The 104627-nt window shown below is 44.4% G+C and overlaps 3 protein-coding genes and 5 long non-coding RNA genes across 13 annotated transcripts; 4 read left to right on the forward strand and 4 right to left on the reverse strand.

Moving 5' to 3' along the window:
• Nucleotides 1-14239: 14239 nt before the first annotated feature.
• Nucleotides 14240-18221, reverse strand: LOC110481299 (uncharacterized). The gene is made up of 2 exons (XR_002467236.3): nucleotides 17517-18221; nucleotides 14240-16939 (listed from the first exon to the last, which is right to left on the reverse strand). It is a non-coding gene; the product is annotated as an uncharacterized LOC110481299 (long non-coding RNA).
• Nucleotides 18215-35713, forward strand: UBE2L3 (ubiquitin conjugating enzyme E2 L3). 2 transcript variants are annotated; one of them, XM_021549909.3, is made up of 4 exons: nucleotides 18215-18268; nucleotides 26607-26702; nucleotides 29885-30071; nucleotides 33025-35713. In XM_021549909.3, exons 1-4 carry the CDS (start codon nucleotides 18242-18244, stop codon nucleotides 33177-33179), a joined length of 465 nt encoding a protein of 154 aa, XP_021405584.1. In that variant the 5' UTR covers nucleotides 18215-18241; the 3' UTR covers nucleotides 33180-35713. The 2 variants fall into 2 exon arrangements, with proteins under 2 accessions (XP_021405584.1, XP_085449243.1); XM_085593117.1 differs by lacking the exon at nucleotides 18215-18268 and adding an exon at nucleotides 18698-18917.
• On the forward strand, nucleotides 18924-23377 carry LOC146766004 (uncharacterized). The gene is made up of 2 exons (XR_014958662.1): nucleotides 18924-20964; nucleotides 22054-23377. It is a non-coding gene; the product is annotated as an uncharacterized LOC146766004 (long non-coding RNA).
• An 851-nt stretch (nucleotides 35714-36564) lies between the features above and the next one.
• YDJC (YdjC chitooligosaccharide deacetylase homolog) lies at nucleotides 36565-71646 on the reverse strand. 5 transcript variants are annotated; one of them, XM_085593114.1, is made up of 8 exons: nucleotides 67722-71646; nucleotides 54804-55006; nucleotides 53994-54148; nucleotides 49149-49321; nucleotides 41286-41445; nucleotides 40484-40583; nucleotides 39408-39585; nucleotides 36565-37988 (listed from the first exon to the last, which is right to left on the reverse strand). In XM_085593114.1, exons 4-8 carry the CDS (start codon nucleotides 49304-49306, stop codon nucleotides 37679-37681), a joined length of 906 nt encoding a protein of 301 aa, XP_085449240.1. In that variant the 5' UTR covers nucleotides 49307-49321; nucleotides 53994-54148; nucleotides 54804-55006; nucleotides 67722-71646; the 3' UTR covers nucleotides 36565-37678. The 5 variants fall into 5 exon arrangements, with proteins under 5 accessions (XP_085449240.1, XP_085449241.1, XP_021405581.1 ...); XM_085593115.1 differs by lacking the exon at nucleotides 67722-71646 and adding an exon at nucleotides 58253-58398; XM_021549906.4 differs by lacking the exons at nucleotides 53994-54148; nucleotides 54804-55006; nucleotides 67722-71646 and adding an exon at nucleotides 49930-50091.
• Nucleotides 50171-53096, forward strand: LOC146766005 (uncharacterized). Its single transcript, XR_014958661.1, has 2 exons — nucleotides 50171-50262; nucleotides 50637-53096. It is a non-coding gene; the product is annotated as an uncharacterized LOC146766005 (long non-coding RNA).
• SDF2L1 (stromal cell derived factor 2 like 1) lies at nucleotides 58990-62652 on the forward strand. Its single transcript, XM_021549845.4, has 3 exons — nucleotides 58990-59230; nucleotides 59949-60145; nucleotides 61344-62652. The coding sequence occupies exons 1-3, from the start codon at nucleotides 59047-59049 to the stop codon at nucleotides 61620-61622; spliced, it is 660 nt and encodes a 219-aa protein (XP_021405520.1). The 5' UTR covers nucleotides 58990-59046; the 3' UTR covers nucleotides 61623-62652.
• Nucleotides 71647-76156: 4510 nt separating the features above from the next.
• LOC146766006 (uncharacterized) lies at nucleotides 76157-77280 on the reverse strand. Its single transcript, XR_014958664.1, has 2 exons — nucleotides 77070-77280; nucleotides 76157-76611 (listed from the first exon to the last, which is right to left on the reverse strand). It is a non-coding gene; the product is annotated as an uncharacterized LOC146766006 (long non-coding RNA).
• Nucleotides 77281-80616: 3336 nt separating this feature from the next.
• LOC146766007 (uncharacterized) lies at nucleotides 80617-88312 on the reverse strand. The gene is made up of 2 exons (XR_014958663.1): nucleotides 88228-88312; nucleotides 80617-81121 (listed from the first exon to the last, which is right to left on the reverse strand). It is a non-coding gene; the product is annotated as an uncharacterized LOC146766007 (long non-coding RNA).
• Between the last annotated feature and the right edge of the window lie 16315 nt (nucleotides 88313-104627).

Raw genomic sequence — 104627 nt, forward strand, 5'->3', positions numbered from 1 at the left:
ATGTACTTTAACCACTCAAAAACAGTATATTCACAAGTGCACGTGGTACTGTGGTTTCACTCTGCCGGAGAGAGCTGAGCAAGGTAAAGGAGTAAATAGACACTATCATTGTAAATAAGCAGTTTCTGCAATGCTAGATGCTGGTAAAAGTAATGTCTTTAAAGCAAGAAATTACCAGAGCTTTCTTTTGAATAGGGTAAGACTGTATCTTCCTTTGGGAAAATAAAAAGTTCTGTGAGCTAGTCAAGTAAGCAAGTAGTTCACCAAGTTACCAAGTAGTTGGTAATGTTCAAGGTTCTAATCTGTATTTTAATCCTACTCAAACTTTAACTTGGTAGTCTGGGATTGACCAAGAAAAGACTGAAAATAGTGTCACTTTCTGAGTTAGAGAGCATAAAACAAAACCTGCGCTGTTAGTTCAGTCATCCTGAGCTTCTTCCTGATGTGCCTCTGTCTTTCACAGCTGGAAGGACCATACTTCTTTTGAAACATGACTCGTAAGGATGTTCAATTTGTGACACAAAGGGAGAGTATTGCAATTTAGATCACAAATGTTACAAGATACTCCTCCTTTGGAAATACAGGAAAAGAGTCCTTGTGCTTTCAGCTTTACAGGATTAGGTCTTATTGACCAGTAGGATAAAGCAGTGATTTAAGCTTGCTGTAGCAAAAGGGAACAGCAAGTCTTAAATGACAGAAAACTCCTGTAATTCAGAAAATGTCATTTTATCACAGAGTAATAGAAATTGAGAGAAATTACCAAAACTGTGGGACACATATATATGTATATTGTCTATCTGAACATTTCCCCCATGAGCACAACAGAGTACCTATCCTCTATGGAAACCACACATTCCTTCACCTGACCTTATCCCTGTGTAAACTGTAAGATTTCCTTGAATAAGGAAATGAGTTGTGAATTGTCTCGCATTTCTATGGTGTACATGAAAATTGGGGGTGATTTTTCCTCTTCACAAGCCAGGTGCCAGGAGGGAGGGTTGGCTGGACAGAGAAATCTTGAGTTAGTGGGAAGCTGAGTGATCCTTATGTCCTACATGCCAGAATTCTAACCTCATTCAGTTACACAGAAAAATCACCTTCTGACTATACTTTTATGATTAGTTTGCTTTTTTCCTTGAAATGTACACTTGATCCCCCACACCACCTTCTAATTGTATATCACAGAGAGGAAAGCAATCATGTTTTGTCCATACAAACCAGCAACCAATTCCTTCTTGAAAGCTTAAATTAAGGATCAAGTGTCCAAGTGTTTCTTAAATCCACTGCCCTAACTCAAAAAAAAAAAAATATTTACACCAAGATTAATGGATATAATTTATCTCAAACAAAAAAAAAAGTATTAAAAACCTAAACATGTCAACTGTGCATGTAAGCCAAGCCTCCCTTTGTGTGCTCCCAGAGGGTTTCCCCCCCACTCATGCACACTCACCCCCCTGCTGTAGGAGATCCATTTTATAGATTCAAGGACAGCTCTCTCCACAAGAAGAAGGGACGTTGCCAAGATACCAGATGCGGTCCCATTCAAGACCACTCATAGGAGCAATTCAAGATGAAATCAAATTAGATGTGTTGGTTATACATAGCACAGCCTGCTTGGGATACTAAATGACAGAGTTTGCCAATAATTAAGTGAAATCTCAGAGATGATGAGTCCCCAGAGCTCTCTAGGTTATGTCGGTCTAATTCTAAGTGTCATCATTATAGCAGCAGAGCAAAATACTCTGCATAGGCTACAGAGATGGAATTTTACTGTAGATATTAGCTTTTCATAGTCAGTGCTATGGGGCAGTACTGAGCTTCATTACATGTGTTCTGCTATTGCACTTCCTTAACCTTTCCCTGATATAAAGCTCCTGAAACCTGACTCCCACTTAATAATTGATAGTTAGCACTTACTATCCATAGCAATATTCATATTCAAAGCACTTTACAAACAGCTCATTACTCTTTCTGAACCCCCTCCCTCTTGAGGTGTCCACTACAATTACCCTAATTTTGCAAAAAGGGAAACTGAGTCAAGAAAGGTTGTGCCTTGTCCTGGAGGACAGTGTGACAGCCAGCTCTAGTGCTCAGGATCCTCCCTGTGAGAGAGCTGGCTGAACTTCTGATGGTAGGAATCAGGTTGGTCTCAAATTTTATGTGGGAACAGAGATGCAAGGAGGGTTTCTCCAGCCCTGGAGAACCTCCACAGGGAACTGCTGAGCATTCCCATTGCCTGCAGGCAGTGAGGAGCCAGAGTACCCTGCTGCTGGGTGCTGTATCCTTCAAGAAATTCTCTCCAGATCTGCCTGGGTGCATCCTGCCCTGGGAGGAGGCTGGAAGACTATGGACAGGTGGAAGAAGTGCCACCTCTGAGTATATTGTGGCAAGGAAGCTTGAGCTCCCTTGGCAGGTCTCACTGGAGACCATGGGGATGGACCCACTGGGCTCTGCTCGTTTCCTTCCCAGCCCCATCCTCACAGGCTGCCCAGGAACCACAGTGGGCACTTTAGAGCATGAGACAGGCCAGGATCAGACCCAAGTGTTTCCAAAACATGCTCCCAAGAAAACCATCCTCCCCAGCCCTCTCACAGCAGTATTGACCCCTTTTAGAATCATTTTACCAGGAGTTTTAGTGTTTTGATGGTGCCCATTTCATTATTAGCCCCTGTTCTGCTGCCAGAAAACTGAACATCGTGCCTGTGCTCAGAAGAGGAATGGCTATTTCCAGCTTTGCAGGCATTTACTTCTGATCACTTGGAGTTGAAATCATGTGGCACTGAATTTGTGATTCAGAAAGGTCACTGGCTGAACAGAAACCCTCCTGAAGAACAGACCTTGATTTAAAAAGAAATAACCTAAATATTAAAAATAAAAAGTTAATGGAGGACAGATATGAAAAAGTCAATCTGAAGTTAAGACTCTCAGGAAGGGCTTGCTTCAAATTTAACACTTGCTATGTACAAAGGAAGGGAAAAGTTTTGGGGACTGTGGCATCAATGGTGCTATAGCCACTAGCAGCACACGGGAAGGCAAAACCTGTTAGCCCCTGGCTATAATAACAAAGGTGGCAGGGGTGGCACAGGGATTTCCAGTGCTGTGGTACCTCCCCTGGCCCCCATTCAGCCCCAGCTGCAGACACTTCCCTGCTGTCCCTGCTGTCCCTGCTGTCCCTGCTGCTCCTGCTGTCCCTGCTGTCCCTGCTGCTCTGGCCACCCACCCACTGGCACCTCACTGTTCCTCCAGGTGCTGTGCAGAGCTCAGCCTGCCCTCAGCTCTGCACCCTGCTCCAGACAGAGGGACACTAAAAGGGGACCTGGGTTCATCCACAATGGAAAACAGCATCCCCAAGATGATTAGGAGGAAGTTATAAAATTTACAGAAGGTTCTGATAACGATCTTTGATAAATATGTTCATATTGCTAAAAGAGTCAAACCTAAGAGGTTTTTAATTAAAGACTGGGGCACTCAGAGCTAACTTACCAAGGAGGCCATAAAATTATTGACTAAGTTTCTAGCAAAGGCAACTGAAGCAAGGAATTTAAATGATTTCCAGAGACTGTTGTCCAAGTGAAGGTTACAGTGAGGGAGCCAGCAGTGCAATTAAACCAAATGAGGTCAAGCATGTTGGGCCTTAAGGCCTCTGCCCGCTCCTCAGATTTCTTTTGTTCTTATAATTCAATTATAAAGACCCCCCCACAAGAACCATTTAACTGTCTCATAAACCAGTTTGTAAACTTTTTTATTTTTCTGTAAATTGTCTCCTAAAAGTGGCTTTCAGTACTTCAGGCAGCATGGAGTGTACCAAGGTTCACAGTGCCTTTTGTTCTCATTTGAGCATCACATGCCCATGCTTGTTCATCCAGGGCTCTCCCAAAGCATCCCATGCAAAGCATCCATCACTGGAGATGGTCACAGATAAAAATGAATGTGATGAGGAGCTGGAACAACTGCAATTGTTCAGTGTCTCATTCCCTCTTGCTCTTCTTTATCCTGTTTCTCTGTGAGTCAGAAAGAGGGCAACTTGTGTGTGTGCCTAATTTCCTGCCCACAAGGTCATGTATCCCAGCCCTTAACATCATAAATAAGGAAAGTCTTCTGGCCAGCAGATGCCTATGTAGATCCACTAAATACTTTAAGGTATAGGGACTTCTTTCTTTTTACACTTTTTTTCCATTATTTTTTGATAGACATATAATTGTAGAATAGGGTTGGGTGGAAGTTAGGGAGCATCCAAATGAAAGACTTTTGCAGACTGCAATTCTGCTGTTGACAGTGTCCATTGACCAGAAGGGAAGCTCACATATCTTGGAGATCTCATGGAGTGTCTCATGATGCAACTTTTCCTGCTTAAAGAGGAAAAACCTTAGTTACTTACTTCTTTCAAGGATTTGAAGTATGAAACCATTCCTAATTCACCTGTAGGAAGACGATAGAAGTCCTGAAGTGATTAGAAATTCTTCTGAGCCATTTAAGCAAAAAACTTTTCTTCAGATCATGGCTTTAGACAGACAAGGGTCTTGGCTTTCTGTCTGCGTCATGAGGAGTTTTCATGCCTTTGTAAATCAAGCCCAGGGTAGCTGTCTTTAAATGAGCCACAAGTGAGAGCCTAAGCTTCATACCTACAAGTGTTCCCTTGTAAAAATTCATATCCACAAGTGGCAGCATTCTTTCTGTCCTATGAATTTCCAAGTGCAGATCTCTGCTTGGGAATGAATTTAATGCTAGAAGTGACTGTTGTAGTAGGGAGAAAAATATTTATTCCTCATTTCTATTTAATTACAGCTAAGATAGCTTGGTTGGGACATTGGAAGTAGGACTGACAGCTCTGCTTTCTCAGGAAGGTCCTGCAGAGATGGTGTGATCTGTTCCTGTGGCAGAAGCTCTCGGGCCACAGAGAGCAGGCACAGACTTTCCAAGGCATTTTCCTGGGAAAGGCTGTGAGAAAATCAGAGAAAAGAATGAGAAACAATTCTTATCTCCACTTGTCACACCTGCTGTTGTGCACATGTGGAATGTGTCATGGAGATTTGTTTACCCAAGGGTGATTTCTTAATTGGACACACTGAATGGTGTTTGGATTGATTGACCAATTAGGTCAAAGCTGTATTGGACTGGCTGGAAGGTTTACTGAGTTTCTTAAGTATAGAATAATATAGTATAGGATGATATAATAATAAAGCAATTGATCAGCCTTCTGCAATCATGGAGTCAATGCTAATTATTACCCAGCTGGGGGCCTGCAGCAGCATGTTCCCTCACTGCATATCAGTAGGAGCTGGGAAGATCAATGGTCTGAAATCTGTCAGCCTTCACTCTGTGGGTCCTCACAGATTGGCCAGCCTATGTTCCCAAAACTGTAAAAAAGTGGAGTTTACTGGGGTGACTGCTCATCTCCTGGAGAGGGGAACACTGCCCCTGTTAGCAGCAATACTCAAATGACCACTGGTGATAGAAATGAATTTGGAACCTACTCTGTGACTGATCCCTCTTACAAGGTTAACATCTTCTTTCTGAGTTCATTAAAATCTTATGCCTCCTTCCCCAAAGGAAAGAAATATCAATACATGAGAGAGGAAGATAAGTTAATGCTACATTCAGGTTGCAGAGCTAGAGATTTTGGAACTGCTGAGGTAAGATGCCTGTGTTGGTGCTAGCTCAGCCACATTGCACACAGACTGCACAGCAGCTTTATTTCACTGGTCATGTGCATATATTAGTGCAATTACCTTTATCCACATATATCCCAAAGTAATGCTTCTTGCTAACCTGTCACATGTAGGTGAGGTCAATGTTTGTACCATGGTGGCATCTGGATGTGCTCAGGGAGCTCAATGCCCAGGACTGCAGCTCCCTTCAGTCATGGGACATAGATTTACTGAGTAGGAGTCTGGAATAGCTGCAAGCTCAGTGGCACTTCCTGGATGGCAAAGGAGATTTTAGCTGAGAAAGTGCTTTTATTATTGTAAAAAAATTAATGCAAAATGTCAAATATTTCACACCCAAGCCGATACTGGCAAAATGCCAGAAATATTTGGGTTTCGCTTGGGGTGGGAATATAGTTGATCATCTGTAATTCAAAAGCTTTTATTTCAAAGGAAAGACACTGTGTTGCAATAGACTTTGTAGTGATAAATATCAACTGTGCCACTTCTCTCCCAAAAGGGATTTCCCACAGTTCTATAGTAATATACAGTTCAAAAGGCCACACTGAGATTTATAGAGCTATACATTCAAAAACTGGCATCCGAGATGCTTTGCTCAGCTAAAATAGATTTGACTTGCAGCCTTCACAGTTCTGCACAACTCAGAAAGCAGCCACAGGTGGAGGGTGCCAGCAGGCCTGAGTGATTGGTGAATGTGTGGTGGCTGGGTCACTCAAATCTGTACAGGCAGTTAATCTAGAGAGTCCTCAGTTGTGTGATCAGATACTCTGGAAGCTTTCAAATGTACTTGGCCAGCATATCTGGTCATATTGGAGTTAATGGACAGAAATTAATTAAATCAAGAGAGTTAAAGCAACTGATGGCAGTAGTGAATTCTGCCCTCTCCATGTATGTATTATAATTATAAAATGACCTATTTTTCTTCTTTTCTATTATTTTCCTGTTTATTCAATCATCTATTCTGTTCTCTTTAAAGCTCCACCCACATTCTAATCCACTTGCATATCAGTAGTTTTTGCTTGTGAATGTCCACTGAATGGCCCAAAACACTTTCTATGAAGACATAGGAAAATTAGAGAAAATTACAAAGAAAAAACACTTCATAAACTTGCCTGAATTCTCAACTTCATATAACAAATATACATTGACCCATTAGTGTTCCACATGATTTCCATTGTTTAAAGATTTACAGATAAATAGAGCATCTGTCTACGCCATTTACAGATTTCCCATCTAATTTTAACTGTGTACTCTGAAGGACCTTGAGGTGTGGGAATTTGGGAGCCATGTGAAAATGTTAGATTCACGAAATGGATGGGCAATAACTATTAATAGCAAATATGTGAATTCAAGCATCTGTAAACAAAAGCACCTAGATTTTCAGTCTGTAGATTTTCAGACATTGGAACAACATGCAGAAGAGCAACAGGAGTTTTGTTATTTAAGAACTTCACAAGAATTTCATACATAAAAAACAAGATATAAACCAGGACTGCAGAACATCTGACCGAGAGCATGTGTTGCCTGCCAAGAACTTTCTTTGACCCATCATGATGCTCTAGCAAACAGCCCTCTCTGGACTGCTTTTTACCAACATCCACAGCTGGGATGGCACCGAGCCTGCTCAGCACTGGCACACGTAGAAATCTGGGAACTCTCAGCCATCTCATTAGCTGAAAATCAAGAGTGATTTTTCCTCTTGGTTAGTAGCTGCATGGCATGAAGAGTTGTCATCCATCCCGAATGTGTCTGCAAAAGGCACATATGGAAATAGGGGGTGGCTGCTCTGCTCAATTTAGCACTTGTGAGACTCGAGCCAGATTGCTGGATCTCGTCTGGACTCTGCAGTCTGAAAAGAGCAAAAGTGGGGAGGCAGAGAAAGAGAGAGAGAGCTAAAGCTCTAAGAGATTGAGAAAACATGACCTGCAAGGAAAGGCTGAGAGAGCTGTCTTCATTAAATTTAGGAAACTAATGGAGGAAGCTGCAAGATTCCAAACATGTAAATGGTGCTTCTATTTTATATTTGTATTTTAAAATCATCACTCCTTAGGTACACTAACACAGGATAAGAGATAGTGGGCTAGTTTATAGCAAAGGGTACAATGTTAAATAGTGAGACTTCACTTCTGAGTGTGTGGATATTTGGTGAGGATAAACACAGTCTCCTGTTTCCATATATATCTTTATCTCCTGAAACTGGTAAGATCTTGGTTTCTAACATTATTAATTAAACCTTTCATGAAAACTCCAAAGCAATGAGACAATTTGTGTTCAAAATTGTACTTAGAAAAAGGCATTTTAGAGGCATGTCACCCTCAAACCCACAGTAAGTAATTCTTTATCTGCATTTGGCAGAAAAATCAGATTATCCGATTATTTTATGAGAGTGTCAGTGTTGTGCCATTCCACCTCTTACATATCTATTAGCTGATCTATTCTGATTATGCCCTATCAGAATCACAATAATACCTTGTTTACAACACACATGGTACCACTTGAAAGATACACACTGATATTTGGAATAATGTGTGAAATGCTTATTGTCACAAAATTGAGCTTATTCCCACTCCTCAGGAGCAAACATTGTAAAAAGTACTTTCAAAAAGTCTATCAAACAGCTCTACTTTCACGGTGACTCTGAATATTTAAAGTTGGGAATTTAAATTAAAATTAAAATTCTTACAAAATTTGCTTTACAAAAGAAGTCTGGCATTTTTATTCAGTCTTTTTTAAAAGCCATCCAGATAAATACCAAGAATCTAACATTGCAGGATAAATCATATTGGGCACAGATGAGAAATGTGCAGAGATTAAAACCAATTTGCCACTGTTCCAGGCACAGAGGATGAGTCCTGGTCTGACTGAACTTGCAAATAACAGGCCCCTGGATTTCAATGAGATAATAATTTGATCCATGCGATTGGTTCTGTCTCTTCCTTTGATATTTCTGTAATTGCCTCTTCTTCTTTTAATCCAAAACAACTGAGATAGAAAGGAAAAGCCACATATGTTTTTGTAAGAAAAGGGCAATACATAACATTAAAAAAATATTTCATCAAAGGTGCAACCATTTAAAATGCAAAACAGAGACTAGAGAGGTGACAAATTCAAGTTCTTAGTGTTTTTATTTAAGATCTTTCAAGTATTCATTTGCCATGGATACTTGCTTTTTAATGTATTCAGTTAGTCATATTTGGTTCTCTTTTATGTCCACTTCTCATGAATCACTTGACAGATGGACTTCTACAAGCACATCCCTTTGGGGAAAATATATTTTAAGTGATAATAGGAACATAAGACTTGCCATCCTGGATCAGAGCAAAGGTCTATCTAGTCCATACTCCAGATCCATCAGTAGCCAAGAGCAGTATATTAGATTTTAACGGTAATAACTTTGATCTTTCAGTGAGCATTAAGTTGGTGACTAAGCAGAAAATCAAAAGAGATCCCAAGAGCAGACCACTCCCAAACTCAGGAGAAAGAGCAGGTGTGGCCATTTCTGGCTGTGTCTCACAGGGAGCAGGCCCCAGGCTGGCACAGCGCAGGGCAAACGTGTGTGGTGCCCCAGTGGCACCCACTTTTGCTCTCCTGCCCAGCCAGGTACAGGCTTGGGGAGCTGGGCAGTTGTTCTGCAAAATGGAAGTGTATCATTAAACTCCAGCAACAGGAATGAAACATGGAAGGAAAAGAAAAGGCTGGAGGGGTAACAATGCAGGGTAGACACCAGGAGGCCAGGGCAGGGACACACGGATGCTGGCATGGGGAGTAGTTCTACAAGAAGGGATGGTTTGGGTTTAGGAGCTTGGATTTGCCCACAGTAGCAATATTGGCAATGCCTAAAACCTGTTCTCTCATTTCCAGAGTCAGAGCTCCACTTGTTCCAGTGAGATTGTAGTTAAAAGTTGTCAAGATTTAGCTCATCTTTAATTGCTGCTGTCTCAATTAAACTGCATCTGTGATAATAACAGCCCCCCAGAGCCCCAACAGGAACTTAAACACACTGTGAGTAAATTAAATAATTGTGTAAATTAAAAAGTTTATATCTACTGATTATTGCATTAAGAACTATATATAGAGCACATACTTTTTATAAACTTTCTACTTTAGGAAATCTTATAAAAAAGGTGTTTAGTCTGCCAAAAATCTTCAAGGATCACAATAATTTGTTGATCAGCATAAGGTTCATTACATCTATGCACTTCATTATCTGATTAATTCAGAGGCAGGTTTGTAATCAGTGATGAAATGTTTAAGATTCTACAGCTCTGGCTTCCACAACCTCCTGCAGCTCATTAGAAAGGCTAATCAGATAGAATTTTCCACGATGCTGTTTGTTGTAGCCCTAATGGAAGACAATCACTTTAAAATTACACACTTAGAAGGTAATTTCTAAAAGCCATAAGCCATGGAAACTCTGTTCTCCCTAGGCTCTTTGTCCTTCTTTAATAGGGTAATGTAAGCAATGGAGAATTCTGTTAGAATTTGGAAACCTATTTTACAGTATAGAATACAATGTAAATGCTGCTGAAAAATTATTTTTGTCTTTATCATGTTTTTTTTCGCCTAGGAGCCCTTTCAGAGGTCATGTTTGATGAGTTTGATTTAAAACTTACATGGCTTCCTACTTTTTGATTTGATTATTTGAAGCATTAAGAACTTTCTTCATGTCTTCTTATTTTGAGATTAATAGCGCTGATAAAAAACCAACAACTTCTTGATCCTGGGGTTTCACAGATCAGTTAAAGACACTGTTGTGCTGGAGCTTTCTGAAGTCACTGGCATGATCTGAAGGAAGATGATGATAATATTTAGTGATGAAGAATTAAGGTGACTTAAAATGTAAAGTATTCTTACATTTTTAATAATTAAATCTCTGGGAACTATGAGAAAAAACAGCAGAAGTTGACAGTCATCACTTGCTCTGGCAATACTTCTGCCTCTCCTGTTTTTCTGTGGGGGAATTGGGGAATGCAGAAGAACAGTCAACACCTGAGAAACACTGCTGTTCCACCTGTTATGGAAAAGGTCCTTCAGGTAAAATAAATGTGAAGAATCATGGGCTGGGAGCCAGATGCAAGGTAGCAGAACAATTCCTCTGACTCATTCCATGCTTTCTCAATCATGTGGACAAAAGTCCACTTGTGGTTTGTCTGTCTCGTGTTACTCCCTGATTTTAACACGTGAAAGGATGGGCTCCCTGGGACTGGACAGGCACCCACGGAGACAGGGGCTGGAGGCATTTGCCTCCTTGCACGTGGCCAGCATTGAACCCATTACAGAATGGAGGATGTCATTTTGACTGGCGACATGCCTTTGGTCATGTGGGGGAAATAAGTCACATAAGGATTTCTTTTCCTTAGTGATTTATTGTCAGATCCAATCTAAACTTTCCCTGCCAAACCATGTTCATCACATCTCTACCTATTAGGCAATAAGGAGTAAAGGCATATCCACTGAACACCACAAAGAAGACAAGTAGCTAATTCAAATTCACTCTTGCCAACCAGCATGCTCCAAATTTGCCAGCTTGAAGGGCTGGATCCTACTTTGTGGATCTTTCTTCTTGTCAGAGTCTATGAATAAGCAGCAAGTTGCTAATGCCAGCTCTAAGTCCTCCTTCTGCATGGATGTGACAGTTCAACAGTTGTGCTTGGGTCACAGGAACAAAATGTGCCGTGCAGGAAAGGTCAGGGGTAAATCATAGCAAAGTGTATCCCCTTCAGTGCATGACACTCCTGCTTCTTGGTTAGAACAACATTAGGGGGTTTGAAATACTGGAGCTATAAAACTAGACTTGGGTTAATGTTATGGTTTTCCAAAGGGTCTGCACCGTCAAACTGAGCTAAGAGTAGAGGAGAGAAGGGCACCCATCAGTGCATGCAGGCCGCGTCAGCTTTGCTGTACAAGAGCATTTCTTGCAGTGGGCCAAGCAGGAGTGTGTGGGCTCCAGCCCCGGGATCACTCGGGATCTCCCCGTGGGCTCTGTGTGTCTGGCAGAGCCGCGCAGCCCCGGTCACTCTGCAGACCCGCGGCCTCAACGGGCTGCACGCCCTGCTAGCAGGGGAAAGTATTGTAAGGCCTGGAAACGCTCTAGAGTTTAAATGCTGCAAGAAGAGCTGCAGCGTATCACACTGACGAACAGCAAGGGGTTTGCTTTAGAAGCTCCTTTATAAAATCCGCTGAAGGTGCCGCGGGGGCCATGGAGGAGAGGAGGGACCCTGGGGCACGGCCGGACTCGAGGGGCGCGGGGGGCTCGTTCCCCGGGCTCTGCTGCCACCTAATGGTGTCCCCCAGCCCCGAGCCGTGCCGCACCGCGCCAGCAGCGCTTCCCTTTTCCCCTTTCCAGCTGACAAACGGGCTGACGGCTATCTCCGAGACAGCCGGCAGTAAGGAACAAATGGCAGGTTTATCCCAGCAGCAAGGTGAATTTTCCTGCATTCTGTACCTCGCTGTAAAACCACCTAAGGTTCACAAATGGAAAATATTTTTAAAGCACCTTCTAAATTACTGATAGAGCTTTAGGCAGGTCAGAAGGCAGACCAGCTCCTGGGCAGTGTGAATGAGCAGGATATCACTGGCACTCAAGTGTCCCCACCTCTGGGAGGGACAGATTGATTTCTCCACAGGAATCAGTAAAACCCACACTGGACCTTGTCACTTTTCATCTGCAATATCCCCTTCTCATCAAAGAGATCATTGATGAGTTAACTGTGAAATTAAACACAGTGCAAGGGCAAGATAACTCACATAAGGTTTACAAGCTTATCCTTCACTAAATAGGGGGTTTAAAAGCAAATGCTGAAAAACTACAAGAAATATGTTGCTTTAAGTAAGCATGTATCACAAGAAAGCCATCTCCAACATCCGTGTTTGCAAAAACCAAACGTGGAACACTTTTGTATCTCAAACCAAATATTGAGATAGCTACAAAAACCAACAATGCTTCAACAACAATGCTTTTCGGAGCTGTGGGGACAGGAAATCTTCCACTGGTCTAAACAAATAAGCATATTAAATAATGCTATTTAAATACTTGAATGTTCACTTATTTTAAAATACTCCACATATCATTTAGCTGTGAGCCACCCTTTATACCATTCCTTTGGAAGATCCTTTGGCATTGTTACCATCTGATATGCTAAATGTTTACTGATGATGCGTGGATGGAGTAACAAATCCCATTGCTGCTGAGTTTTGCCCCTGCTGCTCTTGGTTAATGCGTCATTTCACATCTTGAGGTCACACTTCCACTTTTACTCTTTTCTGAGGGTTGGGTTGCAAGCTTTGGAACACAGACCAGTGGACCACTGCCTCATGGTATGTACCTTTCATTAGGGTACACAGCATGTAAATAATTGCTACTTGGCATCCAAGTGACCTCTGTTGAAACAGGATGATGCTTCTAAATGTTACATTTTGGACCTCTTTGGAAGTCTCTTCCTAGTAGGCTGGTGTGTTGCCTCTAAAAATAATTTCCTTTTTATATTACACTTTGAAGTAGAATTTGGTAGGTATGACTTTTCAAAATCCAAGTCTTCAATGGCTGCTTGAGTCTCTGAGCTATCTGGCTACAGAAACCACATTTAATATCTACACAGGCAGCACAAGTGGAGGCTCCCAGCCAACAGCAAAATACTTCTTCCAAATTGTTTGACTAAAGTGAAATTTCTTGGATAAAGTACTGACACATGATTAAGGGGAATTTATTTATCTCCAGGTCTATCAGCCAATACAATGACACAGGTTTATTTGTCAAGACCATCCCTTTTTTCCTCCATTGCTCATGATTTTGCTGCAAAATCTCACTTCCTGATCTGCATTCTGCAAAAACTTCCTTGGCTCAATGCTCACCATGTCATCATTTGAAACTTCTACCACACCAGGGGGGACCTGCTCTTTTCTGCATCTGTCACCTCTCCCTCAAATCAACCATCCTCATCCAAGCCTCAAAAGCTGTAAGTCACTTGTCCAGTAGGAGGAGGAAGCTCTGCTTCAGGGTGCTCCTTAGGTCCATCAAAAGGGTCAGAGCCATGCTGAGCTAAGAACACTCCAAACGTTACAGCCTGTTGCCTTGGAGACTCTAGGGTTAAGGAGCACTTGTCTGCTACTGATTCCTGTGTCTCAGTGGCCTCGTGTGAAAGAAGCCAAGACCTAATTGCCTTGAAAGTGATCTCGTGTCACTACCTGGCTCTTTCTTGCAGTTGCTGGGCAGTAGAAGCAGTTCAGTGTCCTTGTGCTGCTTTGCCTCCTGCCACATTTCCAGAGAGCTTCCCTAACTCCAGGGCAGTTCTTATTTTGAAGAATACTCCAAAGTCTAGGGACTTTAGATCTCTCTAGGGGCGATTGTCCCAAACCATCACAACTGCTCAGGATTTTTTCCAGAGAAAAATGGTCTTTTTCACTGTGATATTCAGAGTTTCTAGCATCATGGGACCCTGTCTCTGATTCAGGCTGATAGAAGCTAATGAAGCATGAATAGAAAGGAGCATAAAGTTCATGGTATTACTGTTGTAATACTTTGTGCATTCCCCTCTCCATCTCTAGACCAGTTTCCAGCATCAAAGGGGACTTAATGCATTTAGTTTTTTATTAAGAAATATTACATCCAAGGGGAAAGGCATCTGTAAAGGACAGAATCACTTTAATAACATTCATGACACACAAAATACAGGAGGAAGACAATGTGTTTATAATTCTACAATAGAAACTTACTAGACAGAACAAATACCAGATGACAATCATCATACACAATTAATTGCTTTAAAATGCTTGCCATTAGAGATCTAAGAGACTGAAAAGACAAGAAAATCTACATAAAAACTTTAAATTGTTGGCCAGGAACAAAGGATGGAATATCGTCAGCAGAATAATAAATTATGTCTTTTTTTTTTTTTTTTACCATTTTAGATTTAACAATTCCAATGGAGAAGCATATAAATATTTAAGGCATTAATTATTTTTTAATCTTATCTTTTTACTTTTTCCTTGCTTCTAGAGATTAATTTTGCCCTTGTGGATTACAGGTCCCTTTGATGTATTTTCAAGGTATTAGAACCCATTTGAAATCTGAATTCTGTCTATATTCTGGAAATCATCATATCCAAGGAATCCTGAATGTCTGAAGTGTCCAGCTGGACCAGAACTAAGGCCCACCTATGCCACCCCTCTCTCACTGTCCATGGCAGGGGAGGATGGTTTATTTAGGGACCACCATGCAAACCAACAAGGATGGTTTATTTAGGGACCACCATGCAAGCCTCGTGAGGTACAAGTGTCACCTCACGTTTCCAGGTACCCATAATTATAACCAGGCATCGATTGGAGATGTTAGATGATTATTCCATGCCTATTCTCTTTTTTAATTCATGTATAGACCTGTTACCCAGTTTGACTAGTTTCTTTTTGAACCTGCTGACTGTTGCCTTTACTACAGCCTGTGTAGGGAGTTCCAAACATCAATTACCTGCTGTGGGAAAAGGCCCTGTCTTTGGGCAGTTTGTAATGCCTGATCAGTCTCTGTGTGTGTACCTTCATTCCAGTCTGACAAATAACAGCCTCATATTCATCTCAGCCCCTGCCTTTATGATTTCATAAGCCTTTAACATATTTTCTCAGCCTCCTCCCCTGCAGGTGGAAGAGCCTCAGCCACTTTAATCTCTCTTAGTACATCACTGTTGCACTCTCCTGATCACCAGCTCTGCCCTTCTCTTTACCTTCCCTGGCTCTGTTGTGCTGTTTTTGGTGTAGTGATGTCTCCCACTCGTAAGGCACAATGTGGGGGTACCAAGGTTTCTTACAGCAATCAAATTATTCTTATTCTTTCCTCTTCCCTTCAGTTTTCATGAGGGTTTTTTTTTTCTTTCAGATGGCCATTTCATAACAGTAAAGTAGCTAGGAGAATTTTTTCTAAAGTTTTCAACATTCAGGTTCTTGTGGCTCACTTGTTCACAAAGTCTGTTTGCACATTTTATTTTTTAGAAGTGGAACAGTTATGCTGCTTTAAAAAGTGGAAATGTGATAGAAAGTTATATTTGGCAGAGGGCAGGAATAAGTATAGTGTCCAATCTTTTGAAGATGTTACAGAATAAACAGTAAAACCTGCATTCTGGACACTCTTAAGTGTCAAGTAAAATAATGGATGCAACCTAGAAACCACACCAAAAGGCAAGTTTAAAAATGCAGAACCATCTTCCAAACTATGTAACAAATGGCCTGGATTTTGCTGCTGACAGAAGAGTATGAGGTATAATTGATTATATTCTGTCTGAAAATAAATTCCTGCTGCTTCTCCAGGACTGTACAACAGCGTGTCCTGACTTAGGAAGTGGCACCCAGGTGAGATCCAGGACTGCAGTCCTTGGTCATGCACAAGATGCACAGGAGTGTTGGCACCATCAGATCTGCTCTGGATCCAGCCTAGCCCAGGCACTGGAAGAATCCAGGGCACTGGCAGCAGGTGTGTGAGATGTGCCCAGCTCTGTGTAAACTTCTCAAACACTGCTGTAATAAATTATTTCAACATTAAGTGTCAATTTGTGAGGACAGCTACACTCAACACCAACTAAGAGCTGGCTGGGCTGTTGTGAGTTATATTGGGGGTGGTATTTTTGTCTTGTTAAAGGAAATGTGGATTATCTTATAATTATCCCAGGTACTTCTGACACTCTCTTACAAGCTGTAAATTCATGGATTAAAATTACAGATAGTAATTTCAGAATTCCCTGTGGTGCTTCTAATACTCTCTGGTGTTTAATGGCTCTGTGTCTCAATGCAGGTATAGAAGAGGGACAGAATAATTCCATTTTGGGGAAAAATCTTTAGAGAACATGCAAAGACATATGGTAGTCTTGAAAAACTGTGCAGTCAAATAAAGATGAGCTGAAAATATAAATAGAGTTTTAGCAAATAAAGAAATCAAGACACTATCTGGAGCAGCTTGTTTTTCATATTTGTAGACATCTGGATAATCAGTTGTAAGAACTCTTCTTCCAAGTTATCATGGTATAAGATTTAGATACCTCTACATTTCACAATCATAGAATCTGATCTAGTACTTTTATCAGATGTCAGCATTTTTAAATCTTCATCACCAGCATCCCACTTCAGCAGCACATCAAGAATCCTCAGAGAGCCTCTGCAGCTTCTGGTTTCTCACAGCCTGTCCCTGCCTGGCACATGTGTAACTTCACCCCGTCAGCACAGGCTCTCTTTGCATCTCTCCACTACTTCCCCACGAGAGTCTGCCTCTTTTAGCTTCCTCTGAGTCCATTTTCCTGGAGTAAAATGAATGCAAAAATCTTTACGTAACCAACAGAATAAAGTTATCATGATCATCAAATATGTTTAATAACAATTTACAAACTATTTAATAATATGCATATGAAGTAGGTGAGGATTAAAGTGCTTCCTATGTGTGCAGTATAGCTTATTTCATTAACAAATTTTGATTGACTTTTGTAGCAATAATTGATATTGATTGATTAGCAAATAGCTCATTCAAGAACTAATTTTAAGATTATAATCCTGTGCTTCATAATTAAAAACTTCTGTTGCATTTTTACAAGTTTTTGAACGCCCGTTGTAATAGCCACAACATTTCCTTTTTCAGGTTGTATGAGCATGTAAAGTTTATTTTTGAGCTTAGAACATTGTTGGTGACTTGTTCTGCAGAAAAGTGTTAGATGAAGTGAGGACATGAACCTACACAAGGGTGGGGGAAAGGGGAAGTGAGGCCACACATCCAGCAGTCCTGGAGTAATTCCTGAGTACAACGGAGAAGGTTTCAGGAAGCAAGTCAGGTACCTGAACACGGATGGCTGGTGGCATTTTAGATGTGATGTAGTAACTTACGTCCCACGTCCACGTAGTAACTTAAATCTGCCAGCGCTGTGTCTCGGATACGTGAGCACACCAGGATCAGAGCTGGGGAGCAGCTACAGCAGAAGCTCCACTCAGGGGCTAAAACGCACAGGGCAGACGGCAGGCCGGGCTGCAGGTGACCGCGGGTGTTCTGCTCTCCGCGCTCCCGCAGAGCCCGCGGCAGGGCGCCGGCAGCGGGCTGACAGGAGAGCGGAGCGCAGGGCGCTCCGTGCCCTGCCGCCTCCTCGAAAAGCGCCCTTCCCCCTCCCTTCAGAGTGCTTGAAGAAACTAAGAACTAAAGCTTATGAAGGGCTCTGAAGAGGAGGTGGGCTTGTTTGAGAAAGCCTGTCACTACAGGTGGCTGTCTCTTCCCCTCCGAGGAAGGCGGTACTGAATTTGGGGGATGCACAGTCAACACTTTTAAATCAGTGACTGGCGACTGACAAGGCACCACCGAGACCTCGGGGTGGCGGGGTCCGGGCCGGGCCGGGCCGGGCCGGGCCGGGCCGGGCCGAGCCGAGCCGAGCCGAGCCGGGCCGGGCCGAGCCGGGCCGAGCCGGGCCGAGCCGAGCCGAGCCGAGCCGAGCCGAGCCGAGCCGAGCCGAGCCGAGCCGAGCCGAGCCGAGCCCGCCCCGGCCCGGCCCGCCCCAGGAAGCGCAGGGTTTAGCGGGCGGCCCGCGCCGCGATGCATTGTGGGGCGCAGCAGCAGAGCCAAGATGGCGGCCAGCAGGAGGCTGATGAAGGTAACAGCGCCGGGCAGGGCCGCCGGGCGGGCGGCCCCGGCTCCCGCGGCCGCCCCTCCGCCCCGGCCCCCTCCGGCGGCGCGGGGCCGCCTCCCCCGCCGCGCCCCGGCGGGGCGGCCTCCTCCGCGGCCCTCGGCGGCGCCCCGCGCCCGAGCGGCCGGAGCGGGAGCAGCCGGCAGTCGGGCCGCGGCCGTGAGGGGCCGCGCCGCCCCCCCGGCGCCGCCGCCCCGCGCCCCGGCTGCGCCCCGCGGTCCCGGCCGCCGCCCGGGGCTGGGCGGCGGCGCCGGGCGAGCGCCACGGGCCGCCCCGAGCCCCTCGCTCGGGGGGCTCCAGGGTGACTAAGCAAAGAGGAAGGGACGGGGGGAAGGAAACGCCGCCGCCCGGGGCCGGGGCATCCCCGGGGCGGCGGGAGGGCTCGGCGGCCCTGCCGGGGGAGGGCTCGCGGGGAAGCGCCCTCTCCTCCCTCCCTCCCTGCGGGGGAAGGTTCGCCGCTCCCCCGCGCTCGCCCCGGTGAGGAACCGTCCCCAGGCGCCCGGGATGAAATAATTTCGTTGTTTCGGAGAGTAACCTCTTCCTTGTATGAGTAAGAGGTTTATCGCACAGAAACATGGACCTGGGTTCAGAAGTTTCTTCATTCGCTGCGGACGTGGTAATGTTTTTGTCTTCACTCTTATTTGTTCTGAACCGTGGATGATACTTGGAAATGGAAACTGGGCCCCAGCTGGGCTTTAACCAAGAGCACCTATAGTTTATGGTTAAATACCGCTCGGGATTATGTTTCTCGTTATTTTCTTTGAGGAGGAAGCTACTTCTTAGGAGGAAAATAGTAACCATTGTCCCCAAAACACAAATTTATTTTATGTGCTGTATATAATTGCCAATTAACATTATAAACTGTAAGCAGCAAGGTTTGCCTAGGACACACTACATAGTGGCATAAAATTTGTTCATCTGTAAAATGCTGTGGCAGAACCCAAATATGCATGCAAAGTGCCTGTGAGGAAATCAATGGACTTTGCAGGCCAGTCCTGGGAAATGGAGGGGAAAGACCCCATGACTATTGAGCACTGTTTCAGCCTTATTTTAAAAACTTCCCCTGTGTGGTACAGAATAACCCTGCACTGGGAATTAACAGATACTTGGGTGATTCTGTTAAACTTAATCCTTTAATACCAGTTTTACAGCTGGCTTCAAGGACGTGGACCCCCAGTAGGGCTGGGATTTCACCAGGACATGTTCATGGCCTGTCCTGAAGTTGCATTTCCTTGATGGTGCAGATATATGAATGACCATTATAACCTGGGTATTTTGTAGGAAACCAATAGCTCAGCAGTGCTTCTATAAGACTCATTTTGTTGGTTTAAATATTCTATGGAGCAATTAAATAGTAGATGGATTGTATGCAGTGTCATTCATATATATTAAAAATCAGTAGGCATAAACCTTTAATTGTCCTTAAGGATCCTGGTGACATGGAATTCATTTTCTATTTCATTTTTGATAGCTCTATATTTTCTCAAGGTTTTAGTATCATAATGACCATGTTTGTTGCTTTATACTCAAATAAGGTTTGCCTTAGTTTCAGATGTAAAATTAAATGGTTGTTTACTGGTTTTGTAAGGCAATTTTTTTGTTGCCTGTTTTGAAATAATACATTAATTGTTCAAAAACACATCACTACTACTCTGGTAGGAATAGTCTTTTTTTTTCATTAATTTAAAATAGAAAATAAAAATCTGAAAGGCAAGAAAAATTTTTCTTAATATCTTCGGTGCCTCTTGCTTTTTAGCCCCCGCTCCTCATTTTTACTATACTTCTGAAACATTAGTTAGCACCTCAGTCTTTCACTGAAATACACTAAAAAGGAGTTTTGCTAATGACTTTATTTTCTAGAAAATTGGCATGGCAGTTGTTTCTCGGAGGGAGTGGTGTGGGAATGAAGGAGGCATTGATAACTTCCCTCTTATATTTTCACTTTTGTTTCTGTTGCCTGATGTCTGTGGTTGTTCACGTTTGTGTGTGTTTTCTGCAGTCCAGGAGCCGTGGGCTGCTGTGTCCCCCAGCTTGCAGAGCTGTTAAATCAGCAGCTCCCTGCCTGCTCTGGGGAGGGGAGGCAGCCCAAAGGGCTCTGCTTGCCATTCATCTCGGCAGGAACAAAGTAGAGCTCTCGTAGGGGTGATGTCATCGGCATTGCTGCAGCATGATGTGAAGGTCCAGGCTCACGTGTGTATCAACCTCATAGCACTGTTAAAGTCCCAGATTCACGGGTCCATTTTGATTTAAAGTCTTTCATTGTTGAAGTTTTGCAATTGGGAAGAGTCTTTGGGGTGTCTTTGGCAGGGTCTTGGAAGGATGAGTGATTGTAACTAAAGGAAGTAGGGTTTTCACTGTGTCAGTCAATTATCTTTAAAATAATTGGGGACAAGCATTAACTGTCTTTTCTTTGAGCTAAATAATCAAGCTTGTCTTTGATAAATGAGACTAAACCATAAACCTTTAAAAGTTATATAAAATTAAGCAGTTCCTGTTTCCTTAAGGTCTTGCCAACATTTTGAAGTACTGCGTTTTTTCTGGACTCAAGTCATGCATCATAGTTATTTGTATTAATCACCATGGCTCAAAGAGACTGGATGCAGTAGATCCAGGATAACTCACTGTCTGCCTGTAGAAAACTTGGAGTCGTGTCCACTGTGCAGGTGGGAATGGATGCCCTTTTCCAGTGAGGGAAGCCATTTGCCTCTTCACTCCACAAACCTCTGTGTGAAACAAGCGTTACAAATTTTGCCAATGTGTTTGTGCCATTCAATTTTAAACATGAATTCAAGTCTTAAAGACAGCAAGACTGGCTTGTCATCTGAGAGTGTGTTTGAGCAAATCACCTTCCCTAGGCCAAAGCACTTGTTTATGGCCCCTTTTTGCTGGGCTTTATCCCATCAAGTAGTGCCACCTAACCAAAGTCTTCTCCCCTGATTCACAGCAGCTCGGTGGAGGTGTGCCCTTCCAGGAGTGCACTTAGCGTAGCAAAAGCGTGAAATAAACGTAGCTAGTGACTCAGATTCCAGTGACATCTGAGGTGCAGGTTTGATCCCTGAGCCACCATTACACCCCTTCAAAGAGCCCCAGTCGTTGAATCCTGACTCCTTGTGAAATGTGAACGGTGGGAATGAAGCAGTCTTTGTCAAGGATGTGATGTTGTGGACAGTCTCTCAAGGTTAGAACATACAAATATGGAGTGATTCTATTTAGGAGAGGATCTAAGGCTTCTCTTTGAAGGGGGTGCTGGGCTTTATGGCCCTTTCTCATAGAAGGTAGATTGTCTCCAGGCTGTATGATGGGGAACACGGATCTCTTGGAGACTTCAAGGAAAGGCTCTGCACAGCTGCCCCCTGCTAAGGTTAAAGCAGCTGCTCCTCGTGCTGGATCTGTGGCCGAGTGCTGCGGGGGGATGCAGAGGGAAGGCTGCTCTGGTGCTGGACACTCGCAGTACCTGCAGGAGTAGCAGTGCCTGGTGCTGAGCTGCACCTCCCTCAGGGTGTCTGGGTGCTCCTGGGGAAGGCTGTGCTGCCCCAGGTGTGCAGCTGGGTGGGCCCTTCCATGGTGACTGCCTGGGATGGAGCTCAGGTGCCTGTAAGATCCATGCTTTGGTTTCCTGGTTTTTAGATGTTCAAAAGTATCTTTAGCAATAGGAAATGAAAATGGATTTAAAGAGTAAATAACACTTCGCATAGGAAGTGAGATGTGTTGACAATTATTTTAATTTTATTGTTTTTACTCTGCTTCCATAGTTGCATAGTCAAACATTTATGCAACTGTTGAGCTCCTCCATGATAAAACACAAACATGGGATCACACCCAGGTAGGTGGCCTGCAATTTCCAGGATGCTGTGGTCCTGTAAACACTGTAGTGCTTTCAAACAAAGGGGTTTTAAACAACTCTGATACTTGAAAAATAATTCTGAATTGATCCAAACTTCAGATCTTAGTAACAATGCAAACATGGTTTTGAGCAACATATGATTGTCCTCAGGCAGAAGTGAAAATATGATGCATTTTCCCTTTTTGAAACTGAGAATTGACAAAAGGATATTTAATTAAATTAAAATACTTTGCCAAAAAGTAAATTGCTCAGTCAATAAGATGTGAGTATACAGGGTTGTAATGTTGCAAAGGAAACTTACTGCTGATTCTTAAAAGAACTAAATTCTATTTCTGTTTTTCGTTGGATTTGAGATGGAGTTTTCTTTTGTGTGGTAGAATCAGATTTTAAGGTGTTTTATTGAGACTTCTCTGTACTGTAAATCCAGAAAGTGAAACTGGCCAGTTCCTGTTCAGTGTTTTGGAGCCTGACTTACGGGCATTTTTTAGAGAATGTATTCATAAACAGATAAATATAAGTTGTAATAATGATTTAGGGTTATTTCAGGAGGCTTTTTGTTTTATTTGTGAATTTAATAGTGTTCTGGGCTTGATGCGGAACCCTGAAGTAGGTATGAGCTCCTATACTTATTTCCGTATTCTGGAATTGCACTCTTACACAGATTTGCTTTCATTGCATTTTCCGATCTGGCTTGGGTTTTCAGAGAAGTCCCAGAACTTGAAAGATGTGTGGACAAAACAGTTACAGGTTTTTTAAAAGATTTAGCTACATTTTAAGCTGGTGCTTGCTGCTTTTCTTTCTACTTTAAAACACTTAATTTTTGATTTGAACAGCCCAAATGATTATACAGTATTGAAAATGACAATTTTAAACCTTTAGTGATTATATATGAGAAGTAGTGTGTACTTTTATGACTACCTTCAGCATTATGTGCTTGAAGATGAGGTACCACCTCTGAAACTGTGTTTTCTCCACTTCATGTGCTCTGTATAACACTTTGTCTGAATGTTTCCAAATTACAAACATCGTCTCTCAAGAGAGCCCCATGAACTAAGACATTTCAGTTTTCCAAGTGGATAAACCAATGCACCAAGGTCACATGCAAGGTTGATAAAGGAGTGGGGAATGAAGATTGATCTAAATTCTTACTGCAGTCATCTAACCTTTAGTTATGCTTCTGTGCTCCTTTAATTATGTTACTTGACAAAATTAAGGGGTGGAGGACAAGAAAAGGAATTAATCTATTTACTGTCTGCCTAGACTCGTAAATATTACTTTGAAATAAATATCTGGACTGTATCTTTTTACCTCATAGAGTAATTTTTGTCCCTTTGGAGTTGCTCAAGTCCATGTTAAAGGTATTGTTAGCTTTTAATCTGTGCTGCTGGGAAGTATTTAGTAGCTCATTCACTTTGTTAACAGTACTTTCACACTGCAGCGTCTGCCTCCTTAGCCCTGAGGCAGTTAGATCCTTATTATGGGTTTTGGCAGTTGCCAGAAGGAAAAAACCAAAACAACCTCCCCTCACACCCTTAAATTGGAATGGTGAAGCTCTTACCACTCCGGAAAGCACGGCTTGTGCAGCGTCCCACTGCCGTGGTGGGGACAGTAATGGGGGAAAAGCTGGTTGTAAAGGACTCCACCGCGGGGCCGATTCATTTGGAGTGACACACATCCATCTCTGAAACACTCCTAGTATAGGAAAAGTAATTCCTAGTAGAAGTTTCAATCAGAGCCCGGAGTTGGGGTGCGTGCCCTGCAGGGGCTGGGCTGTCCCTGCCCTCTGCACTCCGGGCTCCTCCCGCAGGAGCCGGGCACGCTACGGGCCTCACACGCTCCGGTCATTTCCACGGCTTTGATTTTGGAAAAGTGCTTTCCTGCAAAGGCCTCACATGGCATTTCAAGGAGGAAAATGGCCTGAATCATTTTTGTCTAGTTCTTCAGTGGCTCTGTAGTGTTTCATTCCCTCTCTCATATAGTGGGCTTGAGAAAAAGTGGAAAACAATTTGCCTGTTTATTTTAACTTTTCACTGCTGGTATACAAAGTTTTACAATTTTATAATTATCTATGTATGGGATCTTTAAATTTCTATTTTTAACATCCAGTTTTTTAAGCTGAATCTAACTATAAAATGTAGGTATTTTATTTTCCAGCAATGTGAAGCTATGTTTTTCTAATTTGGTATATTAGTTTAATAACATACCTGAATCACAGAGTCATATTCCTTCCTTTTTCTTGTATCTGGACAATTGTTCTCTGGGCCAGCAGCAGTACAGTGCTGTTGTCTGAACCTGGGACAAAAGTTCCTGCATGGAAGCTGCAGTCCCATGGGGCATAATGGGGGAGATTTCTGTCATATGCATAATGTTTTTACTATAGTAACTAGCAAATAGTCAAAACCCATTTTTCTTGCCTTCTTTTAGAGTGAAGGCACTTGTGATGATGCACGTTTATTCATGCTTAAATACCTACTGCTTAATTAGCTTATTTTGTCCCCAGTGTTTGATGTGTTACATCTAGTGTGGAATGGAATTTATTCCTTTTACATGCTGTGGAGCACTGGTTTGCCAGGGCTCCACCGTTCTGTATGTGATGGGAGTGAGCAGCAAAACTCAGTTCAGAGCAAGCTCCTGGCCCTGTCAGGGCAGTCAGTGCAGGATCTGCCCAGCTCTGCCTGAGCTGCTGCTTTGTGCAGGAGCACTCAAAGTAAGGCACTGTGGGGATTTGCACTCTGAATGATGGTAAAGTGCCTCTTCGAGCTGCAATCATAGATGTTATTTTCTCTTGAATATTTTGGTTTACTCTCTATCCCTATAAATATGCTTCATGGGATTATTTGGGGGGGGCGGTGGGTGTTTTCCTGCTCTAAGGAAATGGGATAATCCTCTTAGCTCTTTAAAAAAAACACCCAAACTGTCTGTGACATTGCATGAATTGAGCAGCAGTGGAATTTGGGGATTAATCAGTGGGTCTAGACTAAAAAGCCAGTGTTAGTGTCATGAAGATAGTGTTAGGCATCAATTCAGTATCCAAGCCTCCAAGGTTAAACTTCTGTGTTCAGAGTATGCTCTTGCTTTAGTAGGTGCAGTGGGTAGGAATATAAATGTTCATTTGCTGATATGTGGCTGTCGTGATTTTTGTTTCTTGTGCATTTGGAATTCTCGTTTTCCCTTTGGGCTTGAATTTTATCATGATGCTGAATTTATGCAAGAGGTTACTGCAGGTATTAAATCTGCCAGTCAAGTGCAGAAAGGTTTGATGCAGGAGGAGCGTGGAGCTATTTTAGAAAACAAACCATGGACAGTACAGCACTTGTAGCAGGAAAACTGATCTTTTTTGTTTTCCATTGTGTAGTGCCTTTGCTTGTAGTTGGTGGGTTTATCATAATTATATCCAGTCTAATTTTGCAAGACACCTGCACCCAGTGCAGAACTGAGCACTGTCAGAGCAACCCCAGTGCTGCTGTATAAACAACATTTCTCCTAACCTATGCAGCCACCAGGCATGTGCTGCAATTTTGAAAGCACTGAGAAACTTTTATGTTTTACTGTGGATGATTTTTGAATTCATATTTCATTAAATTCTCTTTAAAGATAAAATGGCAGAGTTCAACCATAAAAGACTGTAATTGTTGTGGAGGAAATAAAAGTGGAATTTTTGAGGTGCTTCTTTTTAGGTCTTATGAAATACTCCAGGAAACAGTTCCTACAGTAGGGCTTATATGTAATTTTAAATATAAAAATGCTGAAATTCTTATTTTAGTGATATCTGGTTCATGAACTGATTGAAAATAGTTTTACTGGTGCAGAAAGATAACCTTGCTCAAGACTGATACTGCTTTAAAGAGAGGGATCCTAGTGTGTACTGTGAGCTTTGAGATACTAAATAGAAAGCTGAATCTTTTCAAGTTACTGCTTTAAACAAGGTTTGATTGATATTTTTCTGGGTTTGGATCAATTTAAGCTGTTCATGCTTATTCATTTTTGCTCATTTTCAGTTGAAATAATTGGCCTGTTCATTGGTTTTATCCCTGTTTAAAACTATTATGAAATAGTTCTTCCAAATCACTGTTCTCCTTCACACAAGTCCTAAGTTGCATTTTATTTCTGCACCTCACAGTATTGTCAATAGTCTGTTACCAAAGGCACTGATTTACATTTCAGATAGAAAAACATTTTAAAATGTAGTTTTTTAATACTTCTGCTTCATTATGTCTATAATGATGTTAATAACAAGACATTTTTGCATTTTCTTCATATATCAGAAAATAAGGGTTTTAGTATCTTGTCTCAGAATTTTACTTTCTACAGGTGCAAAATTTTATTTCTTATTTGTGTGGGTTGCCACACCACTAATTAAAGAAAACCACATTGACCTTTAAACATTTTGAAAAAATAAATGTGAGCATCTTGCTTAATACAGTTATTAACTTATGCTTAACACTTTGCTTTGCTTTTCAGGAGCTTGAAGAAATCCGCAAATGTGGAATGAAAAACTTCCGTAATATCCAGGTTGATGAAGCTAATTTATTGACCTGGCAAGGGCTTATTGTTCCTGTGAGTATAGACTACTCCTTATGAGCTTTAAAATAAAATTAGGATCATTTGTATCTCATAAATCCAGAGCTCAGTAGTGCTGCTGGTGACCATGAAAGAATTCCTTATTGTAGGCCTGGGCTGGCACTGCCCTGCTGGGAGAGGTGTTGGAAGGGGAAGCAGTGAAGTTTGGTTTTACATTAAGCCTAAAGTACAATATCTACGTGATCATAGGATAAAGAAAGGCAATAGGGAATACTTTTACTCCTTGATATGTACTTTTTTTCATTTACTGGGTTTATTACTAGGATAAAACTGAGTATTGGGAAAAATTCAATGCAAGGAAAAAGTTTGGATTTTCTGAAGTGGGCTCTTTAAAAGAAAGTAGTATCTCTATTTAGGCATTAGTTAGTGCCAAAATAAACTTATTTCACTTAATTTTTTTAAAAGCACTACAGTCTTTTTAGGGAATGCTTGACTGAAGTAGATAACCATTTTATTAGTCAAATAGAGAGGGATTTGTTACTAAGGGGAAAGCAGGAAATGTGATGTGTTGGTTTCTTGGTTGAAAGTCACTCGGATTTTCACCTCTTGTATTTCCCACAGCTGTGGCCCATAGCAGTGGGGAATGGCTGGCTTGGTTCTAAGAGCTATTTTTAGTCTGCAGCAGTTGGGGATGGGCCATGGGGGCAGCAGTTGTGGTTTTCTGGGTGGTGCCAAAAAGCCTCCCCAGCCAGTGTAAGTCTGACTTTTTATTATATGAGTAAGACTTTGAGGCATCTCTGTGGCAGTGCCTCTGCCTCGTTAGTCAGAGGCTGCTCTGGAGCTCACATGGCACAGGCTGAGGTAATGGCTGGGTGTTTGCTCTTTAAATGCTGTGGAATACATCAAGTTTGCTGTTTAATACCTGCCTGCAAGTGACTCCTTGGAGTGGCTGACGCTACTGCAAGCACAGCAAGTGGCATCTGACACTGAAATGTGACAGAGCTGAGGAACAACTCGCTTTAATCAGTCACTTTGTGGTTCATGTGTAACAGTTTAGTGCTTTGAAAATACTTTGAAGCAGCGTACGGTTGGTAAATATGAGTAATAAAACAAAACAAACAAAATACTTGTTTACTCCAGTTAAGATGAGGAGTGTGTGCTGTACAGCAGCTGTTTTTAACAGTTTCTGCTCGACAGAGGATGCGAGTGGTGTTTGTTTTGCAAAGCTTTGCAGCATCACACATGTTTAAATGTTGGTGCAGTGAACTGTGCTCCAGACCTGCCTTTTGCTTTGTAATATGTCCTGTTACAGGAGAAACAGCCTCAAATTCACTGCTGGTATAGTTAAAGGAGAATTTTGTTAAGAAATTATACTTCCTATAGTAATTTCAAATTGGTTGTTTGTGTTCAAAGAGTAGTGTAAGTTTTTATTCTGAGGTGATGCTATAGATGTTTTAGTGTTACTGTCTCATTAGATATTTTTGGTACCAGAGTTGATGGTTCATAAATGCAGTACATGAGCCCATTGAAAGTTGAACTTTTCTCTGTGTTTTTGCTTCACATGCTGTTTCCATTTTAGCAAATGTTCTTGTTTAGGGTTTATATACATACTTCAGTAGAACTAACCAATTACTGATTATTAAATGCTATAACTGGGCATTTCTTGGTCAGCTGCTTAATGAAGATGTGAAAGATAATAGTTATTTTTAATAGTGTTCATACAGAATTACTGTGAAAGATAATGTAAAGGTGAGCAGTAAAGCTCACCTTTAAAAAAAAGCTCTTCTTTGTAACATATTTTGTTCTTCAGAATAAATGTTAGTTTTTAAGGGTGCTCACTCAATTGAGAAGCAAATTGAAGATACCTGGTCAACTTCTTTTCCTGTTCTAAATTGTAGAATGAAGTAGTTTGTGTCCTGTGGGTGGCCAAGGTACACTATTTGTTTGATTTCAACATCAAAACAAGACTATGTACCCAGGTTCCTTGTTCATATAAGAGGCACAGTGAAGAAAATTGATGTTTTTAAGGCAGGTCACTTCTCGTGTCAGTTCACTGAACATCCTCACAAATAACAGCACATGATAGAGGCAAGAGCAATTGAGCTCTGGGGGTAGAGGGCAGTGACTGCCTAAGTTGTCACCACCACCACCACTGCTGTAATTGCCTCTCCCTCTGGCAGAAACTGTGCTGTATTTCTTACACAACCAAATTATTCACATGGATAAGCCTAAAATTAAGTGTTTTCTGTTGACAAATATTTTAATAGAACACTCCCCACCCCCAAGTGATAAATTATGGACTGGAATTGATTGCAGGGAAGGGTCTCGTTGCTAATAAAGAATGTGTGTGATTATACTTTACACCAATTGGAGGCTCTCATCCTTTGATTCTTGTTCTCAGAGTGTTTGGGAAAGCTTCATTCTATAGTTACTGTTTTCAGTGCAGAATAGTATTTTCATAGGCTTTAAATGTAGGAGTGGTTTACTTTGTTCTGCCTCTCCTATGTATCAGTGTCAATAGTCTAACAGGTTTTTCTAAGTGAAATTCTGGGCATTGTTTTTTCTGTTTCAGCATGAAGGACTGCTTTGCTCACTTCACAGTTCTCTCATCCTGCTCCTTCAAAACTGATCTGATAAGAGTGGGTGCTAAAACTGCATACAAATTCAGAATGTTCTCATCAGCAAACACAGTGAATATCTATCTTTAGTGCCAATGAATGCTCAGCAGATTTTTGTGTAGTCAGCACAAAATCATTCTCGAAACATTTAGGGAGATCTGACAAACCAAATTGCTTTGCTGTTCATGCCACCATGTTGTGAGACACACAGAATAACTGTTCAGAAAGCCACTTCCTTTATCAGGCTTGCTGTTTGTGTCTTGGAAAGGTTTTACTATGTTTTTGAAACACAAAGCTGGGAATAAAATAACTTACTAGAGAAGGCCTTGGGTTGGATGTAAATGGAGCTGAATGCTTTCTTGTAGAAATGTCAGAAATGTAGGGCAATGGCAACCTGCTTTATCCAGGGTGGATGCAAACGTGCAGGCTGTATTGCCTCTCACATGGGTTTTGATGTCTCCTGACACATAAATCTGGCAGTAGTTGGTAGAAAATGCCTTTCAAAGAGGTCATTCAAGAGATCACTGAAATCCAAGTCTGTCCTATGCTGCTTTCACTTGTGTCCGTTAGCATTGTTGACACTCTGCCTTCTTGTTGCAGGACAATCCTCCATATGATAAAGGAGCCTTCAGAATTGAAATCAACTTCCCAGCAGAATATCCATTCAAACCTCCTAAGATCACATTTAAAACAAAGATCTATCATCCTAACATTGATGAAAAGGGGCAGGTTTGTCTGCCAGTAATTAGTGCTGAAAACTGGAAGCCAGCAACCAAAACTGACCAAGGTAGGACTCTGTGTGGAGAAGGATCTGGGTATTGAGAAACTTTGCAGAGTGTTTGACTTGTCAGTTTCCCAGTGCTCCGAGGGTATATTCATTGTAAGGTTTGGGTCGTGAATTGCGGGTGTTGAGCACAGAGTACAATTTGTGGAATCTCATTTTGTTATTGGAATGGGAGGTACTGGCACTGAAGTGGCATTTCCACCTCCAGGAAACCACAAAACTCTTGATGACTAAGGAGTTTATTAAGGAAGTGTCCTCAGCATACTTTAAAATTTTGCTGGTAGTTTATGTGGGGTTTATTCTGTGTTTCTTTTTAAACAGTAACTTTTGAATCCAAAGGTGTTCAGTAAATTCCTGGATGTTTGAAAGAAAGGGTCTAAAACCTCAAAGCTTTGTATATTTTATAATCTGCCATGTGGTTCATTGATTTGAACATATGGCTGGAAATATCATGCGAGTTGTAAACAAAATCCGAGATAATATTACAGATTAACTTGTAGGTCTTAACAGATCATTGCTGTCAGGCTTGCTGTGTAGAGTGTCTTTGATAAGAATGTATAATATTATAAAGAAAAAAGTTTTGTCAGGTTCTGTGGCAGACCTAAGTGTAACATAAGTAAGGCTTTTTCCTGTTGTTGCTTGCATGAATTGTTGGGGTTAGAACTTTGTGTTATCTGGCAGGTAATGATTAGTTGAGTATTAAGCTTTTGTTATTGTACATATAGAAAGCAAACATCCTTGCAAAAAATGCTTATTTTTTAAGAGTATTAATTCAAATGAGTAGCAGTTTAGGGTAGTGCTAGAGCTTCAGTGACAGTGAAGTATCTTGTTCCACAAAAAAAATACTTCTCCCCTCCAGGCTCTTCTTAAAGGTTATTTTCACGTGATCTGTTTTCCCTGATAGGAAACAATTCTGTACTTAAGATATCTTTTTTCTGTTTATCCCTGCATACTAAAGAAAGTCCTTCTCAAGGACAAAACAGGAAAAGTGTAGTTGTTTTAGAAGAGATGAAACAGTTGAATGTTGGTGAAAATGGAGGTGGCAGCAGAAAGAACCGGTGAAATAGGACAGCAAAGATCTTAGGTTTGCTGTAGATTTGTCCCTGATTGTACAGGACAAAGACCCTCAGGAGAGAGGAGATGGAAAGAACATGTGGAAGGTTTCTGTTCTGTTCCACACCTGAGCAGCTGTCTTGGTGCTGTCAACCTTTCCTAGTTTACTGAAGGGCTTACCTGTCTCTACCCAGCCTGAAAAACAAGCTGTCATTAGCTGGAACTACTGAAACACTTGTTTGCATGCAGAAAATAGTCAGTGTCTCCCTGAGAAGTAGGGAAACTTTTATCTGAGAGAGTGAATAAAAGCTGTGCTAAAATCAGAATTCTGAACCAATCCTGGCTATCAAAATATTGCAAATCTCTCATGGTCTGCTGTGTTGCGGTTTTTGTTTGTCTTAACTCTTTCTTCAAGTTGTTTTAGTGTCAACAGCTGTTGCTACTACATGATTGTATGAACCTGTGACAATGCTACTAAAACTCTGCTTAAATGTCTACTCCTTTTCCTTCAGATTTCTTCTTCACTGAAAAATCAATCCCAGCTTTTCTCAGTGAAATAATGTGACATCATCAGTACAGCATCAAAGTGATTGGTTTTGTTCACGCAGGTGTCAGAGAAGTGAAGTGATTAAGTTCATCACAAATCACTAACTTACCTTTTGCATACTAAATGTGCATCTTACTGCTGCACTTTTTGTTAATTTATACTTAATATTAAAAACAACTGTTAATGGCAGGATAGTTTTCAAAACTCTGTAGTTAATGAGGCAGCTCCTGTTCTGCCAGGCCTATTTTTTCCTGGCTTTTTACTGTTACTAAGGTTATTGAAGACACATTTTCTCTGTAGTGTTTTTGCAAGCTTTGCTCGGTGAGAAGGGATTGCCAACTCAGTGTTTCTGCTGGTTTCTGCTGTTTTCATCAATGTGATGGCACTTGTAAGGCCAGGACTGGTGAGTTACTGTGCAGGAAGATGGTATCAATTCTGCATTCCTTAGATAGTTTGTTGCAGTTTAAACTTGGATTTGTGGTAAGAAATGCTCCTGTTTAGCCGTTTAGAGATAAATGTCAGATTTGAGCATTGCTTTGAGTATTTGTTTTGAGGTTTGTTCATGGGTGGAAAAGACTGAGATCAATGCCCCAGACAAAGTCATTCTGGTGTTCCAACATCTGCTGTAGTGACCATCATTGTATGAGCTTGCATTCCTGCCCAGAGAAAAATGTAGCAGTAAATGGCACTGTGGGCTGTGAGGTTTGCTGTGTAAATGTCAGGTGCACTTCCATTTCCTGAAGAATGTCTTTTCTTTGGAAAGTGACGAGGACATTGGTGGCATTGCTGTGAGCACCTTGCCACTCTCGCCCCATTGTTTGCCCAGTACATCTCCACTTCCTTGGGAAGTTGAGAGTAAAGGAAAGACATTCCTGCTGTTCATAGGAAAAGTAAGACTTACAGGGAAATAAAGCTGGAAAAAAGGGTTTCCAGAAGAGGGCCAGTCACAGCTGCATCCCTGTGACAGGTGTTGGGAAATGCTTCATGGTGCAAATTCCATCTTTACCAAATTCCTTCAGTGAACCTGCCTGAGAGCTTTGATTCATTCTCAGCCATAGGAGAGGATTTTAGATGGGCTGCCAATTGCATGGGAGATAATTTGTAGTGCACTTTAGTCTCTATTCATGTTGATTTTGTTTACAAATACGATTTTCTGGTGTTCATTCAAGGTCATTGAGCTAAATCTTGGCATATCACTGCAGCTTACTCACGCCCTGCGCTTGAAAAGGCCTGAGATTTATGGGATGTATTTAAATGCAGTTAAAGCTCTTTCCTTACAGGGGAATTTTGCTTACATTTTGATTTTGAAAAATTAACCATCTAAGTGTCTGACGGTATTTATACTTCTTTTGACAGTAATCCAGTCCCTCATAGCACTGGTGAATGATCCACAGCCCGAGCACCCCCTCCGGGCTGACCTAGCTGAAGAATACTCTAAGGACCGTAAAAAATTCTGTAAGAACGCTGAAGAGTTTACAAAGAAATATGGTGAAAAGCGACCAGTGGACTAAAATCTGGCACAAGTGCTGTCAGCAACCTATGATAGAAGATCGGAGCAGTGCATTTGAGACACCCCGTAAAGCAGGACTCTATGGAAAATTGACAAGTGCCACCTTTCGGTGTGAACTTGTGGCTGTTACTAACTTTCTACAGTTTTCTTAATCAAAAGTGGGCTAGGTAACCTGTAAAGAAAGGATTAAAATTTAAGATGTTCTAGTTCTGCTTTCTTTGTTTAAAAATCACTGCTTCAATATACTTTAAAGTATGCTGTTTTCTTTTTCTTGTCAGAATTTATCAAAAATATCTTAGACTTATATTCTGCCCTTAAATTGAAAAGGTTGTGGCTGTCATTTCTTATTTTTCCTTGCAGTTCCCACTATCTTGAGTTCATTCATTGAATTTTAACCCCCTCCTCAAAGTGATGTCTTAGGAAAAATATCCCAGTTCCGGCAGAAAATGATTGAGTGTTTGGCAGTTTCATTTACTTTTCTTTCTAAATGTTGCACTGTGCTTTGTGGGACTTGTTGCAAGTTCCCCTGAACTTCAGTTTGTAACATAATAAACAAAATCCAACCCACAAAACCAATCAGAAATAATGTCTGGGTCTGATGTAAATCTGGCCAATGTCTATTAAATGGGGAAACCAAAGTTTTTGTGTGCATCATTGAATTAGAATATGGCTTATGTTCTTCTCTTGGAAAATTTTGGAAAAAATCTGTAGCAAACAAGTAGTAGAATGTGATTGCAAACTTCCTTCACTTCTATCTTTAATACCTATGCAGAGTAGTGGGAAACATGCACAGAACAACATTGCAACCAATCCAGGAGAGTTCCAGAAATCGGGGACCAAGAGGTACCAAAGTGACAAACTGTCTTTTGAGTTTAAAATCATTATTTTGGAAACGTTAATTTTGAATTCAATAACTAAATCTGACAGCACTGCTGTCCTCTCTGAACGCTTTCCCTCAGAATGCGTCAGGAGCATCTGTGTTTGTGGGAGCTGTTCTCAGCCCCAGCACCGCTGCGAGGCCAGGCCTGAGCAATAAGGTGTGACAGAGTGCTGGGCTGCTGCTGCTGCTGTGTTCAGCACACAGGGCAGGGCCTTTAGTGAGTGTTCAGTGTCAGGGCAGCTTCACCAGCCCCATGGGGCTGAGCCACCCCGGGGCACTCCTGCGCCTGCTGAAGGAAAGGAAAGGGAACCCTTTCTGTTCAGAGCTGAGCAGCCTTTGCTGTGTCTCTGCTGCTTCTGCTGCCTTTCCTCCTCAGCCTGGAGCATGATCCTAGCTCCACTCTTTATCAAACTGCCACACAGTCAACCTGCTGTCTCCCCTTCTGCAGCTGGGGTCTGCTACTGAGTGAATGGATTATTTCCAGAAATCCATCAGTATCTGTGAGCACATATCATTTCAATGTGCGGGAAGCTGAGCTGAAAAAACCCTGACACCTAGGTGGTTGCCTGTACTCCTAAATTCAGTTTTAATACAGCCTCTGCCTTTGCAACCTTTCAGAACTAGTGTGTCAAGCAGTAGATCTCTCTTGGTTTTAATGTCTTGTGTATTTGCTATTTCCTTATTCATCCCTCTCCTGTGGCTTTCATTTCCAATTTAGTGTAAACAATGACAGCCCAGTACCTCACCTCTGTTGAAAGTAAATTTTTTTATGAGTTAGGGAGCTAAGAAATTTTATGTTTAAGTGTTCTTAGACAGATTCTTTGGCAGGTAAATAAAGTTAAACCACATTCACCTTATTTACGGAAACTTGCATTTCCTAAGTGTTTTCAGGCTTGTGAGAGCACTATTACCAAATTTTCACATCTTTGTGTCTTCATTTGCAGAAAGTTGGTACTGATTTTGTTTCATTTACACTCACTCAGATTCATAATAAAATAATGCCAAATTATCTGTCAAACTGAAGTGTGTAACTTCTGCATCACCTGAGTCACTGTATCTTTGATCATGTCTGTCGGCATGGAAACTTACCATTCTCTGAATTTTATTTGAAACGAAACTGTAGCACTAGTTTGCTGCCCTCGTCGCTACTCAGTAGTTACTCTGTGGTTGTACAGCCTCTCAGGTCAAAGACTGCGCCTGCCTGCCTGGCTGTGATGGGACGCGGCGGGACGGGACGGACGGGCTGCGCCGCCGCAGGAGCTCCGGCTGGGCCGCACAGCCGCTCCCATCCAGCTGCCGAGGTCACACGAAGACAGATCTCGCTATCAGTTCTCTTGGTGTGTTCTTCATTGTCCAATTGCTAAACTGTGAGACGTGTAAACAAAGTGCTGGCGCGTGTCTGGGGCAGCCTCTGAACAAAGGGATCCGGCACCTGTGTGGCTGAAGGCTGAGGAGGAGAAATCCAAGTACGAAGTCCTATGATAACTCAGGAAATCAAGCTCTTGTTCTCTCTGGTTCCCTAAGCCATGCTGAATTTTAAACGTGCAGTTGAACATCCACAATGAAAGCAGCGCACTGGTGAAACTACACCCAGGAGTACTGGTATAGGCTTTCTGCAAGTCCATTCTGCTACCCTAATAAAAATTGCTCTCAAAGGCTTTGTGGCATGGTTTTATTTTCACAGAGGTCTGGGAATTAACTGGGATTGTAGTAGTGTTGTAATTTCAACTTGGACTCAGAAATTTTCTTATCTCCCTATATTTTATGCAATTGAAAATTCCCTATTGAGTAGTCTTTTAGTAGTTCATTATTAATTTTTTTTAATTAAACGTAAATTTGGGATTTAATGCTCTTCATTTAAAAATAATGAATTTACAAAATCCATTTTTCACAGTACAGTGCTTGGGTAAAAGCTGCCCTCAGGTCTTCAGTGCTCAGCTGCGAGGAAATGCATGCAAAATTCCACAGGTGTGTAACGTCCTGATGATCTCGGGTGCGATCAGAGCCAATCCAGCGCTTGGAACACGGAGCAGTTTAAACGTTCACAGTAAGGTTTAAAGGTGTCCGTGAGGCTCGGTGACGGTTCCGTACCGGCGGACCGCGCTCCGGCAGCGGCTGCAGTGCGGCCCGGCGGGCACGGGGCGGCGCTGCCCGGTGCGAGCGCTCGGGGCGCGGCTCCGTCCCGGCGCCCCCCGGCAGCAGCGCCGGGAGCGGCTTCGGGGCCGGGGCACCGCAGGGAAACGCCTGCCCTGCTCTCACCCGGCCCCGGCAGACAGCTAAGGCGTTTTCTATAATATAGGAAAGAATCGGGGGAAATACCTTCTACAGCATCCTCGATGGCTTTCCTACTTGTACAGGACAAAAACTTCCTTATGTGTTATAGGAAAGGTCGGACAGTTCCCATTAATGATAGAGAGGGAGGCCCCTCCAGCGGTGTGAGAGCAGACAGGTGAGTGGGCTTAGTTCACTCACGAGGTGTAATTAAACCTGAAAGCCTCCTGGAGCCTTGCAATAGAAAAGGTCTGAGTTTATTTTTTATTTAAAAGAATAATGATGATTTTATATTAAAAAATATTGTTAACAAAACCAATTATGTTAAATAGATCACTCTTGTGCAGAGAATTGAGTATAAACAATCTACAATATTTTTTCCCCATGTGAAAGTCCTTACAGGAATGACAGGGCTGCAGTTAAGAACCTATCGGCACTACTGGGGCTTGTTGGAGTTCCAATACTCTGGTGACAGGAATAAAAGGGACAAATACAGGGACATTCTCCACTCGCAGCCATGCTCATGGTTGTCCTGAGGGGCAGTGGGCAGTGCAGGACCAGCTGCTGCTGCTCTCATACACAGCAGTTACTGAAATAGCAGATGGATCAACAGTCGCTGCTCCTGCAAAGTCATCCAAAAAATAAGAGGCCTCTCCTAAAGGGCTACAGCTGATGTTACTTTCCTAGGCGGGGCTTAACACCAAGAGGCAACGTAAACAGGCAGAGACAATTCCTGCCGGCTGAGGTGGCTGCAGACCCCACGGGGCCATGTGTGACCCGACTGCTCCGACCAGAGGAAGGCTCTGAGGTTGACGCGTCCCTGCAGCCCTCACTGCCGGTGAGCAGGTACGAGTGGAGGGGCAGGGACTGGCTGCTTTCAGAGAACCAAATGCTGAAGGTCCGGGTCTCCTGTGGGTGGCCTACACTGAGTGGGTGCTTCAAAGCAGCATCCGCTCCCCAGCAGGGTTCTTGTTTTGCTATCAAGTCTGAAAGGAGAAATGATCAGGCCCCTCCGGGTGCTGTGCTGCAGTGTCTCACAGCCAAGTCTGTGCCTGTGCTGCTCCTTTGCTGGCAGGAACTGAGCTCTGGGAGTGTGTGCTGCACTGGAGCACTGTGCAGGAGGTGTCACAGGAGTTTGGCACATTTTGAGCAGATGTTGTGGCCTTAAAACTGGCAGCTGGGGCTCTGGGGTACTGCCTGGAGCTGCTCACAGGGTGGTGGTGTCCATTCCCAGGCTGTTCACAGCTCCTGTGAGCTGTACCAGAGCCTGTGACACTGGTAACAGTGATCTGGCTTCTCTGGACATCAGTGTCTTCAGAGAATGGATGCATGGATGCCTGCTCATTTATTTAAAGATCTTTGAATGAGCACAGCTGAATATTCCTGCTTTTGTAATGGCTCTGCAGCTCTGGCTTCATTAATGTCTGGAGTTCATGGAGGCGTTCCCAGGACTGTGAGAAATCATCTGGTCCTTCCCCACAGCCACCGACGGGTGGGACGCTGGGGTAGCCCGGGTGCACCATCAGCTCGATGGTCACCGTGCCGCTCTGCGCTGCCTTGGCCCTGAGCTGCAGCACGGCGCTGTCGATGGCGCTGCGGATGCTGCTGACAGACATGTTCCTGCCCATGGTGCTCAGGCCTATGTAAATGTCTGGCCACCTGCAGCCAGAGGAGGGAACACTGCTGTTAATGCTAAAGAGGCAGGTAGAGAATTGTGTTACATCCAGTGGATTAGGAATCAAAATTTACCTAAAATTTAAGATAGAAAATTAGGAGGAGTTTTAAAAAACTTTTAACTGTAAACAAAAGTAAAACCAGAACTTTTCCTGATTAAAAGCAGGATTCTACTTCAAGCAGCAGTTCTGCAGGGACAGGAAGGCCCACCACAGCCCCAGCACTGTGTGACAGCACAACGGGTGTTGGGCATTTGTGAGCTTACAGGTGCATTTTATTGTCCCAAAAGGAAAAAGCAGTGCTAAACTGAGAAATGCCACACTATCAAAATAAATTAAGCCTGAATAACAGAAACAAAAGTGACTGAAATAAAATGGCAACCACCCAGCTAAAGAAGCCTTCTGCCAGAATATATTAAAGAGTCCCATAATAATAACTGGACAAAATGCTACTCCTAAAGAACACCACAAACAAGCAGTTTCTTAGCTTCACACAATTCTTTGTTCAAGTCTGGCTGCAAGTGTCAGTTTTAAGTGTGACCTGGACGAGTCCAGGAGAGCTGAGCCACTGCATGTGAGGGCAGAATGAAAATGTTTTCAGAAGAAATCAAGGCTGGACTCTTTAACTGAATAATCACAGAAGAGCCCAGCTCAGCTCTTATTGGGAAGGGAGAAATACCAGCCTGCTGCTGGTGTTCAGAACCACTGATACAAACAAAACAAAAAAAAAATCCCAGAAGATAATGTTTCCAGTGGACTGAGGAAGTAATGGCATCAGCCCCAAAGAACAGGTGACTGCAAGGGTCTCTAGTGAAAGGCCTTTAACCCATAAAACATTGTCTAAGCTTTTAAGAGAAGGATTTTACTGGGGGAAGGGATGAGCTTTCAGGGTTTGGCCCCTGAGATGCAGGACACTGACAAGGCTGTTTGCTTACAGCTATGGTACTACCAGCTCTCAGAGCTTATTGCTTCCCCTTAACAAATACCTGCTTCTAATTAGTCTCATTCCTGTTAGTCTCATTCCTGCTGCTTAAAACCCTTTACTAGGACAGGAAGATGAAAAATTATTTCTTGAAAGCTTTCCTTAGATAATACTTTTAAAATTCCAGCATTGATGCAGCATTTCTCCTGGCATTCCAGATGCCAGGCTGATGCAGCTTTACTAGAAAGGCTGAAAAGCATACCCTGAAAAGAACATTCCTTTTCAAATGGAAAGTGACTCATCTCTATTCAAACAAAACTTCCTAAGCCACTGTGCTCCTGGCACTTTCGTGCTCCTCCTGAACCTTTCTCTAGATCGAAAGAGAAAAGAGAAAGATGGTGTTCCATTTTTGAAAGATACTATCAGACACTGATACAATCTTAATGTTTTACTACAAAAAAGGATGAGTAATACCTGTCTTACCTTATTCCATGCTTTGTAAACACATCCACTGTGTTAAAAGAATCTTCTTCTACTCCCAGGTAAAAGTCCATCAGGGATGGTGGAATCCAGTCACAGTTATGGAGGCCTGGCTCTATGGGGACACGTGTGTACTTAATCCCATATTCCTCTAACACCTCTGCAAATACATGTCTGACCTCTGCAAGTAAAACCAGAGACTGCAGTCAGGAGTTGGATAACCAGCTTCTCGTGTCCCCTGCAAGCTGTTAGCACAGAGGCTTCTTTCCTTTCTGTGTTGAAGAAAATAAAATTTCATTTGATTTATCTTCTGCTGAAATCCATCTGCATGGGAGTTACCTTTTATACTGGAACATTTCTCCCTAAACTTCTGCTGTAGGTGCCTTGTCATCCTTCCTTCCAGCAGCCTTTAGTCTAAGTGAATGACTCTGGTGTTAAGAGTGCACCACAGGTGGCTGCACTGTCAGGAAAAAATTCTTCCTCAAGTCCTTGTACAGCCAGAGCAATGTTATCTGGAGGCAGTTAGTACTGGAGTGGGAAAACTTGGATTCTTTTCTCACTCTATTTTCCATCTGTGTGCCACAATGACTTTATTTGCAAAACAAGGACAAAAGATCCTTGCTCATCTCTAAAGCTGAGACCTGCAGGAGAGGACTGGGGTGAGAACACAGTGGACAGGATGGAGTTCTTGTAGTATCTGAAAGAGTCACCAGCTATTGTCAAGCTCCATCATTCCAGTTTAAACTGGCCAGCCTGCTGCTGGCTTTGGTCTGCCTCCTTCAGTGTGGGTGAGAACATGGAATTAGGATGCTGAGGAGCATTATTGGTCCTTGGAGGAAGAGGTGTAACCTTGGCCATTTGTGTCCTTAATGCCCTGGTGCTGCTATGGGAAGGCCCAGGGCTCCAAGCAGAGTTTGGGTCTGGGCAGGACTGTGGGGTCAGGTGGGAACATTCAAACTGCAACTGCCTGCGGTGTCTTGTGGTGGGGCTTATTGCCCATACAGGGAGCTGTGGCAGGGAGAGTCCCCTCTGAGCTGTCTCTTACCTGCTTGGTGCTGGGAAGGAGATTTCCTTCTTACCTGGGAGAACATGGACATGCTGGTGCCCATCCATGTGAGGAGGTAGGTGACCTGTCAGCTCATGGAACAGCTCCACCTGGGCCTTTAGCTCCTGCTTCACCTGTGAAGCAGAAAAGGGTCAGAGCAAGACCTGGCAGAGGCTGAGAGCAGGGGAGTGATGGGGCTGCTGGGACCTCACTGGGCAGGAGTCAGGACCTAGCTCAGGGGAGCAGCAGGTGCTGTGGTTGTACAGAGATGTGCAGCACTGCTGGGCTACCCAGAGCCTCCCTTGGGCACGGGGCTCTTTGTGGTTCTGCTTATGGGGACGGTGCTGATGGGGATGCTCTACCTACACAGGATATTTGAACACCCATTTCTGTTTAAAATGGATGCAGTTTTGATCACCTGAACATGTTCAACCTTGGTCATGGGGCGTAACCAGTCATCTCCTTAGAGAACCAAAACTTCTCATAAGCTGATCAAAAGCCTGGTACCTACTTAGGACTTTTCTGTCATTTGCTCTTTACTGATCTCTAGGTTCTTTGTAAATACCTGTTCCAATGCCCCCTCTACCTCCTCAGATTGTTAACAGTGTATACAGGCACTGAATCAGGGAGGAATGGATTCCCAGAGGCTGCAGAGCCTTTGGCAGAATGAGGCCCAGGACCTAAAAGCCAGCTCAGGCTGCACAGGCAGAGTTCATCCCTAAGCCTACTCACAGCTGAGATCTGGGAAAGGTCCTCAGCTGTTATGTGCTGGGATAAATGCAGGCTGATTTGCATCAGAAAGGCAAGTTGTACAGCTGCATGTGGCCTTCTCCTACCTCTGACATATTCAGGAGACCTTTTGATAGAGCTGTTCTGAATCCCATTTTTCCATGGAAGAATCCATCTTGGTTGAGCAGAGAAGAGTTTGTCTTGAGCACCTCACATACAGGAGAGCCCTCAGAGAGGTTGGCATGCAGGCCTATTGGGATATTATATCTGTAAGAGAGTGAAATGTCAGCCAAGCTTTGCACCTCCCTCACTGTGGTCAAAGAGGGGGAGATTAAACAGTAAGAACCGCACTGATCTTGGAGGTGTTGCAGTGCTCACCGGAGTACATCTTTGTATCTCTGCCAGAAAGGATGACAGAGTGACCCCAACCAGAGCAGGACATCTGCAGGTAACAACCCTGAGCACTCTACCCAGGGCCAGCCTGTGAGTGCCCCCAAACCCTGCCCCCATCCTGGCTCACTGCACAAGGTATCTTGGGCTAAATGCTGTGACTGCACTCCAGGAACTGCAGTCACTGATAACCAACTGAAAAATCCAGATCTTGCAGCTTTTTCTAAAGTGCTCCCTTAGCCCTTGCTAGGTATCCCCTTGAGCTGTTCACCCTGTTAAAGATGGTACATTTATGAGACATTCGAGTTTTACTTGAAGTCTCCTAAAGCTGCCCTTAAGTAGAATCCAGTAATTTATATATAAACAGTGCTAAGGAAGCTGTTATGGCAACAGCACAGGCTACAGGTGGAAATACAAGGAGCTGCAGCTGGAATTGCCTGCAGTGGCCAGGTTTCTGTCTACTGCAACAATCACTCAGTGAGTGGCAAGGATGAGCTGTACAGAGCAGCATCTCCCTAGCACAGCCAAAGAAGGATTAGTGCAAGGAGGCCCTCAGTGAAGTGTAGAGCCTTGCTAAGGAGTCCCAGGGGTATAATTGATTACCCAGTTGCACATTTTAAGTTGCTGTAACATTCTTAAAAAAAAAAAACAAAAAAACAAAAAAACAAAAAAAAAAACCAAAACTACGGAGCTGGTGTGGCTGCAGAGCTCCCCTCAGGGCTTAGCAGAGTGCTGGCGTTTCCTTCTTGGTCTGTGCTGTGGATTCCCCTATGATGAGAACAGGACTTGTGCATGCTTGGATTTGTGCTGGTCTCATTAGCATTTCTGGAAATCCTCAGAATCAGTAGCCAAAATGATGCTTTGAAACTTTTTCCAAGACAACCCGTGGCCTCTGGCTGACCCAGTGAGTGGATGACAGAACTGCAATGTTCCATCTGTGCTGCCCAGTCTGAGTCATGGTGCAGAGTGAATTTCAAGGCAAGTCTGTGATGTTTTAAATCCTTGGAACTTCTGCATGGAGCTATTAAAAGTGGGTGTGGTGTGTCCCTGGTACAGCCCGTGTACCACAAGGAAAACAAAAACAATCTCCATTGAGGCAAAGGGTGCAAAACCGAGATCTTCCCCTTGTCTAATATCTGAAGCTGACTGGTGAAGCACCAGCTCACTGGAGACAGGACTGTGGATGGGACTGGACCATGACTGGACAGAGTCATTTAGCTCATTTTGTCCCTTGAAGGACTGAAAATCATTTTTCCTGGCTCTTCCCATGTCTTGTGATCCAGGTAGATGGTGCAGTCAGTTGCTAGATACTACTTCTCAAAGACATAAATGTTAGGAGTCAGATTGTATGCAACAAAATTAGTCCTTTGTGTGATTAAGGAGCTTGAATGTTTGTTTAATGGAGCAGAACAGCTTGTGGAGAAAAAGGTCCTCTTTGGCTTCTCTGATCTAGTGCTTTCTGTGCAGCAGGGCCCCATTGTTTCACTGCTGATAAATGTTCATCATAGCAGGGGTCTGAGCACATGTGCACAGCAACTCCTGGCTAATACAAGAAGTGAAATTGTGTCACTGGGGGTGACGGGCAGCTACAGTGCAGAAGGGCTGCTGTGGCAGGAGGGCTTCCCCTCCATCCTGTGGCCAGCTGGGCACCCTGCACAACCCCAAAGGCAGAGGGGAAGCCTGCGGTTTTATTTTGGTTTTCTTTTAGAAGTCCACCCCAGATTCTTGTCTCTGGGAAGTTCTTACTGCCTCAGCTGGAGTATTATTTGTACCACAGCCCACTGCTGTTTGCAAGAAAAAAAGGATTCCTGTGTTACCATGAATCAGCAGATGGACTTTTTCTGTTGAGTACTCTCTTTCTCATGTGTTGTGGGAGGGCAAGAAATGAACAGCTGAGCCTCTCAGGGTTGTCTCCCAGGAGCATCAAATGAACTGCCTCCATTGTGCAGTGCCTCAAATGCTGTGAGAGGGGCTATTTCCAGGAGAAGGCAAGTCCCTCTGACAGGTGTGGGACACCAAGGAGCCAAGGGCTGCACTGAGAAACTTGAGAGCAGCCCCTGGCCAGAGCCAAACCCAGCCCCAGAGCTGGGGAATGTGCAGAATGTGGAAGTGCAGAGAGAGCTGGCCTTGTCCTCGGGTAAGAGGAGACCCTGACTGTAACATTAGAGCGTGTTTCAGAGCTTTGCCTAACACCAGCTGAATATCTTAATAGTTTTATCGTGGAGTCAGTCCTGGTTTGACAGACTGAGCATGCTGAGGTGTCTGGAGAGGAACTGCGTGTGTTTAATGGCTCTGGGATAGAGGCACTGAAAGCAAAACTCAAAAAGCTGCACATGAGGAACTTGTTCAGAAACACTCATGTGTGGGAGGTGCACAGAAGAAGGCATGCTGGGAAGGCTGTAAGGATAGAGGGAGAAGGGCAGATCAGTAGGCACAGCAGAGTGCTACTGCAAGCTCACAGGGAGAAAAGTCAAGGTGCAGGAGTAACCTGAGAGGGCCCACGTTTCAGAACACGTATGATTGTTTCTGCTACAGAAATACACTTTGCAGTTGCCCACATCTTTCAAAAGACTGTAAAATAGCCATTTTGATGGCTGAAATACTGAAGCAGAGACCAGCAGCTCTGCCCAAGCCATTTCCAGATGGGACAGGGTGGGCCCTGCTGGTCACTGCTGATCATTAACTGCTAATTGCTCACACAAGATTAAAAAAAAAAAAAAAAAAAAAAAAGGTTGGTATTGGGCTTCAGGCAACAGGTTAGTTTCTGCACACAGCTACCATTGCAAAAACAAAATGATGTGAAGAATCTACTCGGTGTTCCTAAATCCTTTTTGGTGACTCTTTTAAATCGCAATGACCCTACCAGTCTATTTGGAGAGGCCCCTCTGTGTTTGCAAGTCTGTCCCAGTGCCCCAGGGAATGCAGAGATGAAGCAGGACTTAGCACAGGGGTTCACTTCACTCCTGATAGTCACAGGACATTGGCTACAGGTAAGTGCTCCTACAGCAGGAGCAATATTAGACTGAGCTGCTTGGGAACTTGTGGAGAAGAGGTTCAGGCCACTGAGGTCAATGCCCTAGTGAGCTGTTTGCACTGAAAGTTGCCTGTTACCTCTGTGGCTCTCTTCTCAGCATTCCCTGTAGAGGTGGGGGTTAAAAAGGAGAGGCTTGTGCAGGAGGAACTATCCTTACAGCATGTGCTAAAAGGAATTCACCATGGAAAGATTTCTGAGTCAGCAGGCCTAGTCCAGTTATCAGAGAGGAAATACAATCAGTTAAACTGCTTAAACTGCTTCCTTTTCAAGTAGTTGCTTGTTTTGCCACATGAGTGCTCTGAATAAATGTCTCTGCTGAGGCAATGTGCAGCTGCAATCCCTGTGCACTGACCCTGGAGATGGGAACTGCACTGAGTCACTCTGTAGTTGGTGTGAGTGACAGTGTCCTGGGTCCTGCCTGCCCATGCCACAGGACAGTTGCAATGGCTGTGAGAATGATGAGATTTGCCAAGCACTGTTCCAACTGCCTTGCTGAAGGCTGGATGCTCTGGCACCACATAAGCATGGCACTTTACCCCTTTCCCTTAATGGGCAAACAGATCCCACCTTCAACAACCTATTTGTATCACTCAGGAAACTGCTGATCATCAGGTTTCAGCCCAAGTGTGACCCAAGTCAGAGCCTCATGTAAATATCTGTATCTGAACATCCCACTCCAGTGAACACCCAAGTGTCTGAAGCCAGACAAAGCAAGGCTTTGAGTAAAAACGTGCACTTCTTAGTTTCCTCATGTTGGCATTTGTGCTCCTCACACACGCTTTCACCATTCAGTAATATCTGTCATCAAATAGCATATTTTTTTTTGCTCTATTACTGCTAGAAACTTTTTCTTCTGCCAGAAATGCTCTAAAGCCTTTGCAGTGTTGAGAGCTGATGCTGTAACAGCTTAGGGACCTGAGTTTCTGTTGTAATTACATCTTTGTATCAAGTGCAGCTCCTGTGACTGTAGCCTTACATCAGTAAAATGGGCTGTTGCCAGTGAAGTCAATATGATCTGGGATTCTAGTGTAAGGCTTCAGACTGGGTCCCACCCCTATCCAGACAGTTCAGCAGAGGAACTGTCTGTTGTGTGATTAACAGTCACATACAAGGGTTGATGAGAAAGCATGAGGGATTTCTAGATGAGTCAGATGTTAACTGGGAGGGTCAGAATTAAGTCACAATTTACACACACAATTTGCAATTAGTCCTGATGGGAAAGGAAGTGAAAACATGGAGTGATTAAATGTGGCTTTGTTAGATTCTTCTGTTACATGTACCCAGACGTTCTGGGGGCTTTAGCTGATGTTCAGTACTAAATTTTAAGAAAACACCCAGGAAGACTGAGATTGTTGTTCTAAAATATGTCAATCTTCATAAGCTATTTGGACACAAATGAAAACAGGTCCTAAGGCTCAGTGACACCTGAACTGTTTGATGTAAAGGGGAGGGGAATACAGCAGCAAACTGTTAGGTATCTATTTCTATCTCCATACTTCTAAGGAAAAATTAAGGCATGTCTTCATTTCAGGTTACAAAACAAGCCTTCCAGTTTCTGGGAAAGGCTCTGGAATAATCACCAGGAAGTCTGGCTGACTTCAAGGCAGGGCCTGTTAAGTAGAAAATTGAGATTATATTATATGGATAAGCAGGAAATCACAGTCAGTCAAGGCCCCATAAAGAGGAAAGTTTTGAGTTACTGAAAAAACCCTCAACCCACAATGGCAGTCTGTTCTCCCACCTGCTGCTCTGGTTATGTTCTGCTCTGGCAGATGGTATCAATAGGTTTGTCATTTGGTGATGAATCAGGCCTCTGCTGAAACTTCTCTGTTGCCAGAAATGAGTGTGCCCCTTCTTTCAGCCCAGTTGTGACAGTGGAAAGCCCAAGGTGCTGAGCCTGAATGTAAAGGAAGGTGTATTTTTTACTGCTTAGTTCTGCTGTTCTGCAGTTGGCTTGTGTTAGAGCTGATACAAAGATCTGCTGACTATCATCACATGTCTACCAAGGCTTTTAATCAAGGCTCGGGGCAACAGATGGTATACCCAGAAACCACAGAATTATTGTGAAAATGAAAGGAAGAAAGAAATTTCAGAGGAACTGTGTTCCTTTCTGAAGGATGCAAAGCCCTAACATTGTAGGGCAGCATGAGGTGCCTTAGGAAGGAAAAGTTGTCTACTTATTAATTAGCTCTGCCTGTGTCCAATTAGCTTAAAACCAGGTGAGGAGTGAGAGTTTAAGATTTGCAGTTACAAGCAATCATGCAATAGTTTATCAAGAAGTCATAAAAGCAGTCCATCACTCTGACAATCCTGGCACCATGTGTGTGAAAGACCAAATTCCACAGCACTGGAATGTGCCTCAGGAAAGGACAAGCTACTTGCTTTAAGCCTCTTCTCTCAGCTGGGGGTAGATCCACTCTTCCTGCTTATGCCACTGGTCAAGGCTGAATAGGGGAAGACAAACATGAGGAGAAAAAAAAACCAACAGGCAGACTTTCATCCCATAAAATAAAAAGCCTCAATATTTATGGTGGGATGGGAGATGTCACCAAGAAGGGGAAAGATGGAATAATATTGACAAGCAGTCAAGCAAGTGATACTTTCCCATTTCTGCACTGCAGGATGAGGAGGACTCAATGACATTTCTAGCAAGTCTGACCTATTTGTCATCTGTGTAGAAAGAGTTTGCATCAGCCTTTGTAACATGAACAAACATCTCAGGGGTGACACAGGGGTTTGTTTACACACACAGGTGCCAATTAAGAGCAGCTGAAGCTGGGTTTCCATTACAGTGAGGAAACCTCTTCTCCACACCTACTAATGCTCCTGCCATGGCTGGGTAGAGCTGAATATACCTGCAGTTACACAAATGAGGAACTGTAGAACCTGTACTGTTGATCTTCAGAGCTGGCAGATGTTCCCAAAGTCACCCTGCTTATATGCTCAGAAACAGATTTAAATCAATTTCATTCACACTGACAATTCAAAATTACATTTCCCCCATGCCCATTCCCCACCCCCCCCCACCCCGCCAAAATCAAATAATCTAATTGTAGCAGCACGCTGCAGCCTCTGTGGTCCCCTGCCCTCTAACCTGGCTTTTCACACCCATATCAGCTGCCAGCACCAGTGTCATGACCTGGATTCAAAGATGCTTTTTAAACCCCTGATTACATGGCCTACTTCCTGGCAATAGAAATGAGGCCAGGTGGATTCTATTTTAAAAGCCTGCTAAAGACCATGGCTAAAATAGCTGACAATATTACCAGACCACTGGGGCTTAAAGGGTTTCACAGTGCCTCTGTGTCTGAGGGATGTGCTGGTTTTATCTCTGTGCTTTATGTTTCATTTACTAATAGGATTTTAGGACCTTGCTGGTGTCATGCCTCTCCCCCTTCTCATTCCCTGACAGTTCCTCCCTTGATGTTTGTGGGGAATCTCTAACCTTTTTACAGACCAGATTGCCACTAACATGGCAATCTTCCACCACCCTGCTCCAAAGAAGCTACAAGCAATTTGCAAGTACCCCTAAAATCACAGCAAATTGAGGATGGATGCTCAGTGAGAACAAGGTCAGCAGGACTCCCACAAAACTCTTCCCCACAGCAGCTGCATTTGAAGCATAAGGTCTCAGTTTATTTAATAGCAATACAGCTCCTTTCATTTTCTGCTTTCCTACATTGTTTCTCAACCCTGATGTTCTCTCTTTCAGGACATATTTCTGCTTCCAAGCACCTGCCCACACCAGAGCTGAAGGATTAGCTGAGTTTTACCTCCTAAACACAAATAATGCTTCCTATTAAAGGATTTGCTGGACTAGACTATGAGACTGACACATAGCATTTGATCCACTGCAGAGCTAACTGTGCCAGCAGCCTCTGAAGTTAGTGAAGAAGTGAAGGTGGTAGGTACAAGGTATTGTCCCTTTCTTTATGTATGCATTTTTACAGATATGTTTATCAAGCCTAGAATTAATAGAAATATTGATGTGCTTTTATAAAAAGGTTTACAGGGTGGAGAAAAAGTCAGGTTTTCCACTGCTAAGTTTTATAAATAAGCCTTTGCAGAATCACACCTTTGCCTAATTCTGCAATGAGTCTGGCTGACCTTGTGTTCAACCTAGGTGAAATGGATCGATTAAATGAGCTTTAAAGACTTCTGTTTTTATGCTCATATACTTTTAGGGGTAGCAGACTGGTCTGAGTATATAATGTGCACTTTCCTTCTGATTATGCATTTTTAGAAGTGTGGAAGGAGAAAGTCTGAGAAACCCAAGTTCTATTAGTCAAATAGTGGAAATGGCTTCCTATCCTGAGGGGGGGGGAAAAGGTGCAGTGGCCAATACTAGAGAAAGACCATTACTGATATTAGTTAGCAGATCACTAATTTTACTATGAAGAGTCATAGTAAATGTGTCTGAATACAGTTTTCTCATACCAGCCTGAGCTATGATACAGTCTTTATTCTGGGGCTACAAAATACTAAATTTCCCAGGCTTGGTTTTCTCTGGAGGATGTCCACAAAGGAGGTAAAGAGAGTAGCTTACCTCCTTGCTAGCTTGGCTGCATCTGCTGCAGCACTTCCGTTGACTAGAAGGGACACATTAGATACCGCACCAGCCAGGAAACAGTCGACGATGCCTTGGTTTCTCCGAGGGCAATAGCCGAAGTCATCTCCAGTTACTATTAGCTTTACCTGAAGCATCCTTAGATGTCATCCCTGGCAAAAAAAAAAAAAAAAAAAAAAAAGTAAAAGGAGGTTAAATCGGAACACCCGGCAGCCGGTAGATCACAGGCAAACAGGAAAAGCCAGGCTTACCGCGGGCAAACCTAATCGTGACTCAGCCCCTGACTAACTCCTCCTGCTCCAGCTCAGCCCGCCGCTGTCTCGCAGTTCGCACAGCGGTAGGATTTGCGTGTGGCCGGCGGGCTTACACCATCCCTGCCAACTCCTGCCGGAGAGCACCAGCCGTACCCTCCCTTGGGGGGGCAAACCTTGCGGGCACTTTGTACCTCTGGCGATGAGGAGCGAAAGCTCAGGGACTCGGTGGAATGATTTAATCGATCCAGGGTGCGTCAGAGGTTCAAATTCCATTCCCGGGCACACCCTCGTCCGCGGTGCCCGGTGAAATGGCACGGGTGCGATCACCTGAGGCAACCCTGCCGCCGTGACGTCTTTGCGGCCACCTATCCCCGGCTCCATCGGGCGCGGCCAGAAGGGGCGCGGGCCGTGTCCCCGGGGAGAACCGGGACGCAGCGGCCTCCGGCGGCCCGGCCCTGCCTTCCCGCTGCGGCCAGCCCCCCTCCCGCGCCCGGGGCGGCGCGTACCTCCGCTTCGGCCCGATCCGGCTCCCAGGGCCGCCGCCAGGTGTGGGCGGCCGCGGCCGCCGCTGCCCCTGGGGGGACGCTGGCCCCGGCGGCGGAGCTGTGCCCGCGCCGCCCGGCCGCGCATCCCCCTGCCCGCGGCCCCGGCGGGAGATGCCGCGGCGAGGCGAGCACGGGGCGGCCCCGCCGGCGCCTCCCAGCACCGGGGAGCCCCAGCGGCGGCCCCTGGCGGCGGCGGCCCGCAGCGCCGCGCGGCCCGGCACGGCACGGCACGGCACGGCCCGCCCCGCGGGACCCGCGCCGCTCTCTGGGCGGTCTCTGCTCCGCATTCCCCAGGTGAGACCCGCCTGGGCTGAGCGTGCGACGAGCAATTCAGTGCGTGCTCTGTGCTGGCTTCTGCGCAAAACTGATGATCCCAACGATGACACGGATAAATAATCCTGCAATCAGTGGCCGTCACAGTAACCACTTGCTTGTTTTCCCCCACCTTGGTTTGCTGGCAGTGTACACTCAGCCTGACTCCAGAGTCGCAGGGCAGCAGACCCTGGCCAGGTCCCATGGCTCTTGGTGCTGGGCTAGAGAAGGGCAGGGAGAACAGATGAGAGTTTCACAAAGGGCAGCTTTAACATGCTGGATGTCAGCCAGTTCTCCATCAGGCGGCATGTAAAATCTTATTTGTCCCGGCACTGAACTGCTTTTTCTTACTGCAGAAAAGCTGTTCTGGATCTACCAGAATGAAAGCGAAAGTGCCAAGTACTCAGCTTGAAATGGAGAGTGGAAGATACTGTTAGCCTGCATTTTTCACCTGTGGAAGAGGATGAGGTTCTATCAAAGCAGAACGACCCCTTTCTTGGTCTGTAGTGTTATCCCAAAACAACAAACTCATGTTTGAGGTAGGGAGAATGGCAGCTCAGAAAGTGCCGTGGTAACATGTCCATGGATCCAGGGTAGCTGTCTTGGTGTTTGCTGTAACTTGTTCCAGGAAGCAGGGATCACACTGGGACTAGGACTCTTCCATGGATGATGGTGATTTCCACCTCTGAACCTGTGCCAGCATGGAGGTAAGTGCAGAAACAGCTGACAAGCCAAGCACTGGCTTCTTGGAAGAGCAGCTGGAGTGAAATGGGTTGGAAAAGGGTTTAAGGGTCGTTTCTGTGGGAATGGACTGACAATCCTGCTGCTTAATTTGTGTATAAAGAAACCAATGCCTACAGGTGTCTCATTTTTCAGCAGAGTTCAATTCCTAAAAGACAGCCAGCATGCCCATGCCCCAAAGTCAAGGACATGACTTGTAGGCACAGCCAGAGACTGACTGTCTTCAGCAAAGCAAGGACCATCAGTTTGGAGACAGAAGCACACTTCAGCAGAGGAAATTGCACCCTTTTCACACCTGAACTTTGAAACATCTGTGTGGGGGAATGAACATCTGTGGGAGTAGTGGTTTTCCAGGTCTGTCTCCCTACAAGGAATTTGGAATCACTGAGTTGAGGTAGGTTGCAGTCCTGTTGATCTGTAGGCTCTCATCAATTCCAGTCCACGTAGCAAACTGCTACAAAACTTTGTTTCCATTACTCTGAGGGCAATTTGAGGGGCAGATGATAAGTTTTGGATGACAATTTGTAAGTTTATTTTGATACTTTGAAGGAGAAAGAATAAAATCAGAATGAGTGGTAGCAATATTGTTCATGGTAGAATTTGGTTCCTAGGCTGTGCTCTCCCTATAGGCTCTGAAATGGGCAGCACTGGGAGCATGGGAAACTTCTGCTGCATCAAGAGGGGACACCTGTTGTCACTTTCTTTTTGTTTCTTGTTCTTCCCTGCTCATGTAAATGAGCAATGACTACTGAAAATGATTGTGAGAGCTAGAAGACAGCCTTCTGCCTCTTCAGTGACATTTTCTCTTAGAAAAAAAAATATATGAAATGAAATTCAAAACCCATCATGCTAAAATGCTGTAGACAACTTGCTAAATCTTCATTCAGGCAATTCCTGTGAGCTTTTCTGTCATTTGATAGTTGTGTGGCTCTGTTACAGAAAACTTTTTGATGTTCTGTAAAGATTTCTGGTGCCCTTGGCATTTCAGAGGAGATATTTGTGCACCTGCTACTTGCTTCCCCTTCTGGGAGATGAACGTCACAGCCTGCCCACATTCCCCAAGAGGCTTCACTTACTGATGAGTGCTGTTACTGTAACAGCTCAAGTCAGCACAATTCTGAAGTAATGTCATGAATCATAAAATAAGCACCTCTTCTCTTTGCCAATGCAAACTCTGGGGTTTTTTGCCTCTTTCTAGAACTGCCAGTGCTCCCTGACTCTGCACAGGTGAGAGGCACAACATAAGAATCTTAGACAAAGCTTGGCTTCTCAGCCTTCTTAACCTTAGTATGCATTTAATGCTATTAACGGTAACATCCTTCTTAAATATTTAATGCACTTCCTGGAAGCTTTTCTTTTCTGATTTCATACCTGTTTATCCAGCCGTCCTTTCTGCCACTGGAAGCAAATACTCCCCAGCAAGCGAACCTTGCCCCTGTGCCACATCCCTTTAGCAGCAGTGCTCCCTCTGCCCCCTGCACTCACAGCTGGCTGCCAGGATCACCCTAGCAGCTGAGCCTCACAGAGCCCAGAGGTGAAAGGCCCTTAAAAATTCAACCTGGAGCTGAAAGACAAAGCAGACTTCCTCTGGACAGTCTTTCCTCTGCAGTGAAGACAAGCACATTGGCCAGGATTTCTGGTGGAGCTGCATAAGCCAGGACATGGACTAAGGAGAAGCTGCATCTTCCAGCTTAACTAAAACAAAACACAGCCCTACCTCAGTTTACCTACAAAAGCCAGCAGGAGCCTTCACCATCCTCAAGTGCTTCACTGCTTTTGAGCTTGATTTTCTTTTCCCTGAACTTTGAGTTAATCAGTAGAAATGTTGAGGTTTTCTGTATTTCACAAAGGTTTTTCCAACAATTACTGCTTCCAAAAAGGCGTCTGTTTACATGTTGACATAAAAAATGTGTTTTCTTTTTCTTGTTCCCTTGGCTGCAGTTAGTTAGTTCATGTGGGATTACAATGGTAGCACAGTAGGATTTTGTCTTTTCCTTTAATGAAATTTTGTTGAAAGTGTAAACTGTAAAAGGCATTGAAATTAGACAAAATAAAATCCATTTTTAAAATGAAAAGATGGAAACATTTTGTTCTCTGTCCCAGCCTCAGAGGTTTTGTAAATCTTTGAAATTCAGTGGCTTCTATAGAAATGCTTAATCTACAGTTTTTCATCCATGGAACAGCTTCCTCCATCTGCACTAGAAAGGGTTGAAACCCCCAAACTCTGGGGGATTTCACTCTGCTAAGAGCAAAAGTCTTCCCTGGTTACCATGTGACACAGCCAGGCAGTACCTGTCACCTTCCTTCACCCATGTCTGAAATACCTGAATTTATACCAGCACAAAATAATGCCTGGCAAGGTGTGTGGTCCTTGCAAGGTGCCTGAAAGGCAAAATTTGCCATTGTGACCTTCTTATTAACTTGACACTCGGCATTAAATTATGGAGGACTGGTAAAAACACCAAACTCAAATCCCTCCTGATGCATCTAGCAGGCCTCTGGTCCTTGGTGACACTGTGGCTCATGGATGGTGAAGTTTAATCCACTCTCCCTTTTTTCAGAGGGTTATTTTCTCTCTGCTGCATTTCCTTCCATATCTAATGTGTGGTAAAAAAAAAAAAAAATTGAATATGAACTAAACTACAGCATCTGTGACTTCTGACTGGGGTTGAGATGATGTTAAGCCTGCACATTCCTTTTCCAGATACCTCTTTGCCCGATGTCGAGGTCTATTAAAATATACAAAGAGACCTGGTCAAAAAAGAGTTGAGGTGGGGAATATTTCTCCTAGGCAATTAAATGTTGGGTCCAAAATAGGTACAGTTTAACTGTGTACATTAATAACTAAACCTAGACTATCTGATTCCATGAACTGTTTGATTGCATCAGGAATTCAGTTTGACATCTCTGAAAGTTATTATAAAAGATGCATAGGTGTTCTGCGGAATTTTCAGAATTACATTAATATTTACCTGCCACTGAAACAGATGTCTAGAGGTTTTTCCAATCCCATTGTTGCAGCATGAGGCGTGCTGGGTGGCTGCGGCGGGGGCGCGGCTGTGCCCTGCGAGTGCTGCAATCCCAGTTATCGGCAGCTCCGGCAGCGACACACAGCGATGGCACGGCTCTTGGGGTGGAACAAGATGGATTTATTATTCCTGGGCTCCCATACAAGACTGGGGCCGAGGGGGGTGAACAGAAGTTTTTATACAGCAGCTCAGGAGTAGGGATGTAGGAAAGTGAACTAATGAGGATAAGGTAAAGGAGGAGTGTAAGGTGGGGTAAATAGCTTGCGAGACTATCAGGGAAAATGGGGAGGGAATAATACAAAGTAACAAACGGGGTGTCGAGGGCAACAAGACAGACACAACTCTCTGGAGAAAGGGGTAGGGATAGGGAGGATTCACAACTTGGAAGGGAGGAAGTTAGGAAAGGGCTTGGGAAATTTAGCATCCCATGAAGAACTAAATTATTTTAAAAGCTGCCTGATGTAACGTACATGGCATTTTTACATTTTTATTCTAAAATAGAAGCTAATCATCAAAACAACAATTCCAATCCATGCCTACAAGTTCTAAATAACTTCCTCAGCTTCAACTTACACTGTCTAAACAAAAGCAGAGTTAGGCCTGAACCTGATTATTGCAAATGTTGATCAGGAGTCATTAAAACAAAGATACCAGAGGCAGGTCCTTATGTTAAGGGGAAAAGAATTAATGCGAACATTGGTAACACCTCAGCAGTGTAACTACACAGGAAAGTTTATCTGGCAGATCACTTACAGTGAGTGTTGTTGCCTCCCAGCACCACTGAAAACATGTGAAAAATCTCAGTTGATCAAATAGAAATGCAGATTAATTCCTCTGGGGTTCTGAGGGGAGATCCCTTGCTCTTGAAGGATCAGCATCAGGCAGGAGAGTGGCTGAGAGATGGTGACAGTGACAGACACAGATCACCAGGACTCTGCAGAACTTCCCAATCCTCTCTACCTCAAAGACCAGAAATAGAAGACAGCAATTAATCAACTCTTCTCCCCCAGATGAAAAAAATCTTCAATTTAAATACAAAAGTATGTATATGTTAATACTCTTTTTGTCAAATGTCTTCTGCTTTTTTACTTACTCTGCTTATTCTTACATTATGTTTATATCTACTGAATGCAAAAATCTGAGTAAATTATTTTGATTATCTAATCCTTAAGCAATTTAGGCTCAGTGATAAGAAAATGGAATTCTATAAATTTTTGACAAGACATTTTTTATCACTTGGATTTCTCCCTGGGTGACATATTTTATCATTATTACTCCTGTTCACTGTTTGTATGAGGCTTAGGGGTCACAGTTGGAAGAGCTGTGTTGTAAGGCATGGCAGTAGAGACAAATGTTTCATCTGAAGTGAGGTTTATAACCAGCTGTTCCACAATGTGAAGTGAAAGAAGGAGACAGAAGAAAAGCACGCAATCTTTGCAGACCTTATTGTCTTCAGCTACTCTGTTGAGGTCAGTACAGTTCACCTTAATTGACATCAGAGAAGGGACCAGATGCAGAGAAAAGTCAATGCAAGAGCTCATGTGGGCTTGTTTCTGTATCAGGTACTAATGGTTTCAGAACTGTCCCTGTCTGTTTTGCCTAAGGTTTGTGTTGGTCTGGGAAAGAGCCCAGGTTTTGCTGCATAATCTCCATAAATCAAGGGCTGTCTATACCAAAAGATGCACCAGTGTGTTTTGGGATATAGACCATGCCCAGGAGTTATCAGCTCTGCTACCTTAGTTGTCAATAACTGCTCCAGTCATGCAAACAGAAAGTTTAAAGAATCTTAAACATAGGCTAATATAAAAACTATATCATTTTTCTATAATCTGTTGCTTTGGGTAAGCGTACACCCTCTGAAATTTTCTTGTGCCACAGATTTTTCATTCCTGCATGTTAAAAGCATTTGGCACTGCTCAATCATTTTCTCAGGGAGGGCCAGGTTAAACCTACAGCTGCACCTAAGTGGAAATGGTAGGAGTTTCCAAAATGCATAAGGATGGGGCAGGTGTGTGTGTGTGTGCGCGTGTGTGTTTTGAGTAGATGAAGGCTACAGATGTGGTTACATTTTACATCCTCCCCTTTTACAGCACTGTTGAATTACTTTGTTTCTGTACATTTACAAGAATCATAAAGAGATTCCTACCAAAAAAAAGCTGATGTCCCCATTACCAAGGTGAAGCCATATAATTCCTGACGCAATTTTACCGGGAGTTTACAACAATCCACCAGAAACAATAGAGGGCCCTGTGGCAATGAGATGGTTGTTAATTGCCGTGGGTGTTAGGCATTGATGGGTTCTTTGTTGGCAACCGTTCTAACCCAATTATGTGTCTAAAGTGGGACTGAAAAGCATTGTAGGGAGCACCATGTAAACGGCACTAAATGCACTGAGACTGAGCGACCTCCCATAAAGACAGACAGGTGCCAGCTAAAGCCCCATATGATTGATTTTCCACGGCTAAAATGGCAACCACAGACATCTGGTTTTGCCCCAGTTATAAAAACAGAAGCAAAACTGGGGTGGAGAGTTTTGTTTCCCACAGAAAAGGGCCAGCATTCGTGTCCAGGGGCCTGCACCCCACCCAGGCGCCTGTGACCCCGAGTGGGCTGCCCCTCCCAAAATTCCAAATGGCTCAGGATGGCTCCCAGACCCAACCTGCCACCGCCCAGGATCAGGGCTGCCCTGGCAGTGCCAAGCATCTCCTGCAAACTGACATCAGGAAACTGATTGTTGTTCTCTTAGAACAGTAAGGCTGCTTAGAATGATGTAAAAATATGGCATTTGACTATCAGTGGGGGAGCTTTTGCTTCTCTGTGAGTAAAGCTTTATACCTCCAGCACTAGGAATTGAGTTTTAAGTCCTGAGGAAAGCACACTCTGTGTGTGCATACGCATATATGTGACCTGTGTTTAAGACTTGGGCTTGTTGTAATGCTGGCCTGGCATCTAAGTCAGAAATTTTTCTCAAATGTAGGTATAGCTGTGGAAAACAGGCCAAAGCCAGCACAAAAAACTAACCATTTGATTGAGTGGTATCACATGGGCAGGAAAAAACCTTGCAGCTTTAACACTTGTGGAAGAGAGAGTCAGCTGAGCATCTTATGATGTTTGCACTACCCAGCAACACTAATGTGCTTTCTAAATCATCTTGTAATATCAAGTGCAGTGTTTTAGTTTTTTGCTGTTGCAAGGACAAAATGCCATTATTACAAAGATGTAAGTCACGAGGTGGGAGCCCTTCTACCTGTTTCCTTGTCACTAAGATGAAAATCTTTTGCTTTTTTGAATTCCTTTTAATTACTCACAGTTTTGCATGGGACTCACGCAAGGCTGGGATGTGGTACACGGGTCAAACCACTGAGCAGTTTCAGAGGTAAAGAACTGTGTAGGAGTTCAAGTGTCCTTTGTCAATGGCCACCTCTTGTTGAGGTTTTTTTGGGGGGTATTTCTTCAGTTTGCAAAACTATGCAATAAAGGACAGTATGTATGTTAATTTATGCAGGTTTTTTCTGCAGAATAGAGCTTAATAATTTCTTAGTTATAAGAATTTTGCAAGAGATTGAAGCACAGAAGGTGAATTCTGGGATGCAAAAGCAAAGATGTTATGTTATTGCTACAGCTTAATGTAACAGCAACCATTGCTAGTTCTTCTTTGTGTAGTGTTTATGCCCTATAATTAGAAACTATATTATGTCCTATAATTAGAAGCTCTAATATAATCCAGAAATTACTGGAGCTGCAATGCATTATCGTCCAAGTCACTTCACAAACATGAATTCCCTTTGTTTTCCAACACTGTGTTACTTTTCTCTGTAAATCCCCCAAACGGCTAGATATTTACTCCATTCTAAGAGGCAGAACTGCAGGGAGGAGCAGACCTAAATGTGCCGCCTGCCAGCTCTGAGCTAGAAGTGGCCTGAATGGAACAGCAGGGGCTGATTGACCTGACAGTGCAACTGCGGCTCCCCGAGGCTGGATCTAAACACTGCCCGTACCTGGCTGTGACTCTGAGCCGGTCTGTCTCTGACACTGCTCTCGCTGTGAGGACATTTGTCCTTCCTCTGATAATAACTGAACGGTCCTACCCACAGCGCCTTTTCCGTCTAGGCCCTTTAACAACCCCTCAGCCTGACCTGGCTGTAATTTTTCATACAGCCCAGACCACGTTAGACGAGTGACAGACAGTGGCAGTGACAGACCTGGCCTCTCCTCCTACGTTCTCAGCAAGGGCAAACTGCAGAGTGGTGCCAGCGCTGTCCCGGGGTTGCCCAGCAGCCGGAGGCGACACCTCTCCGTGGGTGACACCTCTCCGTGGGTGACACCTCTCCGGGGGTGACACCTCGCCGGAGGCGACACCTCTCCGTGGGTGACACCTCTCCGTGGGTGACACCTCTCCGGGGGTGGCACCTCGCCGGGGGTGGCACCTCGCCGGGGGTGACACCTCGCCGGGGGTGGCACCTCGCCGGGGGTGACACCTCTCCGGGGGTGACACCTCGCCGGGGGTGGCACCTCGCCGGGGCTGGCACCTCGCCGGGGGTGGCACCTCGCCGGGGGTGACACCTCTCCGTGGGTGACGCCTCGCCGTGGGTGACACCTCTCCGTGGGTGACGCCTCGCCGTGGGTGACACCTCTCCGTGGGTGACACCTCGCCGGGGCTGGCACCTCGCCGGGGGTGGCGCCGCTCGGGGCCCGGGGCCGAAGGCTCAGCACAGCCCCGTGAGGGAGCAGCGCCCGCAGTTCTCCTTCGCGTCCTCACCCGAGGGAGGGAGGGGGGGGGCGCCACGCCGCGCTCTCTGATTGGCTAGTTCCCGCCTTGCCGGTTCGCTATAGCCCAATGAGAGCGCGCGGCGGGGCGGGCGGCGGGCGGGGATTGGCTGAGCGCGGCGGTGGGCAGGGCGGTCGCTGGGCCCGCGCGGGGGAGCGGAAGCGCCGCTCTGAGGGCGGCGGTGGCGGCGGGGCTGAGGGGCCGGCGGGGCCGGCCGGGTGCGCCGCGATGCGGGGTGGCCGCCGCCTCTTCCCGCTGCTGCTCCTGGCGCTGCTGCTCCTGGCGCTGCTGCCCGGGCTGTGCCACGGCAGGGAGCCGGCGCCGGGCGCCGTGACTTGCGGCTCGGTGCTGAAGCTGCTCAACACCCGCCACAGCGTACGGCTCCACTCGCACGAGGTCAAGTACGGCTCCGGTGAGCAGGGCCTGGCCGCGGAGCTGGAAAATGGCGGGGCACGGGCTGTGAGGGGCCGAGGAAGCGGGGGGGACAGGTGGTGCCTGACAGGGAAATGGCGGGGGTGGGCAGGCAGTGAGGGTTGTGGGGAAGGTGGAGGAAGTTGGGTTTTCCCGAGGTTGATATCCTTGGTGCAGAGGGAAGTGGCAGGCCGCGGTTGGGGTTTAGGGCTGGGCTGGAGACACGACAGAGACAGAGGGATGCTGAGGCCTGTGGGATAGGAAGATGTGTCAGCTGCTTTCTGGGCCCTGGAGTCGGGATGTGACAGGGCTGCTTTGCCCTCGTCCCCTGCTCAGTGTCAAGGCCTTCAGCAGTACCTTCCAGTGTCTGTTCTGACAACGAGGGTGCTGGTCTGTTGGGGAACATGAAGACCTTGATAGTATTTTTGATAAAGGTGGGATGGTGTGAATAGTACCTGTCATGGATAGGATTTTTTTCTTGCGTTCACCATGAACTTTGACAGTTTGCATCTGCTAACACATGCTGTGTTTCACTGCATCCATCTGAAAGATGATTTGGTACCTGCATTCCTTTTGCAGTCAGTAAATGGACTGTGAGAATTAAGCACTCGTAAACATGAAGGCATGACAACATTGAAGCAAACTTCTGTAGTTTTCTCGTGTCTTTTTGAACTGGGGAGGCGGGATAAGTCTTGTGTCATTTAATTCTATTCAAACAGGAAGTGGGCAGCAGTCAGTGACAGGAGTTGAAGCTTCAGATGATGCCAACAGCTACTGGCGGATCCGTGGGAAGAGTGACAATAGTTGCCAGCGTGGGACACCTGTGAAATGTGGGCAAGCCATACGACTTACCCACGTTAACACTGGGAAAAATCTGCACACTCATCACTTCCCATCACCACTCTCCAATAACCAAGTGAGTTGGTTTAAATCTTAAGCTTTTGTACAAGTAGTGCATGCTATTGACAATAGTCTCTCCAGTTACTTGGGTTTTTGGAGACTCAGACTTGAGTACCAGCTACCAGCAGCAGTATGTCTGTGCATATCCAGATTCAAGTATAGGTTTTTCTGCATCTTAAAATGATGTATTTCAGTTCTTGACAGAGGCAGTACAGTATGTGCCAGCATTGGAATTTCACAGTACTTTTAACAAATCTGCTTTTTTTTCTTTTTCTGCACTGTTGCTGCTGGGAAGGCTGTTCTGAAATGTCGGATGTTTTTTAGATGCAGGTGATTGAGTACCTCTCTCAACATTGTGAAGATTGCTCTAGAGCCAGGCAGCTAGTCATGTGTTATAACATTAGGCATTCCTATGTCCATGTTCCTTGGTGATCCAGTCTGTTAATCTCATTTGTCTTCTTGCTATCTCTATTTTGTTACACTGTTCGTATTTTTCTGTCCTCCTTCCACAGGAAAACTGAACTGCTCTTGTAATCATACTTAAATACAGTTTTGTACCTATCTAAAAGAGTGTAATTTCTAACCATAATTCAGCCCCAGAACAAATACCTCTCCAGGATGGAAGATCTATTGTAAATAATGCAGTTGTTGGAAGATTTTTGTTATTAGTCATGTCAGTCTTCCATCAGGCTGTGTAGATAGGTTGTTACATTGAAACTTGGACGATGTGACTCTTTGTGAAATAATTTTTCTTCCACCATGAGTAAAGTGGCTGAAGCAATAAGGTTCAGCTCTGTGTAGGGTATCTTGATAATCTGATGATTAAAAGTGATGGAAAAATAACATTTCAAAAGAATTCTTTAAGGGAAAGGTTTACTCTGAAACCTTAGTCTGGGTTTCATTTTTCAGTGTAGACATTTTGTATCTTGTCATTAAGGTAAGAATATTCAACTGTCATTGTGGGGTTTTGTTTTATTTAGAGTTTTTCCAGTACTTTTTGCTCAGAGAACAGGTTGGAGTTTGTTGGCACTTTGTGTTCAGATTGTCTGGTAGAACCTTACTGCTTCTGGCTTAGGTAATTGTTGACAAAGCAAAACAACAGCATTTCTTTCCCCATCCTTGTCTTTGATCTCTGCTGAGTCTGTGGTTGATGTCTGTGTGTCCTGGAGGTGTTTGCTTACACTTTCACTTCAGGAAGCTTGTGTCTCTAACAGGAAGTAAGTGCCTTTGGGGATGATGGCGAAGGAGATGACCTGGATTTCTGGATTGTGCAGTGCAGTGGGACTTACTGGGAGCGGGAGGATGCCGTGCGCTTCAAGCACGTGGGGACTGAGGTGTTCCTGTCCATCACGGGGGAGCAGTACGGCCACCCCATTAGAGGCCAGCGGGAAGTTCATGGCATGCCTGCTGCCAACCACCACAACTATTGGAAAGCCATGGAGGGAGTCTTCATCAAACCCAGTCTGGACCCTGCAAAACATGATGAGCTCTGAATTGACACGGGATCCAAAATGCTTCGTTTGACTCCAGTGTTTGGAGATGCTAATCCTTGGTTTCTTCTAAGTCCTGCCTTGCCTAAGTAACTGATTTTCTGTGTTACTGAAGGGCATTAGTTCATTCTAGGAATGCAGCACTTCTGTGGGGAATGGCTTCTGCCAGGTTCAGCCACTGACATTTATTTGATGAAGTCCTTTCTGAATTTCCAAGCTTTATTGGTGAAACTAGTTCATACATCTGTTAGGTTTTGTTGTCATTTGTTTGCTTGTTACTTTTTCTCGAATTCAAAGAAAATGAAAAAATGAAAGTAATACTTTTCTCTAGTCTCAAGTACAATAAATCTTTGTATTTTGTAATCTTTTTCCAGCTGTAATTAAATATTTAGAAACTGATTTCTACATCCTAGTGAAAGAATGTTATTGATGAGGAGATGGATTGAGTAGAAATGGAACAATTGTTCTGAAATATGGTGTTTTTTGAATGACTTACTCAGCTATTCAGTCTTTGAGTTAAAAAAGTATCCATTTGAAAATTGCATCCAATGTCTTACGAGAGTTTAATTCTGTATTGTATTAGAAGACTTGAAAATATAGTGTATGTTGGAGTAAGAAGACAAAATTTTAGTAGTTGTACTTTGTCCAAGAAATTCAGTTGTTCTAGTAGTGATGGTACAGCTGATTGTCCATTGGTAAGGCTGCTCTGCTCTATGAACAGGTGCAGAAAACTGCTGCTTGCTTAATTAATATTAGAATTCTACAGAGTTTCTTATGGTGTAAAGGAACGGTTAAATTTGGCTTCTGTGTCACTCTACAAGATCAATATGACAATCCAAGTGAATAAATAGTGAGGCATACACCTATGTGGGCTTTTTTATGTGTGAATCCAGAAGAGCAAAAAAAATCTGAGACAATGGTTTGGTCATGGATTTCTGACAGAGTGGTATGCACTGGAGTGTTAGCAAGGAATCTTCACTGAACAAGTTAAGAATTTCTGTGTTCCTCTCTGAAAATAAATAAATTCTTCGCATTTTTTACACAGTGTTACTGGAAATATTGATTAAAATTCAAAATACCATGTATTTGTGATTCTGTATCAAATTGAAAAGCTCACTGAATGAGCGAGAAAAGTCAGAACATTCAGGTGTTCTTGTTTCCATGTGTAAATAGTTTACTGATTACTGTGCTCATTAGTCAATCAGTCAAAGAAGCAGGAAACTGATTTGCTGCTCTTACAGCTCCAGTCAGGAGCTGCAGTGTTGGTGTTATGTTGAGAGGGTGCAGTAGGCACTTGAGTTCAGCTTTACAAATCCACCGGGCTGCTCTGTGCACCTCATGCAGGAGTCCAGCCCAGGCTGGCTCCAGGCTTTATTTAAGGATATCCTGCTAGGGAAGATCTGTCCAAGCCCTATGGAACAAGGAACTTCTGTGACAGCATTTCTGGTGTACCTTGCTATTTTTCTTCAAAGGAAAAGGTAAGAACATTTTTTTTAGTAATTTTACTTGCATGTATGTATTTGGGATTGCAAGGCAATGTAAGGATTGCAGGCATTTTGGAGATTAAATAGACTGGCTTTTGCTGTTTTGTATTAGAAGTAAACTTTCCTGTGATTAATATTTCAGGTTCACTGATACTCCTGACTAATTGGTATTGAGGTTATAGCTATAAAAGGATAATTATTTAAAAACAAACCAAACCTGCATAAACAAGCTTTTCCCTTTTTAAGGAGAGCTTTTCTTTTGAATGGTCTACACATAAGCACAAAAAATGTGATGGCACTTGACAGGAGGCAGAAATAGTTTTGGCAATGAGTTCTCTAAGTTCACTAAGAGCTAAAAGGCTTTGTGCCTGCACCGTATGGGCTTAGTGTTTGTGCACCTGTGGAATACTAAACTGGCTGAGAAGGGGTAGAGCTGTGGGGCTCATCTTGGTCTGTGTGCCAGGTAAAATCCCCACCCAATGATTGTATGTGCCTGGATGTTTCTGTCCTTGGCAAAGGTGGTTTTCAGTCTTATTTATTATGCTTGAGTGGGATTTCACTGGACCTTTGACTTTCTGTTCTGGATTTGAACCAAATTCATTTGGTGAGGCTGTGAAAAAACTTTTAGCCTTTATTGCTTAGTTTATTATGTTCTGTTCTGAAAAATATTTGCACCTTTTGTTCCTAAACCAAGCTGCCACACACAAATATACCCTTGAATGCCTTATTTAAAGACATGTTCAACAATATCCCTGTGTACTGTTTCTTCCACTTCTGATTCTGACCAAAGTGCATAAGTGACTTAGCCCTTATATTTCGCTTGGGAATATGTCACAATAGTTGGGGGCATTTTGTTTAGTTGGGATATTTTCCCCAATTTTTATCACTGTAAGTGGTTGCCTGAAGGACTCTCAAATAAGGCTGGTTGAAATACATGTTACTTTGGAAAGATGTAATACAGTACTCCAAGAACTACTGGTACTCCTAGCATGCTGAATTCTGGCTACAAAAGTCATGTTAATGTAGCAAGTACAATAATTATAGCTGTGAAAAATGATGGCTTGTGGTCATGTGCAAGCACTGAGATTTCAGAGTGTGAATCAGGTATTTTTATTTACTTTGTCTGCTCATAATTTAACTTTTAGTCTTGCCCCCATGAGTAAGGATTAGACACTTGGAGAATCTGTTTCTGTATTGCTGTATGGTGGTGTTTGTTTTCCATATGAATTTATTATCTGCCTAAAGCTCTTGGGGCTCTAGGGTAAAACATGAAATGTAGCTATAAAAGTTGGGAATTCTGTTTTATTTATTTTTCTTTATTTTAAAGTGATACAGAGAATTTTGATAGGCGGTATAAAATGTATTTAACCTTGAAAAGTTAAATGAAACCTATCGGTTTTGACTTCTGATGCTAGCAGGAAATAATTCTTTCAAATAACTGACAGTTGCTTACCTGTTTCTCACTTTTTTTACTACAAGAACTCTGAAAAGCTGCACCAATGTTACTTTGTACTCCTCCTTTAAGAAACCAGAAAGGCTTTTGGGGAATGAATTAGAAGGCTCTGTATTTGTAATTGTTCTCAGCGGGAATAGTTGCTAGTCAGTCTTTGAAATCTGTCAATAGTGCATTTTACACATATATCTATATCTAGTTCAATATGAAATGACAGAGTTTCTTAGATATGTTAATTTTGGAGGTGTGTGCCTACAGACATTTTTACTCTGTTTCTGGAAATTCTTTAAAGCTCTGTACAACTGCCCTGCATATGAACACTTGCCACACATTTTGACTTTTTAGTCAGGATGAATGAAACCTGGGTTTAGTTCTTCCAGTGTTCTGGAAGGGCTGTGTTGCTTACTGATTCTTCATTCTGAATCTTGAGGCTAAATATAAACCAGTGATTATATTTAAATGGTATAATCATAATTTAATTTATTGTGTTTAGGAATACTAATTGGGTATATCTGTTCTTATTAGGTTAAATTATCATATCATTTTAAAGAGGAAAAAAATACAAAGCAAGCCTGTAACAATGACTCTCACTCAGCAGTATTTCTAAGCCTGTTAGTTTTGCTGAATCTTCTCTTGTCTTCTGCCTGCCTTCCCCAGCACTGAAGCAGTAGCTGGCACTGCAGATGCACCACATTTCACACCTGGCCTAGACAAAGGCTGAACTGTAGCAGTGTCTTCTTCAGCAGCAGCATCCTGCTGGTGTCTGACTCCCTTGCATCCTTGCTAGCTCTTTGCCAAATTCCCTGCTGGCAGCTGAGAACTGTCGGAGAACCTATCAGAGATTTGTGTTTGTAGGGTGTCTAATGCTATTGCCCCTCTTTCCTAGTTTTGAGTTTGCATCTGTGCCCTTTTGGTTTTGCAATTTTATCTTTAAAAACATCTCCTGTAATCCAACCCTGGGCCACAAATCAATTATCTTTGATAATTAATTGCTTCATAATGTGGCTGTTTCATCAGCTGCCTTTCAGGAATTCATGTGTTTGGGGTTACAAGACAGCACTTGTGGTTGTATCATTTAGCTTTTTAAAGAAGCAAGAAAATAAGTTAAACAGGAATATTTGAAGCTAAGGAAGTGTTTTCCTCTTCACTGTGCTTGGTTCTATCCTGTGGGGTAGGAAGCACAGGGGATGGTTTTCTTCCTCAAGGAAGAATAAAACATTCAGCTTTACCAACCTGTAGTTACATGGGAAACACAAGGCAATTTGAACATTACCTTAGGGTTTAAAATGCATGCAGGTCACAAACATGAATGAACTTTAAGCATTTTGAAAAACCTTAGGAACCTAAAGGTATAAGTATTTCATACCTCTTCCTTCCAGGGAAGCACCACCTTAGTGCTCCCATGTTTATAAATTCTTTTATAGGGAGTGCGGTATTTACATATAAGAATTTATTTTTATTTTCTGTGCAAAAGAGGGAAACCCAGCATTAGGTTCTTCTCATCTGTTTCCTGAATCAAACTTGCTGTAATTGTAGTAATGCGTGGAAATGGATTGAGACATGGTCAACCAATTTCTCTGAGGACAGTACTGGTTTATTTTGGGTGTGTGTGAGCAAGGAGGGAATATAGTGAGCACCTTGAAAAGTAGACTTCAGCAGCTGCACTGTTCAATGCTTCTTTCTATTTAAATTGCATCAAATTTAACTGATTATGAAAACCTCTTTACTATATTTGGTATTGTGCTAATTCTAAATTAGCATAAAGTTCACAGTGAAATCCTGTGATAGCTCTGATACTGATTCAAGCTGCTGTTCTGTGAGGGATTCATCTGTTTCCTGTCCTTTGGGAAAATGGTGTCCTGCTTCATTAGGACAAGAAGTGTTAGAAGCTGTATGACATCTCAAGGGTCCCAAACCCTTACAAAATACATTACAAATTAATCAGAATGTGTACAAGCTGTAAAGCTGTGTGATGACTTCCAGTGTGCTTTTTTTAAATTGTAAAAGTAATGTGTGGCTGCTAGCTTTGGCTGTGTGGAGGACTGTTGAGCTTTGCCTCAGATCTGTGGCTCTTTGCTTGGTCTTCATGATGGTTATGTATTTATCCACCTCGGCTTCATTCTCTAAGAGTACTCATTATTAGTACAAGTGTGTGCTGTGCAGAAAATCAAAGTAGGTGGGGTGAATCTAAGTGCAACTCAAACCACAGCTGAACTTAAGACGCAGTAGGTGCCCGATGTTATTTTTCTTCTGCTGCCGCTCTCCCAGCCCCGTCTGTGCGTGCCCGGCTGCCGCAGCCTGGAAGGGTCGGGCTGACTTCAGCCGCCTTCCCGCGGCTGCGTGGCTTGGCGGTGCCCGCAGACAGCCCCCACACGAGAGCTTCTCTTCTGTGCGCTTAAATGCTGGTGGCTACTCTGTCCTGCCTAGGGGACAACCCTGTGGATGAGCTGTATAATAACTTGCGTGGGGTGGATGCGAGCAGGGCCGTTCTGAGGTGAAAGGGGCGGGCGCGTTCGTTCTCTCGGTGCTGGAGCCGGGAGCCGCGGCCGCTAGTCAGCGCTGCTCCTCCGCCTTCCGCGCCGCTCCCCGGCGCTGCCTGCCTGCGAGCCGTGTGCCTTTGGCAGCCCGGCAGGGTTTCAGCAGCGCAGCTTTGATCGCCGCAGATTTATACTCTTCGGGGGGAAACAAATAACATCCGCTTCCCCCGCGTTACACTGCTAAGGCGATCAGCTGCTGCAAGACCGCCCGTGCGGCCCTGCCTCCTTAGGTGTGCTCTGCCAAGTCATGTACTGCTCGGTTATTAGAAGGGAAGTTTAAAACATTAGCATAAGCTCTGAAGCGGTGCTTCAGGCGTTTCTGTTTACTGTTTTTCTTTAGGATTGTTGAAGTGCGGCCAAGGATGAAGTCTGTTTGCTTACAGTGTACATTTAAGGCAATTATCTGTATTGTAAAATTAAATACCGGTTTCTGCTCGGTGGGGAAAGAAAACGCACAAAAGGATCGTTAAAAAGGGAGCTCTCCTTGTCCTGTCATGTACTAAAAAACGCATTGCATTTCGCAAGATCTCGATAGTAAAAGCTAAAACAAGACGATCTGTTCCTAACTATAATAGGCTGCACGTCAGTGGTAGTTACAGGAACACCTCTTATCCCTAACGTAGCTTACCTGGCTTTCCTCGGCTCTTGCTGGACTGCTTCCCCTGGAGTAGATCCTGTGCCATCCGCCGAGGATTCCCTTTGGCATGAGGATGAAAGCCGAGCTGCCATCTCTTACCGACACGGTATCGGTTTGCGAGCCGCTGCGAGATTTCTCCCAGCCATCCTGCGGGGATGGAGCTCCCACTGGCTTCGTGGATCACCCACATCGCGCCCCACCAGCCGTCCTGAGTGGGGACAGCAAGCGGCGGGTCCAGCTCCCCTTCCTACCAGCGCAGTTATTGCCGAGGGCTTTGTTCACGTGCCAAAAGAACGTGATTTTTTTTTTTTTTTCCCTGCATGTCTGGCTGGCGGTGCAATTTGGGTTTCTCAGCATCCGCCGCCTGCCGATATTCTTTCATGTCTAGCGGAAAGATGCTCTCGCACAGGAACCTTCAGGGATTCCGGGTACCAGTAATTTGCATGCCAGCCGCTGCTAACGGTGATCCTTGGGTGCTGGCAGGAGACCCTCATTCTCTTAGCGAAATTGTTCTCACGGCTCACTCTACTCCCATCCCTCTCCTCTCTGCTGGGCACGATCGGCGTCTCTTTATTCAGCCTCGCCCGCCGCAGCGGGGCGTGGAGGGAGCGGGGAGGTCCCACGGTGTGCGCCGGCCCCGCCGGAGCCCCCGGCTGCGGGCAGAGCCTGGGCGCGGCGCGTCTCCCGTGGAAGCGCTCCTCCGCGGCCGGGCGCGGCAATGCTGGCCGCAGGGCCGACGCCCAGGAACGGGGCTGCTTTGGGCAGTGCCTGTGTCCGATGGGTCGGCGGAGAGGGCGATTCCTCCGCTGCCTTCACCCGGCTTCCTCTGGCCAGGCGGCAAATTTAAAGCCCAGTAGCTCAAGAGCCCAAAAGGCTGCAAAACCGAATCGTGCCTTCTTGTGCCGAGAAAACACACAGGTGACTCAGTCAGTACCTGCCCGGGAGAGGGAGCTGACAGGCTCACGGGGGCCCCGATTGCTTATCCCGCATCAAGGACGCCCGGAGGCCTTCGTGCTTAGGGGTGTTCTTACCGTGCTTTTATATGGCTTGTGAGAGGGCTTCCGGCCCTGTCCGGCTGCTGACACTGCGAGAGAAACACGCCGTAATGCATTCTCAGCAGTTCCTGTCCTAGTACAAACCCATCTAGCTCGGTAACTGCCTTCGGCGGGCACACGGAATGTGATGCGGGAAAGTAATCACATACGCACTTGTTTAATCACCTGTCTACTCCGCTTGTATCCTCCCTGCTTGTTCAAAGCGGGAAGGGCTGTGACGCGTGCCAGCAATATCTTACGCTGGACTAGCGTTGAGTGTGTTTGTGACCCCATTGCCAAAGAAAAAAAATATAGAGCTCTTATAGCATTAAACCTGTGCGGGTAAAACAGACCTCGAGAAGTGCAGAATGCAAGGCTTCTCCTGAAATTGCACCCAAGGGAGCACCATCTGCTCTCTCTTGCAAATATTATACTTTTGAACACATTACCTCTGCCTTTGCTAGGTGCGGATGTGCAGATGATTACTGTCAAGCTGAAGGCAATTTTCTATAAAGCTGCACAGCAAAACACGTTTATGTTGTGCTGCGTTTCCTCAGCAATACAAGCCCACGGTGAGATTGGCTCTCAGTCGAGCTTGAAGACTTCAGTCTCAAGGGCAAAATAGTTTAAAATGTTAAAATATTTGTCTCTCTCAATGTGCATTGTTTTCCCTCATGATATGGGCGGTTGTTTATTGTGAGCAATTAACTGAGATCTTTCTTAAGAAATCCCAGCAGCCTCGCTGCCCCTCGGTCTCGGCTCTGGTGGTAGAAGTCTTCGTGACGCCCCTTAGGAAAACTGCCATTCCCAGGGCTAAAGCCGGGCGCCAGAGAACAGGAGGGACGCTGCTCGGCAGAGGGCAGGGCGGGGCGGGGCGATCCGGACCAGAGGAAACAGATTCGGTCTTTAAGGGGTAAATTCGCAATTGGGAGGGCACAGCTTCCCTCCTCCCTACTCAGAAAGGTAGAGGTACTTGTGATTTTTTTGGAAGCGGCAGATGGAGTTGAAGGGACACCGCCCCCCGGGAGAGCAGGAGTGGGTGGCAGAGAAAAGCCTGAGAGCCCTCCCAAGACTGGAAATTTGACATTAGCAGCGTTTTTCGGCTTCTTCCCCAGCGACACCCGAAAGCCGAGCCGGGGAGCGAGTGAACCCCGCAACTCTTGTTCTGCAGGGACGGGGAGGTGGGGTCCCGAATGTGGGGAATATCAGAACAAAGTGAATATGCGTGTCAGTGAGGGAGAGCGAGGGTTTCCGAGCCCGGCGGTGCAGGGCGGGGGCTGCGTGGGGCAGGGCGCAGGCGTGGAGCGAACGTACAATGGGAGCTGGCCAGGGGAGGTGGTTCAGCATCCTCAGCACGAACCTGCCGCCGGGGCGGCTCCTGCTCTGCCCACAGCACGCTCCTGGCTGGGACCCCGCGGCGGAGCTCCGGCAGCGGAGGTTGCGCCGGCTGCGTGCCAGGGCACTGGCCCCACCGGGGAGGGCATGCTGCGCGAGGCGGCTGCTCCTGAGTGGGATGCTACATTAAAAGATGCTTTGAAGGAAAGATAATAAATGCCGAATGTTGCTTCCCCTTCCAACCTGCTTTCTGAGCTCTTCTGCATAGGAAATTTGCCCAGTCTAGATAGTTCTTGTCAGAAAACCACCTTGACACTAGATCATATTATCTTATATCTGTCGCCTTAAGAAACCGAAGGAAAAGTGATTGTTGTTCAGTCTGAGACACTATGGTTTATACTGAAAGAATTCCTTAGTATTTAACCTAAAATAAAATTCCATCCTTATAAAATGTTAGCTGAAGTCCAGGGATCATCTGGAATTAATAGGCAGAGCTATGCTTAAGGTACTGATGAGCAGTACTCAGTTTGTAGCTGCAGAACCGAGTGATCCCAAAAACGCGCTAGTGCTTCTTCGTCCCATCTGGAAGAGAAAATTATAGGTTTTCTTCACCTTGTCTGTGAGCAATGCTCTGGGTTCTGGGGCAGGTGGCCAAGAAGCCAGCAGGAAGACAGAGTTACAGCCCAGGGCTGCCCAGGTGAACCCCTGCCCTCCCCAATATCCTTCTCCCACAGAGGGGGGAAGACCACCCGCTGCCTCTCTGCCATGGGCTGCTCGGAGCAGGTTCAAATGGCGACGGGCACCTTGTCCCTCGAAGGTAGGGACTTTTTGCCTGTCCCTATCCGCGGTCCAGGGCTGTGGGGTGACCAGGAGCGGATGGGAGCCTGGGCACGGCCGCTACCGCCCGGCTGAGGGAGGCTGGGTGTTCTGCTGGGAGCCAGCCCCTCTTTGGTCCGGGGTGTTGTGGCCCCTGCTCGAGCCTGCGGGGTGACACGGGTTCCCCACGCCTCGCAGCCCTTCTCCGCCCGCTGCTTTTGCCGCCGGGAATGACCGACTGCAGGTGCGAGACTCTCACTCACTTCTTTGTGGAAAATGCGGCAGAACACAGTGCGGCAGCTCGCCCCCGGCACGGTCGGGGCAGCAGCGGGCTGTCTCTAGGGCATTTATGTGCATCCGTGGGTTTAAATTGAATAGAGAAGAGCCAGGGAAAGATGTTCTTGCATTTCGGGCAGAGGTGTTTTGGGCAGAGATAATTGGAAATGTGTGACTGAGTAGCCTAAAGAATACTTGCTCCTGCTGTGTCGTCCCCCCTCAAATGATGTTTATTGTGTGCCCCCAAGTTAATAAAAAAAATTCAAGACGTCTATGTCGAGAAGTGGTTTTAGCCAGTGTCCCTTTGCCCCCGCTCTGAGCCTGTCCTCCCCGTCTTTGCTGGGACTGGCGGAGGTGGCTTTTCGCGTCAGCCTTTCACACAGGGTAAGGCAGTGGCTTCTAGCACACCTTCCCTGACGGAAGGGGGGCCGCCCTCTGCCTCCCTGTGTCACGGTGGGGAAAGATCCTCAGGCTTGAAGCCTTCCTTTTGATCAGAGCCTGCGAATAAAGCGGCGGGACCGACTGTCAGCAGGATCCTCTCATGAGGCCCTCGGAACCCCCAAGCAATCCGATTGCGGGGACCAGTTTCACCCGGGAGCAGCTGTCGGGCTCAGCCGGCTGCGGTGCACTGGCCTTTACCGAGCACCGAAAGGGAGCCCCCGGCACCGAAACCCTTTCTTTCTGCCGGCGGCAGCGCCCCTGGCGCTGCCCGTGCCGCTCGCCGGCCGCACGGGGCTCGCCGCGCCGTCGGGGCAGCGGGCGCGGAGCGGAGCCCGGGGGAGCCTCCCCCCGGCCCGGGGAGCCGCTCCGCCGCCGGAGGGGGAGGGCAGGCTGAGGCTTTGCCCCACCCGCTGTAGTGCCGAGACCCATTCATTCAGCTAGTCCAGGCTTTAAAGACCCCTTACCCCACTGTCTTCCATAAAACAGGGTGCAAGTGGAAAAGAGTTCGGCTTCGCTACTCCTGATATAAGTATTATCCTGATTCTCCCGCCTCTAATTAAATTATCCCTGGGGGGGGGGGGGATGTTTCCTTTCTTTTTTCCTTTTTTTTTCCTTTATTTTTTTCCTTTTTTTTCTTTCTTTTTTTCTTTCTTTTTCTTCTTTTTTCTTTTTTTTTTTCTTTTTTCCTTTCCCCCCCCCCCTCTTTTTTTTTTTTTAATTTTTTTTTTTGTGCGTATGTGAAATTTTGAGGGATGGGGAAGAAATTGGTAGTTGTTTGTTTGTTGAGTTTTCTTCCTGTAACTTCCTGTGAAAATTTACCTTTTGGTAAAGTTGTCTGTGCATGAACAGGGAAACAAGGGGGAGAAGGGAATTCAGAATTCAGAGATCAGAGAATTCAGACATTCAACCAAAACTACTCTTTCACTTGCACCAAACACTGCTATAAATGTCCTAAGTTAATCACTTGGTGTTTGGGGATAGGCAGCGAGAAATCCTTCGCTTTGCTCCTTCTTCGTGTCTGCAACAGCTTGCACATGAAGATGACCTCCATACTTCTCTAGGGTTGGTGAGAGATCCCCTTTTCCTTTAGAATGGGAAGGTTTTGATTTTGTCCTTCTCTCAGAACAAAGCCTCCCTTTTGTTTGAATTTTTCAAAATAATCTAGAGATGTGTAAAAGGTGTATCTGCTGTGAAAACTAAGTAACAGAATCTTGTGCTGGAGGGCTGTGTAAACTCAGATGGCCATCACCCCAACCTTGTTTTGAAATATGACAAGAATTCACAGTGGTGGAACAAACCTGTTTGTTTCTAGCACTGTGTGATGGTGGCTTTTGTAGTCAGTGTAACTCCCCATAGATTTTAATTGGGCAAACTGCTCACAAAGACATAGCAGCTCCTGACAAAGGTATTGCTTGTTTGTATATCAGTGTTTGAGCCAGGGCTCTGCTATTTGTTGCAGTAGTAGCACAGTGACTCTATAAAATATTTGACTTATTACATTTAAGCAAAATGGTACATTTGAATTTTTACCATGACAGCAGCTTATCCCTATCATCTGATTACTCTGTGTCTCAAGATGTTTAAAAGGTTCAACTATCTCCCAGGTGAGTGAGTAAGCAGGAATTTTACAGAGTCAGTGTCTGATGCTGAGCCTAGGAACTGTACGTAGTTTCATGAAGTGTCACAAAGACTATTTTGGTTTGCCCCAAGGAACTTCTATTCTCAATTATCCACCCACCTGCTGTTCTGCTAGTTCCTTATGGCAGAGATCCCTGCCCATGGAGCTTCTGGTGACAATACACTAAAGAGAAGAGCACTGTTTTAAAGTTCTGATGCTTTGAGACTTTTCTCCCCATCTGTTCACTTCTGAGCAGAGGGATGTGTCCTTTGCAAGAATGCAGGGCTGCTAGATCCGAGCTTTGCCTGGGGAAGCTTTCCATTCCCAGGAAGGGTTTAGCTGGAGTCTCAGAAGTTGTGTACAGATTTAGCCAGGCTTCATTTGAAAAGCTGGATAGATAATGCCATTGTCAAACCTCCAGTGGAGCAGTTTGGCCACCTGCTACTCCCTTTGGATGGAAACAGGATGTTTACTGGAGGGCTTTTTAGGAAGGGAATGTACTTCCAGGTATCCCATCTGAACAGGTTTCTCTGGAGGACTTAACAGTGTATACCTTTTCACCTGATCAATTACAGCTAGGATTTAGATTTTTTTATATGCTTCATCCTCTTTCTTAGCACTTAGTTTGTTGTAATTGCCAGAACATGTCCTACCTAATCTGTGCTGAAATGAATTCTGAGGACTGGAGCAGTGGCAGGATATGGCCCTAAAGCCCAGCTGTTTATGCTTCCTGCAGGGAAGTGGCTGTCTATGGCAGCCCTTCTAGAGGCAGTGTACACCCTGTCTTGCAGTGGAGCAAGTGCAATGCAGATCAGCAGATCTAGGGAAAAAATTCTATTGTGCCTTGGTTTTCAGTAAATATGCTATGAGTTACCTAGTGGTATTAGGTCTAATCATAGGCCTCAAAGCTGTGGCTGGATTTATGTTGATCACTTTAAGACAAATCTCACAGATATATTTAGTAGAAGAATGTGTAAAACCCCAACCCCCAAATGGTATTATGTAACCAATACAGTATTTAAGTGCCCCCTGTGTAAACTAAGTGAAAAGCCTGCTGTTTGCTTTCTTTGCCTCTGTTGTGTATTGGTCAACCGAAGCCGGGTGCTCTGTTTGCTGTTCTGATTACTATTTTAAAAGGAAAGATCCATAGGATCATGTTATCCAGAAACTGAAAAAGAGTTAAACCCCTCTCACTGGGCTTAAGAGAGGGATCTGGGGCTGAGTGAGAGCCCTCTCGTGGGCTACCCAGGGGTGTCTATTGCCAGGGGAGCTTGTGCCATTTGAAAGCACACAGACAAGGATACAGCCCTGCACAATGTACTTTGTCTCTTTATTTTGGCATGTGTGGTGCAGCCGTTGTCAGCGGCCTCTGCAATCTCAGCCACAGGGTTCAGCTGAGCTCAGCAAAGATGAAGATGTGTTAGTGTAGGGTCAAGGAGATGGTGGGAGCTAGTGGGACAACTGGGAATGTTGCTGCTGCTACATCTATGGCTGCTATCTGGTGGAAGCAAGAGGTGGATTTCCTCTTGCTTTGAACCAAGAGGACTTTGTAGGCTTTCCCCCTAATTTACTGTTATTGATCTGCCATCAGCTCCTTGCCCAGTTAAATCCTTTATTCAAGGTGCTGGATCTTAAGAGCACAGTGGTTTCCCATTATTGTTATAATCTTTTGCCAAAGAGAGATTCCCCCTTCTCAGTAATGCACCAAAGTGGAAGTAATCGCTCTTTTTTCTTCTTGCATTTGTCCTTTCCTGTTTCATTCACCGATTGAAAAATGGCTAAAGAGCAGCCCCCATTTCACCTCCCCTTTTCCCTGATTGACTCAGCAGCTCCTGGGACAGAGAGAGGAAAGGGGCCTCGAGGTCACAACCTTCACAATCTTCAAAGCCCCTGCCGCTTCCAGCAGCTGTCACAGCTCTCACTGACCATATCCCCAGAAGGTCAGCAAAAAAATAAACACTGGGGCCCGACAGGTCCCCTTCTCATGCAAACTGGCCATTTCCCTCCCCAGCTCCCATTCCATGCATAGATTACACATTGGAGACCCCCTTGGATTTGCACAGAGCTATGCAAGAGCAAAATGCCACAGAAAATAAAAGCAGAAGGGCTTCCTGGGCAGGCAGGGTGGGAAAAAGAAAAGCAGCTTCCTGAGCTCTCCATGCCCACCCACAGGCTGCTGCAGCCATTTTGTGTGCGCAAAGCCTGAAGGTGAAGCTGGGGAGGGGGCTGACTTTTCCCTGGGAGAAAGACTGCAGGGAAGGATTCAGCTTTTGTATCTGCTTGTGCATGTGAGGGATAGAAGATAGAGAGAACCCAAAATAAATAGGAAATGAAGCATAGACTGTAAAAGCCTTTTCATTAGGATTAGATTGCATCCCTCTTCGACAGCCAGCCTGTTTTCTGCACTCACCTTCCTCTGCAAAAAGTCATGATGAAGCAGAAATAGTGCCAGGGAGAAGCACAGGTTCAAAAGGCCAGAGCAGGAAGGTCCTTTGCTAAGGAAATACCCCTCCCCAGCCCTCTTTTATAGAAGTATCCATTTCACCATGGCCACTAATAATCAAAGGGCTATTTCCTGGCCTTCCCAGATGCAAAGCACTGTTCCCATCTCCATTATTGCACACCCTTCCCCTCCCGCCTCACACTCACTTCCCTACCCGTGCTCCCTCATGGCTGAACCCAGCACTAGAGCACAGCTCGAGTTTTTCAGGCTCCAAAGTGAAGGAAGACACTCGTTTCCTACTCGCGTTTTCGGCCTCTCCACAAGACCAAACAGGCGAGCAGCACGCCAGATCGTAGGGAAAAACTCGTCGAGGGGATTTTTACCTGCGAGGGGCTGCCAGGGAGGCAGGGAGGTTGCTGACCTGCAAGAAACCCCCCAGGAAGAAAAGGCAGGGACAGGGGACTCGGGGGTCACTTTTATTTATTTGGTGTTGGCCGGGTACAGCAGAGGGGCTGCCCCAGGACCCGCGGCCGCGGGGAGCGCGGCCGGGGCCGGCGGGGCGGGGAGAGGCGGCGGGCCGGGGCAAGCGGTGCGCGGAGCCGCTCACCTTGTCCTGCCCCTGCGCGCACGCTCGCGGCCGCTGCGTGTTTAAACAAAGAAAGTTGCACAACCAAAGTCCGTCCGTCAGTGTCGTGTGTATCCCCTCCGCCCCGTTAAGGTGGCTCTCGGGTGCGGCGGGACGTCCCCGTCCCCGCGCGCTGTCACCGGCTCGTCCCCGGCTCTCGCCGCTCCCCGGCGCACTGACGCCCTTTCATTATTGCACTGCTCGCTGCGACCGTGACAGTAGTGCAACAGGGAAAGAGGGGCAGCCCGGCCGGTGGTCCCAGCGCTGGCACAGCAGCTGCGGCGGCTGCCGGGCTGGGGGCAGAGGGAGAGCCCGGGTGGGGTGGAAAGATCCTGGCTTTGTCCCCGAGCTGGCCGCCTCCCATTGGAATGATGCTGGGGGGCAGCTCACGGGAAAGGGGGAGTTCAACCGGGGGTAGCAGCAGCCGTACAACGGGGAGGCAGCGGGCACGGCCCCGTAGTATGGCTCCGGACCCTGCCCCTCGCCGGGCCGGCGAGGCGAGCCCCGCCGCCCCGGGGAGACGCGCGGCAGCGGCCCCGCGGCAGCTCCGCCGCGCCCTGATCCGGCCCTCAGTCCCCTCCCACCACCCCTTTCCCTGGGCCCCTGAGGTCCCGAAAGGGACCGCGGGGACCACCTGAAATGGAAGGCAGGGCCACCCACTCGGCCATCCCGGCTGCTGTCAGCCCCCAGCTGATCCTCACAAAGCGGAGAGGAGATTTAACACCCCCATCCCTGCTTCGTTCCCACGTACCTCAGAGAGCAGCTCTCGGGAAGGGCCGGAGGCAGTGCCCGGCCCCGCTGCGCCGCCCGACCCTGGAATAGCCCCGGGTGCGGCGCACGGTCGCGGAGCCCGGCGGGCTGCACTCGCCGGGCAGAGGCATGAGCTTTGTTTCGCCGAGGTTATGGGGATTAGAGTCTCGGCCTCTTTGTGCTGTGCTGTGCTTTGCACCACACTGGCTTTCCGGCTGGGATCAGGCACAGAAGCAGCAAGTATGGCTATGTATCTCCTCCCATCCTTTGGTGGGTGTTTACATCAGTATGTAATATAGACACCCTTCAAACGTCTCAGAACTCATACTATTTTAGAAAGGAACCATGATGGGTTTCTCTGGTTTCAATCACTGCTTGTGTTTTAAACATGAAGCCGTTTTGAATCCCGTGTGATAGATAGCATCAAAAATATGCCCATTACTCACAACCTGAGTCACCAGAATAGCACGATTATTTGTCACAAATAACATCTCTGTACAATTATTCGCCTATCTAACAACACTCAGCATTTCACAACTTTTCCCTTAACTCGGTGGGCATATGGGGTTATTTTTTCCTGCTGTGGCTTTCTTCTCTCCATGAAGAATAACCCTCAAAAGAAAAGACCCTATAAGCAATATTGCACTACTACCCTGATCACAAAAGCAGAGGCAATATTGATAGGGTCTCATCCTTAAGGTTAGGAAGCTGGATAATGTGTCTTGCAGCAGGTGACTGGAGGGAGCTTCATTCCATGCCTGCAAATGGGGAAGGGGTACAAAGTTAGAAAGCAGTGCACTGCCCTATGGATCACAGCACCATGTGCTTCAGGGAGAGTGGGGATGCAAGAATGGAGTAAATCTCTAACCCACAGAATCCGTGCACAGGCACTACCCCTTTCTCCCAGGACACATTTAACTCCAGTATAGATTTTATCCAGGTTTCTGTACCTCCATCCCCAGTTCTCACTTTCTTCTGTGTAAATTTCTCTCCTTTATTAATAGCCTCAGTCAATTAGCTGCCTAGCTGTCAGAGGCTGGGAAGTGCTATTTACTTGATTAACTGATAGTTGTATTTTGAGCCTCTTAGTAACAGGCATCAAGCCCTCAGAGAACTTCCTTTCTAGGGCTGTCCTACTTGGAAAGCCCAGTGTTTTAAATATCCCTCCCTTCATTGGAAATCACGGGATTAAGTACACACCAAAAATTAGAAAGCAAAACAGGATCTCCAGGGCTAGCTCTCCAGCACTGACTTCACATTTGTGCACACAGGTTAAACAGTGTTTGGAGACGCACGCGTGTTTTGCCCTAGCTTGTTTTGTTTGGCTTTTTCTTCTCTTCCCCCTCCCCAGCACCTTTTCTGTCCAAGGCTGGAAGGCACAATCTTCAGCTGGGGCTGGCTTAGTGTCGAACACACTAAAAGCCACAGAAATTACTCCCAGGGAAGGGCTGAGACGCCTCCAGCTTCAGGAGTGCTTTGCCAACTAGACTCTTCCTCTGCACTCCAGCTTCCAATTAACCTGCCCTAGTGCATTTGTCACGTAGGAACACTTGAGAGCCCAGAGGAAGGGGAAGGAAATTTCGTTCCCAGGCCATCCCAAATCAGGTCATGATTTTGACACATAAGCTTCTCTTTCCTCAGTCCGCTTTCCAGTGGATTAAATTGGAGTGTAATGAAGGGACAATCCCCTAATTCATGGATTTCTGGCTAATTTATCCATGCCACATTGAGCTGGTCTTTGCCATTGGAGGTCCCTGGCTTTTGGCATGCTGGTGTGAGGCAGCCCTGCATACTCTTTGATGCTGCCTCACTTGCCAAAGAAAAAGGAACTAGGCAAGCTCCATTCAGTGTTTGGTTTTTTCTAATGCCCAATAATCAAAATTTCCAATCTGTCCCAATCCCTTATTTTCCCCATCCTTTGTAACGCTTGTGGAAGAAAACAGAGATCTTTTTTCCACATGATTTATTTATATTAAATCTTTGCTCACACTAACTAAAAGGCCACACTCACAGAGATTGCTGAAAACAGCTCAGAATTGAGTTTTATCAAACTTCTGTATTCTTGTTACCTTGGCAAAGCCTAAGGTTTAATCCTGTCATTGCTTCTCAACAATCCCTGCAACCTAGACATCCAGTTGGACTGAGAATATAAAAAAAGATGCAACTAGGCTCAGCCTTACCTTTCCTTCTATTCCCGTCCAGTCTATTTTGTTTATTGTTTACCATGTCTTTTCCACTCTTCAGCCTCGATGTTATCTCAAACAAGACTTAAGACATAATACACACAATTTAACTTCTCCAGTGGCCCAAGAGACAAACCTACTGGCAAGCTTACAGTGGAAACACACAAATCTGCACATGAAGTGATGTTACTGATGCATGGATAGTGTGGGGGAAAGCACGATTTGACAACTTTCTCACAACTTCAATAGTTCAGTAGTTGGAGAACCTACAACTGGCAGGGGAGGGTAAGGGATGTAATTAGAAATGTCAGCCACAAGTTCCAAGCAAAGGCAATTAAGTTACTTTATGTTTCTGGATTTGTGCTGAGAGCCTAGATGTGTCTCAAAAATGTCCTTATCTCTAAGTGGTGTATTGGCACAGGCCTCCCTACGCATTGCTTTTATTTTTTTTTTTAAGAAAACAGGAAAAATAAAGACTGAATCAGCCTTCAATAGTATTCCAATAGTATTCCACCTAGTTTGCAAATGATATGCAAAGCCTGGGTTGCACTATGTCCTATAGCAGGGAGACTCTCTGGAATGTATATGGGGGTTATTTTAAAATAAACGTTTAAACACGAGATTATGAAATGCATGCTATTTATACACTGTGAGGCTCAGCATCTCTAGATATGTTTAGAAACCTCTCTTGCCTTTAATCACAGTTATAGAAACTAAATGGAAATGTCACCCAGACTAGTATGGAAATAACACTTTATATGTTGCTCAATAATGGAAGCTCTTTTTTTGGCAGTGTGTGTGGAGGAGTCTTACTGTAGTGGAGCCTTTGCTATGTGTTTAAGTCCCCTTTTTCTGATGTTAGGAGACAAATAGACTGAAGTGTCCTTACGATGAAGCGTTGGGATAAATAAAGTACTGAGCTGAGTCTCTGGAGCTGAGAGGCCTCTGCTCTTCGTGAGATCAGAGCTTGCCTTCCCTGGTTTAGCTTAGGAAGCCATTTCTCCTTCCCTTTGTTGCTGTTTTGTTTGTTTATTTTTCTTGTGGTTAAAGATGCCACTGGGGCAAGCGGTTTTTTTAAATTTTCATCTCAGTTACAATCTCACAAAACATAGAAGGGCACAGTCCAGCCTTGTTTCCCTGACCACAGCCAGTTCTCTAGCCTGAGGAAAGGAGACCATTTAAAAGACATTTTGCAATTAAATACATTATATAGTTTACAATATATTTTCTGCAGCGGAATTGACACTATCACCAAAGGTCAAAGCAAACACTTTAAACAGCTGTAGACTGAAGTTGATTTAGAGTTTTCCATCCTATTTAATAATTTTATCATTGTTTTAAAACTGGGAAGTGTTGCCTTTTTAATTCTTTTTTTTTTTTTTTTTTTTTAAGAGAGAGAAAATTCTTAGCATTCCAATCCTGGCTCCTTAAGTCTATCTAGCAAGTTTGTACAAATCTGTCCAGAAAAAAAGGGGATTCTTGCTTCCATGCAAGAGTCAACTTGTCCAGGTGTGAGACTCCAGAGAGTAAGGGTTGATAATCCTCTCTGAAAACATCACCTTCCCAAGTGTGTTTCACCCACCGAGTTCAGGGATTCTGTCACCCACAGCCACTTACCAATACGTTCCCCTTCTCCTGAAATCAGGAGGGATTACACTCCAGAATGTCCTGCTATTTGATTCTTGTTCATAATATTTAGTTTGTGGGTTTCAATAACCCTTTTCTCAGCAGCAATATTTCCTCGGCTGGCAGAACCCAGATCTGCGTCAGTGAGCTCCATTAAAAGGAATGACAGAGCTCCTTAAACAGCCCAGACTTTGTAACCCCACAATACGGCTTTTCTGCATGGTGTTTACCAGCGCTCTGCTGTCTGACGGGAAAAAAAAAAAAAAAAAAAAAAAAAAAAAAAGACGACTTATGGTACTAAATGCAGGAGGAAAATAGGGCTAAATACTATCACCCTGGAAGTGCCGATCCCACTGTTGGCCCTGCCTGTAGAGGGCAAGTGAAAGGCCTTGTAGTTGCCTTAGCTGGGGAAGAGACCGTGTGAGGCTGATCCTGAGCTCCCCCAAATAACTCTTTCCCCCACGGCAGGGGCCAGACTCCCCTCAGCACGCCCAGCAGCCCCAGCCCGCCCGGCCCGCAGGGGCAGGGCTGTGGTCTCTGCCGGGGCCCCGAGCCCGCACAGAGCCCGCACAGAGCCCGCACAGAGCCCGCACAGCCGGGGCAGTGGCACGGCACCAGGGGAAGCGGCACCTCCTGCCCCCGCCCGGCCGCCTCCCTTCCCCAAACCACCCAAGAGCGGCCAGAGCAGGAGCGACCTTAACACAGATCTAGCACTCAATGCAATGACTCAAAAAGTCCCCCTGAAAAAAAAAAAATCCCTCTGAAAACTTAAACCATCTGATTTCACTTTCCGCTCCAATTGGTTGTGTAGCCAGGGCGCAGGTCTGGCCTCCTCCACCACACTAATACCCTATGTGTGCTGCCTCCACAGAGGAGGGGTTCTTTTAACAAGTTTATGCAACAACAGGATGGAGGCTCTGCCGGAGCCCTTCCCCCCGCAGCCCGACCTGATTCCCCGCATTCCTCCCGCGCCCTCCCCCTCCGACCCAACTGGAGACAAACTCTGGCATCTCCACACACATGCAAATGGTTTCCCTTGCACAAATACAGACTCCTGAAGGGGCCTTTGCTTCCGAATCCCCCCCCTCTTTTTTTTTTTTCTTTCCTCCAGTGCTTTTTTTTTTCGCTGTTACATTCCTCAGCCAGGCAGGGTTAAAAAAAAAAAAAAAGTGGGGAAGGGAGGGTTTGGAATGTGTAACCTCCATCCCAGGCCCAAATCTGCAGGGAACCCCCGTCCTCTCCCCTCACACCCCTGGGGCCTGCCTTCCAAAGAGCTGGCGCTCAGCAAAGGGCGTTTGTGGGCTCCATTGCCCCAGCCAGAGCCAGGAGCCCTCAGAAGGTTGTCCCTCTCCCTTTCCAAATGGGATATGGTCCTTGTCATCACACAGGCCTTTCCCTGTATCACACGCCTTAAATTCCCCCCACGCCCAGGGGAGGTTTTGAAGAGTAGTGACCATATTATTTTTAAAGACATAACTTCATACAGGAAAATAACTATGCATCTATTCCCCCTGTGATTTCTCCACCTCCAAACAAGGCAGGCTCACATGTCTGAGAGGCCATCTTACAGCCCAGCATCAGCCCCACCAAGGCTTTCACTAGCACTTATTTCTATTCGCTGATGGGCTCACACGAGCGCACACACACAGAGAGAACAAAGCGTTGCCCTGCTCCAGGGTGGCTTCCAGCTCCTCACTGGTCTACCCTCCTTCCCATTCTCCCTGGCCAGGGGCAGCAAAGGGCCCTTCATGCTCCCACTCTGGTCACTCTTGCACTCCTATTGATGGCAAGGGGGGAAGACACCCCCTAGCAAATCCTTCAGAGATTTCACTCTTTCTTACCTCTTAATTAATCAAGAATTAGAAGGAAGAAGAGGGGAAAGTGCCAAAGCTAAATAGGCCTCCCCGTTCCTTAACACACATAAAAATGGCAACCGTGCTACAATGCAGAGATGGATGAAAGGAAAAGCTCTAGAGAAAAGGAGCCATGGCAGCTCGAGTTTCCTCCACTGAGCCTGGGAATGCACCGCATGGGCCACCAGCACCATGCCTCCGGTTCAGGCATGGAGGCTCAGCCTTCTCCTCTGGGCGCGAATGGGACACAGCCTTCAGCTCGCCCCAGAAGCAGAAGGACTGAAAAGGTGTCTTTTGTCTGCTCCCTCCCTCATTGGAGAACTGGAGTGCATTATTGAGGATTCGGCTTCTCCTCAACTGTCTAAAATGGGACACGCTCCCCCCCTTAGGATGTGGTCCTCCATTTTCTGCCTCCCCATGACTCACTCACCAGCACATCCTGGCCTGGCTTGGGATGTGCTGTGCAATCTGAAAGCACTCGTTTACCTAGATTTGATTTCCAATATGACGGCTCTCCCCACCCCCACCCTTTGCTCCCAAGGTAACAGCTCAAGGCTTCAGAAAAAAAAAGAGAGAGAGAGAGAGAGAGAGAGAGAGGAAGGTCCCATCCCCCAGCCCTCCAAACCCCTTTCTTAGCAGCTGCAAGCGAAAATACCACATCTGCCTCCAACTACACCGCGAGTGACAGTCACCAACATATTGTTATTTAAAGATCAATTCTGAATGCAGTGTTCCTGTTCCTAGGCCTACATCATCCTCACATCTCGCAGCCTCGCTCCACGTTGCTGTTGGGAAGTGCAGGGACAGATTGTCTTTCAAATCCTATTGATTATTATTTAGTTATCTTGTACTATTTTTTTAAATGAAAATGAAGGTATCAATATTCCTTTTATCTTAACAGTAATTTCTCTAAAACTGAAATATGATAGAACTTGAAAAATACATCAATAGGAAGCAAAAATTAAATTGTCTGTAAATACATGGATATATATTAAAGTCACTGAATTCTATACACAACAGTAACATCCTTAGGTTCATAAATCCCTAATTTTTAGAGCAGAGGAAGAAAACATTCAAAGCTGGTAAGGATATTTTTAATGGTGGTGATTGCTCTGAAGGAGGACAAGAGGGCTTTAAAATGTGAATAGGCCAGCTTTTTATTTTACAACTTGGACACACAAACCCAAGCTAGTGGCAGAAAGGGCAATCCATTTTGTACACTGAAGCAGTCAAAACGGGGAACAAAACCCAAGGAATTTCCATACAGAGCTCTCAACCCAAATACAAAATAAACAAACAAACAAAATGGTAGGGATTTTTTAAAGCAATTTCTACATGATATTTACATTTTAATGCTCATTTGAGCTTTTGTGGTAGAGGGAAGAAATCAGAGTAGGGGGCTGGTTCCCTACTAAAATGCATTAAATAACTACAGAATGCCATAATGTCAGGGGCTGGGTGTGCAACAGTAACTGATCATAAAGGATGTATTAGGACTGGAACCAAATGCTTTGACAATATTATTGCACTGCTTTATTTGTGCAGACAGTAGTGCAACATTGTCAGAGCCAGCGATACCAGCAGCCACTGTCACGTTCTGCACAGCTGTCCCTGCATCCTTTTGTAAGGGACTGTTACATTACAGTGTTAACCACAATAACGTTTTTATGTTTAGCCCCAATAAAACTCTGCATGACAAAGTTTATTTGCAATCGTAATTAGACAAGGTAAAAAAAAAAAAAAAGAAAACAACAAAAAGTTAGTTTAAAAAATGACAGAAAGAGAAGAAAAAAAGGGATAGGGATAGAAAAAGACCGCTGTTAGTATGGCTTGTTAAACAAACCATTCAAGTCTTCTGCTACATGCCCAGTATATCTAGGCACGGTATGTTATAAAGGTTTTATACAATAAAATATTTTTCTACCATAATGGAGAATAAAATAAGAAGGGACATAATTCAGTATCCCCAAATGTATGTGCTTCCATAAAACCCAAATTGGTCAGTCAGTGAATCTGGACTAGACAATTTAAATAAATCACAGAAAGTGCCAACCCTTTCCTGTGCTGTCAGAAGTTTTCTTAATTGTGCTGTGATTTTATCATGGTTGACCAATACTGATGAAAACGCCTGGGGGGTGTGGTGTATATATAGAATGGTATAAATACACTGTGCTTTGATTTGCTATGGAAAATGTTACAGAAAAGATGAGACCTGGGTACAAAAATATCTAGTGCCTGTGCTTCAATCTCACACATATCTGTGTGTGTAACCACTCTAAAATTACAGCATAAACACCAGAGATTCCTCGAAACGTACAACAGCATTAAATCCCTGTCGACATTGATAGGGACTACCTTAAACATATAGGAGAAAGTTTCTCTAAGGGGAAATACTATAAGGAAATAATTTAAAAATTCAGTGTAGAAATTAGTAACTAATTACTCACAAGCTATTGGTAAACAAAGCAAGTAATGGGATGCCTTGAAAGCTCTCAGAAATGTTTGGAGCTTATGTCTGAAATTAGGATATTTAAATTATTCCAGCCCATTTCTATAGACAAGACACATAAAAATGTATAACCCAGAATCTCTCTCCTTATTTAAAACCACTCCCACATGTATAAAACCTTATTTCACACACGTGCATAAATACACTGGAGGAGGCATCTATTTTAGGGTTGTTTGCCCACTCTGAAGAGGGTGGGCTGCTAAAGGGGGTCATGTTTCTGCCAGCCAATGCCCTTTTAATATTGCACTGCTCATCATAATTGCCAGTAGTACAACAGAAAAAGGGCTCTGGACAACAGCATACTTCAGAGACTTTCCAAAATAAATGATAAATCAGTTAGAAACTTCTCCAAGTGATGGCTTCTGTGCATGTTTTAGTCTAAAACAGATTTGTTACATTCAAAAAAAAGGAGTTTCTTCAACAACCACATTGAATCAATATCATTCTTTAAAATTAGATTTAATATTTCACAACTGCTTCTTCAATTAACTTCAGCCAGAATTTAGGTAAGCTTGCTTTAGGGATTTTTTTTCCCTTATCAATAGTAAATGTACTGCATTAGAGCATGTGAAAGCAAATATCAGAATTGGGATTGTCCTTGCATTTTAGCACCTCAATATTTTACAAAAGTAGGTATAATGAACTAAAATACACAATGGAGGATAAATTAATATCCTTTCTCTTGCTTTCATCTGAATCAGCTGTTAAAATAATTGCTACTTATTGCATACATTCTTCTAGTAGCTTAAATTATTCACTTTTACTTGCTAAGGAAGTCTTGCTATTTTAAAGGCATCTAAACAAGCTTTCAAAACAACTGCCATCCAGCAGTGAGAAACCTTTAAAAATCACCTACTTGCATCATGAAAACATTATTATTGTAATTTTTTCCTTTTTCAGAAAGAATATATGGGAAGGAGAAAACATCAGTTAATCATTACAAATCAGACATTCCAAATAATTTTAGCAATAAGTAACATTTAAAAGTCAACTTAGTCTTTAGGTTCAAACTGTTTACCATTTGTTTCTCTAGACCATTTCAAACTTAAAGCTGGAAAATGTAACTATTGGTTAAATAAGAATCACTTGAGAACTTATAAAATTATTTTATTTCAATGTAAAGAAATTCTATGCAAAGAAATCCAAACTTGAAAACAACTTTCCATGAACTCTACAGACAAGTAAGAATTGTACCAGATGCTAAAATAAATTAAACTAATTCAGTTCTGGGGGAGTTTGGGCTGAGTGAGAAAAATCACTACATGAATTCTAGTTGTCACTCTATCATAGGAATATTAACACAAAGCCAATTGATTTGGAAACGTTCCAACCCAATTAGAATCTTAAATTCTATAATTCCTGTTTTCTCCCTTTATTTTAATTTTTCCTCCTTTTTTTTTTTTTTTAAACAATAATTTATCCCTAATCCAGAAACCTAGACTGGTTTGGAGATGTTTTTTTTTAAAAAAAGGGAAAAAGAAAGAGAAGGAAAGAAAAAGAAAAACCTAAAAGAATTTGCGTTAAACCTTAGGAAGTTTTTTTTATTCCAGATCCCCAAGTCTGTGTTTGAGGGTACAAGCTTTCCTTACACAACTCAAGGACCACACACTGGAGGGAAACGGAGCGGAATTGGGGCAAAGTGCAAGAATGCCAAAGAAACACTTTGGGTTGCGCACCCTGGTTTATTGCAAAAACTCTGGACTATTTAAGCAAAGCATTACTTTTACGAGATTTAAATATTAAGCCAATATAAATACTGGCTGGAGATAGCATGTGACTTACTGCCTCGCTCTTTGGGGGTTTTAGCAAAAAAACCCCAAAAACCAAACCAAACCAAAACAAATCAACAAAAAGAGGGAACTTCTAAAATAGGATCTTTTAACAAACCAATTCTACGTGGTAGCTAGACAGATGTGAGTTTTGCTGTGTTTAAAAATGTGAATAGTATTTTGCAGGAGGAGCGCTGTGGCACAATGAGAGCGGGCGGCAGCCGCGAACCCTCCCGTGGAACAGCCCTCGCGCGGGTTGGGGGTGGGGAGGGAGCGCTCGGCTCCGGCGACAGCAGTTTCATTCGTGGGATCCCACTCGGTTTCTCAGGAGTGTTTGCATAGGTGAAATGTTTGAGAGGAGGAAAAGGGGGGGAAAAAAGGCTCACCACTATCTAGAGATTTCCAGCCCAGCCCGCCGGCACTCGTCTCTCTCCCGGCGCTGCTCGGCGCACGGGCGATGCGCTCCGTGCCGTGCCCGCTCCCGCTCCGCTCCCGGCGAGCACGGGCACCCATTCCCCACTCCTGCCGCTCCCAAGTTTTATCCCCAGCCCCGCTGCCGCCCTCGGCGGCTCCGGCCGCCCGCCGTTTTCAACGCCTCGTATCGATCGCACGCCAGAACGCAAACCGACCAGCCAAACTTCACTCGGGGAATCGCCACATTTACAATGCGGGAGGAAAGGACTCCCGCACTGCCCGCTCCGCGGGGAAGCCTCTGCGGGAAGCGCACGGCCCCGCCGGGGAGCTTCCGCACGGGAGGTGGGCGAGGGGCGCCGCCGTCAAGCGGCTCCCCCTCCCCCGCCCGGCCCCGCGCTCCCCGCCGGGTCCCCCGCCCCGCGGCCTCGCTGCCCCGAGCGGGGGGCGCCGCTCGGTCCCCGTCCCGCCGCCGCTCGCCCCGCGGGCCATTGTCAGCGCCGCGCCCCCCGGCACCCAGCGCCCCCCCGGGCCCGCGCTCCCGCCATTTCCGCCCGGGCGGGCGGATGCGGCCGCGGGCGGCGGCGGGGCCGGCGGGCCCCGGGCCCCCGCGGTACCTGGCGGCGGGAGGGACGACGGACGGGTCCCCGCGCCGCGGGGGGGAAAGTTGCCAAAAGAGGCGCAAAAGAGGCGGCGGGAGCGGCGCGGCTCCGCAGCCCCCCGCCCGCCTCCCGCCGCCGCCGCCCCGGGTGCGCCTCGGCGCGGGTCCCTGATCGATCCGAACGTGGGCAAATCCTCCGGTACCAACCTCATGGCCTCCCCGCTCCAGCCTCCATCTTTGACTAGTTGACATTCAGCTCCTGCCTGACCAACTCCTCATTAGCATACCTCCCCCGCCATTGGCCCGGCCCTGCGCTAGTCTTTGCCACCGCCTCCGCCATTGGCTCCCGGGGAGGATGTTTAAAAATATTACCCCGCCGCCCATTGGCGCCCCGGTGGCCACGTCACGGATCGCTCTTTATTTTAACAATGAATGCACAAACACATTCTTCCATTCACAAATTTTTTTTTTTTTTCAGTAGTTTGCCCGCCTTTTCTCCAACTACATTTTCATTGATTTTTTGTTTCAACTGAGGGGGTCCCGGTTGTAAACAGATAAATCAAAGGTGAACAGAGGGGGGACCTGAGCAAATATTATTTTCTCTCTCTTTTCTCTTTTGTTCGGCAGTGCTGGTGTTGGGGGAACAAAACTGATCCCCAGCCGTCCCGGATCGGAGAGGTGTGGTCGGGGCGGGGGGGGGGTGGGGGGGCTGCTCTGCCCAAGAGGTTGCAACTATTTAGATTTTATTTCGGTTTCAAAGCTGGACCTCTTTCCCGCAATTAGAAAAGCAACCTCTGCCCGGGCAAAAGAAACCGCTAAATTAGTCCGATTTAGAATAGCAATTACTGCTGCGGGTGGGGAGCGCTGGCGGGGGGCTCGGTGGGTGCGTGCCCGCGGGGAGGCGGCTCCGCTCCCTCCCGGAGCGGCGGCAGCGCCCTGGCCGGCCGCGCTCCCCTCCCGCCGCTCCCGCAGCCGCGGGCTGAGCCAAGCCGGGGATTTAATTGTGACCGACTGAAACACACCAGGTCACTTCAGTGCACTTTCATGACAAGAGCTTTTCCTTTTGTACGCGCGGTTGAGCTGAAATCAGGAGATATCAAAGTTTAAGGGCTAGGGAGGGAAGATCTCTAGCATTTCTCTTGCCCTGCAGATTGTGAAAAACAGGAATCGTTGAAACATTAATCAAAAAAGACTGAGAGAGTCATTGACTCTGAGAGTCCCTCTCACAGGGAAAGGTCTCGGTGAGTCTCTTTTTTGGAAAGGTTTCTGCCATATTCCTAACTAACAAACTCACCACTGTGCAGTTGCTTCCCCTTCCAAATACATTGTTCCTCGGTTCTTCAACAATTGATTTCAACAGATGTTTGCAAAATGGAAATGTTTCCATGCATCAGTGAGAACAATTTATCAACAAACTGAGTGAGAAAGCACTAAACTTTCTTACACTTTTGTGGGTATGAAGGCTTTTTTCAAATTTCAGCTGTATTTACTGACATTTTATTAAGTTGCCTATCTTTAAAAACAAAACAAAACAGTGTATTTTTTTTCTGAATTGTTGTATTATTTTAATTTAAAAATATTCTTTCCTTTCATTTGTTCTCTACCTTCATACCAAATCCAGCCCAAAAATATAACTTGTGTCCGTGTGAACTAAAATTTTGCATTATACAAGAAGAAAGATATTAGCTATTTTTAAAAATAAACTATACTTCCTTTGTATCTATTCTTGGGCTTGGGAGTTGATTCTGATTTGGATATTTTCTCCATATATGTATGTATATATGTGTGTAACGCCACACATACAAACATTGAACCCAAGTTGTAAATGCTGGATCTGGGTACTAATGGGTGGGGACTTGGAGCAGTGGATCTCTGGCAGTGTTTTTGGAGATGGGAGAGAAGGGCAGTGGGCTGTGAAATCACACATTCCTGTCCAATGGAGCTGAAATAATGGTATTGTTCTCTGGAAAAGAGGTTGCTTTTCTCTTCTCCATTCTTCCCCTGATCTGCAGGGACCTGATTGTGCAGTTAATCAGCAAAAAAGCGTTTGATGTAAGGCAGGGCGTGAATTCAAAAGGGCCAGGGGGGATTCAAGAGGGATTCTTCTGTCTGTTAGAAAATGTTTTTCTGATTTCAAAATGGTAGGCATTTGAAAAGCTGCACTGGTCTCCCTTCAGAGATCCGAGTTGGTAGTAGGTACCAGCACTAATTATATCGCTTCCTTTGTGGGTTTGACACTTTACTGCTTGGGAAAAAGAAAAAAAAAAAAAAAAAAAAGTAGTTATCTTACAGCAATAAGAAAGATGTCCTTCCTGGAGCAAAGGTGAACCTCTATATCCCTGCAGTTTATTCCTTCAGCTCGCTATCAGTCGCCAGAGAGTCTCCTTATGCCTTGCCACACGTTTAGCATTGCACGATTCAGAGTAAAATAAAGCCCGTGGGGAGCAGGTAAGAAATAAGTTGGTTTTGTAGTTCTTTTTGGTGACCTGTGTCCTGAGCATGGCATCCACCTCCCCGAATCTTTAAACACTGAACCTTTCCTGTCCCACACACTTCTCTGTAAACCTCTCCTTGCCAGACCTGTCTCGAATGCCAAGAATATTTGAAGCCTGTTTCTTATTTCAGTGTGGTCATTTCCCAAACTTTAACAAAATTCATTCTGCCGATTTCTGCTGGTATCTTTCATATGCACAGCGTCTATACATATGTAAATATGTAAATTCATTGCTATCCCTTTACTTAATATATTATTATAGCTACACAGGAAATGACACATCCTAGAGAAAGGCAACTGCCTTGGATGTTTACGTGAAAAATGTGTAACTTTATAGCAAATTCCAAAAGGATCTGTCAGTTTAACTTTGAACAATCTGTAAAAAAATTAATGAAAGGTCCCCATCGCCCACCCTAAGTCCCCAGCCCCAGATCTGTCTCTGCACCGCAGCCCCTTCCACGGGTTTCTTCCTGCTCTGTGAAAGGAGGATTGCTCTGTTGTAATGCTGGATTAATTGGTTTAATTTTTGTGTTTCAGGGCTGGGGGACACTGGGGAATTCTTTGGATTTTTTTTGGTGGTGTTTTGCTGCAAATATGCAATTGCGCTCTCCCCTCCCTTTGGAAAGGAAGGCTGAGGAAAGCCATTTGTTCTGCTGTTAGTTTGCTTTCAAGAGGGACTTCTTGCATCTGTCCAATGCTGGAGAAGCATGGCGTTTTTATAATTTTTAAACATCAAGGAGGGGAGGGAGAAAAGCTGATTTTTTTTTTTTTCTCCAGATCTTGGGGTGTTTTTGCAGTGTAACTCAATCTGATGTCACTGGGGGTGGAGTCTCCGCTGCGTTTGCTTAAACTGGAGCTGCCTCTGTTCAAGGCCTTGTGGCTGAAAGTTCTTAAATCTGTGGCAGACAGGCATGACTATTCCTTAATGAGACCCCCGCTGCAATAACGCATTTTGTATTTTAATCAGCTTCTTAATGCTATTAATTACGATTTCTTTCATAACACTCTCCCCATCTGCAAGGTTAATGCAGTCCCACACGAGCAGCACAGTAACACGCTCCACCGTTACCGTCTGTGTGAAAACACATGTATAAACTCATATAAACCCCTCTTAATTAGGTCTTGAACATGCATATGCTTTGTGGGTGTGGGTGACAGGCAGAAACAAAGAGAAGAGAGGAGGGCAAGGAAAATTTCACAGAAGTTTCCAAAGATATTTACAGAAGTAGTTACAAATTAACTTTAAACTTCATCCTTTTGGAAGATTGCTACATATAGGAAGGGTAGTTTTGGGGTTTGTGATTTGTCTTTTATTCCCAGTTCTCTATTTGCAAACATTTGCTTCTGTGGATGAAACTATAAGGTTGGATTCAAACTAATTGATAAAACTCCATGGGAGAGAGGAACAAATAGATTCATAAAGTGTTCACAGGACAGCATTGACTATTCATGTTTAAATTTAAACAGATTGGACTTTTGGTTTGCTTCAACTTCAGAAAATCAGTAACACTCCTTCAGAGGGGCTGGAAATCAAAGACCCTCTGAGATTAGCTAAAATAGTAATTTTCTTCTCATTTAGTACAGCTACCTTGACTTTTCTGTTTTAACACACTAACATGAAAAATTAAGTGGACCCTTTATTTATACACTGATTTGAATGATCCTAAAACTTGCCCCTTAAATATGGGAGATTTCACTATTCTCATATTTCTACCCAAGTAGTTTACAAAAAAAAAAAAAAAAAGTTTTTCTTTAAATGAGCTTTCATTCAGACACAGGAGAATAAAACAGTTTAAAGGTATTATATATATGCATATCCCTCTCCAAATATATGTGTCTACATATCACTGAAAATCAAATTGTTTCTATATTTCCCCCCAGATTCTTATAGTTTTTCAACAAATGCAACTTGTTAAAGGCTTTTTTAAGTGGAAAAAAAAAACCCAATAAACAAAAACCTAACAAAAACAAAAGCACTATTCACAACAAAAAGGCACCCCCCGAAACATTTTAGTAATTTAAAAGCTGTCAGAAACGATTTCTAAAAGTTTAAAATGCACCCAAACTCACTCCCGCCAACCACATCTTTATTTAGACCGAACAATCGTTTTAATGTGATAAAAATGCAATGTTTTCTTCAGGATATTTTCCTATCTGCAGGATTGAAAACAAGAAAGGCAGAAGAATCTCGTACCTTTTACTAAAAATAAATAATCTTAATAATTTCCTAGCTAGCAGACAGCCAAAAATACCTTACATGTTTCCATAAACATATCCAATCGATAGCTTCAAAAGTGATTGAATGTAACCGAAATGCAGCCAGCCCAAAGAGCTCAGCTCTCTCCTGATCAAACCTCTACAAAGCAGGCTCTTGTGCTCGACTTGACAGTGTCCGAGAGGGAGGGGAGCGGCAATGAGAAAACCAGTCACTAAATGCGAGTTATGAATGAGGGATTGGATGGGAGGGGAAAAAAAAAAAATGGGGACGCAGCTAATGCAAAAATCAGTTTAATTCCATCGGTTTTACATGGATGTGCTTTGGCCCCCGGATCCCACCGCGGCTGCGGACCCGCAGTTAAACCCATCTCTAGCCCAAAGCCCGGCACACATCCCCGCTGCAGGAAAGAGGGGCATTGTGCTCCTCGGCTCACATTTTCTTCTCCCCCCTCTTTACTCGTCCCCCATCTCTCCCCCCTCCCTCTTTTGTAAATCAGAATGAGGAGGTTTTATAGTGAGTCTAATTCTCACTCCCTCCATTTCCTTCCTTTCTGCATTTTTTATCCCCCTTCCACCCCGCCCCTCCTCTGCCTGCAGCCCTGGTATTGATTAACCACTTCGCTGCTACCCCTGGGCGCTGCCTCGCTGCGAGCCGGGCCGGGCCGGGCCGGGCCGGGGCAGCCGCGCTCGGCAGCGCCGGGGCCGCGGGCGGGAGGCGGCCGGGGCTGCCCCGGGGCCGCTGCCCCAGCGCCCGGAGCCGGCCCCGCGCTCCCGCCGCTCCTGACCGGCCCTTTGAAGTCAGCGGCACTTAATGGTATTTAATGAGGCTGCCGCAGCGCCGGCAGTGCCCGGACGGCTCCGGGAGCGGGGAAAAGCGGTCGAAGCATCCGCCAGCGAGCCAAACGTGGGGGAGTTCAGCACAGGGGTGCAGCCCCCGGGACTGCGGAGCCGTGGGAGGAGGAGTGTGAAGGAGCGAGGGGGGAAAACCCCGAGCACCGAAATAGTTAATGGCCCCTGGATGCATTGATTAGTATTGATGGTTTTGGTAGTTTTAATGGATTTGTTGTTTGTGGGAGGTGGGGAGCTTTTCCCTTGCTTTGAATTCTAACCCCCTGGCTGGGAGCTTGCTCCTAATTGCATGCACAGCATTCCTTCGGAGTGGGTGGTATCACCTTTTACTGCTGCTCCCTTCCACAGGGAAGGCCTGTAAAAAATCCCTTTCATGTGCCCGAAAATCAATACCCAGGGCTCTGGATGGCTGCTGTAAAAACAAAACAAAATCCCGTCCCTCCCTCACACAAAAAATAATTATACATACATGCATATATATATACACACACATATATCTATATAGGGAGAGAGAAGGGGAAAAAGAGCCCCAGAAGAGCCACCCCTCCCTGCAGACAAATGCAGGGGGCAGTTGGTTCCTTTTGCCAAACCAGGGCAGTGTCAGGCTGGTGTGGAAACAGCCCCTATTTTTACAGCTGTTGGGGACACTTTCAGAGGGGGCTGCAGTTGGGAACTGGAGGTTTCAGTGTGGTTCTAGTCAATAAAAATGGATGTGGCTTGAAAATGCCTGCTCCAGTGGCAGGGAGGATGGAGGGTCAGAAGCAGTGCTTAAAAGGTTAAAAAGGACTGTGTGAGTGGGAAGTTGTAGGGTTATGGGTGGAGTTATCTACACTTTGTGAAAAAGCACAACAGAGTAAACAAATTCATCTTTCAGTTAATGTCAGGATGGAGGTAAGAGTGAAAGTGTGTTGTGCCTCGCTGTAACTAGCACTGGGCTTTTTGAAATAAAAAAAAAATAGATATTTTATTAGGAAACTATTAAGCCGAGTTTATTTTTCATTCTGTCCCCAAATTGTGCAAAAATGATACCGGTCTGAGTTACAAGTGAACTTCACATTCACTTCTCTCTCTGCTGGATCTTAATTTCTTTAGCACTGAGGGGAGAGGGAACGATTGTTAAGCATTTAAAAATCCATGCAAAATAAATCAATGTGTTTCTGCCATCTACATTTCAATTCAATAACATCGTTTTCATAGAGCTATTTCATTAGGATGGAATAACTCACCTGTAAGTAATTACAGCTGACTTGCTTTCTAGCAGAGACCAATACAAGTCCAGAAAGGGGATAAAGGTTAGCTCAAAAAAATACTGCAGAGGTTTGGCATGGGTATAAAAGCCAATAGTTATGTTCTCTCCTTAGAAAGCAAGTCATTTTCAGTCATCATTTAAAATAAAATTCATAGCTGTGCCTTGAAGCTTCATTTTAATCTAGAATTTAAAACCAAAACCTAACTTGAAAGTGTTTCATCAGTAAAAGGTCTGCATCAAACTGAAAAAGGCTCCAAACGAACAAACAACCCAAAGTTCCTATAATAATTGTTTGAGAAATCCACCTTTCTCAGATTTCACAGAGGCTCAAGCAGTCAAATAGTTTGTTTGGTATTTGTTGTTGTAATTCTTCTTCTTGTTGAAATTGTGTGTTAGCACTGAGTAACATTTGTTTGAAATTAGTTTATCAGTGTAACACTAACTCTAAGAATGTGTTTAGGGGTTCAAAAGTGCACTACTTTGAATAAGATAATTTAAGTGGACCTGTACATGGGAAAAAAAATCATGAAGAGTATTTAAAATTATTTTAAAATCTAATATTCACTATCAGATTTTAAAAGCATGTTTCAATATACAGTTTAGTGCAAAAAAAAAGTCCAAAAATTTAGGTCAAATTCTTATTTAGATTCTAGTTCAAATGCTTACTAATTTTATTTAATGATTTTGTTATAGCAAACTGCACAAACATTTTGTATTAATTTATAATAATGTGCAACACTTATTTCTATCTTGTCAAGAATATGCAGTAGGAAAATTTCTAGGACAAAATCTTTTTAGGAAACCCCATGTTTCTTAGTAACAAACAAGATTTTAAATAGAAAGAGCCTTTTTCATTATTAGATAATTTCAGGAAGTTCATCCTTACAACATTCTACAAGCTTTTGTGCATACATTTCAAAACAATATATTTGCAAAATAAAATGCTTTGCTAAAATCCCTAGGACATGCTCATCTCCAAAATTCTGTGTGTTTGTATTTTAAGCTCTTGTTGGGGCAAAATTAAAAAGGTAATTTTGCTTTACAAAGCAGTTAAAATGCGCTTTCATACAGGCAGGGAGAGGAGGGAGCTGGGCTGTGACGGATTTGTGGCATTGTTTTAGGAGAGCACTAAAACTACAAAACCTACACTGCCAGTGTTTCAGGGGTGTACTCTTTGTTTTAGTATTAAAAAGACCATTCAGATTATTTTATTTTATTTTATTTTATTTTATTTTATTTTATTTTATTTATTTTAAAAATTAAGACAGTCCACAAAATTTAATCAGTAGCAGAACATAGGATTCAGTTCTTTTTTTTCTTTCCAAATCTGTTTCTTAGTTGCTTTTTTTCCTCAAATAGTTTAAAAAAACCTTCAACACCAACCTAAAATAAAATAAAGCAAACGACTTGTAGTTCAGAGAGCATAAAAAAAAAGGTTGGTTATTTCCTTTATTCACTGAATTCACCTTAACAAACTATTTTGGAATTTCATTTGTTTGAAAGCTGCAGCATATTTATCTCCCAGGCATTTTAGGGCACTAATCTGTTTGACATTCAAGAAAAGTAACTGAAGAAAAACCCACCTCTTTCCCACCCCCAAGCAGAATTGCCAATTAATATGATTCTGTTAGTCCTGACCAAATGGGAGGAATCAGTGAGGTATCATGGGAGATTTATCTAAGGGTCATATCTCACTTCTGAGTTAAGAATTTAATATGAAAACAAATAATTATAAAGGTTTTCTCTTTCCTTTGGTAGCTGTAAAATTGGTGCTAAACATGAAGATACTTCTGTGCTTGTTGAGGTGTCAGAGCAGTCCCTGGGCAGAGTTAGCAGAGCTTTTGTTTCTCTGCTAAATTTTGAAATCAGCCTCCCATTTTTGTAACTCTAAAACCCCACCAGTAAACATTTGTGCAGATGCACTTGGTATATTTAAAAGGAGCTAATCTCTATAAATGGAATTATGAAATTATGGTTTGCTTTTCAAACAGTTTAGTTTAAAGGACTCATGAAGCTTCAGCTTAAATTTGGGTGTTTTAGAGGGGTGAACATGTGGCTGTGATCTTAGTTGGACTATCTCATAAACTGTCCTTTCAAAATGAAGTAGAAAACTGCAGAGAGAAATGTTCACAGCTTTGCTTGGCTTGCTACTGAATTGCAGTCTGGAGCTGCATTGCAAACTCATTTCCATTGCTTTTAGCTGTTAACCAATATAACTTTGTTTTAAGCTTGCAGACTTAGTGAACACTCCCAAAGTTAAATTTAATCTTTGTATTCCTCAGTGGCACCAGTGAAACTTAATTTTAAACAATGTTTATTAAAAACTTTGTTTCAAGATTAATTTCCCCTTCCCTTACAATTTGTGTGGTTTGCTCTTCTCACAAATCCAAAATAATAACTATTGGCATTTTGCTAAATAATTTTTTCTCAATTTGTGTGCCAGTTACTCAAGTACATCAAGGATTAATGGTCCAATTATATTTAAAATATCACTTGTAAGTTCACACTCAGTTTCCAGGCATCTCTGGTTAACAAAAGAGAGCACCTACTTTTCATTATAATTTAGTATTCCTCATCACTTGTAATGAAAGATGCTGAATTAGTTAAGCAAGACTTTATTGGCACAAGAGAAAAAATGGAAATAAATGAATTAACAAGCCCTGAGAAATGATCTTTGTAATTATAGAATTTCTTTGTTTCATATCTCACACACATTGTGCATTTAACCACGGGAAAGTGGAGGGTGCTTTAGGTGTAAAAGACCCTTTAGAAATATTTCAGTCAACACTGCTAGCTCTTGAGCATGTTTATGTTTGTCTTTCATGTCAATGGGGGGAAAATAGCAATGAAATTTTGGTGTTTATACACCTAGGAGCTGGGAAGTCCTGGTTAAATATACCAATCTGGAGCTGGGAACATTTATGTGAGAATGAGAGCTTCTTTGTGCTAATTGAAATCTGTACCTGGAAAATAACAACTCACAAAAAGAACTAATTTTTCAATCAGATCTCAAAGTGGTCAAGAGCCTGTGACCAAACCCAGGACAAATTCAGATACGTATGGTGCTCTATAAACACTCTCTTACAGAATAGGAGCTTTTTCTGTCGTGGAGATGGAATTCAGATTGTAGAAGTAATCTGTTAAGATCAAACAGATAACAGTGTCTTTTCAAAACATTTAAAAATATTCCTTATCCACACCGTTATCTTTGTGACTAAATGATTTTAGTAAATGCTGCAGGGAATATGACATTAGCTGACAGAGTGCAAAGGGTCCCTGTTTGTCTCAATCCTCTGAGTATTCCTTGTAGTGGGCTGAGTCCACATTTAAAACATTCAAATGCTTTTCCCCAAATGACATCAAAGACTGTTTAAATCAATATTTGGATGATCAGGGAGCAAATGTTTGAATTTGGGAAGGAAGGGGCAAACGTAGCCTGTGCGTGGTTGCTGGAGCACATCACCCACGATTTGAGGTGGCCAAAGGTTGTCACATGGCAGAGCTGCTGTCGGAAGGGGAGGAAGGGACAGCAGCTACTCAAATGCTCAGAGGAGATTTGAAGGATTTCATGACTGGGCAATTCCACCAGGCAGATTAAAACTGGGAGAAATTTAGCACTACCTTCAAGGGAGCTCTGATTTTTGTGTGGACAAAATTAACAGGGAGCTGGAGATTCTCAGGACAGAATCAGTTTAGCAATTCTTCCAAGTACTTGCTTTAATATCACCAATGAAGAGCTGCCTTTGCGGCAGAAACCAGAGATAGCACATTTTTTTGATCTAAGCTTAAAGGAAACTACTTTGCTGCTGTGAACACCACCAAAATCCTTTTAAAATTCCAGAATTTAAGAGGAAATTTTCTCTGTTAAGACTTGACAGTGGGAACTTCAGTCATCATTATGTTCCAGCACAGACAGTTTTTCTCTTTGCCATGTAAACTTTTAAGAGAATAAAGGTGTAGAACAACTGTGATTTAAACCAAAACAAAATAAAAGAAGACAAAAACAAAACAGAAAAACCACCATGCAGTAAGAACACTTTGATAACATTTTAAACAAACTATTAAGGTTTGTTCCAAATACACACATAAACTTTGTTCTAACAGGGGAAGACTCAAATAGAGTATCAAGATTGTTTACTACTTTTACCTGTCTCTTGGCAGACCTACCCTTGGCTTCAGCACAACCTTCAGAAGTCCCTGGCACCCTAAAATTGCTGTTCATTAGCGGCTGGAAAAAACTAACCAGCTTTTCTCTGCTGCTCATATAGAGGATGTGCACTCTCTACTTCACTATTTCTCACTCAAATCAAACCTTTTATTAAAAGGTATCATCAAAAGATATCCCTTGAAAGTTTAGGCTCATTATGTGACAGGGTATTTGTTTTTATTAAGGGTTTGTTAAATTATCCTGATCCAAATAACAATCAAGATAACATCTCTTTAAGCTACATTAATTCAGACTCTTAAAGTCCAACATGTATATGGCAAAGTGTGCAAATTAATAGCTAAAGGATGTTATGCACTTAAACCACACTTTGAAACAGCAGACCATTCCAAAGAGATTGTACACTCTCATCTCATTTAACTGAAATGAATCAAAATTAAACAAATTCTCAAAACGTCAGAAGTGATTGTAAAAAAACAATGTGCATTGCAAACCCACCACCTAAACAGCCATTATGTTTAAAGGAAATCTGTGATCTGCAACTAATTAGGAGCAAAATGGTTGTAAAATATTTAATTTGTGAGTAGCATTTTAAATTCAGTAACAGCTATAACAAAATGGGTAAGTAAATGACATTAATCACTCTTGATACTAAATTATCCCTATTTTGCTTCTAGGACAGGAATCAGACCGGGCAATGTTTTCTATTAGTTAAACACATCCATAACCCAATGAAAGCCTAGGAGGCCCTTTAGCTAACGGGGATTCCAGCATCCTTGTTGTTCCTTTATTTTGGGTACTTTTAGAGGTCATATAACTGTTTTAAAGAGTCACCTCTTGATTTTTCAGCAGAGGCAGTAAGCTTTATTTTCCTGATAAGAGCTATTTCAGACAGGTATAGCAATATTTCCTGCAGTGGAGACTAAACACCAAGCTCTTCTGAAATGACTTTAACAACTAAAGGAAAATACTGCTCTCCAGACTGCAATATATTTTTCTTCCTTTTTGGTTTTGTTTCAAAGAAGAAGAATATTTGGAGGTTATAGTAAATAATGCAACAAAATCTAAGAGATTATTTCCACAGTGAAGCTGTTGTTTCCCTCAAAATAAGGTATCTTCTTTGGTTTTAATATATTAATGGCAAGTGCAGCAAGTGGGTGCCAAGTGCTCAGCTTCTCCATCCCAAAACACTCCTGTGTGATGTCTCCTGCATGATCTAAATGACAGAGACATATGGTCTCACTCTCACCTGTTTTCCAGATTTTTACACACTCTGCCTGTCCATTCCTATTTCTTATATCATGAAAAGTAAAATTGTATTTTTATGTCTTTAAAAAAAAAAAAAACAGCCATTTTTAAAGCTCATTTTAATTCACAAGCATCCCAGATTAGATTCAGCTTCTCAAGATGAATTATTTCCTGCTTTTCTTTCTTGTAAATATCTTCCACCACCAACCACCTTCTGCAGATAAAACTTTACCAATTAGTCATTTACAGACATAAACTCACAAGGCAAAAAACAGCCTTTGCAGCTCTAGGCCTCTTTGATGATGATGATGTTTACAAATGCTTTCACTGCTGGGCTAGTAATGTGCACTTTGCCATTAGCTCTCTGAAACTGTTCGACACACAAAATGTGCCTTTCAGCAAGGCAGATGGTAAGAAAGATTGTTCCTTTCATTATATGCAGGACACTTGTAAAATAAATAATGGCTGGGGTGAACGTACCGATTTCTTCAGACTGAAAAAAGCTGTCTTGTTGTTCAAAATTATTTCACTGGCTGAACAGGTCACTCGCATAAATATCTGTCCTGGTGAGATTTCCAGTGTTCCCACATTGCCACCGTGCCTCCCAGCAGAGGATGGGGTGGGGGCTTCTGGTGCCAGCTGCTTTACATGCCCATTGTAAGGCAACCCTTGTACATGAGATGTGACTGAAATCCTTCTTTTCTCTACCATGGTTTTTCAGTTCCTGTGAAAATTTGCAGTTTCCTCCTTTAGATGTCAAGTGCATGAGGACATGCTAGTTCCCAACAGCACTGTCATATACAGCAGAACAAAAGTTCTGTGTTTGATGGGGATACAGGAGCTGAAAAGGGTTAAATCAGACAACAGAGTCATGAATAATCTGCACTGCCCGAACAGCAGCAGAAGTGGGTTCCTGGACTGTCTTGCAGGAAGGGTAAGTGAGAGAAATGTCACAGCCCAAGCAGCTTGTGCTCATTTGGGAGAGGAATAGCTGTTTCAATAAAGCAGAGTGGGCAAAGTTTATCCTGTACAAGCTCTAACCACAGGGGTTAGAGCCCTTTTGCTGCTGCAGGCAGCCTTGGCTGAACAGCTGAGTGTCCATTTGGAGCCAGGCAGAAGCAAACATGATGTCAGCTCAGCTGCTCTGTGCCAGAGCATTCTCTCTGTGCTCTGGTTTTCCCTTGAGTGTTGGCTGGGACCAGCCATTCCCACTCCTGTGACTTCTCTAAAGCTCAGGCAAGGAGTTGATCCCAACATAACCAGTTTTTGCTTTGCAGGTGACCACAACCACACATTGAGAGCAGGCAGCATACTTAGCTTCCCCTCTGAGTACCAGATGCTGAGAGAAATCTGAGGGTTAGAAAGATGAATCAGCTGCTCTCTCCATTCCCTTCCTCACCATGCTTTACTGGGGACTCCAGCTGAGTTTTGTTTGACTATCAACCAAAATACTTTAAAAGCTAACTTTGCTATTTCAAGAAAGAGAATGTAGCTGGAATGAATGAAATTGAGTCTTTGACTGTGATGCAAAACCCTCTCTCTTAGACTTCTAATCACTGAACTAGAAGGAAAGATGGAGATACAATAATCAATTGTAAGAAAGGAACTAAAACTAGGAGAGGTAAGAGAAGAGAACAAATTATCTGAAAGGAGGGATGGAAGCATTCTCCAGACCAACCTAAACACTTTCACACAATGACATGGAAAATAAAGACTTCAGATGTCTCCAGATAGGGAAGGAGCATGTTTCTAAAATCATTCTGCTAAGAAAGGGAAAGAACTTGGGTACTTCCAGGAGACAAGCTCCATTTGCCTTTTCCTGTGCTGTACAGCCATCACTGGCACTTTGGACCTAGCTTAGCTGGGTAGAAATGTTCTGAGGGGAATGTTTCCACATCTGTCTTTCTGCCCCTCCATCCATCTCCCTGTGGAGAAACATCCCTACTGTGATGTGACTACAGCTTGGTTGTGCATGATCATTGTGTTTAGATGTAAAAAGAGAAAATGCTCTGAGTAATACTGGGTTCCTGTGAGTCTGTCACTGGGACATTTGCTTCCTTCTTGGAGGATAAAACCACAGACACTTCTTGCCCTGATCTGTCCTGTACTTACATGTTCCTGGGAAAAGCAAACATCTTGGTCTCTACTTGTCATATCCATGCCAGCTGGTTAGCTGTGTGAGGGACATACAGCTCTCTGGAGAGAAGATGGGAAAAGGAGCTGAAGTTTTGATCATGAATCTTATGAACTGTATCTTGGTCAACAGAAAAATCAATGAGAGGATCCTCAGAATGCGGATCTGCTTAAACACATGTTCTTAGCACTTGACACTGAGATTGCCAATGATCACAGTACCCTGATGCTTTCCTAATCTGGCGTGTCCATAGTCCAGGCTTCTCAGATTTCAGTTATATCCTTTTGTCTCATGTTTGCAGCTAATACAGGACAGGAGTCCCGTGGCTGAATTCCCAGAGAAATACGTCTCTAGGAATACTTTCCTGTGGGGAAAGTAACTGTGGGATTCTGAGTTCAGCCCAAGGCTGAACAAAAATGTGGTCCAGCCTATTGACAGGTTTTCACGTTTCTTTTTTTGACATTGTATCCCAAAACCTCATAGGAGTTAAACAATAAAACATTTCATTTTTATGAAGAGTCTGGTAGTGTTTCCACTGATGCACATCTGTGCAATGGGACTTTGGATCAGCACTACTGCTGAGTTTTCTGAGTACTACTCGTAGGAATAATAGATATTTGCTACTCCTTGGGAGGATCTAAACTCCTGAATGATTTCTGTGATATCCTAGCATCAGAGGAACTTAGGCCACCTAAGAAAGAGTAATCTACTTAGGTTTATCAGAAATCAAGAGATTGTTTTATTTTAATGTGCTTATAGAAACTGAGGATGGGGAAATATCTGTCAGTCCCTGTAGTCATATTTCAGCTATTACTGGGGCATCCTCTGCACTGAGAGATGGAATTTGCTTTTCAGAAATCTCTCAGCAACAGATGGGCATTATGAATGGAAAGTGAGGACTGCAGAAGCCAAGTTTCATTTCCCATATTCTGCACAGGCTGTCAGTAATGCCAGATCTAGGAACTGACAAGATTTAGCAGTACTGTCCAATGTAGAGGAGTTTCTGGTTTTCTGCCTGTGTACCAGCTCAATGCTTTTCTGTCCAGGTTTGTTTTATACACTGTGTTTAGAAACGGTTCATTTGTCATGTTTTAAGAAGACACAGAGTATCACTGTTTCCAACTCTTTGAACATGGAATGCTGATTAATTTCTAATTTGGACACTTAATTAAGATTAAGAGCTTGGAACAGTTTCCATCTGAAAGCAGTGAGACTTTAGCTGCTGATTTTGAATGCAGGTAGAATTACTCTGTCAGCCTGTGTCAGTGCAGCACAAAAAGTACAGCAGAGTGCTAAAGAAACAGATTTTCCGCTGAAGTCCAGAACAGAGGTCTGGAGAGTTTCCAGCTCCTACCCAGCCAACAGTATCTCCTGTTAAAATCATTGATGTGGATCAGTGTGAGGATTGGAACTGTGTTTTTGGACAAAACAGTTGTTGAGGAGGCTGCCTGTGTGCCTCAAAGGAGAGTGTCTGCTCAAACACTGTCCTCAATGCTTGCTACAAGATGATTCTTTTTTCTGGCAAGACAGGAGACCAAGACATTGGTAGCCCGTTCCAGGTGGCCAGAGAAGGGCAGGCCAGGGTGTAAAAGAAGCGATAGAGAGATTTAGATCATGTCTTGCCAAGACAGAGAAACTGGCTACAGAAACATGCCACATTTCAGAACAGAGTCTTGCTGTTCCCTGTGCTCTCCAGCAGAGAAGAGACACCTTATCTCATCCTCCTGCAGAGGAAGAGGTCCACTCTTGCTCTCTGCCACCATTACCCCTTCAGGCCAGAAGTTATTTCGTTTGAGGACAGAGAGACAGCTCCCTGTGCATCACTTGCACAGCTCAGAATTCAGTATGGGGAGGGAGCAGCAGTGAGGCAGCCAGGGCTATGCTTGGGTGGGGGGTGAACTGAAGTGGCCCCTTGGCCCTGCCCCTGCAGAGAGCTGCACTGACAGGCAGGAGCGTCCTGTGGCAGAGACCATTCATTCACACAGGCCAGCCCTGGAGCAAGTGCATGAAGATCAAAAAAATTGATTGGTCAGGGATCCCTTATATTCCCTTTTCCTCTTCCAGTAAGCTGTGTTGTGCCTTATCTTGCCTATGCTTTAGGATCACAAGGTGTTAGTGAGCTATTGATTACAGCAGGCAAAGCCCCTTAGCACTTACCCAACTGCAGGGACCCTCCCATTATAGGAACTCCTTCCCAGAAAGCCCCACTGCACTGGGGGTTAGGTTTTAATTTGGGAGGTCCAGGCTACTT

The sequence above is a fragment of the Lonchura striata genome, chromosome 15 (assembly GCF_050655825.1).
Source record: "Lonchura striata isolate lonStrDom1 chromosome 15, ASM5065582v1, whole genome shotgun sequence".
Taxonomy (NCBI): Eukaryota; Metazoa; Chordata; class Aves; order Passeriformes; family Estrildidae; genus Lonchura; species Lonchura striata.

Bases quoted from the DNA above. Each gene is read 5' to 3' on its own strand.
- UBE2L3 (XM_085593117.1), top strand. From the start codon at position 18,876: ATGGACCTGGGTTCAGAAGTTTCTTCATTCGCTGCGGACGTG. The intron at 26,703-29,884 runs GTGAGTATAGAC...TTCTTGTTGCAG, and splicing joins GGCAAGGGCTTATTGTTCCT to GACAATCCTCCATATGATAA. The intron at 30,072-33,024 runs GTAGGACTCTGT...TTCTTTTGACAG, and splicing joins AGCAACCAAAACTGACCAAG to TAATCCAGTCCCTCATAGCA.
- SDF2L1 (XM_021549845.4), top strand. From the start codon at position 59,047: ATGCGGGGTGGCCGCCGCCTCTTCCCGCTGCTGCTCCTGGCGCTGCTG. The intron at 59,231-59,948 runs GTGAGCAGGGCC...CTATTCAAACAG, and splicing joins CGAGGTCAAGTACGGCTCCG to GAAGTGGGCAGCAGTCAGTG. The intron at 60,146-61,343 runs GTGAGTTGGTTT...TGTCTCTAACAG, and splicing joins CACCACTCTCCAATAACCAA to GAAGTAAGTGCCTTTGGGGA.
- YDJC (XM_085593114.1), bottom strand. From the start codon at position 49,306: ATGCTTCAGGTAAAGCTAATAGTAACTGGAGATGACTTCGGCTATTGC. The intron at 41,446-49,148 runs GTAAGCTACTCT...ACTCTCTTACAG, and splicing joins GCAGCCAAGCTAGCAAGGAG to ATATAATATCCCAATAGGCC. The intron at 40,584-41,285 runs GTAGGAGAAGGC...TCTGCTTCACAG, and splicing joins GTCTCCTGAATATGTCAGAG to GTGAAGCAGGAGCTAAAGGC.